The 144,179-nt window shown below is 41.2% G+C and overlaps 2 protein-coding genes across 2 annotated transcripts; both read right to left on the minus strand.

Moving 5' to 3' along the window:
* Positions 1–7,588: 7,588 nt before the first annotated feature.
* Positions 7,589–8,828, minus strand: LOC147441515 (peroxidase 22.3-like). Its single transcript, XM_086483443.1, has 2 exons — positions 8,641–8,828; positions 7,589–8,528 (listed from the first exon to the last, which is right to left on the minus strand). Exons 1-2 carry the CDS (start codon positions 8,826–8,828, stop codon positions 7,589–7,591), a joined length of 1,128 nt encoding a protein of 375 aa, XP_086339569.1.
* Positions 8,829–55,020: 46,192 nt separating this feature from the next.
* Positions 55,021–109,602, minus strand: LOC147441516 (peroxidase P7-like). Its single transcript, XM_086483737.1, has 3 exons — positions 109,198–109,602; positions 55,739–55,774; positions 55,021–55,593 (listed from the first exon to the last, which is right to left on the minus strand). The coding sequence occupies exons 1-3, from the start codon at positions 109,402–109,404 to the stop codon at positions 55,021–55,023; spliced, it is 816 nt and encodes a 271-aa protein (XP_086339863.1). The 5' UTR covers positions 109,405–109,602.
* Positions 109,603–144,179: the final 34,577 nt, after the last annotated feature.

Below are 144,179 nucleotides of genomic sequence, written 5' to 3' on the forward strand. Positions count from 1 at the left end.
TTGAAGCAGTGATTTCATTGAGGCGAGTGGATGAAAATATCCTCCTTATGATAGATTGAAACCTAAACTTAGTTGCAATGATTATATGAATGGATTGCCGAGCAATAGGCCTAAAAGGTTCATTGTTTTGATCGTGATTCATGTGCTACTCCTCGTTGTTGGTTTGAAGACCTCGTTCCTTCATATGGCCCTTGAGAACCCCTTCACCACTCCTTGTTCCTGCCTTTAAAACAAAATGAAAACGTGAACATCAAAAGAAGTTTCATAATTGATGATTGGAAGTATAATTGGATTGGGTGATGCCAGTATTTCTCTAAGTCTTTCTGCACCAAACATAAAAACAATGCGTTGCTGGAAAAAGACTTTTCTATCTATGTTAACATTTACTCTAATGTGTTGTGCAAAATGAAATGGATAGATGGGAACTCCATTGTTCATCACTAAAAAATTTGAAGGTAACTTGGAGATATGTTCCTCAGTGGGGGCACCACTTTATGAGGGCGAGCTTTTTGAAATGGGGCCTCTAAACCCAAACCAATGGGCCTACCCTCACAAAATGTTCGTAAAGAGGTACACACACTACTTGGGGCACCACCTTCTTTTGGGAGTGGAGAAGGAAACCAATCAAAATAACACTTGCACTCACCCACTCAAACAACACACTTTGAAAACCCCCTTACTCTATATACACTTTGGACACTTGAACACCATCAACGATTATGCAACCCAATGCCGTGCATCAAAATGAAATATGCAATTTGTGGAATAGCATTCACCTTCTCCCCATAAGCATACCCATAATACATCCAAACTCTTCCTCTCTCAAGCACTCATCAAAAAATCATGTGCACAAGACTTGCCTCTCAAACACACAAGAGAATCACTTACATCAAACTAACACACTTTGCATGGAGAGCTCATCTCCATCTATGCAATGCCGTGACACAAATAAAATCACCATGAGAGGTAGCCACATGCATATGTAATGAAGAAAAAGAGAGTTGGAGTGAGAAATTTCTTTAGACCAATTGAATAAGAGTGGAGAAACAAACCAATGGTAAATTGAGAATAGAACACTTACTTGATTTCTCGCACACCTTTTAAGGGGAGGATAGACGCTGGCTAACCATCACGAATTGCGACACTTGAAAGTTTTGAAGATGATTTCATGATCATTAACATAACCATGAGAGAGATCATGATGTATTTACAAGTTATTGAGGTGCTACAAATGATATATTGGGTTGATGGAGTAAGAGATGGTAGAATGGAAAGAGTGGAGAATAGAGTTGCACTTCCTCCAAAGAGGAGGGTTAGAAGGGAGGATGTGAAAGAGGGAGAGTTGGGGTTTTCACTACTATTGATCAAGAAACAACATGAAGTTGAAAATATAGGTGTGTGTCCTTGAGTCTCTCCAAGGGGGGGATATTTATAGTTGTGTAGGAGTGGGATTATGCTACACTTAATTAGAGTAAGTGATTAGACCTAATTAAGTGTCCTTTGACCACTCATTAAATTTTGGACATAAAAGGGACTATTTATTCACCAAAAATATCATTTTAGACCGTGAAGGTTCCATAGGGGTGCATAATGTAGGTGGGCCCCACCATGAGGCCCTACGGGTGGCTCCTGCGGGGTAGATCTGTCTTGGCATTTAGAAAGCATCTTTAGGTTGGTCCCATCATATGCAAGTGAACTTGAACACTCTTTGCTCTTCTAGAAGATGAGTAGGGGAAAAATAAGATCTCACCCTCTTGATTTACTTGATTTACAGTTCCCTTTTGCTGCGAATATGACAGATTTACACTATTTTGACCATAACTTTTTACCTGTAACTCGGAATGACATGCTTCAAAAGGCAAAATTGACCTTCTCAACATGTTTGATATGAATTTGGACTATTGTTCATGTCCATGCACCAAGGAATTAGGTTTGGAAGGTCCACACTAAGGTAGGGAACCTTTTGCTTCCAAGTCTTCTTGTATGGGCCCTTTGCTTGTATGCATCCAAGGGGAATCATGCTTCTTCAAAAGGCTATGAGGCTTAAACAAATAGAGGAGGGCCCAATATTATTTTCTTGTGAAAAGAATATACAATTGGAGTCTTTTTGAAAGGAGAGAAACTATATGTATATTCTTAAGAGATATTGGGCCACCTATGTAGGGGGCATAGAAGACTTGTAGAGAGGGACCATAATCTTTGGTAAAGACAAGTGGAGAGTTGATTTCCATGGGAATTTATCTATATGGGGTGGAAGATGGATATATTATTTTTCTACTACTAATTCACAAGAGGTAAGAAAGTTTGGGGGTATATAGTTGGTTATTGTATGCTTATTCTATTTACAAAGCAAAAAAGAAAAGGGTGGTAATATAAATATATGACTAAGGTGACATTTTTGGGAAGAGTATAATGTATGTGTCACCACAAAGGTTAAACGAAGAGGGGGAATTTACTCTAGATAACTTAATAGCGTAGAAAAATATATACACATATGAGGAAGAGGACGTTGAGTAAGCTGACAAATGTTGCAAAAAGATGGTTACCATTTTATGCCACTCACTATTTTGCAAGACATTAAGCTTTCTCGGCATCTTCGTTCCAAGTATCAACAACAACTCTTCCATGAAACCCTAATATTAGTCTAAGCCTCATAAACTCGCTTAAGATTGATCTCCTCTCTATAGTACTCTAATTACCAATATCTCATCCTACGACAATAAACAATTCCTCGAAGTCTCTATTAATTTGATAACATCTGACTACTCCGCTCTATTTCTTTATTCTTTTGTAATATCCTATCTAAGGTCGTATGCTAATCTCTTCTTATTTTGAGCAGTTTCATTAAGTTTAATCTCTTTAATTACGATGTTTAATTATCATAATTTCACTAGTAGTTACTACATCATAACAATAAAGAGGAAATTCTCTTTAATTTCAAAGGTGACTAACTGTTATACAATCAACATAAATTACTGCAAGCTGAATCAACTAACAACATTAACAAGCATGAGAGAACAAAATACTTAGCTCATGCTTGTCGAAATCCTTAATCTTGGAGCGTAGCACAAGCTCTGATACCACTGCTACAGCCGGAAAGCGCGGTTGCCCTGCAAAATACATAAATAACATGTTGCAATCCATGAAAAGCACAAATCGGTATACCTGGCACATCCACGAGTACGTAACCAACATTGCACATGAATAAAGAGAGAACGAGAGTGGCAGAGAAAGAGAGAGAGAGAGCACGTGCAGGCGCACCTCCTAGAGCGGAGTGCTATGCCGGCACGACAAGAGAGAAGAGAGGAGAAGAGAGGAGAAGAGAGAAGAAGTACACAGACACTGGGTGCAATCTCCTCCCATGCAAGAGTGACCCTTTCCCTCTTGCACGTATTTAATTTATAGATTCTTGAATGGTCAAAGTGAGTACAAACTGGCCGTCCGGTCATAAATGGCCAAAGCTCATAAAGAGCACTTGAATAATCAAATATACATAAATATAATATCCTTTTGCAGTACCCTAGCTTGGTAAAGTCTTTTCCACCTGTCAACTACAATAAATAATAAAATGTCAATTCTATAACATAAGTAGCAGGGGACTTTTTGATCTTTCCTCAATTACCTCGAAAGGTGCTTTTCCCGTGGAAGTATGTACATTGTTATTGTAGGCATACTCCACTAAGGGTGAGTACTTCTCCCATTAGGACCTTTGATCTACTTCTGTTACATAGGCTTTTAGTAGATCAAGAATTGCTAGGTTAGCTATTTCACTTTGGCCATCCATTTGCGGGTGATAGGCCGAAGAGAAATTTAGCCTTGTCCCTAAATTCTCAAAGAGACCCTTCCAAAAATTATTGGTCATTCTAGGATCTCTATTTGACACTATGGACATTGGCAAGCCATGGTACTTGCAGATTTGTGAAATGAAGAGGGTTGCCATTTGATGGGATTTGATAGTCTTTTTGATAGGTATAAAATAAGCTTGTTTACTGAACCTGTCTACTGTCGTCCATATTCTTGTATTCCCATGGATAGACTTAGGAAATCCAAAGATAAAATCCATGGATATTCTCTCCCATTGTGAATTAGGGATTGGCAAAGGTTGAAGCAATCTAGGTTGCTTCCCTCTATCAAACTTTGTCTTTTGGCATACCAGAAATTTAGAAACATACTCTTGTATGTTTGCTTTCATGGTAGGCCAATGGAAATATGTTTCAATCCGTTTTAGGGTAGACTGAATTACTCTATGCCCTGCATAAGGAGGAGCATGAGATTCATACATTACTTTCTCTGGTAGTGAGCTAGTAACACATAGTCTATTTCCATAGAGAAGATAACCATCTTGTAAAGTAAATGGTTCCTCTTCCTTCCCTAATGCAAGGGCTAAAATCACATCTCTAAAATTGGGATCAATAGCATACTCATCTATCATAGAAGATAGATCATTGTGAGTTGCTATGGAAACTGCATTCACTCTCGGCCGTCCTGAGAGTGCATCGACTACTTGATTATGCTTGCCAACAATGTGACCAGTATGAAAATGAAATCGCAAAAGAAAAATTTCCCACCTCATTGGTTTTGTCTGAGAGCTTGGTTTGCGTCATGAAGTACTTAAGACTTTGGTGATCTATCCGAAGAATGAAAGGAGTACCCAATAAATAATGCTTCCATGAGTCTAAGGCATGTAGAACTGTGAGGAGTTCCTTTTCATATATACCTAGATCTTGCTCAACAGGGTCGAGCCTTCGACTTTCATAGGCTATGGCATGCCCTTCTTGGAGCAAAACAACTCCAAGGAAATCACCACAAGCATCACATTGGACCTCAAATGGCTTTGAGAGGTAAGCACAGGTTGAGAGATAAGCTTTTCAAAAGCATTGTTCTCCTTGGCAGACCATGTATACCTAACATTTTTCTTTGTTAGGTCATTTAATCGTCTTTGAATTTGTGAGAACTTTTCTATGAAGCGTCTATAGTATGAACACATACATGTTAGGTCATTTAATGGTCCTGCAATTTGTGAGAACTTTTCTATAAAGCGCCTATAGTATGCACACATACCTATAAAGATTCTTAGTTCATGAGGATTCCTTGGTTTAGGCCATCCTTTTATTACCTCTAACTTTGATGGATCCATTTGGTGACATCTTGAGAGATAATGTGACCTAAATACTGAATCTCTTGTCAGAAAAACTCTCTTTTCTTTTTATTAACATAAAGTTTATTCTCTCCTAAGACTTGAAATATTACGTGGAGGTGTTGCTTGTGTCCGTCAAGTGAATTAGAGTAGATGATAATATCATCAAAGAACACTCTAGTAAAGGTTCGGTGAGGCCTGAATAGCTTCTCCATCAAGTGATTGAATGTGGTTGGTGCATTGGTCAAGCCAAAAGGCATGACAATGTATTTGTAAAGACCAAACGTAGTGCGAAATGTTGTCTTTACAATGTCTTCATCAACTATCCTTATTTGATGGTAGCCACTTGTTAGGTCAATCGTTGTAGCTTATCAAATAGGTCTTCTACCCCTAGAACGGGAAACCTATTCTTGATAGTGATCGTATTTAGTGCTCTATAGTCGACAAACATAGGATATGTACTGTCTTTCTGTTGCACCAGTAATACGGGAGCAAAATGGAGATGCGCTAGGCCTAACCATGCCCTTCTCAACTAACTCATACCGTGACACTTGCCGCATAATCTCCTCTTGTTGAGCTTGAGAAACTCTATAAGGAGGTTTATTAGGCAGTGAACTTCTTGGAAGAAGTTCAATTGCATGGTCATCATTGCCTCGTTTAGGAGGTAGTTCACAAGGGATGTCTTCAATAAAGACATCTTGAAACCCCTTGAGAAAATTAATTCCTTGTGATTGTTTATATTTTCTTTTGCTAAAGCATTAGGATCATTTTGAGAATATTTAACGAAAATCATGTACACGGAAATAAGCTCTTTACTCACTTATTGAAAGCTTGTGTAATTACAATGGGTTTGGTGTAGATTCTGAACCAAAAGTAGATTCTCCCTTCAAGGAATTTAACATTGGCAGCCATGCGGTCAAACCATGGTGCCCCTAGGATTACATCCTCGTGCTTGAGAGGAGAGATAAATAAGTCACCATAGTATGGTGTATAACCGCAGATATGGTGCGTGGCCTTTGGGAGTTGACATACTCCGCCATTTCTTCAGTTAAGCCCGCACAAAATTGTTGTTTTTGCTCTCCAAAATCCATCTTTTTGAGGACAGTGCCTTTGAGATGTAAATTTCAAAACTTTTCTACATATTTGTGAATAGATTCATAGGGAGAGAGCTTCAAGATTCGCCATTCAGTGATTGCTTTGTCTTTGGCCTTCGATTGCCAAAAACTGCTTCATAATGGAATCTCTTAAAGATTTCCATGGTCATGGAGCTTCAACGTTTGCCCATAGGCTACACCACCATTGCCTCGCAGAATTTTGAAAGTGCATAGCTACATGGCGTAGCTTAGAGGACTCCATGAAGCCCTCATCTCCAAACGCCGCATTGAATTGTTGGATAAAGGCCAATACTTTGTCCGTTGGCATGCCTCCATGAGTTGAGGACGGAGTTACTTGCTGCTTCTTTCTGGGATTGTTTCCAAGATCGGGACAATTTTTGAGACCCCCTGCATGGAAGCTTCAATTGCATCCAAGGCTGCTAGTGTGCTTGGAGTATTCAAGTCTCCTGAACCAATGCTTCATTTGTAGGAAGACGGGCCACTTAGCTAAGGCATGTCCTCACAAGAGATCTCGACCCACACTGCATGCTTAGCCTCCCAAGGCTGAACATGCCTAGTAGATAGGTACCCACAACATGCAAACTAGAACTTCAATAGAGGTCAGCAATCAGCTAGCTAATGGCTGGTGGTAAGTACCCGATCACCATCAATAGGGACGCGCCTGACAACACACACACATCTCCATAGATTAGGTGGAATCACAACACCCATATCCTCTCCAAGAAAACACTAAGTAACAAAAATTCATTGAATAGAGTCACACACAAAAGCATAGCTTATTGCGTTCCAAAGAAGGTCCCAATCAACTTAATTTCCTCCTAATTCTGAACCACACACATACCACCTCGTTATCCCTCTCTGCACACACACCAATTTTCTCGCACACCTATACACTCTAGTGCGTAGGTTTAAATTAGTGAATATTATGTATTCACCAAATTCAAGGGGCTGAAAGAATGAATCTCCTTTCTTGATATTTAGGAAATTCATGTATACTTTGACTTCCTTAATCCGCTCAATGAGTATTCATAACATTGGGCCGACGTTGTAGGGAACAATTCTAGCAAGTTGTTGTTGATATAAATACACTGGGTATTGTATAACTCGACAGGCGTCGAGTGAGTGAGTACCAAAATAACTTGAATGTGGGTACCAAAATGTTATGTGGGTACTAAAATGTTGTGAATATTTTTTTTTCAAGGGGCTAAACGAATCATTTTCCTTTTTCGATATTTAGAAATTTTATGTATACTTTTAACTTCTGTCGATCGTCTCAATGAGTGATCATACCTGTTAGGAAACGTTGTAGGGAGAAAGTCTAGCTTGTAAGAACTGGCTAGCTGCTGTTGACGAAGCCGCATTGGGTGCGTACCTCTCCTTGTGTGGAGCCGGTGAGGGGGGCGATATTGCCCATTTTGATCATGGTTGTGGTGAAGTCGGTGAAGAAGGCGGCCTGGCTCTTAGCGTAGCGGGCCACCTGGTCACGTGTGCTGCCGGCGGTGGAGTAGAGCACCTCGTCGGAGTAGAGGAGTCCGCGGTTGCTGAGGAGGTTGGAGTAGTAGCCATTGTCAAAGAGCGTGGGGGAGGCGACGTCGACGTCCACAAAGGCAGCATTGGCACCGGCAGGGCACTGCGGCACAAGCGACTCGCGGTAGGTGGACTCGAGGGCGGTGGGGTCGTCAGTGTTGGGGGTCAGCCGTGCAGCGAAGGTGTTGCAATTGGCTTTGCCGATGGTGTGGCCGCCAAAGAGCACCACCATGTCCTTGGGGGAGAGGCCGACGTTGGCGACGAAGTCGCTGACGTTGAAGTTGAATCTGGGCAGGTTCTGGTTGGCGAGGGAGCGGCTGGCGGTGAGGCTGTCACGCCGGCCGAGCAGAACACGATTGGATGGGTCGCCCCTCTGAAATGCAGACAGAGTGAGATCATTATCACGGTGGGCAACGCAGTCTCCTAGGAGGCCCGCATGGCCGGCTCGCTGCTGCGATTGCATTTCCACGATTGCTTTGTGCAGGGGTGCGATGGGTCGTTGCTGCTCAAGAGCATCCCGGGCGTGTTGGAAGGCGAACAGGAGGCCCGCCCCAACAACAACTCCGTGCGGGGCTTCGAGGTGATAGACGACATCAAGGCCGCGTTGGAGAAGGAGTGCCCGGGAGTCGTCTCCTGCGCCGACATCCTGGCCATGGCCGCGCGCGACTCCGTGGCGGTGGTAAGTTTTAGTTGAATCTGTTGCTCGCTTCAAATTTTTCTGCTTGCATCTGCTTCCGCTTATGTATAATCTGAATCCTCATATGTTTACTCTGCTAATATTCCAAAGTGTAAGTGCCGGCCATGGGCTCGTGATAATTTTCGAGCACTACTCCACGCTAGCACGAGTATGCCCGTTGCCACCTCAGTCGTAGAGCCACGCTGGCCGTTGCGAGGAAAGCCCTTGCCGGCGACGCTGTGTACCGCAGCCAGGCTCCCTGCACACTGGAAACCTCGGAAAGCCTGTGCTGTACCCCAGCCTGCCCTGCACTAAAATGCAACATACCCATCATCTCGGGAGTCGGAACCTGCAGCCTCGCCCTCGTTTTCATATTGCGGCGCCTTTAGCGCTGTCTTTATTTAGAGAGAGAGAGAGAGAGAGAGAGAGAGAGAGAGACTAAGCCCCCATTTGAGACCTCTCAGTGTGCAAAACTTGGTATTTGGACTTCCTAAAGATGTTGGAGTTCAAATGTTGCAAAACTTGGTATTTGGACTAAGTCCACCTTTATTTAGAGAGAGAGAGAGAGAGAGAGAGAGAGAGACTAAGCCCTTTATTTAGAGAGAGAGAGAGAGAGAGAGAGAGAGAGAGAGAGTAAGCCCCCATTGGAGACCTCTCAATGTGCAAAACTTGGTATTTGGACTTCCTAAAGATGTTGGAGTTCAAATGTTGCAAAACTTGGTATTTGGACTAAGTCCACCTTTATTTAGAGAGAGAGAGAGAGACTCCAAGGGGCTCCCCAAAAATAAATGCATTTTTCCTAACAAAAAAAAAAAGGACAAACGTGAAATTCTCCCGGTTTTTACGTCAAAATTTGAACCTTTCGTCGGTAATTACACTAAAAGTAGTTTTGAGAGGGTAGAACTGCAACTCGTAAATTGAATGGTGCCGACTCCCGGTTTTAGGGTCAAACTTTGAAGCTTTTGCTAGTAATTACACTAAAACTTGTGAAAATTACCAAAGTTTTCTTCAAGGCGAGCTCAAAATCTAACCGGGATTTAACGATTTCAGCCTTAAAATACATTGGACCCCGGTTTTTTTCTAGCACTGGGGCTCCCCTTCATCTTGAAAAATTGCCATTAAAAAATACCCTACACCCAATGAAGCATTTGTCGGCATCTTTACACTAAAACCCAACCCGAGTATTTGCAAAATTAAGCCGTTCAAATACCGTGTGTGTGTGTGTGTGTGTGTGTGTGTGAGAGAGAGAGAGAGAGAGAGAGAGAGAGAGAAATTTGGTGGCAATCAAATCGCCCAACTATGTAAATTGTTTTAATAGCCTAACACACACACAGAACCACACACTCACATATTATCTCTATATCTTTACCCCCTTTACAGTTTGGGGGTACACGCGTGTGCGCATGCGTGCACACACACACACACACTATTTCTCCATCTTTACCCACTTTAATTTTTACATACACACAAACATCCCTACTTCTACACTTTATCCCCCTTTTTCCCACTTTCCGCACTACACTCCACAAATTATTCACAAAATGAGGTGCCCATTACATTTATACTCAAATCAAATAAATCAAAGCTATTCGTGCAAATGAAATTTTGGCGATGAAAGATCACAATTGATGAAGATTGGCTACCCAAAACTCAAAATGTCCATAAACATCCAACGCTACAATCATCAGCAATGCATATGCCCATCTTCCAAAGCATGGGAGTCTAATGTAGATTGCATTGACCGCTTTTTTTTCGCAATTGGTCGTGGAAATTCAATGGCATAGCCGTGTTGTGACTCGTTGTTGTTGAGGTCCTTTTTCTCACATGACGTTCAATGAATGGCTTCGCTTGTTGTATAGAGTTACCAAATCCATCTTGTATTGGTTCAAACTCTTTGGCGGGATGTAAAACTCTATCCAATCCCCTTGCTTGCACCTCTTGCAAATGGAGCAAGAGTATTTGCATCAAAACATCAAAATGTGCTTCTAAACCCGGATTTTCTTTCACCATATCAAGAGCATGTGCATAGCATTGGGCCGCATTTGGTTTTTTTATGGTTTGCTCTTTCATACCAATTTGACATAAATCTATCTCCTCACCCCTATGAGCCATTATGGGCGAGTTGCTAGTAGAAGTAATAATATTGTCACGTCCATCGTGATACAAGTTAAGGCACTTGCCCACAATAGTGCTCAAATTAAAACCCTTGAGTAACATAACTTTAACTTGGTGCTTGCACATATTACCCTTCATTGCCCATAGGCCATTACAACATCCCCAATCACAATTAGCATTATACACAAGGTAATGCACCCCACCACAAGAAGATTGGCTCTTGATTTTTGCCATAACTCTAGAACCCTCTTGAAAAAAGGCCACATCGCCATCGGGAATAGTTTGAGCCCTTTCAATTGAATGCTCAATCAATTTCTGTATCGCTTTGTTTCTAACAAATCCACCTTTCTTCGCCTCATCTATGTACCAAAAATAAGGCAAACAAGAGGTTATTAGTTTATGTAAGAGCCAATCAATTCTACGGCCCCATATATATTTTTTTCCACATAGAAATCAAGACTTCAATGTGGCATGATACGATTCTATGGCTCCATTTGTGTCTTGATTAGCATGCAGGAAGCATCCTCACACTTCTAGCCCACATCTCTACACAAGCATAGAAAATGATTTCACATAAGTACTAGAGAACAATCGTATTGTTTGGTAGATATCAAGTGCTTAAGTTAGAAATCAAACTTACCAACTTTTCCCACCCAATAAGTACGAAAATATTCAATGAAGGCATTCTCATGTGCAAAATCCCTTAAGAAATCTATAACACTGTCTCTTATGTTATCTAGTGCAATAGCCTCTGAAGCTCCACCTTCAACACGCATGTTCATGATTGCACCGAGGCGCCTAAACATTAGAGCACTTGTTGACCAATCTTCGACTTTTTCTCTTCTCTCTCTCTCTCTCTTTCTCTCTCTCTCTCTCTCTCTGCATTTTTGTATGGACTGACTCTCTCTCTCTCTCTCTCTCTCTCTCTAAATAAATAGCGCAGACGCAAGGGCTGTAAAGGGGGGCCTGAGGGCGGAAAACGAAGGGCGGAAAGTCCCAGTGCAGTCCCAATGCAGGCGGGCGGCGGGTAGTCGTGCAGGCGTTTAGAGCGGCAAGCTGCAGAGCCGCTTTCCAGTGCAGGCAAGCCGTGCAGGCTTTTATCCCCTGCGTCTGCATCGGATTTTCGTGCGGTACAGCTTTTCGAGGTTTCCAGTGTACATGGAAGGCTTTCGACTGCGGTACACAGCGGCGCCGGCTGGGACTTCCCTCGCGACGGCCAGCGTGGCTCTACGGCTGAGGTGGCAACGGGCATACTCCTGCCAGCGTGGAGTAGTGCTCGAAAATTATCACGAGCCCTGTCGCACGATAGACTCAGCGCTGGGGCAGCTGCTCTTGTAGAAGCTATACTGCAGCGGGCCGCTGCTGCCTTGTAAGCTGCAGCCGGCGTCGACGCTTCCCAATATGCCGATGGTCAAGCTAACAAGCAGGAGCCTAATGACTAGAGTATTCACAGGACGTCCAGCCATGGCAAATTATATCTACCAGGAGCAGATGCAAATCAGCCGAAGCAATGGGTAGAATGGCAATATATTAACTTTGTAGAGCTGATCAGCAAGTGCAGCTCTCTGATATTTAGGGAGTACCTAGAGTGCGATTTGATCTAAAGTACTGTACAGAAATTAGCTAGCTGCTCAGCTTATAGTTGGCTGGACTCCCCGTGTCCAAAGTCGATATATATAGTGGTCGAGGAGATCGAGCTGGCCCTCAAGAACGAGTCTTTGCACAGCTGATCTCTGCAATATGCATGCATGCTCAACGTTGCTCATGCATAATTACTTACGTGCTTCTCATGGCTACGTGCAGCACATAGGTTCTCTCTCTCTCTCTCTCTCTCTCTCTCTCTCTCTCTCTCTCTCTCTCTCTCTCTCTCTCTCTCTCTCTCTCTCTCTCTCTCTCTCTCTCTCTCTCTCTCTCGTCGAGAACGTCTTCTGCCAGTACCAGTGCACCTCCTGTTGAACATTTCTCCGACGTTGTCGCGATCGAAAACTAGTGACAGGTCAACCATCCAACTTAAAAGGCTTTCGGGACTTATTTCTAAGTAGCCCACCATTTGGTTGCTGTGATGACATGTCTGCACGTGGCGCTGTAATTGCAACTCAAGTTGAAGTTGAACCGCTGCTAATTAGCTTATCCTATTTTGCGTGAGCAATGAGTTGAGATAAGGCTAGGTTCACATTGCTCATGACTCAATCTATCCCACTCCAAATCGCCATAGCAACCAATGGCCTCCCAACGTGTGGATCCACCTCATAGTCACTTTTTCCCCCACCCAAATTGTAATGTTGGAGTGACAAATGCTTGAGAGCATAGTTTGGATGCTGCCTTCTGCCATTTGCGTGAAAAGAAAAATCGGGTAAGGCCTCTCGCAAAGTCTAAGAATATGGTTTAAAACTCTCTCTCTCTCTCTCTCTCTCTCTCTCAAGACACACACACACACACATAGTTTTTTGTGAAACTTTCTCACTTCTATTTTATATTACTCTCTCTCTCTCTCTCTCATGTGTACAGGCATGCATGTCCACCACATTGAGAGAAATTATCCTATCTTACCATCAATGGGAATTTCCTTGTGTATCCCAAGCACAAGGCGAATGCACAACATAGTGGATGTCACTAGTCTTTGTGACAGAACACGGGTTGAAAATTAAAAAATTGAGAAAATACGCAGAATAGATAGAACAAGCTGAGAATCTACCTCCTATCATAACGTCTCGACCACCCCCGAGCTATCTCACTCTCAATCACATTTCACTCACTCTCACTCCCAATCCCAATATCCCAACACATACAGCAATCCAATAAAACGACATAAACTATATGTTTAGAAGAATAATTATACGAGAATCAATGAACGAGTATATCATATAACAAAAGATTACGTACCAATAGTAGCTCGATAGAATTTGGATGATCATCAACGGCTTGATTGAATCGGAACGATATGTAACTGGCTTTTGCAGCAAAGTTACGTCTATAACAAATATATGATTGATGAAGATAAAATATAATTGAGAAGTTTTAAATTATGAGAAAAATCATAAGCAAAAAGTAAAATTTTCTTTTCAAACATATTCGCAGTCCGAGAACGATAACCCAAAATCGGTGTAAAATTTAGAGAAAGTTTCTTCTGCAAAGTTGTACACCACATCAATTTCGATGGCTCAAGCAATAGTTTCTGCAAAATTGTTTTCAATTAGGAGAAAAAAATAAAAATAAAATGAAAGTTGTTTTTCAGGCATGTACGCAATCCGCAAATGACAACTCAAAATCAATGTAGAATTTGAAAAAACGTTCTTTTGCAAAGTTATAGACCACATCAATTTCAGTGCCTTCGCGAGCTGTTTTTGCAAAATCGTTCTCAATTAGGAGGGGGGGGGGGGGGGGGGGGGAATGAAAGTTGCTTTTCAGACATGTATGCAGTCCGCCAACGATAACTGAAAACCGGTGCAGAATTTGAAAAAATTTTATTCTGCAAAGTTGTACACCACATCGATTCCAATGCTTCCGGCCAGCTATTTCTGCAAAATCATTTTCAATCAGGAAAAAAATAAAAACCAAAAAGAAAAGTTGCTTTTCAGGCATGTATGCAGTCAAATTCTGCAAAGTTGTAGACCACATCGATTGCCCTGCCTCGTGCGGATAGTTTTTGCAAAGGAGAAAAATAGAAAACAAAAACGCCCTACTATGATACCATGTTGAGAGAGAGAGAGAGAGAGAGAGAGAGAGAGAGAGAGAGAGAGAGAGAGAGAGAGAGAGAGAGAGAACAGAAATAGAACCCCAAAGTGTGTAGAATACACACATGAGATGATGTAGATATAGAGGGGACCTGGGTTCCATTTATAGAGAAGCCATATATTGAGTAGCTTTACATATAAGCTCAACAAGACATGCATTAAGGGGACCTACTTGTAAGGGCCAAGGGCTATAAGTAGGGAGGTTGGGAGGAGAAGCACATGCGAGTCTACCCTTTGCCCTTTCACTGGTATCAGAGCTTAGGGTAGGGACAGGCTATGGAGAAAGGGGGAACCTTGCATGGTATGCTTGCTCTCTCTCTCTCTCTCTCTCTCTCTCTCTCTCTCTCTCTCTCTCTCTCTCTCTATCTATCTATCTATCTATCTATCTATTTCGAGCTAGGTTGCCATGGCGTGGGCAGGGTCCCTTGGAAAGAGGAAGAGAATAGGGCCGGAGGTCTGCACGAGGAGCCCTGCGGGAGTAGCCTCTTCCATGGCGGGCTCAAGTTGCATGATCAAGCACGTGACCAAGGGTTCGAAGCCGGGCAATGTGTGCAACAACCCTTGCATGAGGGAGGCGGACAGCTTCGACGTGCACGAAACCAAGCGGTGTTGAGCGTGCCAGATTTGCCCTAGGCCAAGCAGTGGAATTCATCACAGCAGCTCAACCCAAAAAACATCGCACCGTGCGTCCTCTCAAGAAGTTTTCTTGCACAGACAGCGGCACACTACCATATCCAGAAGCTTTGATTTTATTTATTTTTTGTTTCTCACACTATTGGGCGCCCGTGGGCCACCCAAGGGTCTCGTCACACTACCATGTGGTTATAAATTTCCGGGTGAAGTTGCATGGCCATACCAAAACGACGATCTACGGTAGGACAGCCGCACGGGGAAGCTACAACATGCCATCATGCATGCAAAGGCTGTAAAATTTGATCGACAACAAAAATCGTTGGCACTCCTTGGAAAATTCAGCATGCAAAGGGACATCAACATGATTCAATGATCATCGGCAATGGATATGGGCCAACACAGGTATGGCTTGTCTATGAAATCATTGCCGATCCTTTTTTACTTTCAATATGATATCCTACTCGATACAATCGCACATAGACGAGGTAATTCTCTCTCGAATTTCGATAAATAGAACAATATCCTCGGTGGGCCGGCACCGTGTCAGGAAGTGTGCGGTCTAGCTGGGAAGGTGCAAAACCTCTGGCTGTCAGAGTTCGTTATGAGAGTCACAAACACTTTGTGAAAAAGCCTTTGTGGATAATCACCAACCCTCTTTCTAAGGGTGACAAAGAATCTAAGAGCATTTGTGACAGCAAAGTCACAAACCCTCTTTCCTATCATGCTTAGAAATTGCTTGTTTTCGTAGTTGAGATTATGATAAGAGGATCACCAAATCACATTCAATTTGACTTTAAAAAAACATTTGAAAACACTAAAGTTTCATCCATGAAACCTCAATGCTCATACAAGCATAATTCTCAGTCAAAACCCAAACCTCTTTCATGGTATCATGTAGCCTCACCCCCAATTACATAGTCGTAGCATCAAACAGTTGAAAGGAGTGCTCAAGCTTCCACCTTCACGATGACAAATTTATGATTTTGCAAAGATTTATGAGCTTCTAAAGTGAAGCCCACACACCATTTCATAAGGGGAAACCCTAACTCACTCCCTCAGAAGCTCAGATACAAGATTGCGAAGAGGCGGGACTGCCATACACATAGATTAAGCAACCATGGAAACCATTACACAGTAGTAATGAATGGCAGGTTTTTTATGTAGAAAACCCCCTTCTCTCTCTTCCCCGTGGAAATATGAGCTGATGTGTCAATTTTTGGGCCATTTTGCCACTCTGGACCAAAACTAGTCCATTTTCAGCTCATTTTTTACCCAAAAATGTCATTTTTGATGCGAAAAATCCCAAACGGAGTCAGGAAAATCCCTAAACTTATGGTATCACTCGAAAAATCATAAAAAACATAGATAAATGTCATTTTTCATCAATATACCATTTTGGCTCACTTTCCATGCAATTCTGCAACGGCGCCTGTTAGCTGCTATTTTTGGCGGTTTTTGCCCGCATTAGTCTTTGTAGGGGAAATGAGTGCGCCACCATGAAACACTTGGACTATTATGTTTTCAAACCAAATTAGGAATTTTATTAGGTGAAAAAGCATGCAAATCAGTCACATCCAGGGCATATATCACGATATGTACATTATTGCTTTAGCATATATCACGATATGTACATTATTGCTTTTCTTTCCATGCATCTAGAAGTGTGAAAAGTGAGGTGAATGTTTTTATTTCACACTATGTACGTGGCACGTCATGACAACGGTCCCCAATACGCAGATTTCTTTAAAGCTAGCTTGCTTCTGAGTTTCTTTTGCAAAACTTTTTCATTAGTACAAGCAAGCTTCAAGGCCATGCATCATGGTGGAAGGGGAGTTTGTTCCAAGAGATGTTTCTCAAGGAAAAAGTACATGCATAATCATACAGCAAGTCAGATGTTGCTAACAAGGACATCTGCAAAAAGACGACATGTTTTCACCGCTTGAAGAGGGCATGTCAACATTGGTAAGCAAGTCGATTTTCACATTTTCAATTCTCAATTCGTTGAATTTTGAAAATCTCTTTAAGTCCAGAGCATACATTGGGCTTTACAATCATCGAGCCGCTCAATCATATTTGGCACGGGAATGTTTTTCATGCATGGGATATGCTATGTTCAATAGCTAAGAGCACAGTCTTTGGCCCAATGACTTCTACCATTAACGGTTTGCAGTTATGGTAAACATTTCACTTTTGGGTTGGAATTTTTGCTCGAACATGGTTCCGCGGCAATGTTAGATCCAAAGGTACAAGCAAGGCCTGTGACATGTTGGTACATGCAAGGCGTGTGAATGTGCTCCAACGTGTTTTCTAACGTAATTGGAAATGTCTGCATGCCAAGTGGCAATGTGCAACTCGGGGTTACTTTTACTTTACCTATCTCGCGTATGACAACATTGTGACCGACATCATGGGAGCAAGGCTCCATCTACAAATCCAGAGGATAAAAAATCAAGCCATGCAAGTACGAGCATAAATATCCTTTGACTATGAGCTCTCAGGAACTCCATAAGTTGTTAAGGGAAGCAAGGCTTCCAATTTCGCATCTTGCATTGATAAATTCTCGTCTGGCTTATGCTATGAGCATCCAACCTTCGACGAATTTGTCAGTTTGTCAGTGTGTTCTTTCATTACATGCAAAGAGGGTGTATATGATATACACGTCAAATCTCTCTCGCACAGCAGCTATGGCTATGAACCATCTTCCAGCGAGTTTTTGCTTCAGAATTTCAAGACAACTGGTTACAACGGGATGACCAGGTTAGAGAATTTTAAGTGTTGCTTGTTTTCATGTTTTCACATTTATTTTGGACAATATTGTATGTTGTGCAAAGCAAAGTGCTTTGACAATTTTACGTAAAGCTAGCAAGGCACTTTTGGCTCTCACATTTGCGGCCATCACACTCGACGAGGGCTTACAATTCTGCATGCAAGGCATGCTAGTTGGGTGTATTCAATTCTACCGCCTCATGAATTACGCTTCCGCTATCACACTCGCAACTCTGTCAAGGACACGATAAGTGATGGATTGTTTAGCATGGTTTTTGGTTGCTGTAAACACACAACAACACTAAAAGGAACCTAAGCAGAGGAATTATTTCAGAGGAAAAGTGCCTTATTTAAGTCATCCTCTTCTCTCACGACCGCTACAAGATCGATGGTCAAGATGTGACTTGTGTTTTCTGTTACCTCTCGCGAAGAGAGCGTTATATAGCCAAAATGTTGAATGCTTATAGGATAAGATGCACACTATGCATGAGATGCACAGGAGCATGCCCACAGTATATACAAGGTAATAACTTAAGGAAAGTTCCTCAGCCCCGCATGCTCTCTTTCTTATTTCTCTCATAGAATAATGAAAACTTTCTACGACGCTTTTCAACATGTTTGTTTGGAATTCAAGGTGCTCTAACTCTCAGTTAGATATAGAGAAACACGCCATCTAAATTAGTCTTTATCAATCTGTTGATTGAACACTAATTGCCATCAGGGCTATGAGCCACGCACATGGCTAAGAGTCATTGTCAGATCTCGGGGACGACCCAACTATTGACATTCCTTGGGTGATTGTTCTTCATATCAAACAGATCTGCCTAGTGGAATACACATCGAACACCTCGACAGTAATGGACAAGAAAGCATGTTGTCATTACGGATGTTTAGGGTGTCATTTTTGCACTACATGTATCTAGTGAGACGGGCAAGTTGAGTTTTTGAAAACCTTAAACTCACATCAGTTGATCTATACCACAAAGTCTAGAGGCAGCAAACAGCATGGCTGTTCATACGAGCTAGGTATCTCACTTCTGTGGATCTCTTGATCTCTCTATAGCACTACTAGTGTCTATGGTACCACAATTTTTGGGGTGAGACCCAACGGGTGCTTACCAAATCACCCCATAGGCATTGAGGATCACAGTTTGATCTATTCCCATTATACTTTCAACAAAAGAATTCTGCAATCTACCACGCGGTAGCGGAAAAATTCACATTTTTAGGTTGATTCTCATCATTCTGTACACGGTTAACTATGTTGGTTACTGTTACTTGCTAGTTGAGCAGTTTCTACAAAGGGTCTTACCAAGGGGTTGACTACGTAGATTCTACCCAACGGGTTTGGATTGCCAAGGCAACACCCAGGGTTTCCAGTGCAATGTTGCTTGGTTTTTTCAGAGGTGGGAGACATGCTCCTGTGCATTTGAATACGGGTAACTGAACTTTCAGTTCAATCCCCAGGGCCATGCCAAGGGCAGGCCGGAACAAGTATTTTGGGCCATAGTGTCCAATGTACATTATGATGTTATGCACCCACTTATCGGATTTGGTTTGGCACATGTTGTCACATGGGATACAACATGGTCTAGGGACTCAAGGAGTTCGGTTTAGCCAGTGTAGAGCAAGGCTAATGAGGGTCCCTCTCACTCCCGTCGTAGAGTGTTTGCAGTTACCTCCACACACAAGGACATCTTGTACTTGTGGGATGTTCTTTTTTCAGACATCCTTAGTTGAGACTGACATTAGCGCCCACGATTTCAAATATGTGTCATGACAAAGTCCCTAGGTGCTGGTCCAATCTGTTTTCTATACCATTTTTAGCACGAAGTATCAGGAGCAATTTCAAGTGGTCATAAATTGTCGGATACTTAGAATGACTTGTTAAGATACAAGTGCTACTAAACAACATTACAGATGGTTGTTTTACATATAGAAAGTCTATGAGTTGTTAATGAAAAAGTTTCATTTTTTGTACCTAGAAGTGATCATTGTTTCACCTTCTATTATGGTTCACACGTTTCAGCAAGGCTTGCAAATGATTGCAACTGAAAGTATTTAGTTTCTTTTCAGAACTATTTACATTCCTCTTTAATGTGTGCTAGACGCATCACATTTGCCATAAGTATGGGCAAGGATGATCATGGATATACAGGTTCGGATTTGTTTTTTCCTAAATGCATGCACACTAGGTGTTATGGGCCCTAGTGTTTAGCAAAGGCTGATTTGGAATGGCATGCGTATTCGTCAAGTTGTTGTTTATGAAGTATTTTGCACTCTATGTGCAGTATCTACTTTTGGGTCTACTAATCACCAATAGAGGTCATGGCTCGGTTTGGGTGTTTATGGATTTTTCAAGTTAACCACAATGGTTATTCCAGACATTGATGATGCCTCAACAATGTTACACAATATTGTGATTCCCATTTACCAATCATCTGGGAAGACTGTCTGTTCAACCGAAGAAAACACACCTCAGTACTGTCAATTATCTAAGGGGATAGGCAGATTACAAAGTGTAATCTTGTGCTGAAGGATATCCAAAGTGCGTACGTTAGCACTGAACGGTCCAATTAGTAAGCATTTATTGCTCTACTTGGAATTTTCTTACCATCAGCTAAAGCATGTTTGCGACTAGGTTTAGCTCTTCATGTATAAGTCAGATTCTCAACCTTGAACACTAGTTATGGTGGGGTTGTTTACTGATGAAATTTGAGAACAAGTCAAGGAATTACACTTGGATGATGAGTTAGGTCAGCAAGTTACTTTCACGGAAAGTAAAAAGCGGTACTCTTTCAAGTACATCTTTGTTGTGCTAAACTTGTTTACCATGCTCATTAGCGTTCTAAATGGAGTCTACACACTATGTTTGGATAAGAACCGGTCCCATTAGATGGTTGCAAATGGACAACAATGTAGAAAATCAAGATGTAACTCTTGGTTTCATTGAATCTCCTACTGACCCAGGTTTCGCTCAAATGAACCGTTGGATCCATGAGGGATGTCACGGTGGAAAACATTAGTGTTCTTATGAAGAAATCATCACTTGTGTTTTTGCGGACCAAAACCCTTCTCCAAGGGGGGAGTAATGTCATGACAATGGTAGGACTGGGCAGTAGGCCAAGGGCCAGGGACTGAATGGCTCAGTACGGCTAGGATTTGAGGGCCAGGCATGCGTTAAGGGTACCTTCGTAGCTTGTGTACCCATCAATGCAGAGGGGGAGAGCCTCAGAGAGGAGGTGGAGAAACTGAAAGCCTCTCCAACAGAAAATGCAACTGCGATTGACAAAAAGGAGACTGAAATCGGAGCTCTTACAAGGGTACTCTCCAAGTCCTTTCGACTCAATGATGCTGCAAGCATGAAGGAGGAGGTGTCAGTCGCGTATGTATTCGAGTCCTCTCTGTCTTTAAAGTATATAAAGTTCTAGAAAGTGCTAAAAGTGGTTGAAAGTGTTCACCTTTCAAACATTTTCAACCACCAGTAGGCTCTTTTAAGCACATGCAAACACCTTGAAATGCCTGCAAGTGCTTGCAGGTGCATAAAACTTTTGTTACCATATACATGTGGTAGTGATGTGTGTGAACACACTAGGACCGCTGGGGCATTTTTTCCCTCTTTAGAAGGTTTTTTCCCTCGTGCATTGTATATACGCCCATCACTCTAGGGCTATCTATCTTTCCATTGCACACTAAGTAATACACTCTCTATTGTGTGCCTTGAGCTTCCTTCGTCTTCTCCAAGCTGTGTGTGTTTCTCTTCAATCCTAATTCCAACAATTGGTATCAAAGCAGGTCAGGTCCTCCCGGGCTTAGTCGCCAGCTTCTCCAGCACACTCCTGCTCACTTTCTCCAATTTCAGTGAGCTTTGGCGAGCGTTCGCAGGCCGACAAAAATTTTGGGCAAGCTCAAAGAGCTTGATCTGCTCAGAATTTTGATTTGGGCTCATTTCGGCCTCTGTTTCCACTACAGGCAGTACTGCACAGGCTATTTCGTCATTTTGTGAAGAATGTTTTTCTGCATAACAGGTGCCTTATAGTCTTCTACGGTTTGTGCTATATAGCACAAGTTGTTCCCGCTCCGTTTCTCCTATTTTCGGGCAGTTTTCACATCAGGTGTAGCATTTACCATGGCTGACAACAACAACACAGATGTGTTCAAGATGTTTGCTACTGAGGACAGGTTGGATGGGCACAACTACCCTGTGTGGGCTTATATGATGCAACATGTTCTTGTGTCTAAGGGTATCTGGAACATTGTGCAGGGCATTGATGTACGGCCTGCTTCTGAGGATATAGGCGATGTTGAGGATGTTGTAGGTCTTGCTGCAAGGATTGCAGCCGTTAGAGTTGTTTTGCCTACGGTAGAACAAGCTCGTTGGGATGTTAAGGATGCGGAGGCTCATGCATTGATTGCGTTGTCTGTGAAGCGCACAATTGTTCCTCACATCCGTTCAACAAAATCTGCAAAACAGGCTTGGGATATTTTAGCAGGTCTTTATGCAAGCCGCAATGAGGCTAAAATTGCTTTGCTACGTAAAGAGCTGGAGTCGAAGATTGTGCATGAGGAAGCAGATATGGACACTTTCCTTGCTAGTGTCAAGGATATCAATGAGCAGCTTATTTCTGCAGGTCAAGTCATTTCAGATAGTTCCCTTGTGCAGACTGTTCTTGATGCCTTACCAGATTCCTACGAGACTTTTGCTAGTACTTGGAGACTTATGACCCAAGGAAATCTTGAAGTTGTCAAGTTTGATGCATTATGCACATTGCTGTTGCAAGAGTCACTTTCTAGAAAAAACAGGACTAGGTAGCGTGCAGTTGAACAGGCTTTTATTGCTTCTCAAAGAAAGGGTGGTAACAGTAATGCAGCCACTTCTTATGGTTCTGCTGCGAGTGGCAAAAATTCTGTTCATAATGCTTCTGCTGGCAGCACTTCGTCTGGCAATTCTGGTGATAAGGGCAAAAAGAAGATGCGTTTCCATTATTGTAAAGCCAATGATCACTTGATGAAGTCGTGTCCTAAGTTGAAGGCCAAAGAGGCTAAGAAGAAAGAGGGTGGTTCCACTGCAAATGTTGGTTCCACTACAAATGCAGCCATTGTTGAGTCTTCTGTGAAAGGAGATTGTAATGCTAATGTTGATGCAGAATGGGCATTTAGTGCAGAAAGCACTTACAATCCTGTTGTCCATGATGCATGCTTGTCAGTTGCTGCAGATTCACATGTGTGGTATCTCGACAGTGGTGCTACAAAGCACGTTACCTCACATCGTGAATTGTTTACCTCTCTTGAGTCTGTCCCTCATGGGAATTCAGTCACTTGTGCCAACAACGCCTCTTATCCAGTTCAAGGAGTTGGAAAGATTTTGCTCACTGCTGCTAATGGCAGTTCCTTCACACTTGGTGATGCACTTTATGTACCTGGGATCAAGAAGAATGTCTTGTTTGTATCCGCACTTGCTAGACTTGGACTTGTAGTCAAATTTGTGGATGACAGATGTACAGTTCATGATCTCAGTTTTGGTGATGAAATTGTTGCATCTGGTCTTTTGTGCCGTGGGCTGTATAAGCTCACTTTGTATGACAAGTGTGGACAAAATTTTGCAAATGTTGTTGCAGATTCAAGGGCTATTTCAGATGCAAAACTTTGGCATGCACGTTTTGGTCATCTGAATTTTGCCAGTTTGCTGGGTTTGCAGAAATCTCATATGGTTGCTTCTTTGCCACCTCTTGAAGCACCTGTCAAACATGTTTGTGAAGGCTGTATTTTGGGTAAGATACAGCGTTCGATCTTAATTTCCAAAGGATGGTTCAGTTCGGGCCACATGCAGGTTGTAGCTTGTGCATAGTGATGTTTGTGGGCCCATGCAAACTCCGTCCTTGGGCAATTACCTATACTTCGTGACTTTCATTGATGATTACTCCAGGCATGCATGGGTATTTCCGCTTAAAGCGAAGTCCAAAGTTTTTATGCGCTTCAAACAATTTCTGGCTATGGTTGAAAATGTCTCGAAATGTACTATGGGCACCCTCCGTTCCGATCGAGGGGGGGAGTATATGTCTCATGAATTTAATGCATTTCTGGCTAGTCATGGGATAAAACACCAATGTACAGTACCTTATACACCTCAGCAAAAAGGTGTTGCTGAGAGGAAAAACAGGTCACTGACGAAAATGGCACGATGTATGGTCAAAAGTCAAGCTTTGCCGCATTCTTTTTGGCTTGAGGCCATTATGTGTGCCACTTATGTACTTAGCAGGTGTCCTACAAAAGCTTTGCAGTCTATTACTCCATATGAAGCATGGCATGATAGAAAACCTTCTATTGAGCACATGCATGTTTTTGGCTGTTTGCCATATGCTTTGGTGCCACAAGTGCAGCGCATAAAATTGGATGATAAAGCTGTCAAATGTATTTTTGTTGGTTATAGTGCTGAAAGCAAAGGTTACAGGTTATATCATCTACAAACAAACGGTATTCTGGTTTCACGGGATGTAGTGTTTGTGGAAGATTCTGTTCAGCCCTTGCTGTCATGTACTAGAGACAATAATGTAAGCTCACAGGACATTTATGACACTTTGTTGCCTCTTTTCAGTGGTGGAAATACGAATGTAAGTTCCAATGAGGCAAATGTACAGCCTATGGGGGTTTCTGAAAATGTTCTAGATCAGCCTATTACTGATGCAGATGTACATGATGTACTTGATGAGGAAAGGGCTGAAAATGAGTAGGCTAGAGGTATGCCAAAATGGCTGGTGCACACTTTGCGTGACAGTAAATTGGATGCACTTTTGTCTAGTCGTACTCGTTCAGGCTCTCGTCATGCATCTTATGCGTCAGATTGTTATGCTTTGGCTGTGTCTAGCTTACATGATGTTGAGGAGCCTCTGACTTTTGATAAAGCACAAAATTCAGAAAATTGGATGGCTGCCATGCAATCAGAATATGATGCACTTATAGAAAATGACACATGGACTTTATGTGATTTTCCTCCTGGCAAAAAGGCCATTGATACGAAGTGGGTTTACAAGTTGAAACGCAAGCCAGATGGTGAGATCGATCGCCATAAGGCTCGACTTGTTGCAAAGGGTTATGCATAGCAAAAAGTCATAGATTATGAAGAGACTTTTGCTCCCACTTGTCGTATGACTACTGTGCGTTTTCTATGTGCATTGGCAGCTCATTTTGGTTGGGATGTACATCAATCAGACATTGTTACTACTTTCTTGAATGGTGACATATTTGAGGTAGTTTATGTAACGCAGCCTCGCGGTTTTGTCATAAAAGGACAGGAGGACAAAGTGTGCAGATGTAAGAAGGCTTTGTATGGGTTGAAGCAATCTCCTCGTGCTTGGTATGAGAAAGCTGACACTCATTTGGTCAAACAAGGCTTTCGTAACAGTCCAACAGAAAGCACATTGTATGTAAAGCGTGAGGGTGATGTACTTCTCATTGTGGTTCTTTATGTTGATGTTTTGCTGATCACTAGACCAAATGAGAGACACATTGCTGAATTTAAGGCTGATTTGAATGCTACTTTCAAGATGAAAGATTTGGGGCTATTGCATCATTATTTGGGTATACAGTTTAAGCAGTGTGATGGTGGTATTGCCTTGTGTCAGAAAAGTTACGTAGAGACATTGCTATGTAAGTTTGGACTTGAGGATTGCAAACCTATTGCCACTCCCATGGAAACAGGTTTGAAGTTGAGTCTATGTGATGTTGGTGATCTTGCTAATGTCACTCTTTACCAAACTGCTGTTGGCTGCCTCATTTATGTATGCAACACGAGGCCGGATATTCAGTTTGTAGTCTCACAGGTCAGCAGATTTATGCATAGCCCAGGGTCTAAGCATTGGCAGGCTGTCAAGAGGATTTTCTGCTACCTTAGTGGCACTTTACATCTTGGCTTGTTTTATCCCAAGGGGGGATCATTGCCGCCAGACTTACATGCTTTTTCGGACTTAGATTGGGCTGGTTGTTTTGACACGCGAGTGTCCACAAGTGGTTTTTGTTTCATGCTTGGCAGTTCATGTATATCATGGTTGAGCAAGAAGAGACCTACTGTGGACACTTCGAGTTGTGAGGCTGAGTACAGGGCAGTCTTCACAGCTACGGTTGAGTGTGTATGGCTCAGACGCCTTATGGCTGATTTGGGTGTTGGACAGGACAATGCCAACACTATCTACACTGACAGTCAGAGCGCATTGGCAGTTACGAGGAGCCCAGTTTGTCATGCTCGCACAAAGCACATTGAGGTGCATTACCACTATGTCAGGGAGAGTCTCTCAGTAGGAGAGATCAGCTTGGCTTATGTGCCAACACAAGACAACCTTGCAGATCTTTTCACAAAGGCATGGTCTCATGAGAAGCTTGAAGCTTTCCGCAAAGCTTTGGGCTTACTCCCCTTTGTGGACTGATCCTGTCCTCAGGGCATGGCACTTCCCTTTACTCATGTGCCAGCTCTCGTTCACCACATCACTCCAGAGGGGATTTGTTACCATATACATGTGGTAGTGATGTGTGTGAACACACTAGGACCGGCGGGGCATTTTTTCCCTCTTTAGGAGGTTTTTTCCCCCGTGCATTGTATACACGCCCATCACTCTAGGGATATCTATCTTTCCATTGCACACTAAGTAATACACTCTCTATTGTGTGCCTCGAGCTTCCTTCTTCTTCTCCAAGCTGTGTGTGTTTCTCTGCAACCCTAATTCCAACAAATTTCTTGACTATTTAGCACTTGCAAACACTTTTAACCACTTGCAAGCACTTCCAAGCACTTTTAAACACCTACAAATGTCTGCAAGTGCTAAAAGTGCCTAACTTTAATGGACTTGTGCAAGCACTTTGAGCCACCTGCCAAAACATTTAAGCACTTTCAACCACTTGCAAACTCTTGCAAGTGTTTGAAGTTGCTTGAAAGTGGTTAAAATTGCTAAAAATTACTTGAAAGTTCTTTTTGCAATCACTTCAGAGAACTTTTAAGATCTTTTAAGCACCTTTAACCACTTTTGAGACCCTGCAAGCACTTGCAACAGTTTGTAGGTGGTTGAAAGTGCTTCAAAATGCTAAAAAGATATTCCAAGTGCTAGTAAGTGCCTTTCAAAGTGCTATAAGTGCCTAATTTTTTATGCACTTGCAAGCTCGCACTTTGAACCATTTGCAAGCACATTAAAGCACTTTGAAGAACTTTCAATCACTTGCAAAGTCCTACAAGTGCTTGAAGGTGCTTCAAAGTGGTTAAAATTGCTTCAAAATGCTTTCAAAGTGCTTAAAAGTTTATCCTACAATCACTTCAACAAAGAATTCTTGCACCGAGATTGCCAACTCATGCAACCAAGTCTAACCGGCCACCTCGGCAACAATGGCCAGAGCAGTCTTCTAAGTAACTGACTTTACGCCTTGAAAAAGATAACTCCTTGTAAAGATAATTATTCTTGTATCTAAACCTAAATATACTATGAACAATTTTGCAAGTCAACTATTTTTTGCTACTGTCAAGTGGATTCCGTGTTAAGTGTTGGTTAAGTGGTCAAGTGGATCAAAGTGTTGTCTAAGTGGTACAAAGTGCTTAAAAGTGATGGTCAGGTGGTCCAAAGAGCTAGTCAAGTGGTTCACGGTGGTCAAGTAGTACAAAGTGTTGTCCAAGTGGTTCAGGGGGTTGGTCAAGTGGTTCAAAGTGTTGGTCATGTTGTTCAGAGTGCTTCTTAAGTGGTATAAAATGCTGGCCAAGTGGTTGAGGGGGTGGTCAAGTGGGTCAAGGGGCTTGTCAAGTGGTATAAAGTGCTTAGAAATGCTGGTCAAGTGGTCCAAAGAGCTGGTCATGTGGTTCAAGGGGCAAGTGAATGGTGATCAAGTGGAACAAAGTGTTGTCCAAGTGGTTTAGGGGGGTGGTCAATTGGTTAAAAGTGGTGTTCGAGTGGTTTAATGTGCTTGTCAATTGGTTAAAAGTGTTCTTCGAGTGGTTCAAAGTTCTGGTCAAGTGGTTCATGGTGCTTGTCAAGTAGTATAAAGTGCTTAAAAGTGCTGGTTAGGTGGTCCTAGGTGGGCCAAAGAGCTGGTCAAGTGGTTCAAGGGGCTATTAGAGTGCTCAAAAGAGGTTTTAAGTGTTTTAGGGGGCCAATAAAGTGTTGTTCAACTCGTCAAGCGCTCTCAAGTGATTTCAAGTGTTCTAAAAGACATCTTTTATCACTCTAGTGTGAAAAGTGCTAGCTATTCAGCAGGGGTATTTAGCTGTAATTTTAGGGGGAAGTAGTCAGGTGATCCCTCCCCCCCCCAGCTTTGATGTAATCCTACCTGACTCTCTTCAATAGAGTTCCCTGCCTCCTTTTTTAAATTTATAAAAGTGGTAGCTACTGTTAAAATTGTTGGCCACGTCCTCAAGTCAAATTTACTGAGATAAATCTTACAAGTTCTCCTATGGGGGCATGTTGTAATAGATTTTCTCGAATATGTCATTTGACATATTATACCTTGGGGACATGAAAACCTGATGCATTGCACTAGATAGGAGTAGATTAGAGCAGTGGGATTGTTGTGCAAAAGGACATAAGTATCATATCAGTCATTTACCTTGTCATAGAATTGGCCCTCAACCACATACGAATTTTTCTTTATGATGTTGTGCCATTGATCCTTTCCTCTGTTCTAGCAAGGCGCTTTGTGTTGGTGCATTTGAGGACATAGAAGTATGAACCTGCCTACTCTACAGTCACTACAAAGTTCCGCCAACCATTTAGGTATCGCTCAGGTCATTGTGGTGGCCAGCATACATGGGGGCATATTCATCCTCATCTTGGCTCTCCATTGCTTTCATCCGTAGTTGTGGGTTGTATTTGCAAGTATATCCACCCCTGCACATGTTCTTTGTTGGCACATATCCTCCATTGACCTTTGATAGACTCACCACAAAAGTAAGAGAGCAGTATATCCCTTAATCCATGCATATCTGTCTGAGTGTAGCCATTCACACAGTTCCAAGATTGAGACCCTGTCATGCACTTGCAATCCCACGCTATAACTCTATCGACATCACGGAGCTTGAACTCCCAAAAAGCATGATCGACTTTCTTGCTTGTCCGAGGGCATTGATTTCTGACAGTTGCATTGAGAAATGCAACAACACTTGAAGTGTTATGCAAAACCCACTCATCAAATTTCAACTGCTTGTGTGTGAGGGCTCTTTTGACCATTGCACTGAGCTACTCAATATATGGATTCTCTATATATAGTACCCAGGTCCCCTCTATATATACATCATCTCATGTGTGTATTCTACACATTTTGGGGTTCTATTTTTGTGCTCTCTCTTTCTCTCTCAACATGGTATTAGAGCAGGACGTTTTTGTTTTTGATTTTTTTCCTGATTGAAAATGACATTACAGAAATAGCCCACAAGAGGCATCGGTCTACAACTTTGCAGAAGAAATTTTTTCAAATTTTGCACCGATTTTGAGTTATCGTCGTGTACTGCGTACATGTTTAAAAAGTAACTCCTGCTTTTTTATTTCAATTTTTTTCCTAATGGCAAACGCTTTTGCAGGAACAACTCGTGACAAGAACCAAATGGATGTGTTCTACAACTTTGCAGAAGAAACTTTTTCCAAATTCTGCACTGATTTTGAGTTATCGTTCGCAAACTGCGTACATGCCTGAAAAGCAATTTTTGTTTTTTATTTTTAATTTTTCTCCTAATTGAAAACTATTTTGCAGAAATGGTTCGTGAAAGCCCCCGGAATCAATCTGGTCAATAACTTTGCAAAAGAAACTTCTTTCAAATTCTACAGTAATTTTGAGTTATCGTTCGCAAATTGCATACACGTCTGAAAAGAAAATTTTTCTTTTTGCTTTTGATTTTTCTCCTAATTGAAAATTTATCAATTATATTTTTCTTTTCATCAATCATAAATTTGTTACTGACGTAACTTTGCTGCTGAAAACAGTTACAAATCGAATTAGTGTTATAGATATATGTTCTCAAAAGTCTATAGTATTTCAAGCTGTCTACTACGAACTGAGATATTCACTGATGATTTTCTCTTGGATACCTACATTTCCAGATATCAAATATCTATCGATATGGTCATGGATATCTGTCATGAATATCGTTCCGATTTAGTCGAGCCGTTGATGATCGTACAAATTCGGTCGAGCTACTGATGGGATATGATCTTTCGTTATATGATATATTCGTTCATTGATTTTGATATAATTATTCTTCTAGAGATATAGTTTACGTCATTTTATTGATAATCTCTCGTTGACACCATAGTGATTTTTATGGTACCTGATGATGTTTTGTTAGTACTTTGGTCATGGTGATGTTCGTTGATACCATGATGGTATTTCATTGATACTATGGTTATTCTCGGTGATACCATGATGATATTTCGTTGATACCATGATGTTGTTTTGTTGATACCATGGTTATTCTCAGTGATACCATGATGTTGTTTCATTGATACCATGGTTATTTTCGGTGATACCATGATGTTGTTTTGTTGATTCATGGTTATTCTCGGTGATACCATGATGTTGTTTTGTCGATACAAGGATTATTCTCGATGATACCATGATTTTCTCTCGTTGATACCATGGTTATTCGCGGTGATACCATGATGTTGTTTCGTTGATACAATGATTATTTTTGGTGACACCATGATGCTTTTCATTGATACCATGATGATTTATTTCTTTTTATTGATACAATGATGATGTTTTACTTTGATGATATTCATTGATATCGCTACGTTGATAAATGTCGTTTTATGTAGTATATACACATGTAGTCATCACGCATCTTGTACTTTTATGTTCATACTTTATGTACACATATGTTGTCATGCGTATATATGTTTTCAAAAGAGTGGCATCACAAACCATCTCTTATGGCATTGTGAATGTAATTATTTCACTAATGATGCTATGATCTATGTAGGATTGATCAAAGAATTGATTTCATGAAGACAAACTTGGTGACAATAAAAGATTTATGAAGACATGTTTGGTGATGCCATATTGATGACAAGCTATAGAGCAGATTCACGGAGACACTTTTGATCACAACCTAATCGATAGCCTTCACACCTCTTTATTGAATCTATGTATTCATTATTGTATTTGACAGGATAGGAGGGATGTAACTCCTCATAAAACATTCATTGTAAAAGGAGTGATGTAGCTTGTCATAAAATATTCATTGTAAAAGGAGTGATGTAGCTCCTCATGAACATTTGTGAATTCAATGATTTTTATAATATAACGGTGGGCGTATATAGAGCTGTGGGTTTTTCCGTTGATCCCCCAAGGGTTTTTTCATCCACAGTTAGGGACCCTTATTTGAGCAGGGGTGTTGAGCTTATATGTGAAGCTACTCAATATATGGCTTCTCTATATATAGAACCCAGGTCCCCTGTATATATACATTATCTCATGTGTGTATTCTACACACTTTGGCATTCTATTTCTGTGCTCTCTCGTTCTCTCTCAACATGCACCAGCCCCGTCATGTTCACCCTTACCCCGTCATGTACCTGATGATGTTTTGTTACTACTTTGGTCATGGTGATGTTCGTTGATACCATGATGGTATTTCATTGATACTATGGTTATTCTCGGTGATACCAAGATGATATTTCGTTGATACCATGATGTTGTTTTGTTGATACCATGGTTATTCTCGGTGATACCATGATGTTGTTTCGTTGACACCATAGTTATTCTCAGTGATACCATGATGTTGTTTCGTTGATACCATAGTTATTCTCGGTGATACCATGATGTTGTTTCGTCGATACAAGGATTATTCTCGATGATACCATGATGTTCTCTCGTTGATACCATGGTTATTCGCGGTGATACCATGATGATATATTCCTTTTTATTGATACATGATGATGTTTTACTTTCATGATATTCATTGATATCACTACGTTGATAAATGTCGTTTTATGTAGTATATACACATGTCATTTGCATCACATAATCACGCATCTTGTACTTTCATGTTCATACTTTATGTACACATATGTTGTCGTGCCTATATATGTTTTCAAAAGAGTGGCATCACAAACCATCTCTTATGGCATTGTGAATGTAATTATTTCACTAATGATGCTAAAAAAAATCATGACTATGTTTTTTGAGTCTATGATCTATGTAGGATTGATCAAAGAATTGATTTCATGAAGACAAACTTGGGGACAATAAAAGATTTATGAAGACATGTTTGGTGATGCCATATTGATGACAAGCTATAGAGCAGATTCACGGAGAAACTTTTGATCACTACCTAATCGATAGCCTTCACACCTCTTTATTGAATCTATGTATTCATTATTGTATTTGATAGGATAGGAGTGATGTAGCTTGTCATAAAATATTCATTGTAAAAGGAGTGATGTAGCTCCTCATGAACATTTTTGCATTCAATGATTTTTATAATGTAACGGTGGGCGTATATAGAGCTGTGGGTTTTTTTGTTTGATCCCCCAAGGGTTTTTTCATCCACAGTTAGGGACCCTTATTTGATCAGGGGTGTTGAGCTTATATGTGAAGCTACTCAATATATGGCTTCTCTATATATAGAACCCAGGTCCCCTGTATATATACATTATCTCATGTGTGTATTCTACACACTTTGGCATTCTATTTCTGTGCTCTCTCGTTCTCTCTCAACATGCACCAGCCCCGTCATGTTCACCCTTACCATGACTTGAAGCAAAGAAATGGTGTGTCATTTTGACACCTCTCATTTTGAGGAATCATGCAACAAAATAGAATTGCCACCTTGCTTTGAATTGTGACATAGTATCATCCATCCACATTGAATGTCGCTTGACACTATAGCGTTTCTTTTCAGCCATTTATTATGCAAAATAAAACAGTGTTGCACAAACAAAGTGGCCCATGTGTCTTGTGATCAGAGATGTAGAAGTGAGTCGACTTTTGTATAGAGCCAAGCGCATCACGTAAGTATGAAATGTGAACAAAGATTGTGACCTGAGATGAATACCAATGAATTGAATGGATCTCATTCTGCACCTTGAAGGAGTAATTCTCTGCAAAATCCACTATAGACAGCACTACATTGTCAGGAAAATTGGCCAAACACTCCTTGAACTATTGAGCATGCCACCTATACAAGTAGTTATGTTTGATGAACTTTTCTAGTTTCCCTCGAAGCACAGAAATGAAACTCATCAAACTTAGCTAGTGAGCAACGAGGTCTTTTGACATTTAGCTAGACCTTCTTCATCCTTTTCCTGTGTAGGAACCTTGTCAAAAAGCTTGACAATCATCCTAGAGATAACATCACTCTCTTTGACAGAACACAACAAGAGCCCTTTAATCCCGCAATCAGTGCATGTTCCCAAAAGACATTTGATGCGGTGAAAAGCACTATCATTTGGCTTTGGAAACAATACAGATTCCCACAGTTCTGTCAAGGATGAAAAAGTGGCTTTTGATGCTGTGCACTACACTGTTCCACCACTTGGAGTGCACACAAGACACCTGCAGGTCTTCCATGGCACATCTTATTTAAGCCTTCCTTCAAGTCAACAAGTTGAACATGGTATTTACAATAGTAGGTGAAGATTGCGGTCCTTCAACTTGCGTATGAAGTATGACTTCGGACCCTCAAGCACCTAAGGGACATCGTAATGTTAGGATGAGCCTCCTGGAACCGCATGTACAAATCCCTCTGCCACACAAAAGACATTAAAAAATATTATAAAGTACTGAAATCTAATTGCACCACTTACCTACTACCACCTCGGGGTGTATTTTTACAAAAGTAGGTATGTCATTTCTCCACCTTTTCAGCCAAAGTGATGTGGAGTTGGTTGAGAAGTGGGAGTTAGTGAAGAGTGGTATCTATTTCTAGCTAATTCAATCTTTTGTACTGTTCAACTTCTATCCACTAGTGAATCACTTCAGTGCACTTGGAGAACACCCTGAAGCACTTTGGGGCACTTTGGTGTCCTTTTAACACTAGGTTGGTAACCTAACAGGACATAAAAGTGTGCTTTCAGGGTTTTAAAAAAAACCTCCAAAACCATAGTAGATCCACTCATTTTGTAAAATCCTTTCATGAGGTTATAGTTTAAGGCCTAATACACATGGAAAAAATAAGAAACTTGTAAAATTTCTCATCTTTTGGTCACACCAAGCCTCCAAAGTTGATGGACCATTACATTTTTATCAAAACAGTCATTTCTTACGTTTTGTTGCATAAAAATAAGATTAGGGATTTTTGTAGGACTTGAGATAAATTCCCTAGTTAACTTCAATGGGTTGGTGATCAGAACATATGATTGCTTCTCACTCACTATTTTTTGTTTTGCCAAAGAAATCGGTACAAAAAATTTGTATTTTTACCATTCTGCAAACCTATCATCAAATTTTCTATAGCCACGCTCAATACAAATAATATATGTTTGTTTTCTTAGTTCCCTATTGTCCTTTAGGTTCATAAGGAGCCATGGAGCATGTCAAAAGAATAATACATCTCTTACCAAGGGGAATCTTGGGGACAAAGATGAAGTGCTAAATACAGCAAACATGAAAAAACTAGGTTCAACATTATGAGTTATAGAATCCCATAGAAACTATTCAATATCTAGCCAAATTTGATCCTTATGACTAGATATGGTTACTACCTACAAAATGCACGTAGTTATCACAAGAAACTAACAATATTGAAAAAACTATACTTGATTTACTAGAATGTTTCGTTTTCTTCTATAATTGAAAAAATAAACCATCGTTTTCTACTATGCAAAATAGGGTATTAGGTGCCCCAAAACTCAAGGAATATTAGCTTTATGTTACAATATGCGACATAGAAAATCAAAACTAAATTTGGATATCATGAAAGCCACCAAAAAAATCATAGAAGAGCTAAAATTGACTAAAAAACAGGATTTGACAATTTTTGTAATTTGGTCATAACTTACAACTTTAACATTTATTTCTCCCTAGAAGCATCAGGACATGTTAAGGACTACTAAAGATAGTTCTCTAGCATTATAGACCTCACAACAATGAATTCTAGAGTGGTATAGTTGCAAAAAGTTGAAAAAAGCCAAAGACAGGACCCTCTTTTTTCACACAGTTTAGGTTGTGAATGTTGTGCAAGGACAAGGTTAAAGATGGAATTGATATTCCAAAAAAATGTCGAGTTTTTTTCAGCTCATGAGACAACACTCTAGACAAATAGCACCTCAAAATCCATTTTGAAACTCTTGACATAATTCAAGGAAAATGGTCACTTAACAGGACATAAAAGTGTCCCATTACCAACATAGTGTTAAGCACTCTACAGCACTTTAAAGGACTTTGAGAAACTTGAAAGCACTCTGAAGCACTTTTTGGCACTTTCAAGAAACCTGCCATGCACTTTGGTGCCCTTTAAAGCACTCTGCATCACTGTAAAGCACTTTGGGGAACTTGAAAGCACTCTGAATCACTTCAGTGCACTTTAAGAGCACTCTGAGGCACTTGATAGCACTCTCAAGCACTCCGAACCACTTTACCAGCACTTTGGTGCACTTTGAACTACTTTGGAAGCACTCTAAACTACTTGGTGGCACTTTAAAAGCACTTTCAAGTACTTTGTGGCACATCATAGCACTCTGTGGTACTTTCAAGCACTATGAAGCACTTTATGGAAGTTTCAAGCACTATGAAGCACTTTATGGAAGTTTCAAGCACTATGAAGCACTTGAAAGCACTTCAGTTCTATTTAAGAACGCTCTGGGGCACTTTGCAGCAGTTGAAAGAACTTTAGAGTTTAGAAAGAACTCTGAAGCACTCCTTATTACTTTGTGGCACTTTCAAGAACCATGAATCACTTTAGTGCACTTTGGAAGCGCTCTGAAATACTTTGAAGAACTTTTTGGTGCTTTGAAGCACACTGAGATGCACTTTTTTGGTGCTTTCAAGCATTTGCAGGCTCTAACTGATGCACTTTGAGACACTTATAAAGCACTTCAAAGCTTTTGCAAGCACCCAAAATTACTAAGTGAAGCATTGTGACACATTTTGAAGATGTTCTTGCTGATTTTCCTGAGGTAAATTGAGGAGATGCACTCGACGCACCACATGTGCCCTCTTGCCGATTCTCTTTCGAATGACATATTTCTTGTTCGGGGTGATGCGGGTTTCCATTCACCAAAATTGAAACACGATTAAGGTACTGGTCCTATGGTGTTGATGTTGACACGTGTCTAAGGGAAGTGACCCCTCCTCCATATCAGTTTGCAGCTGGAAACTGGGTTCCGTGACATTTCTTCGATAAAATCCTACTGCCTTTGCAACATCATTATTGCTCAGTATGACAAGTGTTAGAGAAAATCAGCCTCCCAACTATCTCTGATGTGAGTTGCAACACTGAGAAGGTTAAATGATTGCAAAGTTGTTGTAGAATGCTCCATTGAAGACCCTCGTCAAGGCCGTTTGTTTGATTACACCAAGACTTAGCAATTTTCCTACAAATTTTCTTTGCCTCCTGCTCATCAATGTCACCACCCTCTTGCACTCGTTCCATCCTTTTTTTCACGTTTCTTTGTTCCCTCTTCTTTGCATCTCAGTACTTTTGTAGACTTGGCAGAAGATCCCTTGGGATATGCTATGTAGCAAATAATGGAGGAAGGTAAAGGGGGTTTGTACTACCATTATGAGTATTATGTGATTCCATGTGGAATGTGCGAGGATGCTAATGATACAACAATGAAGACAGTCAAAACAGTGCCATGGTACTCATAGAGAGAGAGAGAGAGGGAGGTGTTGAATATGGCTGGCAATGAGGAGCTGGTTGATATGACTTTTTTTTGTGCCCACAAGCACCTCCAGCGGCTATGGAGGACTGAGAGAGAGAGAGAGAGAGAGAGAGAGATGGGCACAAGAGGTGGAGGGAGCCATTGAGGTAAAGGGGGTTTGTACTACCATTATGAGTATTATGTGATTCCATGTGGAATGTGCGAGGATGCTAATGATACAACAATGAAGATAGTCAAAACAGTGCCATGGTACTCATAGAGAGAGAGAGAGAGGTGTTGAATATGGCTAGCAATGAGGAGCTCGTTATATGACTTTCTGTTGTTCCCACAAGCACCTCCAGTGGCTATGGAGGAGAGAGAGAGAGAGAGAGAGAGAGAGAGAGAGAGAGAGAGAGAGAGATGGGCACAAGAGGTGGAGGGAGCCATTGAGGTTGCGTTGTAGAGATCCCAGAGGAGTGGTGGGCGAGAGGGAATTTAAATGCGCAAGCAGTTTGCTACTTTAAGCTTAAGTATTAAAGTGAAATGAAATTTCCAGCCCGCCTAAATTCCAACCAGAAAAGATTTTATCACTCCTTTATATAATATGAAAATGAATAACGCACCACCCATTTTATCTACTTCCAAAGGAGTGTCCAAGATACTACTGTTTGGTACCACCTAAAGGAGTGTCCAAGACATTCTTTTTTGGTACCTCCTAAACATGCTATCAGCCAAAAGAATTCAAGGGTTTGACATGCACACACATCCGTAAAAAATTCTCTCTCTATAGAGTGAAAAACGACTCAAAAAGCCCTTAAAATTACTTTAAAAAATCCTTTTATAGAGGAGCCTTACACCTTTAGATTTCACTTGGTCCATCTGGCATCCCAGTTGGAATTTTGGGAAGGGTTGTGCCCTCTCGCTTGATTTTTCATCTCACTGTCCTCCCTTAAGCCAAGGGAGCGCTAGCGATGTCGCTAGTGCCCCTTGGGAATTCACAAGCATTGTGTTCCATTTCTTTCTCTCTCTCTCTCTCTCTCTCTCTCTCTCTCTCTCTCTCTCTCTCTCTCTCTCTCTCTCCCCTTCCTCTCAAATTCATTCTCTCCTACATCCGAAAGCACTAGTGAGGTCACTAGTTCTCCAATGTATGATCTCTCTCTAATAAATGATTTGGGGGGAGGCCAATGGGCACCCACTAAGTGAGATCAAGCCATTAGGAAATAAATGGACTCATTTTTTGGCCTTTTAGCTCTAGTTCCTCATCCAATATGAAGAAGGCTAATGTTACGTAGAAAAAGCCTTTTTCCTTATTTTTGAAAATTTCTATGAAAACTATTTTGGTGAAATTGTCACTATCACTAGAAAAGTAATGCGCTTGATATGACATCTTTCACGAGTGTCAAACGCCTTTTTATGACCCTAGCTGCTATCCTATAAAGTGAGGTACTTGCATGTGATGTAACATTTAATGGCCTAGTAACTTGTGTGTAGCGGAAAATAGCATGAACATAGTGAGCATTTCATTAGAATAGATTCCTATTGAGCATAACAAGAGTTCTTGGGTGGAGAGAGCAACAAAAAGCATAACACCTAGTTAGATAGCGTGAACAATACTTCAAAAGAGAGAGAAATTAAGCTATTGACAACAGTTGAGGACCCGATTTACATGGAGCCGGTCCCACTAGTGTTATGAAGATGGAAGATTCAAGCACTAAGAAAAACACTTATAAAACACAACATCAATTCCCTCACGGTCTCAGACCCAAGACCTCACACAACTTCAAAGATGGTGAGAGCTAGTGGGGTATGAAAGTATATTGAGAGGAAGAAGGAGTAGTATTACGATCGAGAAAGATGTACATCTCCTCACATAATCACTCATACTAGCATATCATAGCTTAGTAATTAGCATGGTAGAGGAGATGAGCATGCATTGAAGCTTGGCTCTTGGTTGGATTTGCATCACAAAGCCAAGAGTTGTTTGTGTAGGCCTCCCTTCTCACAAGCTTGGAGTAGGGAGAGAGTCTTCTTGCTTCACACATGAGCTTGTGTGAGTGTGTGTGTGTGTGTGTGTAATTAACTTGACAAATTCAGTCCCCCTCTCTCTCTTGGTTGACCCCTCTTGCATTTTACTCATGCTCACACCCCATTGAACCTTTCCTAGCTTAGCCAATGAAAATTAAGCAGCATAAGTGATAACCTTCTGACATGTATCTCCCTTTCCCCTTTTTTGAGAGCTTTAGGTAATTAATTAATGAAACTAAACTCTCATTGGACCCCTTTGTCTCGTGGCCAATAGGAATCAGGCGAGCCATTGGGCTGCTGAATACTCATTGGACCCCTTGGGAGACTGTCCAATAGTCTTCTAGAGAGCTTAATTCTTATTGGTTCTTTTATTAAGTGTTTTTTAAAATAGTTTTACTCTAGCCTAATTCTCATCGGTCCACCTCCATAGCCATTCAATAGGATTTGAGTACACCTTGTGGGCATTTGGGCTAGGGAGCTGCCATGTGTCCCTCATTCCCTTTGTGTAAAGGAAGCTTGTGAGTGTGTGTGTGTTTGTTTCTCTCTCATCCTCTACTTCCAGGGCTTGCCCCCTCCTATGTAGGACTCATTGAAGACTTTTTGTACACACACAAGGCATCCAATTTTCTTAAGCTTTGACCTTAGGACACCCGGGGCGGTCACTTTTTAGAATGTGTATGCTATCACGTGAGTTAACCAGAGAGTATTATTAAAAGATCAAAATGTATACATACATAGGGGGGTGGGGTTTTTTTAAATAGGCACGTAGTGTAAATATAGTATGTATATTGAGGTATTATTAATAACCTCTTGAACACACGTGATATAGGAAGCTTTTGATAAGAATTTTGGAAGTCTTAAGGGCTGAAACTTAGGGTCTTTAAAGCCCATTGTTGCACATTGTTCTTTTGCAGATGGCCTCTCTTTTGGATTCCTATTTTCCCTCCTTTGGATCCCTATTGTGGCCTGTCTACCAGCTTAACCAATATTCTAGCTTTTTCTCCCCTGGCACTTCCCCATATTTAATGATGAGTTTAACATGAGAAAATCATTTAGGATAATTAGATATTAGTTATTATGAAATTACCTCTCACTTGAAATCATAGTCGTCCTTGACTATGGGGTAGAGAAGATAAATCCTATTCATTAGTCCTTTTTCTAGCGTGTAGAGGATCCCTATCTTACCCTACGACATCATTCCAGAATGGATGACTAATCCATTTGGTGCTTGAGAGCCTAAGGCTGCGGCAAGCATGTCTGCACAATAGTTCATCAATATTCCATAGTAGATTAACAAGCTCCACTTGGTGTTTGGGAGACGTCCTCTCCACAAACTTGATCTAAGCATGCATACTACTTAACATTTGTGCTCAATAACGAAAAAGAGAGTCTTATAAGACAAAAACTTTGTTCATTTTTAAACATTTTTACATTTTCTTACTCTAGGGAAGCATTGTAAGCATTGACAAGGTTTAGTTTATCCTTTAATTGTATGCCTTGCATCCATCTCGCATCTTCAAAAGGATAATTCTTAAACTTAATAAGATATCATTGGATAGTCTTACCGCCTCTTAATACCTTGTCTTCATGTCGGAGAATGGACTCAGGCTGTAGCACCTCGTCCTCATTCTTGATCTCCGGTAGGTCTTCAATAGTTCGTTCTTGAGGTGGCTCTCCTTTGTAAGGCTTTAGTAGGCTCACATGGAAAGCATTGTGTATAAGCCAATGGCTGGGTAACTTGAGTTGATAGGCCAACTCATTGATTCGTCCAAGAATCTGGAAGGGACCATAGTACCTTTTTGCTAACTTAGCATAGTACTTTTGGTGTCCCATAGGATTCTTGCACGTCGTGTGCCTTAATCAAGACTTGGGAAATTTAAGTAAGACCTAATCATTTTCTATAAAGTCTTGGGCTCTTTTGTGCTTATGAGTAGTACCCTTTTGCCTTTGCTGTGAGATAGAGATAGAACTATCTTTGTGTCAAATGTATTTTTGTTGGTTATAGTGCTGAAAGCAAAGGTTACAGGTTGTATCATCCACAAACAAAACATATTCTGGTTTCTCGGGATGTAGTGTTTGTGGAAGATTCTGTTCAGCCCTTGCTGTCATGTACTAGAGACAATAATGTAAGCTCACAGGACATTTATGACACTTTGTTGCCTCTTTTCAGTGGTGGAAATACGAATGTAAGTTCCAATGAGGAAAATGTACAGCCTATGGGGGTTTCTAAAAATGTTCTAGATCAGCCTATTACTGATGTAGATGTACATGATTTACTTGATGAGGAAAGGGCTGAAAATGAGCAGGCTAGAGGGATGACAAAATGGATGGTGCACACTTTGCATGAAAGTAAATTGGATGCACCTTTGTCTAGTCGTACTCGTTCAGGCTCTCGCCATGCATCTTATGCATCAGATTGTTATGCTTTGGCTATGTCTAGCTTACATGATGTTGAGGAGCCTCTGACTTTTGATGAAGCACAAAATTCAGAAAATTGGATGGCTGCCATGCAATCAGAATATGATGCACTTATAGAAAATGACACATGGACTTTATGTGATTTGCCTCCTAGCAAAAAGGCCATCGGTATGAAGTGGGTTTACAAGTTGAAACGCAAGCCGGATGGTGAGATCCATCGCCATAAGGCTCGACTTGTTGCAAAGGGTTATGCACAACAAAAAGGCATAGATTATGAAGAGACTTTTGCTCCCACTTGTCGTATGACTACTGTGCGTTTTCTATGTGCATTGGCAGCTCATTTTGGTTGGGATGTACATCAATCAGACATTGTTACTGCTTTATTGAATGGTGACATATTTGAGGAAGTTTATGTAATGCAGCCTCGCGGTTTTGTCATAAAAGGACAAGAGAACAAAGTGTGCAAATGTAACAAGGCTTTGTATGGGTTGAAGCGATCTCCTCGTGCTTGGTATGAGAAAGCTGACACTCATTTGGTCAAACAAGGCTTTCATAACAGTCCAACAGAAAGCACATTGTATGTAAAGCATGAGGGTGATGTACTTCTCATTGTGGTTCTTTATGTTGATTTGCTGATCACTGGACCAAATGAGAGACATATTGCTGAATTTAAGGCTGATTTGAATGCTACTTTCAAGATGAAAGATTTGGGGCTGTTGCATCATTATTTGGGTATATAGTTTAAGCAGTGTGATGGTGGTATTGCCTTGTGTAAGAAAACTTCCATAGAGACATTGCTATGTAAGTTTGGACTTGAGGATTCCAAACCTATTACCACTCAGTTTGAAGTTGAGTCTACATGATAGTGGTGATCCTGCTGATGTCACTCTTTACCAAATTGTTGTTGGCTTCCTCATTTATGTATGCAACATTAGGCGGGATATTCAGTTTGCAGTCTCACAGGTCAGCAGATTTATGCATAGCCCAGGGTCTAAGCATTGGCAGGCTATCAAGAGGATTTTCTGCTACCTTAGTGGCACTTTACATCTTGGCTTGTTTTATCCCAAGGGGGGATCATTGCCGCCAGACTTACATGCTTTTTCGGACTCAGATTGTGCTGGTTGTTTTGACACGCGAGTGTCCACAAGTGGTTTTTGTTTCATGCTTGGCAGTTCATGTATATCATGGTTGAGCAAGAAGAGACCTACTGTGGACACTTCGAGTTGTGAGGCTGAGTACAGGGCAGTCTTCACAGCTACGGTTGAGTGTGTATGGCTCAGACGCCTTATGGCTGATTTGGGTGTTGGACAGGACAATGCCAACACTATCTACACTGACAGTCAGAGCGCATTGGCAGTTGCGAGGAGCCCAGTTTTTCATGCTCGCACAAAGCACATTGAGGTGCATTACCACTATGTCATGGAGAGGCTCTTAGCAGAAGAGATCAGCTTGGCTTACGTGCCAACACAAGACAACCTTGTAGATCTTTTCACAAAGGCATTGTCTCATGAGAAGCTTGAAGCTTTCCGCAAAGCTTTGGGCTTACTCCCCTTTGTGGACTGATCATGTCCTCAAGGCATGGCACTTCCCTTTACTCATGCGCTAGCTCTCGTTCACCGCATCACTCCAGGGGGGATTTGTTACCAAATACATGTGGTAGTGATGTGTGTGAACACACTAGGACCGCCGGGGCATTTTTTCCCTCTTTAGGAGGTTTTTTCCCCCGAGCATTGTATATACGCCCATTACTCTAGGGCTATCTATCTTTCCATTGCACACTAAGTAACACACTCTCTATTGTGTGCCTTGAGCTTCCTTCGTCTTCTCCAAGCTGTGTGTGTTTCTCTGCAACCCTAATTCCAACAAAATATTTATGTAGGTCTCGGCTATACTCGTCTGTAGCGAAGATCTTCCCGTGTACCTTAAGTAGCAAGGGAATTTTTGATCTTCCCTCCATTACCGCGAAAGGTGATTTTCTCGTGGAAGTATGTACATTGTTATTGTAGGCATACTCCACTAAGGGTGAGTACTTCTCCTATTAGGACCTTTGATCTACTTCTATTACATAGGCTTTTAGTAGATCAAGAATTGCTAGGTTAGCTATTTTACTTTGGCCATTCGTTTGCGGGTGATAGGCCGAAGAGAAATTTAGCCTTGTCCCTAAATTCTCAAAGAGACCCTTCCAAAAATATTGGTCATTCTAGGATCTCTATCCGACACTATGGACATTGGCAAGCCATGGTACTTGCAGATTTGTGAAATGAAAAGCGTTGCCATTTGATGGGATTTGATAGTATTTTTTTCAGGTATAAAATGAGCTTGTTTACTGAACCTGTCTACTATCCTCCATATTCCCGTATTCACATGGATAGACTTAGGCAATCAAAAGATAAAATCCATGGATATGCTCTCCCATTGTGAATTAGGGATTGGCAAAGGTTGAAGCAATCTAGGTTGCTTCCCTCTATCAAACTTTGTCTTTTGGCATACCGAAAATTTAAAAACATACTACTGTATGTTTGCTTTCATGGTAGGCCAATAGAAATATGTTTCAATCCGTTTTAGGGTAGACTAAATTACTCTATTCCCTTCATAAGGAGGATCATGAGATTCATACATTACTTTCTCTGGTAGTGAGCTAGTAACACATAGTCTATTGCCATAGAGAAGATAACCATCTTCTAAAGTAAATGGTTCCTCTTCCTTCCCTAATGCAAGGGCTGAAATCACATCTCTAAAATTAGGATCAATAGCATACTCGTCTATCATAGAAGATAGATCATTGTGAGTTGCTATGGAAACTACATTCACTCTCGGCCGTCTTGAGAGTGCATTGACTACTTGATTATGCTTGCCAACATGTGACCAATATGAAAATGAAATTTCAAAAGAAAATTTTCCCACCTCATTTGTTTTGTCGGAGAGCTTGGTCTAAGTCATGAAGTACTTAAGACTTTGGTGATCTATCCGCAGAATGAAAGGAGTACCCAATAAATAATGCTTCCATGAGTCTAAGGCATGTAGAACTGCAAGGAGTTCCTTTTCATATATACCTAGAGATTTCTCAACAGGGTCATGCCCTTCTTGGAGCAAAACAACTCCAAGGAAATCACCACAAGCATCACATTGGACCTCAAATGGCTTTGAGAGATCCGGCAGCGTAAGCACAGGTTGAGAGATAAGCTTTTCAAAAGCATTGTTCTCCTTGGCAAACCATGTATACCTAACATTTTTCTTTGTTAGGTCATTTAATGGTCTTTCAATTTGTGAGAACTTTTCTATTAAGCGTCTATAGTATGAACACATACATGTTAGGTCATTTAATGGTCCTGCAATTTGTGAGAACTTTTCTATGAAGCGCCTATAGTATGCACACATACCTATAAATCTTCATAGTTCATGAGGATCCCTTGGTTTAGGCCATCCTTTTATTACCTCTAACTTTGATGGATCCATTTGGATGCCATCTTGAGAGATAATGTGACCTAAATACTGAATCTCTTGTAAGAAAAAATCGCTTTTCTTTCGATTAACATAAAGTTTATTCTCTCCTAAGACTTGAAATATTATGTGGAGGTGTTGCTTGTGTCCGTCAAGTGAATTAGAGTAGATGATAATATCATCAAAGAACACTCCAGTAAAGGTTCGGTGAGGCCTGAATAGCTTCTCCATCAAGTGATTGAATGTGGTTGGTGCATTGGTCAAGCCAAAAGGCATGCCAATGTATTTGTAAAGACCAAACGTAGTGCGAAATGCTGTCTTTACAATGTCTTGATCAACTATCCTTATTTGATGGTAGCCACTTGTTAGGTCAATTCTACTGAAGTAGGTCAATATTTGTAGCTTATCAAATAGTTCTTCTAGTCCTAGAACGGGAAACCTATTCTTGATAGTGATCGTATTTAGTGCTCTATAGTCGACACACGTAGGATATGTACCGTCTTTCTTTTGCTCTAGTAATACGGGTGAGCAAAATGGAGATGCGCTAGGCCTAACCATGCCCTTCTCAACTAACTCATACACTTGCCGCATAATCTCCTCTTGTTGAGCTTGAGAAACTCTATAAGGAGGTTTATTAGGCGGTGAACTTCTTGGAAGAAGTTCAATTGCATGATCATCATTGCCTCGTTTAGGAGGTAGTTCACAAGGGATGTCTTCAATAAAGGCATCTTGAAACCCCTTGAGAAAATTAAATAACTCTAATTCCTTGTGATTGTTTATATTTTCTTTTGCTAAAGCATTAGGATCATTTTCAAAATCTTTAACAAAAATCATGTACACGAAAATAGAGCTCTTTACTGACTTATTGAAAGCTTGTGTATTTACAATGGGTATGGTGTTATCCATTTCTTTGGCATCTATGTACATATCTTTTTCCATGAACCAAAAGTAGATTCTCCTTTCAAGGAATTTAACATTGGCAGCCATGTGGTCAAACCATGGTGCCCCTAGGTTTACATCCTCGTGCTTGAGAGGAGAGATAAAGAAGTCCTCTTTGTCCACATAGCTTTGGACATGGAGCCTCAATTTCCCAATTAAGGGAGTGACTAAAGATTCTTGCCCCTTGAAGGCACCGTCTGCGGGTAGGACATCTCCCATCTCATAGGTTTGGATGCCTAGCTTGGTGGCCAACTCTGTGGATATGAGATTGTGAGTAGAACTAGGGTCAAAGAGAATAAAAGCATCATGTTCTCTTACCTTTCCCCAAGCATGGCATAGAGGAAAGTCTTTGTGGTGAGATTCGTCTTCTTGGATTTCAGCCAAGGTAGCTCTAAGAGGCTCATGGCAGGTGGTCTTTTGGGGACAAGCGCGGTACAAATGCCCTTGGTCCCCACACTTGAAACAACTGTTATCCTTGCGATAACGCTCAAGTTCTTCAGGAGAGAGTTTGTTTTTTCCTTTGTAAACTCCGTTCTCCTTAGCTTTGTTGTTATTGGAATTCGCCTTAGGAGACTTTTGGACCTTGTCCTTCTCCTTAGGCTCACTGGAACCCTTGTTTTCTCTAGCCTTAAGATTTCTCTTAGCCCCTATTTGGAAATTGATTTGAGAAGACAGCATAGTATGGTGTATAACCGCAGATATGGTGCGTGGCCTTTGGGAGTTGACATACTCCGCCATTTCTTCAGTTAAGCCCGCACAAAATTGTTGTTTTTGCTCTCCAAAATCCATCTTTTTGAAGACAGTGCCTTTGAGATGTAAATTTCAAAACTTGTCTACATATTTGTGAATAGATTCATAGGGAGAGAGCTTCAAGCTTCGCCATTCGGGGATTACTTTGTCTTTGGCCTCGATTGCCAAAAATTGCTTCATAATGGAAGCTCTTAAAGATTTCCATGGTCGTGGAGCTTCAACGTTTGCCCATAGGCTACACCACCATTGCCTGGCAAACTTTTGAAAGTGCATAGCTACATGGCGTAGCTTAGAGGACTCCATGAAGCCCTCATCTCCAAACGCCGCATTGAATTGTTGGATAAAGGCCAAGACTTTGTCCGTAGCACCAAAGGTGCCATTGTACGTAAGGAAAGAGATGCTCTTTCCTACCTCTTTGAACTTCTTGAGCTTGTCACGACCTCTTCCACGCGGCATAGGATTTCCTATGGCCTCTTCTTTTTGATGGTTGAGAAGTTTCACCATCGATTTCTTTAAAGGATCAAGAATTTGAGGAAGATGGAGGAGAGGGTGACCTATTTCTCACCTTTTTCTTGCCTTTATCTTCCTTGTCGGCACCATCACCGGATTGAGAAATTAAGCTATTGACAATAGTTGAGGACCGGATTTACATGGAGCCGGTCCCCCCTCCAAAAGGCCTTGTATTATAGGTTTCTCCCATCCAGAGAAACTTTATACAATAGAATTCTTTGTGTTCCTTCAATACTAGCTAGTGCAATGAAGATGGAAGCTTCAAGCACTAAGCAAAACACTTGTAAAAGTAGATTGAGAGGAAGAAGGAGTAGTCTTACGAGAAAGATGTACATCTCCTCACATAACTACTCATATTAGCATAGCATAGCTTAGTAATTAGCATGGTAGAGAAGATGAGCATGCATTGAATCTTGGCTCTTGGTTGGATTTGCATCACAAAGCCAAGAGTTGTTGGTGTAGGTCCTCCTTCTCACAAGCCAGGAGTAGGTGATAATCGTTCCATTAAATCTTGATAAGGAGAGAGAGAGTCTTCTTGCTTCACACATTTCTCTTTTGCAGATGGCCTCTCTTTTCGATCCCTATTTTCCCTCCTTTGGATCCCTAATGTGTCCGGTCTGCCAGCTTAACCAATATTCTAGCTTTTTCTCTCGTGGCACTTCTCCATATTAAATGACTAGTTTAACATGAGAAAATCATTTGGGAGAATTAGATATTAGTTATTATAACACATGTACATCTCTTGCAAGCATCAATTACCTTTTCATGAGCTAGTTGCTATTCAAATTTTAATCAATTGTACTTGATAGCGATTGATAGGTACTACTTAAGACTATGAAGGGATTAGGACCAAGCAAATAAAGTCCCATGAGGGGTCTCTCAAGCCTCTATTCACTTAGATGCTTGCCCAAGCAAGCTATTGGCAATACCACGGAATCCCCATGTAGTAATCCAAAAGTTGTTGAGAAAGGTAAGAGATTGGTGGACTATGAGGAATTCACTACCCATCAAAAACCTTCATGAAAATAGGATACTCATCTGGTTATAGCTCAAAGAATTATTATGTAGCCTTAATGGAGGACATGCGTTCTCTTGACACATTAGCTACTATAAACAACATTGTGGAGGATCATGACTCATCTAAAAAAGCTAAAATCACTTTTCAGGAGGCCAACCCACTAGATATCTATCTCAAAGTGCACATGCATGAGATAGACAGTGATGATTGAGAGACAGAGGTGGTACACAATTTTCCTCTATATGAAAACTACACTTACAATGTGAAGGGGCCCACAAGGTTTGACACTTTTAACAAGTGGATTCTTTCTAGTAACCTTGATATTTGTATGGTGCAAGAGTACAAAAGGCATGATAAATCACGTTAAACTATACATTTTGACGGGATGCCTTGGGAAACCTTTGCTGCTATGGAGGAGTTGCAGGATTCCTGACAATCTGTTTCACATCAGAACCAAGGGTCTACTTACCATTCCCAGTCTTATGTCTCCTCATAGTCTAGAATAGATAGGATGTACTTTATGGAAAGTTAATATTTACTTGACATTGTTGAGATCATTGTTTACATTCAATGTTCTACGTTTGATCATTTTCCCCTTGTGATGACTTTGTCTAATGCATATTCTATTCACGGCATGAGAAATGTTGTTCTTGCTAAACCTCTGATGGTTACAATACTCTACTAAAACAGCATTCTTTTCAACTGATTGTGCATGAACTGATTGAATAGGTTAATGGTTTGTTTGGGGCTAATGATCCTATGCAAGTTTGGCATTGCATCTTTGCCAATATGCAGCAATGCATCAGGGAAGTGGATAAACTAGTTTCATATTAGAAATATGAGAACTTAGATGCTGCTTTTGAGTATAATAAATAGGCCTTTTCTACTGATGCGATTTCTCCTATAAAGTGAGGTACTTGCACATGTACATCTCGTGCAAGAATCAATCACCTTTTTATGAGCTAGTTGCAATTCAAATTTAAATCAATTGTACTTGATAGCGATTGATAGGTACTATTTAAGACTATGAAGGGGTGAGGAGCAAGTAAATAGAGACCCATGAGGGGTCTCATGGTCCTCTATTCACTTCTGACCTCGTGAGGCTTAAAAAGTCTAAATCTTGAGTTGAGACGTCCGAATTGAGTGTTTCAAAGTGATATTCTAAGATTTTTGTATGTTTCGGATGCATCCTTGGTATTCTTTTTGTATTTCGAAAACATCTCTTATGTGTTTTCTCTCATCGCACATCACAACACTCATTAAGGTTCATGGAAGTTGGGCTCTCCAAAAGCATTCTGTACGAGAATGCACTTAAGTGATCGAGCAAAATTTTAGGTATGTACTATGAGAAATAAAATTCCAAAAAAATAATGTTGTATTTTCTAGAATTACCTCTCTCTATGTTGAGTTGGCGTTTCTTGCAGGGCCCAATTGAGTCCAAATTTTTCCTAATGCCCAAGGGGTGCCACCAAATGCCACATCACCACAACCAACTGTCGACTTGAATTATTGCCAATAGGCATGCGGCCAACTTCCACCAAAATTATCGTACCACTGTCGGACATCGCCATAGTGCCCGATGCCATCTACGGAGCACCGTCGCCATGGAGAGCTCCAAGGGGAGCTCTTGCCTCCCTTTTGTCATGCTCATAGAGTCCCCATATTAGACTATAAATAGCATAAACGGGATGCCTGTTCCACCACATGTGGGCCTATTTGAAAGCCACATGGTGACTCATGGACGTTCCCCACTTGGGTGGTGTTGAAAAACCTTATGGGACTCCATTGTTTTAACAACTTTTCCCTCCCCACTCTGAACTCGTCTTAGTCCTTGCTCTAGTGTCAAATTGGCCTTCCAAAAAGCCTGCTTGAACCCTCACCTTGCTCATTTTGAGCCTTCAGAGTCTCACAACACTTTGACTCTTTGATGGCCTCGCACCTCACATCCCAAAAACATTGAAAGCCATTTGACACCATCCCCTCTGCAAACACTCCTAACATCAACCGTCAATATCTAAACCCCCCATAGCTCTTATTGATGCATCGTGGAATCCCTAGGATTCCACTATGTAAAAATTCCATATAGCACGTGAAAACAAGAGGTATTTAAATGATCCATTACCTATATATTTTCAATTATTATATGTACCCCTTATGTATGCCTCTTTGTAAAAAAAAATAGCCCTTATGTATGAAACGTTTCACTTTCTCAATTAAAAAACCCTTTATGTAAGTACATTTTTCTATTATTCTGCCTAGTCATAAATCCCTTATCTTGTTCGCACATGCTACCTTATATATTTCCTAGTGGATGCCTTGGGGTCAAATCTTGCCTACTCCACCCAATGCATACTACTTCTTAAATCTCTGGCAAGTTGAAAGAGCTCCATATAGCACGTCTGCTGAGGAAAACAAAATACCACATAACTCGTCCCTGACAAATCTTCAACCGGCCATAACATGCCCATCTAAGCTCCAATTGTGGGTCCAGACAGGTTGGCATGCATCACAACTTGAGCACATCATAGCTATCCATTGACATTATCTCTGACCATATATATGCACTTTCCTTGTCTGTTGAGGATCTGCAAAGCCTTCCATATTTGAACTTTGATATCTTTCACATCGTAGCTCTGTTTTGAGGAGCCATCTAGAATACCTTAAACACCACAATTTTGGGCACAATTTCAGGACTTTGGGCACCTCACCCTGCCAACCGGGTTGGCCGCCATTGGAGCCTTTCTTGGCCTAAAAAACCACATCATGCATACATGTTCTTAGTCATTTTCCTCCCAAGGGTCTTCACACTTGCTTTAGCACTCTGTCCTGCACCTGCAGTCACCCATAGAATTGCATTGATCACTCCCAAACACCAACCATCTTTGGCTAGACCACCATGTGTAATACTACTATGATTACCGCTACCACTACCGCCCCATGCTTTTAGAACATGATATTTTTTTAAAAAATTAGACCCAAAAATGGGATTTAGACATGAAATGATGAGAAATTGAATAGATTAGCTTGCCCAAAAAAATCTAGTCACTTCTCATGAATGACAACCCACAAGTAGGACACACAGCCCGCCCGATGTGGACAACCGTGCATGAAATAGGAGAGACTCACACTCTTCTCCTAAACACCACACACATTTTTCCCCAACAACTTCATTCTAGATTATCTTCATTCCATATTTTGTATTGCGTATTCTCTCTTTCTGTGAAGAAATGATGAGCAAGGAGCTCTTGTGCAATTGAAGAACTCTACACTAGCGGGAGCACTCTCTCACTACGTAAACACAAAACACTATCTCCACTTGCAACCAAAACTCTACAAACAACCACAAAAGAAAACGTGTGAAGGTGGATATCTATGTGTGTGTGCAGGTGAGAGAGAGGTTATAAGTACCCGTCATCTACCTCTAGCATTATCGTGCAATACTTTGGAGCAAAAATAATCAAATTTTAGTACTTATTTCTATTTTACTGAAAACAACTATAAAGCATTTGATATTTTTCATTAAGAAATGGAAAAACAATCATAGATATTTGATCATTAGATTACTCATGCCCATTTTATTAACCTAAATTAGCATGCTTAATAAAATTAGAGAGAAAGAGAGACATATGAGGACCTGCCAGGTTTCAACATGACAAGTGGGAACGGCTACATAGAGATTTGATGCCATGGACGCTGGCTTTGCCCTTTGCATTCCAACTAGATCCCCGTGCTGCAATGGGGAATGTAGTCCTACCTCATTGTTTTGCTAGGTATGACCTTGTTTCCATGCTAATATTCTAAAAGATGCTTTGACCCCTAATCTTTGGGTGAATGGGGAACACAAAGTAACCCTAAAATCTAATGTTGTTTGGTCCCGTTCTCATAATCCGGGATTTTATATTTGCAAGATTTTGTTATCTAGCTTTTAAAATTGAAACATTATTTTTGAGCTTTTTAATACTCGTATTACACTAATGATAGCTTCAAATATTAGTGTGGCATGAGAAAAGTCTACATTGGACTGTACATTTCTTCAATCACCAAATAATCAAATGCAACATGTTGTTGTGTTGTGGCACATACCTAGTGGAACGAGTGCTAAGAGATTGATTCTTCACTTTAAGATGCATGAGAATATTTTTCCATAATGTACATATGTATTTCTAAGTATAAGTATCTGCATTACATTTATACACTCGTACCAAAAAAATTATACGTATAAAACACCATATGATACGCCAAAATCCCATGTTCACTAAATATTCATCTTATTTTCTTTCTGATCGAAAGAATTTTGTATCTAAAGATCTTTCGATAAAAAATTCTTTCAATAAAAAAATATCTTATATAAGGTATCGTCGTTGGCTTGGATCAAAAGCAGTTCTAGAGCTTGAGCCAATTTTGATTGAAAGGAGTGCCAAAGTTTGAGAAGAGTTTTAAGACTGTCAGAGCTTGAGGTAATGTTTTCAACTTGTACTTCTCTTTTCTAATTTGTTTTTGTGTGTTGTGCCAGATTCGTGTGGTGTAGTTTTTTTAACTCTCACCACAGAGTTGGCTTGCAGGTTATAGGCCACTTCGTGGTGTGTAGCCATGCTCAGTCCAGAAGTGTGTAGAAATTAGTCCCTTTCCTCCTGTTGTGTAGCCACTTGGCTCACTGTAGAGAAGGGTTCTAGGACAGACTTGATTCTCACTCATGTGGTACAACTGTCTTCTCTCACCACAGGCCTGAGTTTAGGGTTTTGTGGTCAACTAGTGGTGTGTCGTACACATGATGCTACACCTCTCACTTCAGAGTGACCTATAGGTTGCTCAAATTTAGATCAACTCAAATTGTTGTTTGTTTCATGTACACACAGGAGTTCTGTTTCTCAAATAGAGAGTCGAGAGATGCATAGTCTATGCCCTCTTCTTCTTTGTGTGATGCACTACTTACTCTTGTGTTTCAAACTCCAAAGACATGTCATTGTTCAACACTAGATGACTTGGTGTTGTCTTGGATGTAGATACATACGATATTTGGCTTGCATCTGAGATTGTTAAGTTGGCCGTTGACGTTTGTGTTGTAAGTTCCACACTTCATCAGGGATTGGATTAAGTCACCTAAGAGTGGAGAGATGCATACTTATGCCCTCTTCATCTTAGCACATCACGCCTTGTGCTTTCTGATCCGTAGATATGACACTCGTCAGTAGATGACTTGGTGTTGTCTTGGATGTAAATATGTACGATGTTTGACCACAATTGGACATTTTTAAATTGTTCGTTGATGGTTGTGTTGTGCGTTCCACACACTTTATCAGGGATTAGATTGATTAAACTATTGATTAAATTAGATTGATTGTCAAACCTCCTTATAGGGCCCCTTTGAGAGTCCAAATTTTCCCTAATGCTCTTGGTTTGCTTTTGGTTGTTGCCCGCATGCCCGCCACCAACCTCTGACTCACTCGCCGCCCCTCCCCCCCCGAAAAAAAACTTTCTTGTTTCTTAGTGTGTCGGCCTCCCTTGTCCTCGTTTGGTTTCTCTTGTGAGAAAGGGTTTTGTAGTAGCCAAGGTCGTGTTTGCACCTCGCCCACCAGCAGTAATAGACACAAATGAATGCTCTTGGATGGACTAAGATGAATCCCCCTTGCGTGACCCCGCTGAGCCCACCATCTAATTTGCTCTGTCGCAAGTAGAGAAAGCAAGCCTTGTAGTAGAGGGGGAGCTCCTTTAGGCAACCTCTATTATCTGCAAGATCATTGGCAATTGACCCAGTTGGGGTGAGGTACACAGCGTAGTCCATTTCCACCTTCTAGCAGAGGTGGAAAAGATCATTGACATCCAGCTTCTTGTGTAAGGATACTACCAAGTTGAGTTTGAGACTCTTAAGATGGCTACCAAGGTCGTTTTAATGAGCCCAATCGCCATCCCAATAGTTAGATTTTAGTTTTGAGAGTGGCACCATGGTTTTGATGTAGCTTCGTATGTTCTTATTGAGGAGGACTATCTGCCCATTTTGGCATGCCTCCCTGAGTTGAGGATGGAGTTACTTGCTACTTCTTTTTGGGATTGTTTCCAAGATCAGGATAATTTTTGAGACCCCCTACATGGAAGCTTCAATTGCATCCAAGGCTGCTAGTGTGCTTGGAGTATTCAAGTCTCCTTAACCACACCGCATGCTTAGCCTCCCAAGGCTAAACATGCCTAGTAGATAGGTACCCACGACATGCAAACTAGCACTTCAACAGAGGTCACCAATCAGCTAGCTAATGGCTGGTGGTAAGTGCCCGATCACCGTCAATAGGGACGCGCCAGACAACACACACACACACACATCTCCATAGATTAGGTGGAATCACAACACCCATATCCTCTCCAAGAAAACAATAAGTAACAAAAATTCATTGAAAACACTTGTTTGAGCATAGCCAAGCATAGAGTCACACACAAAAGCATAGCTTATTGTGTTCCAATGGAGGTCCCAATCAGCTTAGTTTCCTCCTAATTCTCAACCACACACATAACACCTCTTTATCCCTCTCTGCACACACACCAATTTTCTCGCACACCTATACACTCCAGTGCGTAGGTTTAAATTAGTGAATATTATGTATTCACCAAATTCAAGGGGCCGAAAGAATGAATTTCCTTTCTCGATATTTAGGAAATTCATGTATACTTTGACTTCCTTAATCCGCTCAAGGAGTATTCATAACATTGGGCCGACCTTGTAGGGAACGATTCTAGCAAGTTGTTGTTGATATAAATACATTGGGTATTGTATAACTCGACAGGCGTCGAGCGAGTGAGTGGAGCAATGTTGCCCATAGTGATCACGACACTGTAGATCAATGAGAATAGTAGTCTGAAATTATAGTGGAAAAAATGGAGGCTGAGAATATCAGTAAAAAAGAAAAATGTTTGGTTTCATTTATAAAATTGAATCTTCTTCTTTCACAATCGAATACTCACCGTTATAGTCTCATAAATTGAATAGATCATGGAGTAATCTGCTTTACAAACTGGTCAAAGCACTCTTGTTTGATAAGACTAAACTACCTGAATAACAAAGAAACCAATACTTCTCAAGCTAATTGAAAGTTTACTATGGTATACAAAAGACGTTAAATAGAAAAATTGATTATGGAGCAATCTCCTACACCAGTCAAAGCACACTTGTTTGACAAAACTAGACCACCTCAACAACGACGAAAGCAACACTTTTCAAGCTAATTGAATTCTACATTCTATATACAAAATAACTTCAATAAAAGATTGAGGAGCCACAGTTGAATGTTATGTGGGTACTAAAATGTTGTGAATATTTTTTTTTTCAAGGGGCTAAACGAATCATTTTCCTTTTTCGATATTTAGAAATTTTATGTATACTTTTAGCTTCTGTCGATCCTCTCAATGAGTGATCATAGCTGTTAGGCAACGTTGTAGGGAGAAAGTCTAGCTTGTAAGAATTGGCTAGCTGCTGTTGACGAAGCCGCATTGGGTGCGTATCTCTCCTTGCATGGAGCCGATGAGGGGGGAGATATTGCCCATCTTGATCAAGGGGGTGGTGAAGGCGATGAAGAAGGCGGCCTGGCTCTTAGCATAACGGGCCACCTGGTCATGTGTGGTGCCGGCGGTAGAGTAGAGCACCTGGTCGGAGTGGAGGAGTCCGCGGTTGCTGAGGAGGTTGGAGTAGTAGCCATTGTCAAAGAGAGTGGGGGAGGCGACGTCGAGGTCCACAAAGGCAGCATTGGCAGCGGTAGGGCACTGAGGCACAAGCGACTCGCGGTAGTTGGACTCGAGGGCGGTGGGGTCGTCGGTGTTGGGGGTCAACCGTGCAGCGAAGGTGTTGCAATTGGCTTTGCCGATGGTGTGGCCGCCAGAGAGCACCACCATGTCCTTGGGGGAGAGGCCGACGTTGGCGAAGTTGGCGACGAGGTCGCTGACATTGAAATTGAATCCGGGCAGGTTCTGGTTGGCTAGGGAGCGGCTGGCGGTGAGGCTGTCACGCCGGCCGAGCAGAACACGATAGGATGGGCCGCCGCTCTGCAATGCAGACAGAGTGAGATCATTAGCACTTACACTTTGGAATATTAGTAGAGTAAACATATGAGGATTCAGATTATACATAAGTGGAAGCAGATGCAAGCAGAACAATTTGAAGCGAGCAATAGATTCAACTAAAACTTACCACCGCCACGGAGTCGCGCGCAGCCATGGCCAGGATGTCAGCGCAGGAGACGACTCCCGGGCACTCCTTCTCCAACGCGATTTGATCTAAAGTATTGTACAGAAATTAGCTAGGTGCTCAGCTTATAGTTGGCTGGAGTCCCCGTGTCCAAAGTCGATACATGTAGTGGTCGAGGAGATCGATCTGGCCCTTAAGAACGAGTCTTTGCACAGCTTATCTCTGCAATATGCATGCATGCTCAACGTTGCTCATGCATAATCACTTACATGCTTCTCACGGCTACGTGCAGCACATAGTCTCTCTCTCTCTCTCTCTCTCTCTCTCTCTCTCTCTCTCTCTCTCTCTCTCTCTCTCTCTCTCTCTCTCTCTCTCTCTCTCTCTCTCTCTCTCTCGTCGAGAACATTTCTCCGACGTTGTCGCGATCGGAAACTGGTGACAGGTCAACTATCCAACTTAAAAGGCTTTCGGGACTTATTTCTAAGTAGCCCACCATTTGGTTGCTGTGATGACATGTCCGCACGTGGCGCTGTAATTGCAACTCAAGTTGAAGTTGAACCGCTGATAATTACCTTATCCTATTTTGCGTGAGCAATGAGTTGGGATAAGGTTCGGTTCACATTACTCATGACTCAATCTATCCCATTGCAAATCGCCATAGCAACCAATGGCCTCCCAACGTGTGGATCCACCTCATAGTCACTTTTTCTCGCACCCAAATTGTAATGTGGGAGTGACAAATGCTTGAGAGCATACTTTGGATGCTGCCTTCTGCCATTTGCGTGAAAAGAAAAATCGGGTAAGGCCTCTCGCAAAGTCTAAGAATATGGTTTAAAACTCTCTGTCTCTCTCACATATTTTTTTGTGAAACTTTCTTGCTTCTATATATTACTCTCTCTCTCTCTCTCTCTCTCTCTCTCTCTCTCTCTCTCATGTGTACACGCCTGCATGTCTACCACATTGAGAGAAACTATCCTATCTTACCATCAATGGAAATTTCCTTGTGTATCCCAAGCACAAGGTGAATGCACAACATAGTGGATGTCACTAGTCTTTGTGACAGGACACGGGTTGAAAATTAAAAAAATGAGAAAATACGCAGAATAGATAGGACAAGCTGAGAATCTACCTCCTATCATAACGTCTCGACCACCCCTGAGCTATCTCACTCTCAATCACATTTCACTCACTCTCACTCCCAATCCCAATATCCCAAGACATACACGCAATCACAATCACCATTGCACTCACAATCACAATCATGTAGCATGTGCCAATGATAGAGACCGTCTCGAAGAATAGCTAGCCCAAAAGTGACTATTTTTCTAGCTGACTCTAATCTTTAGTAAAGAAAAGTCAAAATAGAGTTGAAAAGAGGCATCGTAGGAGCACACGATAACAAAATAACACTAATAAAATCCCATACATGTTACTTTTTTAGCCATCATCAATGGCTTATAGCTCTTCATCGGGTCCAAATCTGTCCAAGCTCGTCTCACATGGAATTTTTTTCCTCGTCACGCTCTTTGATAGTTGTGTGATACAAAAGAGACACATCTAGCTTGGATTATCCAACCAACAAATGAAGGTTTACAAGTTGGCAATTTCTATAAAAATGATGTAAACTAAACATGCATTTTTCGCTTTTTCCTTAATATAATATATAAGGGCTTTAACAAGCATCAAAACGATGGAATCAAAAAATACTCAAAGAACCATTCCTTTTTCTCATGTTTAGGGTTGTGTTTCCTACATAAATCACATTTCCAAAATCTCATATTAGCACCCTCAAAAAGTGGCTCTCAAAGTAAACCTTGGACCAAAATTTGTAGCTCAAGGAAAATAATTAGAATGACCTAGATTGTGGACAAACCTCAAAAAACCCAAAACTTCTTTCAAATAAACGTAATTGCTAAAAATTTGAAGATAATTCCTCTTACATTCTTTCCTTGTCAAAATTAACGTTGACCTTAGAGATGGAAGAAGGGGTGTTCAACATGCAAGACATATAAATCAACCCATGAGACATCTTCTACATGATAGGTACCCACTTGACAAAAAATTCAACATGAGTTCTACTTCTAAGTTGGTTAACTCTACAATCTAGAATGGTTTCTAGTTCAATCTCAATGACCCATCATCACCAAGATTGTAATTGTCCTATAAAAAATGTTGAGGATTAGACACATAGTTCTTTAATAAACTTATAATTCTCCCACAAAACATGTTCAGGATTAAACACATAGTTCTTTAATAAACATATACAATTCAAAATCTGCAATCCACTCGTTTGGACTCTTCTTGCCTATGAAATTATTCCATACCTTTGCATCGCCATGCTTTCCAATGCAAAAAACAATAACTTCACACCAATCTAGGAGCAATCATTGTGCTCCTCTGTGTGGGGGCACCAGAAGCTAGAAATGGGGAATGGGGAAACACATCCATCACAGATGAACACAAGACCTTGTTATAGCTCAGGGCATTCACAACGCCCTTGTCCTCTCAAAAACACCTGTAAAATATACAACACACACTAGCAGACTAGTGTCTACAAACCTCTAAATGTTCAAACACTTGGCAAGAACACAACACAGAGCACACTCACCACACATCATTTGTTTCAACCCTTACACATGCATACACAACCGCTAACACCACCAATTTGGGGAGGATTCAAGAGAACATATACAAAGCTTCCAATGTCATCAATATGGCTACAGTCATGAAAAAGGGTGAAAGCATGTTTAGGTGGTACCACTTTTTGGTCCTTTTGGTGGTACCACCAATAGCAACTAGGTGGAGGGAAATTCAACGTTTTTCAAATTTGAGAAAAGAGGGAGGGGGAAATTCTAAATTTGCATGCACTATAATTTATGTACCTATCATCTAGATGCGTGCGAGCCATTATGGGGTGGAGTGGGTCCCCTTTTTTTGAACTTACAGTCATCATGGCCTAGACACCCCTTGTCCTCTTTCTCCTTTCCTCTCATGCAACTAGCTTGTCACTTGGATGCCCGCCTGTACCTGTGTTCTTGCTCTGCTCCCATAGCTCGTGCTGCCCGCATTGCTCGTGCTCCCCTTGTTGCATGTTGTAGCCATCGCGCTCTGCCCCCCATTGCACCCGTCTCACTCTACCATAGCCGTGGTGGAGCTCTGCCTGTTAAGTATGGAGCCTGATTTACCCCTTGTAATTTTCTATGGTAAAAATGCACATTTGTAAGGCCCCCATTATGAGGAGAAGCCATCATGCGTGAAGAAAAATCACTCGTCGGAAATAAAAATCACTCGCCGGAATATTCCTTTCTGTCGGAATATTATGACCGAATAGCGGACAGAAAGTGGTCGGAAAACGACCAGTTGGTTGACCAGTTGGCCGTGGCCGGTAGTCAATGGCCGGTGGCCGGTGGCTGAATTCAATGGCCGATAGCCAAATTCAAACGCGGACTTGTCTTCTCAAGGGCTGCCACACATGGGGGGATTGGAGGGTCCAATTTGAACTTATCTACACAAGGGCGGCAACACATGGCTGCCTCTCATGAGAGAGGGCAACCCTTTTGGCCTATAAAAGGAGGCCATTTCTACACACATTACATAGTGTGAAGTTGATGCAACAAGGTGGGTGTGAGGTGGTGAGAGTGAAGCAAGGCGGGAGCTCCAAAAGGGTATAATCCCTTTGTAACCTACTTCTTGTTTTGAAGTACTAAAGCCATTGAGTGGCTCCTTTCCCATGGACGTAGCCCACATTGGGGGAACCACGTATATCGTGTGTACTCTATCTCTCTGTCTCTACTCTATAATTTCTTGTGTGTGAAATCTATCTCTCCCCATTAAGTAATCTACTCAAATGTCTATTTAGTTACGTCATATTTCCTAACATTGCCCCCATTCCCCCGGTACAAAAGCATAAAGGCTACAGCAGCACCCTCTACAGAGATGAATCCCAAGAAGAACACTCCCTCAAGGAAGCACAAAAACCTGACTCGGAGCACATAGGTGGTATAGTAGGTGGTCCCTGCTGCAAACACCACAACAGAGTAGACCCCCACACAGCGACCACACAGCAGATTCCTCCACCAGGTGCATGACCACCTTTACGATGTATGCATGCTTTTGTATCATAAGGTCTACTGGGCTACCCTCTCCAACAGCGAGCTCATGACGAGGTTTGCGAGCGGGTTCGCATATGAATACTGTGATGCTGCCAAAGCAGACCCCGATAGCCATAAGATTCCATGGGCTTTCGTCAAGGATCAAGTATTAGACAATGTTAAGAGCGAGAAAAGGGGGCTCAATCGGAAAATACATACGTTCATGTCCGATTACGACGTGAAGGAAGCCCACACATTTGAAGGATTGAAAGATAATTTTGTGGACGGTCCTGCGGAGTCCATGTCAGGACAATGGTAGTTTCGGACAGCAGGCCAAGGGCGAGGGACTGAATGGCTCAGTACGGCTAGGAGCCGAGGGCTAGGCATGTTAAGAGAGAGAGAGAGAGAGAGAGAGAGAGAGAGAGAGAGAGAGCACAGAAATAGAACCCCAAAGTGTGTAGAATACACACATGAGATGATGTATATATAGAGGGGACCTCGGTGCCATATATAGAGAAGCCATGTATTGAGTAGCTTCACATATAAGGTCAACAGCCCCGCTCAAATAAGGATCCCTAACTCTGGATGAAAAAACCCTTGGGGGATCAAGGAAAAAACCCACATCTCTATATACACCCACCGTTATATTATAAAAACCATTGAATATACAAATGTTCATGAGGAGCTACATCACTCCTTTTACAATGAATGTTTTATGAGAGTTACATTACTCCTATCCTATCAAATACAATAATGAATACAAAGGTTCAATAAAGTGGTGTAAAGGCTATCGATTAGCTCACAATCAAAAGCGTCTCCGTGAATCTGCTGTGTAGCTTGTCATCAATATCACATCACCAAACATGTCTTCATGTTGTCATCAATATGGCATCACCAAACAGGTCTTCATAAATCTTTTATTGTCACCAAGTTTGTCTTCATGAGATCAATTCTTTGATCAATCCTACATAGATCATAGACTCAAAAGACATAGTCATGAAAATTATTAGCATCATTAGTGAAATAATTACGTTCACAATGCCATAAGAGATGGTTTGCGACGTCACTCTTTTGACGACATATATATGCACGACAATATATGGTACATAAAGTGTGAATGTAAAAGTACACGACATGTGATTACGTGATGCAAATGACATGTGTATATACTACATAAAATGACATTTATCAACGTAGTGATATCAATGAGTACCATCAAAGTATTAACAAAATATCGTCATTGTATCAATAAAAATAAGTAAACCATCATGGTATCAACAAAAATCATCATAGAATAATCATTGTATCAACGAAACAACATCACGGTATCACCGAAAATAACCATGGTATCAATGAAAGAACATCATGATATCACCGAGAATAATCATTGTATCAAAGAAACAACATCATGGTATCACCGAGAATAACCATGGTATCAACGAAACAACATCATGGTATCACTGAGAATAACCATGGTATCAAGGAAATATCATCATGGAATCACTGAGAATAACCATGGTATCAACGAAATATCATCATGGTATCAACGAAAATCACCATGACCAAAGTACTAACAAAACATAATCATGGTACCATCAAAATCACTATGGTATCAACGAGAGATTATCAATCAAACGACATAAACTATATCTCTAGAAGAATAATTATACGAGAGTCAATGAACGAGTATATCATATAACAAAAGATTACGTACCAACAGTAGCTCGATAGAATTTGGATGATCATCAACGACTTGACTGAATTGGAACGATATGTAACTGGCTTTTGCAGCAAAGTTACATCTGTAACAAATATATGATTGATTAAGAGAAAATATAATTGAGAAGTTTTCAATTATGAGGAAAATTAGAAGCAAAAAGTAAAATTTTCTTTTCAAACATATTCGCAGTCCGAGAACGATAACCCAAAATCGGTGCAAAATTTAGAGAAAGCTTCTTCTGCAAAGTTGTACACCACATCGATTTTGATGGCTCAAGCAAATAGTTTCTGCAAAATTGTTTTCAATTAGGAGAAAAAAAAAAACACAAAATGAAAGTTGCTTTTTAGGCATGTACGAAGTCCGCAAACGACAACTCAAAATCAATGCAGAATTTGAAAAAACTTTCTTCTGCAAAGTTATAGACCACATCAATTTCAGTGCCTTCGCGGGCTATTTTTGCAAAATTGTTCTCAATTAGGAGGGGGAAAAAAAAAACAAAGTTGCTTTTCAGACATGTACGCAGTCCGCCAACGATACTTGAAAACCGGTGCAGAATTTGGAAAAATTTTCTTCTGCAAAGTTGTCCACCACATGGATTCCAATGCTTCATGAGAGCTGTTTCTGCAAAATCGTTTTCAATCAGGAAAAAAAAGTGAAGTTTCTTTTCAGGTATGTACGCAGTCCGTGGAAGATAACTCAACTTCTGCAAAGTTGTAGACCACATCGATTGCGGTGCCTCGTGCGGATAGTTTCTGCAAAGGAGAAAAATAGAAAACAAAAACGTCTTGCTCTGATACCATGTTGAGAGAGAGAGAGAGAGAGCACAGAAATAGAACCCCAAAGTGTGTAGAATACACACATGAGATGATGTATATATAGAGGGGACCTGGGTGCCATATATAGAGAAGCCATATATTGAGTAGCTTCACATATAAGCTCAATAGGACATGCATTAAAGGGATCTACTTGTAAGGGCCAAGGGCTATAAGTAGGGAGGCTGGGAGGAGAAGCACATGCGAGTCTACCCTTTGTCCTTTCACTGGTATCATAGCTCAGGGGAGGGAGAGGCTATGGAGGAAGGGGAACCTTGCATGGTATGCTTGCTTTCTCTCTCTCTATCTCTCTCTCTCTCTCTCTCTCTCTCTCTCTCTCTCTCTCTCTCTCTCTCTCTCTCTCTCTCTCTCTATCTATCTATCTATCTATTTCGAGCTAGGTTGCCATGGCATGGGCAGGGTCCCTTGGAAAGAGGAAGAGAATAGGGCCGGAGGTCTGCAGGAGCAGCCCTGCGGGAGTAGCCCCTTCCATGGCGGGCTCAAGTTGCATGACCAAGCACGTGAGCAAGGGTTCTAAGCCGAGCGATGTGTGCAGCAACCCTTGCATGAGGGAGGCAGACGGTTTTGACGTGCACGAAACCAGGCGGTGTTGAGCGTGCCAGATTCTTCCTGGGCCAAGTAGTGGAATTCATCACAGTAGCTCAACCCAAAAAACATCGCATCGTGCATTCTCTCAAGAAGTTTTCTTGCGCAGACAGCGGCACACTACCATACCAGAAGCTTTGATCTTTTTTTATTTTTTATTTTGTTTCTCACACTATTGGGTGCCCTAGGGTGCCCGTGGGCCACCCAAGGGTCTCGTCACACTACCATGTGGTCATAAATTTCCATGCAAAGCTACATGGCCATACCAAAACGACGATCTACGGTAGGACAGCCGCACGGGGAAGCTGCAACATGCCATCATGCATGCAAAGGCTGTACAATTTGATCGACAACAAAAATGGTCGGCACGCCTTGGAAAATTCGGCATGCAAAGGGACATCAACATGATTCAATGATCATCGACAATGGATATGGGCCAACACAGGTATGTCGATGATTCAATGATCATCGACAATGGATATGGGCCAACACAGGTATGGCTTGTCTGTGAAATCATTGCCGATACTTTTTTCCTTTCAATATGATATCCTACTCGATACAATCGCACATAGACGAGGTAATTCTGTCTTGACTTTCGATAAATAGAACAATATCCTCAGTGGGCCGGCACCGTGTCAGGAAGTGTGCAGTCTAGCTGGGAAGATGCAAAACCTCTGGTTGTGAGAGTTCGTGATGAGAGTCACAAACACTTTGTGAAAAAGCATTTCTGGAGAATCACCAACCCTCTTTCTAAGGACGATAGAGAATCTAAGAGCGTTTGTGAAAGCAAAGTCACAAACCCTCTTTCCTATCGTGCTTGGAAATTGCTTGTTTTCGTAGTTGAGATTATGATAAGAGGATCACCAAATCACATTCAAATTCACTTTAAAAGACCATTTGAAAACACTAAAGTTTCAGCCATGAAACCTCAATGCTCATACAAGCATAATTCTCAATCAAAACCCAAACCTCTTTCATGGTATCATGTAACCAGCTCGCCCCCAATTACATAGTCATCGCATCAAACAATTGAAAGGAATGCTCGAGCTTCCACCTTCACGATGACAAATTTTTTATTTTTCAAAGATTTTTGAGCTTCTAAAGTAAATCCCACACACCATTTCATAAGGGAAAACCCTAATTCACTCCCTCACAAGCTCAGATACAAGATTGCGAAGAGGCGGGACTGCCATACACATAGATTGAGCAACCATGGAAACCATTACACAGTAGTTATGAATTGCAGGTTTTTTCTGTAGAAAGCCCCCTTCTCTCTCTTCCCCATGGAAATATGATCTAATGTGTCAATTTTTGGGCCATTTTGCCACTCTGGACCAAAACTAGGCCATTTTCAACTCATTTTTGATGCGAAAAATCCCAAACGGATTCAAGAAAATCCCTAAATTTGTGGGATCACTCGCATAAGCATAAAAGCATAGATAATCATCATTTTTCATCAATATACCATTTTGGGTCACTTTCCATGCAATTCTGCAACGGCACCTATTAGCTGCTATTTTTGGCGGTTTTTGCCCGCATTAGTCATTAAGTTTAGAGAATACATTGTGCTTTTCAATCATCGAGACTCTCATTCATATTTGGCATGTGAATGTTTTGCATGCATGGGATATGCTATGTTCAATAGCTAAGAACGCATTCTTTGGCCCAATGACTTCTACCATTAACGGTTGCAGTTATGGTAAACATTTCACTTTTGGGTTGGAATTTTTGCTCAAACATGGTTCCGTGGAAATGTTAGATCCAAAGGTACAAGCAAGGCCTGTGACATGTTGGTACAGGCAAGGCCTGTGAATGTGCTCCAACGTGTTTTCTAACGTAATTGGCTATGACTGCATGCCAAGTGGCAATGTGCAACTCGGGGTTACTTTTCCTTTACCTATCTCGCGTATGACAACATTGTGACCGACATCACGGGAGCAAGGCTCCATCTACAAATCCAGAGGATAACAAATCAAGCCACGCAAGTACGATCATAAATATCCTTTGACTATGAGCTCTCAGGAACTCCATAAGTTGTTAAGGGAAGCAAGGCTTCCAATTCGGCACCTTGCATTGATATTTTCTCGTTTGGATTATGCTATGAGCATCCAACCTTCGAGGAATTTGTCAGTTTATCAGTGTGTTATTTCATTACATGCAAAGAGGGTGTATATGATATACACGTCAAATCTCTCTCGCACAGCAGCTATGGCTATGAACCATCTTCCGACGAGTTTTTCGTTCAGAATTTCGAGACAACTAGTTACAATGGGATGACCAGGTTATACAATTTTAAGTTTTTCTTGTTTTCATGTTTTCACATTTATTTTGGACAATATTGTATGTTGTGCAAAGCTTTGACAATTTTACGTGAAGTGAGCAAGGCACTTTAGGCTCTCACGTTTGCGGCCATCACTCTCGATGAGGGCTTACAATTCTGCATGCAAGGCATGCTAGTTGGGTGTATTCAATTCTACCGCCTCATGAATTACACTTCCACTATCACACTCGCAACTCTGTCAAGGACACAATAAGTGATGGATTGTTTAGCATGGCTTTTGGTTGCTGTAAACACACAACAACACTAAAAGGAACCTAAGCAGAGGAATTATTTCAGAGGAAAAGTGCCTTATTTAAGTCATCCTCTTCTCTCACGACCGCTACAAGATCGATGGTCAAGATGTGACTTGTGTTTTCTGTTACCTCTCTCGAAGAGAGCGTTATATAGCAATGTTTCCAGTGCAATGTTGCTTGGTTTTTTCAGAGGTGGGAGACGCGGTCGTGTGCATTTGAATACGGTTAACTTAACTTTCAGTTCAATCCCCAAGGCCATGCCAAGGGCAGGCCGGAACAAGTATTTTGGGCCATAGTGTCCAATGTACATTATGTTGTTATGCACCCACTTGTCGGATTCAATTTGGCACATGTTGTCACGTGGGATACAACCTGGTCTAGGGACTCAAGGAGTTCGGTTTAGCTAGTGTGGAGCAAGGCTAATGAGGGTCCCTCTCACTCCCGTCGTAGAGTGTTTGCAGTTACCTCCACACACAAGTACATCTTGTACTTGTAGGATGTTCTTTTTTCAGACATCCTTAGTTGAGACTGACACTGGCACCGACGATTTCAAATATGTGTCATGACAAAGTCCCTAGGTGCTGGTCCAATCTGTTTTCTATACCATTTTCCGCACGAAGTATCAAGAGCAATTTCAAGTGGCCAGAAATTGTCAGATACTTAGAATGACTTGTTAAGATACAAGTGCTACTAAACAACATTATAGATGGTTTTTTTACATATAGAAAGGCTATGAGTTGTTAATTAAAAAGTTTCATTGTTTGTACTTAGAAGTGATCATTGTTTCACCTTCTATTACGGTTCAGATGTTTCAGCAAGGCTTGCAAATGATTGCAACTGAAAGTATTTAGTTTCTTTTCAGAACTATTTACATTCCTCTTTAATGTGTGCTAGACGCATCACATTTGCCATAAGTATGGGCAAGGATGATCATGGATATACAGGTTCGGATTTTTTTTTTCCTAAATGCATGCACACTAGGTGTTATGGACCCTAGTGTTTAGCAAAGGCCGATTTGGAATGGAATGCGTATTCGTCAAGTTGTTTTTTATGAATTATTTTGCACTCTATGTGCAGTATCTCTATGAGATTACTTTTGGGTCTACTAATCACCAATAGAGGCCCTCATGGCTCTGTTTGGGTGTTTGTGGATTTTTCAAGTTAACCACAATGGTTATTCCAGACATTGATGATGCCTCAACAATGTTACACAATATTGTGATTCCCATTTACCAGTCATCTGGGAAGACTGTCTATTAAACCGAAGGAAACACACCTCAGTATTGTCAGATATACAAGGGGATAGGCAGATTACAAAGTGTAATCTTGTGCTGAAGGATATCCAAAGTGCGTTCGTTAGCACCAAACGGTCCAATTAGTAAGCATTTATTGCTCTACTTGGAATTTGCTTACCATCAGCTAAAGCATGTTTGCGACTAGGTTTAGCTCTTCATGTATAAGTGAGATTCTCAACCTTGAACACTAGTTATGGTGGGGTTCTTTATTGATGAAATTTGAGAACAAGTCAAGGAATTACACTTGGATGATGAGTTAGGTCAGCACGTTACTTTCACTAAAAGTAAAAAGCGGTACTCTTTCAGGTACATCTTTGTTGTGATAAACTCGTTTACCATGCTCATTAGCGTTCTAAATGGAGTCTACACACTATGTTTGGATAAGAACCGGTCCCATCAGATGGTTGCAAATGGACAACAATGTAGAAAATCAAGATGTAACTCTTGGTTTCATTGAACCTCCTACTGACCGAGGTTCCGCTCAAATGAATAATTCTTCAATGGATCAAGATAAAAAACATAACATACATATCAATTGATTTAAAGCAAGATACCCATGAGGGATGTCACACTGGAAAACATTAGTGTTCTTATGAAGAAACCATTGATGGGGGCTTTTCACAAGCCAAGCTCCCATACCCCTCTTCTCTCGTCCCCACCCCATAAAAAGCCCCTTTTAGGGAGGGAGTGATAAAAGGCATTGGAAAAAGTAAGAAAAAAATAAAGTATGATTATGTAAATATATAAGAAAGGTAAAATAGGCCACCTCATGCCTGCAGGGTAGCCCATCCCCACCTTGCCTCCTTTTTCTTCACTGTTGCCCCGCCGGTGTCCCTTTTCCTCTCCTCCACTCAAAAGGTCAACCCCCTCTCTCTTCCCCTTGTCCTTTATCCTTTCTCTCTCCCCTCAAGCTACCCCACCTCTTGTTGAGCTTATATGTGAAGCTACTCAATATATGGCTTCTCTATATATGGCACCCAGGTCCCCTCTATATATACATCATCTCATGTGTGTATTCTACACACTTTGGGGTTCTACTTCTGTGCTCTCTCCTTCTCTCTCAACATGGTATCAGAGCAGTACGTTTTTGTTTTCATTTTTTCTCCTGATCAAAATCGATTTTGCAGAAACTACCTGCGATGGGAAAGGAATCGATGTGGTTTGCAACTTTGCAGAAGGAAGTTTCTTCAAATTCTGCACCGATTTTGAGTTATCGTTCATGGACTGCGTACATACCTGAAAAACAGCTTCCGCGTTTTGTTTTTGTTTTTTCTGCTAATTGGAAACGATTTTGCAGAACCTATCCGCTGGAGAGAGTGGAATCGATGTGGTCTACAACTTTGCAGAAGGAAGTTTCTTCAAATTCTGCACCGATTTTGAGTTATTGTTTACGGACTGCGTACATACCTGAAAAACAGCTTCCGCGTTTTGTTTTTGATTTTTCTGCTAATTGGAAACAATTTTGCAGAAACTACCTGCGAAAGAGACCGGAATCAATGTGTTCTACAACTTTGCCGAAGGAAGTTTTTTCAAATTCTGCACCAATTTTGAGTTATCGTTCGCGAACTGCGTACATACCTAAAAAGCAACTTCCGCTTTTTGCTTTTGATTTTTCTGCTAATTGAAAATGATTTTGCAGAAACTACTTGCGCGGGAGACCGGAATGAATGTGGTCTACAACTTTGCAGAAGGAAGTGTTTTCAAATTCTGTACTGATTTTGAGTTATCGTTCGCGGACTGCGTACATACATAAAAAGCAATTTCCGTTTTTTGTTTTTTATTTTTCTGCTTATTGAAAATGATTTTGCAGAAACTACCCGCGTGAGAGACCGGAATCGATGTGTTCTACAACTTTGCAGAAGAAACTACCCGCTATGGGAGACCGGAATCGATGTGGTCTATAACTTTGCAGAAGGAAGTTTCTCTAAATTCTGCACCGATTTTGGGTTATCGTCTCGGACTACGAATATGCTTGAAAATCAAAATTTTACTTTTTGCTTTTGATTTTTCTCATAATTAAAAACTTCTCAATTATATTTTTCTTCATCGATCATATATTTGTTACTGACGTAACTTTGCTGCAGAAGCCAGTTACACATCGTTCCGATTCAGTCGAGCCGTTGATGATCGTCCAAATTCTATCGAGCTACTGTTGGTACATGATCTTTTGTTATATGATATACTCGTTCATTGATTCTCGTATAATTATTCTTTTAGAGATATAGTTTACGTCGTTTTATTGATAATTTCTCATTGATACCATAGTGATTTTGATGGTACCATGATGATGTTTTGTTAATACTTTGGTCATGGTGATTTTCGTTGATACCATGATGATATGTCATTGATACCATGGTTATTCTCGGTGGTGCCATGATGATATTTCGTTGATACCATGGTTATTCTGGGTGATTCCATGTTGATATTTCGTTGATTCCATGGTGATTTTTATTGATACCATGATGATGTTTTGTTGATACCATGGTTATTCTCGGTGATACCATGATGTTGTTTCGTTGATACCATGGTTATTCTCGGTGATGCCATGATGATATTTCGTTGATACCATGGTTATTCTCGGTGATGCCATGATGTTGTTTTGTTGATACAATGATTATTCTCGGTGATATCATGATGCTTTTCGTTGATACCATGATCATTTATTCATTTTTATTGACATAATGATGATATTTTGTTAATACTTTGATGGTATTCATTGATCACTACATTGATAAATGTTGTTTTATGTAGTATATACACATATCATTTGTATCATGTAATCACACATTTTGTACTTTTACGTTTATACTTTATGTACCATATGTTGTCGTGCGTATATATGTCGTCAAAAGAGTGGCGTCGCGAACCATCTCTTATGGCATTGTGAACGTAATTATTTCATTAACGATGCTAATAATTTTCATGACATGTTTTTTTTTGGAGTCTATGATCTATGTAGGATTGATCAAAGAATTGATTTTATGAAGACAAACTTGGTGACAAGCTACACAGCAGATTCACGGAGACACTTTTGATTACAAGCTAATCGATAGCTTTTACACCTCTTTATTGAACCTTTGTATTCATTATTGTATTTGATAGGAGTAATGTAACTCCTCATAAAACATTCATTGTAAAAGCAGTGATGTAGCTCCTCGTAAACATTTGTATATTCAATGATTTTTATAATATAACGGTGGGTGTATATAGAGCTGTGGGTTTTTCCCTTGATCCCCCAAGGGTTTTTTCATCCACAGTTAGGGACCCTTATTTGAGCGGGGGTGTTGAGCTTATATGTGAAGCTACTCAATATATGGCTTCTCTATATATGGCACCCAGGTCCCCTCTATATATACATCATCTCATGTGTGTATTCTACACACTTTGGGGTTCTACTTCTGTGCTCTCTCCTTCTCTCTCAACACCTCTCACCAATAATGCACCCTAACTCACATGCAACTTACCCTATCTTCCAAAATAGTATACCCCACCCCCTCTTTCTCTCTCCTATCATATCCCATGACCCAAATACCCCCCTCTCTCTCTAAAATTCAAAATATCTCTTGTCTTGTAGCCAGATGGCCTCCCCCACACTCACACACACTCAGTTTCACTGAAAAAGGTGCCCACAAACCCATCCCCACCCACTGGTTACCTTATTTTTCTTGTGTTCACACACATCTGCACACAGATTCACCTCTGAACACACTCCCCTCTCTCCCCTCTTGTAATTAATTTATTCTCCATGTCACCTATCACTTTTTTTTTATCAACCCATCTCTCTCTCTTAGTCTCTCTCTCATGAGACTACTGTTCTGGCACATATACACACAGCCAGACAAGTGGGGCCCACAGTCACATGGCCTATGTAGATAATGATTTCTTCATTTTTAAATTCTAGAATTTCTCCCCCCTCCTCCCCTATATAAAGAGGGGTCACCATCACACTAAGGACACACACCATCACCAAAGAGTACACTATGCACTATGTGTGCCTAGTGCACACACACACACCCACACCATCACCATCACCGCAATCACCATGCTCGTCTTGAGCATGACCTCTACGCCCTTGGGCTATGGAAGATGAAGGGAAACTAAATGAAGGATGATGGCCATAACCCTCGTGCGAATCTTCGCCATCAACTCCCACCTATCCGCCATGTGCTCTACCACGCTCTCCCTTCTCATTCCCCTACCCTATGCTCCCCATTTCATCGCCTTATTCTCTAAATAAAGCTTGAGGTTTTGTGAGTATGTTTTCTTGCAATGTTTTGCCCATGTGAGGTGTGCGGAATCGCCACCTAGTCTTGTGTTTGGAGTGAGCTTGTGTATGTGTGAAGGGTGTGCGGATTCGCCATCCTTTTGTGGTGACTAAGTACTAAGCCGCTATACCCCCTCCCTCACCCTCTCTCTCTCTCACTTGATCTCATTCCCTTTCCTCTTCATCATTACTCCCAAGCATCCATCTCTCTTGGATGAAAACTTTGTTATGGTGGTGTGTTGTTTGCGTCCTAGCCGCTAAAGCTAGGTGGTGCCCCCTGTTTGCTTTACCATGACAGGCTCGAGGCGCGCCATTTGGTCCTTGGTGTTTTAGAGGCCGTCGGGGTTCGGGGTTCGCTTTGCTCCCGTCATTTGGTGCCCCTAGTGAGGGTCTTTTCATGAAACCCTTCAGTTTACAAGACTGAAATCCCTAAACTATTGTGAATGGATGAATGGCTAGCAGGATTTGCTAATTGGACGACAGAAGAAGAAGAGCTCGAAGCACAACTAGACGAACTCCGCATCTCCATCGAAGCTCGAGTGCCAGGCGTAATGGTAATCGATTTGCAGTGGGAGACTCAACCAACACGCCAAACCCAGTGGATATACGTACATAGGCCAAGTGCCAAGAAGAAGAAGGAGAAGGTCGAAACCATGTCCGCAACCTACAACCAACCCACAAAAACAAAATGGAAGGAGCTCTACACAATAGAGAATCAACACTATTCTACTTTGAGAATCGGGTAACTCAAGTCACGGAGGTAATTATCACAGTCAGTTTTCAAGTCGCACCTGATGCAGCAACACAGATAACGAAATCATTGGCTCACACTCTCACTAGAGAAACTAGGGATCTACTGAGTTTGTTTAAGGAAAGAACACCACCCTCTCCCACAAGCTTGGACAGTGACTAAGCACCTCTAAGCTTCACATGAATCAGTACAACCTACCTCAAGACAGATCACACATACCAACACGTGTACACTCAATCAAGGTAATACTGGATTTGAAGGCTCACTACCAGCACGTCATTGACACCATGCCGGGTGGGGAGCGGTTTTTGGAGGTTCTGGCATCAGATCAACCATTTGTCTTACCTTTGGTACAAGGCAATGTACCGTTTGAAGTTTTAATCTATGTCCTAGTATAAGAGAATATACACGCCTCCTTGTAAAGAAGAAAAAAACTTTTGCAAGCTAAGCAGTGTGTCTTTCTAGCTCTCTCTAAGTAATCATGGCAAGTGTAGCATTTCCAACATTTAAAGGAAACAAGGGGGAGGATTTGGTAACAGACTTCCTAGATGACTTTGAAGTAGCATGTGTAGTGAGCAACAAAGATACAGATGAATCCCGGGTTAGAATCTTTAAGCATCTCATGAAGCTAGAAGCTAGATCATGGTACAATGCACTTCCACAAGCAACCAAGGATGACAGGGAACCCTTAAAAACCGCTTTGAAGAGGCGCTTTGGGGGAGGTACCACTTCAGAAAAGTTGTGGGACAAGTTGAGAGACTTGAAGCAGGAGAGTCTTTTAGAATATGCCACCTATGAGTCCAAATTTGTGGATTTGTGGGAACGGTGGGTTGAGTCACTGGCAAGGGGGGAAGCTACACCCGATTTCCTAAAAAAAGATTGGTTCACGCATGGCTTATGGCCGCTTCTCAAGGAGAAGGTGAAAGGTACATTCCCGGCTACGTACGAGTTAGCCATTGAGATTGCTCGCCTTAAGGACAAGAAGCTACGAATGAAAGCTAAAGAAACCGAGTCAACAGAAGCAGGAAGATCGTGTCGACCAGCAACTATGACAACCACCATTCCACCACCACCACCGGCTCTTGGGGTAATAGATGACCAACAAGATATGTTGGCCCATATTACTGACCAACTGCAGAATTTGTCTGTCCACTTAATACAGCAAGGGAGGAGTCAAGAAAGAGATCAAGACCCTGGAAGAGCACGAAAACAAAACAGGGAGTATCATTGCTACAACTGCGGAGAAGACTGTCACGGTATGTACTACTGTCCCAAACCAAGACAAAACTATAATAGAGGAGGTAGGAGGAACCAATTGTCACCCCCTAGAGAAAGAACACCCACACCCCGAGCACCAGCCCCACCAACACAAATTCTATGTCCGCCACAATCACCACTTACAATCATCCTACGCCCACCATCAATTGGTACCCGCACACCAAGTATCATTGGTCTTGCAGAAGAGGTCAAGATGATGGTAACCGAAGAAGGATCAAGCGAGAAGACTATTCACAGAACTGAAGCAGTGGAACAAGAGGTTAAAGAATCAAAAGATGCTACCCAAGTGAGGGAGGTAAGTCAAGAAAATTATTTTACAAATGTGAGTACATCTTTAACCTTGGATGAAATAGGCACCAAAGCGATCAATCGACAGCATTGGGCAGTAAGGGTAAGAAGGTGTAAAGTGTTGATTAGGCCTCATCAGAGTAAGAGGAATGCAAAGGTCATGAAAGATATAAGAGAAGAGGAAAACCAGCCTGTTAGAAAGGCTTTGCAGAAGATGGACAACATATCAAGCAAAGGGGAGGGCTTTGAAAACGGAAGCCTGTGCACCAGCATGGACCCAGGACAGTGTAGCAAGCTAAAGGAATCTTGCATTAAGGCAGTTTCACATGAGGACCATAACGAAGAGGTAAGTAGGACTGAAGGTTTGGAGTTGTCTATTGCTCCAGAGGCTTGGCAGCCGAGCAAGACTTTATTGTGTAGTGTTATAGACTTAGAGATGGGTAATGCCTCTAGTCTACTGAAGGGTGTTATAAACTTGGAGATGGGTAATGCCTCCAGTTTATGTGAGGATGTTCATAGTAAGTTTGATGATCAATATGTTGCCAACCTTTTAAGGATGTTCCAAACTCCTCCACAACACATCATTGTGTTTGCATGGGATGCATCAGACCTATGGCTATGGCTAGCCGCTATAACATATAGAGAGAAGATCAGCATGGAGATAAGATCAAAGGAGCCATGGATAGACAAAAGCCTGATAGAATGCAAGAATGAAGACCTCATTCGCAATTTGGTACAATTTTTTACAAATAGTGCATCCTCTCTTTGGAGAAAGGTAAGTGGATTACGCTTGAATTTAAGCCGCAAGGTAGGTGGCTTGCTATTAGCATCAGTAAAGGAAGCTGACATGTTTGAGCACACCCAAAAGAAGCATGATATGCTTGCAGTTTTTTCTAGTCATGGCAGTAAGCAGGATTCTGAAGATAACTTGAGCTCACCACACCAACAAGGCGTCCATATATGGTGGATTCTTGGTACACTCTTGGGAATCATAATTTTCAGTTCTGTCTTTGCAGGAGCCAAGATGCTCATTTCCCCTCTCGCTACTGGTGGTTACAAATTTGGTCCAATTTGGCATGCAAATTTTATTGTTCGGACACTGCAGACAATGACCCTATTTTTCACTTGGGATCCAAGAGGACACTCGCACAAAGTTCTGGAAGCCATGGGCTTCCCCTTTAATCAACCGACACTATTCCAAGAAAAAAGCTATCACCCGGACCTGTTACAGATCAACGAATATCCCAGAAATCTCACCAATGGCCAAATGGAATGGATAGTTCAAAAGGCAACTCGATATCGGATCCTACAGCTAAGCGAAAGAAGAAACAGATGAGCTAGAGGTATGAATGCCTCTTGCCAAAAGGGGAGGGCTAATGATGGGGGCTTTTCACAAGCCAAGCTCCCATACCCCTCTTCTCTCGTCTCCACCCCATAAAAACCCCCTCTTAGGGAGGGAGTGATAAAAGGCATTGGAAAACAAAAGAAAAAAATAAAGTATGATTATGTAAATATATAAGAAAGGTAAAATAGGCCACCTCATGCCTGCAGGGTAGCCCATCCCCACCTTGCCTCCTTTTTCTTCACTGTTGCCCCGCCGGGTGTCCCTTTTCCTCTCCTCCACTCAAAAGGTCAACCCCCTCTCTCTTCCCCTTGTCCTTTCTCCTTTCTCTCTCCCCTCAAACTACCCCACCTCTCACCAATAATGCATTATAACTCACCAATAATGCACCCTAACTCACATGCAACTTACCCTATCTTCCAAAATAGTATACCTCACCCCCTCTTTCTCTCTCCTATCATATCCCATGACCCAAATACCCCCCTCTCTCTCTAAAATTCAAAATATCTCTTGTCTTGTAGCCAGATGGCCTCCCCCACACTCACACACACTTAGTTTCACTGAGAAAGGTGCCCACAGACCCATCCCCACCCAGTGGTTACCTGATTTTTCTTGTGTTCACACACATCTGCACACAGATTCACCTCTGAACACACTCCCCTCTCTCCCCTCTTGTAATTAATTTATTCTCCATGTCACCTCTCACTTTTTTTTTATCAACCCATCTCTCTCTCTTAGTCTCTCTCTCATGAGACTACTGTTCTGGCACATAAACACACAGCCAGACAAGTGGGGCCCACAGTCACATGGCCTATGTAGATAATGATTTCTTCATTTCTAAATTCTAGAATTTCTCCCCCCTCCTCCGCTATATAAAGAGGGGTCACCATCACACTAAGGACACACACCATCACCAAAGAGTACACTATGCACTATGTGTGCCTAGTGCACACACACACACCCACACCATCACCATCACTGCAATCACCATGCTCGTCTTGAGCATGACCTCTACACCCTTGGGCTATGGAAGATGAAGGGAAAATAAATGAAGGATGATGGCCATAACCCTCGTGCGAATCTTCGCCATCAACTCCCACCTATCCGCCATGTGCTCTACCACGCTCTTCCTTCTCATTCCCCTACCCTATGCTCCCCATTTCATCTCCTTATTCTCTAAATAAAGCTTGAGGTTTTGTGAGTATGTTTTCTTGCAATGTTTTGCCCATGTGAGGTGTGCGGAATCGCCACCTAGTCTTGTGTTTGGAGTGAGCTTGTGTATGTGTGAAGGGTGTGCGGATTCGCCATCCTTTTGTGGTGACTAAGTACTAAGCCGCTATACCCCCTCCCTCACCCTCTCTCTCTCTCACTTGATCTCATTCCCTTTCCTCTTCATCATTACTCCCAAGCATCCATCTCTCTTGGATGAAAACTTTGTTATGGTTGTGTGTTGTTTGCGTCCTAGCTGTTGAAGCTAGGTGGTGCTCCCTGTTTGCTTTACCATGACAGGCTCGAGGCGCGCCATTTGGTCCTTGGTGTTTTAGAGGCCGTCGGGGTTCGGGGTTCGCTTTGCTCCCGTCACCATCACTAGTGTTTTCGCGAACCAAAACTCTTCTCCATGGGGGGAGTAATGGTAGGTCTGCGAAGCAAGCCAAGGGCCAGGGACTGAATGGCTCAGTACGGCTAGGAGCCGAGGGCCAAGCATGCGTTAAGGGGACCTACTTGTAAGGGCCAAGGGCTATAAATAGGGAGGTTGGGAGCAAAACCACATGCCATTCTACCCTTTTCCCTTTCAGTCCAGTCTCCCTCTACGACACATGTGGATAGCCTCTCATCCCCTCTACACAACATGGGTGGAGAATCTTGCCGATGACCTTGAGCAACACGCAATGAAGGCAAAAGAGAAGGTGAACTCTATAAAGAAAATCTTGGCTGCAAAGCCGGACTGATGGTTGCGCAACAAAGGTACCTCCACAGCTTGTGTACCCATCACTGCAGAGGTGGAGAGCCTCAGAGAGGAGGTGGAGAAACTAAAAGCCTCTCCAACAAAAAATGCAACAGCGATTGCCAAAAAGGAGACTAAAATCGGAGCTCTTACAAGGGTACTGTCCAAGTCGTTTGGACTCAATGATGCTGCAAGGATGAAGGAGGAGGTGTCAGTCAAGTAGGTACTCGAGTCTTCTCTGTCTTTAAAGTATATAAAGTTCTAGAAAGTGCTAAAAGTGGTTGAAAGTGTTCACCTTTCAAACATTTTCAGCCACCTATAGGCTCTTTTAAGCACATGCAAACACCTGGAAATGCCTGCAACAAGTGCTTGAAGGTGCATAAAAGTGGTCAAAAGTGCTCGCAAACTGCTTAAAATTTCTTGACTATTTAGCACTTGCAAACACTTTTAACCACTTGCAAGCACTTCCAAGCACATTTAAACACCTACAAATGTCTGCAAGTGCTAAAAGTGCCTAAATTTAATGTACTTGTGCAAGCACTTTGAGCCCCCTGCCAAAAAATTTAAGCACTTTGAAGCACTTGCAAACTCTTGCAAGTGTTTGAAGGTGCTTCAAAGTGGTTAAAATTGCTAAAAAGTACTTGAAAGTGCTTTCTGCAATCACTTCAGAGAATTTTTAAGATCTTTTAAGCACCTTTAACCACTTTTGAGACCCTGCAAGCACTTGCAACAGTTTGCAGGTCGTTGAAAGTGCTTCAAAATGCTAAAAAGATCTTCCAAGTGCTACTAAGTGCCTTTCAAACAGATAGAGCATCTGCAAGCACTTCCAAGAACTTATAAACACGTACAAATGCCTACAAGTGCTAAAAAGTGCCTAATTTTTTATGCACTTGCAAGCTCACACTTTGAACCATTTGGAGGCACATTAAAGCACTTTGAAGCACTTTCAATCACTTGCAAAGTCCTGCAAGTTCTTGAAGGTGCTTCAAAGTGGTTAAAATTGCTTCAAAATGCTTTTAAAGTGCTTAAAAGTTTATCCTACAATCACTTCAACAAAAAATTCTTGCACCGAGATTGCCAACTCATGCAACCAAGTCTAACTGGCCAGCTTGGCAACAATGGCTAGAGCAGTCTTCTAAGTAACTGACTTTACACCTTGAAAAAGCTAACTCCTTGTAAAGAGTATTATTTTTGTATCTAAACCTAAATATACTATGAAGAATTTTGCAAGTCAGCAGTTTTTTGCTACTGTCAACTGGATTCAGTGCTAAGTGTTGGTTAAGTGGTCAAGTGGTTCAAAGTGTTGTCTTAGTGGTACAAAGTGCTTAAAAGTGCTGGTCACATGGTCCAAAGAGCTGGTCAAATGGTTCACGGTGGTCAAGTAGTACAAAGTGTTGTCCAAGTGGTTCAGGGGGTTGGTCAAGTGGTTCAAAGTGTTGGTCATGTTGTTCAGAGTGCTTCTTAAGTGGTATAAAATGTTGGCCAAGTGGTTGAGGGGGTGGTCAAGTGGGTCAAGGGGCTTGTCAAGTGGTATAAAGTGCTTAAAAATGTTGGTCAAGTGGTCCAAAGAGCTGGTCATGTGGTTCAAGGGGCAAGTAAATGGTGATCAAGTGGAACAAAGTGTTGTTCAAGTGGTTTAGGGGGGTGGGCAATTGGTTAAAAGTGGTGTTCGAGTGGTTTAAAGTGCTTGTCAATTGGTCTAAAGTGTTGTTCCAGTGGTTCAAAGTTCTGGTCAAGTGGTTCATAGTGCTTGTCAAGTAGTATAAAGTGCTTAAAAGTGCTGGTCAGGTGGTCCTAAGTGGGCCAAAGAGCTGGTCAAGTGGTTCAAGGGGCTATTAGAATGCTCAAAAGTGTTTTTAAGTGTTTTAGGGGGCCAATAAAGTGTTGTTCAACTGGTCAAGCGCTCTCAAGTGTTTTCCAGTGTTCTAAAAGACATATTTTATCACTCTAGTGTGCAAAGTGCTAGCTATTCAGTAGGGGTATTTAGCTGTAATTTTAGGGGGCAGTAGTCAGGTCATCCCCCCCCCTCAGCTTTGATGTAATCCTTCCTGACTCTCTTCAATATAGTTCCCTGCCTCCTTTTTAAATTTTTTAAAAGTGCTAGCTACTTTTAAAATTGTTGGCCAAGTCCTCAAGTCAAATTTACTGAGATAAATCTTACAAGTTCTCCTATGGGGGCATGTTGTTATAGATTTTCTCAAATATGTCATTTGACATATCATGCCTCGGGGACATGAAAACCTGATGCATTGCACTAGATAGGAGTAGATTAGAGCAGTGGGCTTGTTGTGCAAACGGACATAAGTATCATCTCGATCATTTACCTTGTCATAGAGTTGGCTCTCAACCACATACGAATTTTCTTTATGATGTTGTGCCATTGATCCTTTCCTCTGTTCTAGCAAGGCGCTTTATGTTGGTGCATTTGAGGACATAGAAGTCTACACCTGCCTACTTTGCAATCATTGCAAAGTTCCGCCAACCATTAAGGTATCACTCAGGTCATCGTGGTGGCCAGCATACATGGGGGCATATTCATCCTCATCCTGGCTCTCCATTGCTTTCATCCATAGTTGTGGGTTGTATTTGCAAGTATATCCACCCTTGCACATCATCTTTGTTGGCACATCTCCTCCATTGACCTTTGATACACGCACCACAAAAGTAAGAGAGCAGTATATCCCTTAATCCGTGCATATCTGTCTGATTGTAGCCATTCACACAGTTTCAAGATTGAGACCTTGTCATGCGCTTGCAATCCCACGCTATAACTCTATCGACATCACGGACCTTGAACTCCCAAAAAGCACGATCGACTTTCTTGCTTGTTCGTGGGCATTGATTTCTGACAGTTGCATTGAGAAATGCAACAACACTTGAAGCGTTATGCAGCTCACCCACTCATCAAATTTTAACTGCTTGTGTGTGAGGGCTCTTTTGACCATTGCACTGAGCTACTCAATATATTTCTTCTCTATATATAGTACCCAGGGCCCCTCTATATATACATCATCTCATGTGTGTATTCTACACAATTAGGGGTTCTATTTTTGTGCTCTCTCTTTCTCTCTCAACATGGTATCAGAGCAGGATGTTTTTGTTTTTGATTTTTTTCCTGATTGAAAATGACTTTGCAGAAATAGCCCGCAAGAGGCATTGATCTACAAGTTTGCAGAAGAACTTTTTTCAAATTTTGCACCGATTTTGAGTTATCGTCGTGGACTGCGTACATGTCTGAAAAGTAACTCCCGCTTTCTCTTTTCAAATTTTCTCCTAATGGCAAACGATTTTGTAGGAACAACTCGCGACAAGAGCCGAATTGATGTGTTCTACAACTTTGCAGAAGAAACTTTTTGCAAATTCTGCACTGATTTTGAGTTATCGTTCGCAAACTGCGTGCATGCGTGAAAAGAAATTTTTGTTTTTTATTTTTGATTTTTCTCCTAATTGAAAACTATTTTGCAGAAATGGTTCGTGCGAGCCCCCGGAATCGATTTGGTCTATAACTTTGCAAAAGAAACTTCTTTCAAATTCTACACTAATTTTGAGTTATCGTTCGCAAATTGCATACACGTTTGAAAAGAACATTTTGCTTTTTGCTTTTGATTTTTCTCCTAATTGAAATTTTATCAATTATATTTTTCTTTTCATCAATCATATATTTGTTACTGACGTAACTTTGTTGTAGAAGACAGTTACAAATCGAATTAGTGTTATAGATATATGTTCTCAAAAGTCTCTACTATTTGAAGCTCTCTAATACGTAGTGAGACATTTACTGATGATTTTCTCTTGGATACCTACATTTCCAGATATCAAATATCTATAGATATGGTCATGGATATATGTCATGAATATTGTTCCGATTCAGTCGAGCCGTTGATGATCGTACAAATTCGGTCGAGCTACTGATAATATATGACCTTTTGTTATATGATATATTCGTTCATTGATTCTGATATAATTATTCTTCTAAAGATATAGTTTACGTCATTTTATTGATCATCTCTCGTTGACACCATAGTAATTTTTATGGTACCTGATGATGTTTTGTTAGTACTTTGGTCATGGTGATGTTCGTTGATACCATGATGGTATTTCATTGATACTATGGTTATTCTCGGTGATACCATGATGATATTTCGTTGATACCATGATGTTGTTTTGTTGATACCATGGTTATTCTCGGTGATACCATGATGTTGTTTCGTTGACACCATAGTTATTCTCGGTCATACCATGATGTTGTTTCGTTGATACCATAGTTATTCTCGGTGATACCATGATGTTGTTTCGTCGATACAAGGATTATTCTCGATGATACCATGATGTTCTCTCGTTGATACCATGGTTATTCGCGGTGATACCATGATGTTTTTTCGTTGATACAATGATTATTTTTGGTGATACCATGATTCTTTTAGTTGATACCATGATGATCTATTCCTTTTTATTGATACATGATGATGTTTTACTTTCATGATACTCATTGATATCACTACGTTGATAAATGTCATTTTATGTAGTATATACACATGTCATTTGCATCACATAATCACGCATCTTGTACTTTCATGTTCATACTTTATGTACACATATGTTGTCGTGCCTATATATGTTTTCAAAAGAGTGGCATCACAAACCATCTCTTATGGCATTGTGAATGTAACTATTTCACTAATGATGCTAAAAAAAATCATGACTATGTTTTTTGAGTCTATGATCTATGTAGGATTGATCAAAGAATTGATTTCATGAAGACAAACTTGGTGACAATAAAAGATTTATGAAGACATGTTTGGTGATGCCATATTGATGACAAGCTATAGAGCAGATTCACGGAGAAACTTTTGATCACTACCTAATCGATAGCCTTCACACCTCTTTATTGAATCTATGTATTCATTATTGTATTTGATAGGATAGGAGTGATGTAGCTTGTCATAAAATATTCATTGTAAAAGGAGTGATGTAGCTCCTCATGAACATTTTTGCATTCAATGATTTTTATAATGTAACGGTGGGCGTATATAGAGTTGTGGGTTTTTTCATTTGATCCCCCAAGGGTTTTTTCATCCACAGTTAGGGACACTTATTTGATCAGGGGTGTTGAGCTTATATGTGAAGCTACTCAATATATGGCTTCTCTATATATAGAACCCAGGTCCCCTCTATATATACATTATCTCATGTGTGTATTCTACACACTTTGTCATTCTATTTCTCTGCTCTCTCTTTCTCTCTCAACATGCACCAGCCCCGTCATGTTCACCCTTACCATGACCTGAAGCAAAGAAATTGTGTGTCATTTTGACACCTCTCATATTGAAGAATCATGCAACAAAATAGAATGGCCGCCTTGCTTTGAATTGTGACGTAGTATCATCCGTCCACACTGAATGTCGCTTGACACTATAGTGTTTCTTTTCAGCCATTTATTATGCAAAATAAAACAGTGCTGCACAAACAAAGTGGCCCATGTGTCTTGTGATCAGAGATGTAGAAGTGAGTCGACTTTTGTATAGAGCCAAGCGCATCACGTAAGTATGAAATGTGAACAAAGATTGTGACCTGAGATGAATACCAATGAATTGAATGGATCTCATTCTGCACCTTGAAGGAGTAATTATCTGCAAAATCCACTATAGACAACACTACATTGTCAGGAAAATTGGCCAAACATTCCTTGAACTATTGAGCATGCCACCTGTACAAGTAGTTGTGTTTGATGAACTTCCCTAGTTTCCCTCGAAGCACAGAAATGAAACTCATCAAACTTAGCTGCTGAACAACGAGGTCTTTTGACATTTAGCTAGACCTTCTTCATCCTTTTCCTGTGTAGGAACCTTGTCAAAAAGCTTGACAGCCATCCTAGAGATACCATCACTCTCTTTGACAGAACACAACAAGAGTTCTTTAATCCCGCAATCAGTGCATGTTCCCAAAAGACATTTGATGCGGTGAAAAGCACTATCATTTGGCTTTGGACACAATACAGACTCCCACAGTTCTGTCAAGGAAGAAAAAGTGGCTTTTGATGCTGTGCACTACACTATTCCACCCCTTGGATTGCACACAAGACACCTGTAGGTCTTCCATGGCACATCTTATTTAAGCCTTCCTTCAATTAAACAAGTTGAACATGATATTCACAATAGCAGGTGAAGATTGAGGTCCTTCAACTTGCATATGAAGTATGACTTCGGACCCTCAAGCATCTAAGGGACATCGTAATGTTAGGATGAGCCTGCTGGAACCGCATGTACAAATCCCTCTGCCACACAAAAGACATTAAAAAATATTATAAAGTACTGAAATCTAATTGCACCACTTACCTACTACCACCTCGGGGTGTATTTTTACAAAAGTAGGTATGACTTCACCTTTTGTCCACCAAAAAAGTAGGTATGTCATTTCTCCACCTTTTCAGCCAAAGTGAGGTGGGGTTGGTTGAGAAGTGGGAGTTGGTGTCAATTTCTAGAAATTCACAGTTTCTAATTCAATCTTTTGTACTGTTCAACTTCTATCCACTAGTAAAGCACTTCAGGGCACTTGGAGAACACTCTGAAGCACTTTGGGGCACTTTGGTGTCCTTTTAAGCACTCTACAACACTTTAAAGGACTTTGAGAAACTTGAAAGCACTCTGAAGCACTTTGTGGAACTTTCAAGAAACCTGTCATGCACTATGGTGCCCTTTAAAGCACTCTGTAGCACTGTAAAGCACTTTGGGGCACTTGAAAGCACTTTGAATCACTTCAGTGCACTTTAAGAACACTCTGAGGCACTTGATAGCACTCTCAAGCACTGTGACATTAGGAAAAATATGAACCCTCTAGGGGCCCTTTGGGATTAAGGTTAATTAGAGGTCAGCCAATAGGAAGAGGGTGGTGGACACACTCTATACCCTCAAAAAAGTAGGGGGACAAGGTAGCCTTACACCTCTTAATTGTCTCTTACCTAGTGAGAAGGTAAGGGAGGTGGCTAGGGGAAAGAGGGGGGGGGGGGACCACTTTGACCTCTTTTCCCCCACTTTTTGGCCCTGATTTAAAAATACACTAAAAATTTCAAATTTTCAAAAACTTTCAAATTTCAAGTTTTCCCTCCTTAAAAGGTCCCCAAACCTATTTCATTGTCAAAAAAGTATTTTTGACCTTCAAAAGTAAAAAACGTGCACTAAAAAATCCACAAAATTGATTTTTTTAAAAAACAAATCAAAACATCATTTTCACCCTCCAAAGTCTTTCCAAACCTATTCTATAGCTAAAAAGTGTTTTTCTCTCTCTACAAACCTTTTTCCAAGCTCTCCATTGTTGCAACAACCACATGCACCCCCTATAGTCTATCATTATCTCTCTGCTAGCTTTCTCCCACCTCCATTGTAGCACCAAGCAAGCTCCTCCTCCATCTCTTCCCCTTACCCACCACATAGTTTCACACCAAGCTAGCTCCTCTCCCTTCTCTCATCTCCATTACAACATGAAACAAGATTCTACTTCTTCTACTTTCATTCACTCACACTACATGGAAACCTCTACTCCCGAAGGTGGAAAAAGTATGAGCTCACATGAGTTGCATACCACAACAATAGGAGGTGTGAATATCGCGTGGGCATTGCAAGGGTTCATCTCCAACATAAAGATAGAATGGTAAGAAAAATACCCTTGTAGCTTACATTCAGAGCTTAACATCATCTCCATCTTTAAGTTTATCATGCTGGAGAGAATTAACCTCTTTATGGATTTCAGTGTTTAGGCTTCACACCTCATAACACTGGGTGGTGCTATTTTGTTGATGACTTTGGTGCGCCATCTATAGTTGTGTAGCATGTGATTTGAGTCTCACAATGTTAGTAAGTTGTGTTATCTATGGAGAGTCGTCAAAGATTTTTCTTGTAATTTATTCTTCGTATAATTGTCATTAGATAATTGGAATGATATCATTTTGTACTTTATAACTTTGTGCTCACATAATCTTTTGTTTACTTACAGATTCAACTTGTTTTAAGAGGACATGAGCAAGCAACCATGTGCAGAGATGAAAATCACTCTATTTTTGTTCCTTGAGGAACCTTTCACTACCATGTTAAAAGATTTTGATAAGAATAGTAGGTGTTTTTTGGAATCTTGAACCAATAGGGACTCTCTAGGAGCTCTCATAGAAGCCATCCATATAGTACTACTATCTTCCCTAGTGTCATAGACACACAAATACTCAAGTATATATGAATCTCTAGATGAGGAAGACAAATACTTGTAAGATAAGCCTAACAGCAACAACATTGTCTCCATTTGTAATTATTTTTCATGAGGCTGGATTCCTCTATAAATGCAATATAAATATGTTTTTTTGCTAAATGGTGTCGCATTGAGGGAGAGTATTTAATTTAGATTACTGAAGTTTCATACAAATCTGAGAAATATTGTTTACTTTTATGGATATTTTGATTTGCCTGTACGATGATTCAAGTCGCAAGTCTTAATCACTCCACCTTGAAGAAATTCAAGCAATATTTTGATTTCAGTTTAATCATTAATGGTTATTCTTATTAAAGTGGATCATAAACTTTGTCAAGATGTCCTTATTTGGGGATGTTGAATATATATCATTAGCAATGTTTCACAAGAACACTAGGTGGACACAAGGAAGTAAAAATTGGCTCCTTGTTTGGTCTATTTCTAGTGTTTAATGTTTAGTGCACAGGATTTGTGAGGCCGTTGACATGGGGAGTTCACTAAAGCATATGTAACATAGCACATGTGTTCAACAAAAGGGAATTTATATTCTTGTAAAGTTGCAGAAACATGTGTAGATAAGGCCTATAAGGGGTACTTTTAATCCATTCTAATGAACGCACGTGATATAGGAAAATTTTACATAGTGAATGCTCCGGACCTTTGAACACAAAGAAAGGGGGGGGAGCTCTAATAACATCTGAGTGAAAAGAAGTGGAATTTGTACTGTCATGTTGCATAAAGATTTTCTTTCACTTAATCTAAAAAAAAATTGGTATCTTAGGGTGGAGACAAGGCCATATAATGCAAAAAAAGGGGTGGCCACAAGTGCGCGTAGTGAGCCATCCAAAACTGCTGGATGGGCCATATGTGGGCCCTTGTGGCCACCCTTTTTTTGCATAATTAGGCTATTGCTGCACTCCATAACCCTGGAAAAGATGAGATGAACCTAAAATTGAACTTTTCAAGCACATTATGTCTTCCTTCAACTCAACTTACTAGTTCCCTGCACCAAAAGGGCAAATCACATTGGACAGTATAAAAATCTAGTCTCATGCTGCATAAACATCTGGTTTCATCAAATATTAACATTCTTGCTATTATAAGGGGCAGACAAGGCCATATAATGCAAAAAAAAGGGTGGCCACAAGGGCGCGCAGGTGAGCCATCCAAAACTGCTGGATGGGCCATCTGCGCGCCCTTATGGCCACCCTTTTTTTTGCATAATTAGGCTATTGTTGCACTCCAGGACCTTGGAAAAGGTGAGATGAATGTAAAATTTAACTTTTCAAGCACATAATGCCTTCCTTCAACTCAACTTACTAGTTCCCTACACCAAAAGGCTAAATCACATTGGACAATATAAAAATCTAGTCTCATGCTACATAAACATCTGGTTTCATCAGCTATTAACATTTTTGCTATCCTTAGGGGCAAACAAAGCTAGAAAATGCAAAAAAAAGGGTGGCCACAAGGGCGCGCAGATGAGCCATCCAAAACTACTGGATGGGCCATCTGCGCACCCTTGTGGCCACCTGCTTTTTGCATAATTAGGCTATTGTTGCACTCCAAGACCTTGGAAAAGGTGAGATGAATGTAAAATTTAACTTTTCAAGCACATTATGCCTTGCTTCAACTCAACTTACTAGTTCCCTACACCAAAAGGCCAAATCACAATGGACAATATAAAAATCTAGTCTCATGCTACACAAACATCTGGTTTCATCAGCTATTAACATTTTTGCTATCCTAAGGGGCAAACAAAGCTAGAAAATGCAAAAAAAAGGGTGGCCACAAGGGCGCGCAGATGAGCCATCCAAAACTGCTGGATGGGCCATCTGCGCGCCCTTGTGGCCACCCTTTTTTTTTGCATAATTAGGCTATTGTTGCACTCCAGGACCTTGGAAAAGGTGAGATGAATGTAAAATTTAACTTTTCAAGCACATTATGCCTTCCTTCAACTCAACTTACTAGTTCCCTACACCAAAAGGCCAAATCACATTGGACAATATAAAAATCTAGTCTCATGCTACATAAATATCTGGTTTCATCAGCTATTAACATTTTTGCTATCCTAAGGGGCAAACAAAGCTAGAAAATGCAAAAAAAAGGGTGGCCACAAGGGCGCGCAGATGAGCCATCCAAAACTGCTGGATGGGCCATCTGCGCGCCCTTGTGGCCACCCTTTTTTTTGCATTTTCTAGCTTTGTTTGCCCCTTAGGATGGAAAAAATGTTAATATTTGATTTAAATTTAACTCTTCATGGCCAAAACCACTTAACTTAAAACACATGGATAAACAGAAAAGTCAAATCACTATGGAGACAGTAGACACAACTCTTAATCATTTTGTCATTGCAAAGTCATCTGAAATGATGTGAGCCTCTACAACTTCTTGAATAGCCTCCAACGCTATTGCTTGCATTTTATACCGATTTCCATAGCTTTGAAGCACCTCCTTCACCGTGTGAGCATATTTTTGATGCATGGCCATGATTCAAGTGTTAAGTTTTATTTTTTTATTTTTTTAATATAAGTGTTGAACTTTTCGGTTGTTTTCAACAGCTTCTAGATTTCAATCGGCTCCGAATCTGTCTAGGCTTGTGTCACATGAATTTGTTCATCTCATCGCGTTCTTCGACCATCATGTGATGAGAAAAAATCATATCTTGCTCGCATTCTCCAAAAATCAATGTGCAAGTTGACAATTTATTTAAAAATGATGTAAAACATACATTTTTTACTTTTTTCTTAATCTACGGGCTCCAACGAGCATTAAAACCATGGAATCTGAAAATACTCAAAGAACCATTGTTTTTTATTGTGTTAAGGACTGTATTTCCTTGGTGTCTTCTCATGTACAATCTTACAAAAAAAAAGATACTTTAAATGACTACAAATCTTATTTAACCTATCAAACAATCTAAAATATGGTAGACCAAGAGTGCTCTTATACATCAACAAACAAAAAAGTCCAAACTTCTTCTCATTAACTTTGATAAACATACATTCGTGAACAACTTCCAAGGGGTAGTGCAGTCATAGTTCTTACATCCATTCCATGACATGGTATGCTCATGGGGTGACCTATCATATAAAAATATCTCTGGTGGGGGTGTCCTCATGTTAGGAAAGGGTGTGCTGCTGATGAAAAGTTGTTGTATTGTCCTACTAGGGATCTCTCCATGTTAGCATAGTGATTTTTGGTGTAGTGGGAGCCACATTGCTTAAGGAGAGCTTTGTGCCACCGTAAAAGCTTCATGTTATGCTAGTTCCTTGAGCCATTCTTGCATTAGGATGAGATTACCCACCTCTAATAAGGATGGATTTGAAGCACCTACTTGCAAGATGTAACAAAGAAGGCTGTTTTAGAGGAAAAGTGGTGACACTTGACCTCTCTAACCTGCACCCACTATTTCTTGTAATGCCACTGTTTTGAGCTGAAGAGCTTGACATTCGTGCATCCACGAATGCAAAGAAGCACATGCACCCATACACAACCAATTGCAATAGCCTAACAAGCCTACTTCTCCCCTCCCAAGATATTGAAGAACCATACACATTCGTCTCACCAACAATATGACGATCTTGGGATGACCTCTGCTCACCCTCACGTGCGGCCTTCGGTGCAAACACTGCGGACAAGCAATATGTACACTTTTGTTGTGCGGAGTACATGGTGGTGGAGGGATACGATTTGTGATGTCCGTGAGCACCATGGCAGTTGTTGCGTGAGAAAGCAAAGAATGAAAAGAAAGAGGGGGGAGGGAGAGGGAGGAACATGGGAGGAGAGAAGGGGGCAGAGGGGGAGAGGGAGAGAGAGGGGAGGAGGAGGAGAGAAGGGGGTAGGGAGGGAGAGGAGAGGAGAGGAACATGGGAGGAGAGAAGGGGGCAGAGGGGGGAGAGGGAGAGAGAGGGGAGGAGGAGGAGAGAATGGGGTAGGGAGGGAGAGGAGAGGGAGAGAGGAGGAAGGAGGAGGAGAGAACAAAGGTTTTTTTTTGGGGGGGGATTTTTTTTTGAAAAAGTGGACTTTTAGTGTTTGTAAGTTTAAAACAATGTCAAAAAATGATTTTTTGATGTGTATATATGTTGGGAGGGAATTTTAAGTCAAAAATAAGTAAAAATAACTTTTTTGAAAAAAAGTCAAATTTTGGCTCTTAGTGACCCACGTTTTTGCTGATGTGGCCACACCCCTTTACTCCCTTCACTTTCCAAAAGCTAGAGAGAGAAAGTGACCTCTTAGGTCCACATCCTACATGTGTCTAAAAAAAGGCTAGAAAAGTCTACTCAAAACTAGCTTCTTGAATGCCCTTGTCCCCTTAACCCTACACAACATTAACTTTAATCCCTAAAAATTAGGATTCCTTACAAGGCCCATGCAAGGTTCATGTTTCTCCTAATGAACCACTTTACCAGCACTTTGGTGCACTTTGAACTAATTTGGAAGCACTCTAAACTACTTGGTGGCACTTTAAAACCACTTTCAAGTACTTTGTGGCACTTCAAAGCACTTTGTGGCACTTTCACGCACTATAAAGCACTTTATGGCAGTTTGAAGCACTATGAAGCACTTGAAAGCACTTCAGTGCTATTTAAGAACGCTCTGGGGCGCTTTGTGGCACTTTGCAACAATAGAAAGAACTTTAGAGTTTAGAAAGCACGTTGAAGCACTCTATGGTACTTTGTGGCACTTTCAAGCACCGTGAATCACTTTAGTGCACTTTGGAAGCGCTCTGAAATACTTTGAAGAAATTTTTGGTGCTTTGAAGCACACTGAGATGCACTTTTTTGGTGCTTTCAAGCATTTGCACGCTCTAAATGATGCACTTTGAGACACTTATAAAGCACTTCAAAGATTTTGCAAGCACCCAAAATTACTAAGTAAAGCATTGTGACACACTTTGAAGATGTTCTTGCTGATGTACCTGAGGTAGATTGAGGAGATGCACTCGACGCACCACATGTGTCCTCTTGCCGATTCTCTTTCGAATGACATCTTTCTTGTTTGGGGTGATGCGGGTTTCCATTGACCAGAATTGAAACACAATTTCTTGTTAAGGTACTGGTCCTATGGTGTTGACGTTGATACGTGTCTAAGGGAAGTGACCCCTCCTCCATATCAGTTTGCAGCCGAAAACTAGCTCCCGTGACATTTCTTCGATAAATTTTTGTTGCCTTTGCAACATCATTATTGCTCATTACATTGTCAGGCCCATTGACTCCATTGAGGCATGCCATGATAGTAGCCCATTTCAAAAATAGCTCATTGTTTGAACGAGGAGTCTTCACCTCAGACAATGTATGACAAGTGTTAGAGAAAATCAGCCTCCCAACTATCTCCGATGTGAGTTGCAACACTGATAAGGTTAAATGATTGCAAAGTTGCTATAGAATGCTCCATTGAAGACCCTCGTAAAGCCCGTTTGTTTGATTACACCAAGACTTAGCAATTTCCCTACAAATTTTCTTTGCCTCCTGCTCATCAATGTCACCACCCTCTTGCGCTCGTCCCATCCCTTTTTTCACGTTTCTTCCCATTGACTCCATTGAGGCATGCCATGATAGTAGCCCATTTAAAAAATAGCTCATTGTTTGAACGAGGAGTCTTCACCTCAGACAATGTATGACAAGTGTTAGAGAAAATCAGCCTCCCAACTATCTCCGATGTGAGTTGCAACACTGACAAGGTTAAATGAATGCAAAGTTGTTGTAGAATGCTCCATTGAAGACCCTCGTCAAGCCTGTTTGTTTGATTACACCAAGACTTAGCAATTTCCCTAAAAATTTTCTTTGCCTCCTACTCATCAATGTCACCACTCTCTTGCACTCGTCCCATCACTTTTTTCATGTTTCTTTGTTCCCTCTTCTTTGCATCTCAGTAGTTTTGTAGACTCGGCAGAAGATCCCTTGGGATATGCTATGTAGCAAATAATGGAGGAAGGTAACGGGGGTTTGTACTACCATTATGAGTATTATGTGATTCCATGTGGAATGTGCGAGGATGCTAATGATACAACAATGAAGACAGTCAAAACAGTGCCATGGCACTCAGAGAGAGAGAGAGAGAGAGAGAGAGAGAGAGAGAGAGAGAGAGAGAGAGAGAGAGAGAGAAAGGTGTTGAATATGGCTGGCAATGAGGAGCTGGTTGATATGACTTTTTTTTGTGCCCACAAGCACCTCCAGCGGCTATGGAGGAGAGAGAGAGAGAGAGAGAGAGAGAGAGGGAGAGAGAGAGATGGGCACAAGAGGTGGAGGGAGCCATTGAGGTTGCGCTGTAGAGGGCCCAGAGGAGTGGTGGGTGAGAGGGAATTTAAATGCGCAGGCAGATTGCTACTTTAAGCTTAAGTATTAAAGTGAAATGAAATTTCCAGCCCGCCAAAATTGCAACCAAAAAAGATTTTATCTTTCCTTTATATAATATGAAAATGAATAACGCACCACCCATTTATCTACTCCCAAAGGAGTGTCCAAGATACTCCTTTTTGGTTCCACCTAAAGGAGTGTCCAAGACATTCCTTTTTGGTACCTCCTAAACATGCTATCAGCCAAAAGAATTCAAGGGTTTGACATGCACACACATCCGTAAAAAATTATCTCTCTATAGAGTGAAAAACGACTCGAAAAGCCCTTAAAATTACGTTAGAAAATCCTTTTATAGAGGAGCCTTTACAACTTTAGATTTCACTTCTTGATTGGTCCATTTGGCATCCCAGTTGGCATTTTGGGAAGGGTTGTGCCCTCTGGCTTGACTTTTCATCTCACTCTCCTCCCTTAAGCCAAGGGAGCGCTAGCGATGTCGCTAGTGCCCCTTGGGACTTCACAAGCATTGTATTCCATTTGTTTCTCTCTCTCTCCCCTTCTCCTTCCTCTCAAATTCATCCTCTCCTACATCCGAAAGCACTAGCGAGGTCACTAGTTCTCCAATGTATGATCCCTCTCCTTTAATAAATGATTTGGGGGGAGGCCAATGGGCACCCACTACGTGAGATCAAGCCATTAGGAAAGAAATGGACTCATTTTTGGGCCTTTTAGCTCTAGTTCCTCATCCAATAGGAAGAATGTTAATGTTACGTAGAAAAAGCATTTTTCCTTATTTTTGAAAATTTCTATGAAAACTATTTTGGTGAAATTGTCACTATCACTAGAAAAGTAATGCGCTTGATTATGACATCTTTCACGAGTGTCGAACGCCTTTTTATGATCCTAGCTGCTATCCTATACAGTGAGGTCCTTGCACGTGATGTAACATTTAATGGCCTAGTAACTTGTGTGTAGCGGAAAATAGCATGAACATAGTGAGCATTTCATTAGAATAGATTCCTAATGAGCATAACAAGAGTGCTTGGGTGGAGAGAGCAACAAAAAGAATAACACCTAGTTAGATAGCATGAACAATACTTCAAAAGAGAGAGAAATTAAGCTATTGACAACAGTTGAGGACCCAATTTAGCCGGTCCCCCTAGTGTTATGAAGATGGAAGATTCAAGCACTAAGAAAAAAACTTATAAAACAAAACATCAATTCCCTCACGGTCTCAGACCCAAGACCTCACACAACTTCAAAGATGGTGAGAGCTAGTGGGGTATGAGAGTACATTGAGAGGAAGAAGGAGTAGTCGTACGCGAAAGATGTACATCTCCTCACATAATCACTCATACTAGCATATCATAGCTTAGTAATTAGCATGGTAGAGGAGATGAGCATGATTTGAAGCTTGGCTCTTGGTTGGATTTTCATCACAAAGCCAAGAGTTGTTGGTGTAGGCCTCCCTTCTCACAAGCTTGGAGTAGGTGATAAGCTTTCCATTAAAGCTTGAGAAGGAGAGAGAGAGTCTTATTTCTTAACACATGAGCTTGTGTGAGTGTGTGTGTTAATCAACTTGACAAATTCAGTCCCCCTCTCTCTCTTGGTTGACCCCTCTTGCATTTTACTCATGCTCACACCCCATTGGACCTTTCCTACAAAGAAAATTAAGCAGCATAAGTGATAACCTTCTGACATGTCCCCCTTTCCCCTTTTGTGAGAGCTTTAGGTAATTAATTAATGCAACTAAACTCTCATCGGACCCCTTTGTCTCGTGGCCAATAGGAATCAGACGAGCCATTGGGCTGTTGAATGCTCATTGGACCCCTTGGGAGACTGTCCAATAGTGTTCTAGGGAGCTTAATTCTTATTAGTTCTTTTACTAAGTGTTTTTAAATTAATTAAAATAGATTTACTCTAGACTAATTCTCATTGGTCCACCTCCATAGCCATTCAATAGGATTTGAGTACACCTTGTCGGCATTTGGGCTAGGGAGCTGACATGTGTCCCTCATTCCCTTTGTGTAAAGGAAGCTTGTGAGTGTGTGTGTGTGTGTGTGTTTATCTCTCATCCTCTACTTCTAGGGCTTGCCCCCTCCTATGTAGGACTCATTGAAGACTTTTTGTATGCACACAAAGCATCCAATTTTCCTAAGCTTTGACCTTTGGACACAACCTTTGAATTTTGGAACCTTAGCATTTTGGAAGTCTTAAGGGCTGAAACTTAGGGTCTTTAAAGCCCATTCTTGCTCATCCTCTACTTCTAGGTTTGTGAGTGTGTGTGTGTGTGTGTTTCTCTCTCATCCTCTACTTCTAGGGCTTGCCACCTCCTATGTAGGACTCATTGAAGACTTTTTGTAAGCACACAAAGCATCCAATTTTCCTAAGCTTTGACCTTTGGACGCAACCTTTGAATTTTGGAACCTTAGCATTTTGGAAGTCTTAAGGGCTGAAACTTAGGGTCTTTAAAGAACATTGTTGCATATTGTTCTTTTGCAGATGGCCTCCCTTTTGGATTCCTATTTTCCCTCCTTTGGATCCCTATTGTGGCCTGTCTACCAGCTTAACCAATATTCTAGCTTTTTCTCCCCTGGCACTTCCCCATATTTAATGATGAGTTTAACATGAGAAAATCATTTAGGATAATTAGATATTAGTTATTATGACATTACCTCTCACTTGAAATCATAGTCGTCCTTGACTATGGGGTAGAGAAGATAAAGCCTATTCATTAGTCCTTTTTCTAGCGGGTAGAGGATCCCTATCTTACCCTACGACATCATTCCAGAATGGATGACTAATCCATTTGGTGCTTGAGAGCCTAAGGCTGCGGCAAGCATGTATGCACATTAGTTCATCAATCTTCCATAGTAGATTAACAATCTCTACTTGGCGTTTGGGAGACTGGACTCTTAATACCTTGTCTTCATGTCGGAGAATGGACTCAGCCTGCAGCACCTCTTCTTGGTCGTTGATCTCCGGTAGGTCTTCAATAGTTGGTTCTTGAGCTGGATCTCCTTTGTAAGGCTTTAGTAGTCTCACATGGAAAGCATTGTGTATGAGCCAATGGCTGGGAAAATTGAGTTGATAGGACACCTCATTGATTCGTCCAAGAATCTGGAAGGGACCATAGTACCTTTTTGCTAACTTAGCATAGTACTTTTGGTGTCTTGTAGGATTCTTGCCCGTCGTGTGCCTTAATCAAGACTTGGGAAATTTAAGTAAGACCTAATTATTTTCTATAAAGAGTTGGGCTCTTTTGCGCTTATCAGTAGTAGCCTCTTGCCTTTGTTGTGAGATAGATATAGCATCCTTAATCTTTTGGAAATATTCTTGTAGGTCTCGGCTATACTCGTCTGTAGCGAAGATCTTCCCGTGTACCTTAAGTAGCAGGAGACTTTCTGATCTTCCCTTAATTACCTCAAAAGGTGCTTTTCCCGTGGAAGTATGTACATTGTTATTGTAGGCATACTCCACTAAGGGTGAGTACTTCTCCCATTAGGACATTTGATCTACTTTTGTTACATAGGCTTTTAGTAGATCAAGAATTGCTAGGTTAGCTATTTCCCTTTGGCCATCCGTTTGCGGGTGATAGGCCGAAGAGAAATTTAGCCTTGTCACTAAATTCTCAAAGAGACCCTTCCAAAAATTATTGGTCATTCTAGGATCTCTATCTGACACTATGGACATTGGCAAGCCATGGTACTTGCAGATTTGTGAAATGAAGAGGGTTGCCCTTTGATGGGATTTGATAGTCTTTTTGACAAGTATAAAATGAGCTTGTTTATTGAACCTGTCTATTGCCGTCCATATTCCCGTATTCACATGGATAGACTTAGGCAATCCAAAGATAAAATCCATGGATATGCTCTCCCATTGTGAATTCGGGATTGGCAAAGGTTGAAGCAATCTAGATTGCTTCCCTCTATCAAACTTTGTTTTTTGGCATACCACAAATTTAGAAACATACTCTTGTATGTTTGCTTTCATGGTAGGGCAATAGAAATATGTTTCAATCCGTTTTAGGGTAGACTGAATTACTCTATGCCCTGCATAAGGAGGAGCATGAGATTCATACATTACTTTCTCAAGTAGTGAGCTAGTAACACATAGTCTATTGCCATAGAGAAGATAACCATCTTGTAAAGTAAATGGTTCCTCTTCCTTCCCTAATGCAAGGGCTGAAATCACATCTCTAAAATTGGGATCAATAGCGTACTCATCTATCATGGAAGATAGATCATTGTGAGTTGCTATGGAAACTGCATTCACTCTTGGCCATCTTGAGAGTGCATCGACTACTTGATTATGCTTGCCAACAATGTGACCAATATGAAAATGAAATTGCAAAAGAAAATTTTCCCACCTCATTTGTTTTGTCGTAGAGCTTGGTTTGCGTCATGAAGTACTTAAGACTTTGGTGATCTATCCGCATAATGAAAGGAGTACCCAATAAATAATGCTTCCATGAGTCTAAGGCATGTAGAATTGCGAGGAGTTCCTTTTCATATATACCTAGAGCTTTCTCAACAAGGTCGAGCCTTCGACTTTCATAGTCTATGGCATGCCCTTTTTGGAGAAAAACAACTCCAATGAAATGATCACCACAAGCATCACATTGGACCACAAATGTCTTTGAGAGATCCAGCAGTGTAAGCACATGTTGAGAGATAAGCTTTGCTTTAAGCTTTTCAAAAGCATTGTTCTCCTTGGCAGACCATGTATACCTAACATTTTTCTTTGTTAGGTCATTTAATGGTCTTTCAATTTGTGAGAACTTTTCTATGCAGCGTCTATAGTATGAACACATACCCGTTAGGTCATTTAATGGTCCTACAATTTGTGAGAACTTTTCTATGAAGCGCCTATAGTATGCACACATACCTATAAAGCTTCTTAGTTCATGAGGATTCCTTGGTTTAGGCCATCCTTTTATTACCTCTAACTTTGATGGATCCATTTGGATGACATCTTGAGAGATAATGTGACCTAAATACTGAATCTCTTGTAAGAAAAACTCGCTTTTATTTGGATTAACATAAAGTTTATTCTCTCCTAAGACTTGAAATATTACATGGAAGTGTTGCTTGTGTCCGTCAAGTGAATTAGAGTAGATGATAATATCATCAAAGAACACTCCAGTAAAGGTTCGGTGAGGCTTGAATAGCTTCTCCATCAAGTGATTGAATGTGGTTGGTGCATTGGTCAAGCCAAAAGGCATGAAAATGTATTTGTAAAGACCAAACGTAGTGCAAAATGCTGTCTTTACAATGTCTTGATCAACTATCCTTATTTGATGGTAGCCACTTGTTAGGTCAATCCTACTGAAGTAGGTCAATCATTGTAGCTTATCGAATAGGTCTTCTACCCCTAGAACGGGAAACCTATTCTTGATAGTGATCTATTTAGTGCTCTATAGTCGACACACATAGGATATGTACCATCTTTCTTTTGCACTAGTAATACGGGTGAGCAAAATGGAGATGCGCTAGGCCTAACCATGCCCTTCTCAACTAACTCATACACTTGCCGCATAATCTACTCTTGTTGAGCTTGAGAAACTCTATAAGGAGGTTTATTAGGCGGTGAACTTCTTGGAAGAAGTTCAATTGCATGGTCATCATTGCCTCATTTAGGAGATAGTTCATAAGGGATGTCATCAATAAAGACATCTTGAAACCCCTTGAGGAAATTAAATAACTCTAATTCCTTGTGATTGTTTATATTTTCTTTTGCTAAATCATTAGGATCATTTTGAGAATCTTTTACGAAAATCATGTACACGAAAATAGAGCTCTTTACTGACTTATTGAAAGCTTGTGTATTTACAATGGGTATGGTGTTATCCATTTCTTTGGCATCTATGTACATATCTTTTTCCCTAAACCAAAAGTAGATTCTCCTTTGAAGGAATTTAACATTGCGGTCAAACCATGGTGCCCCTAGGATCGATTACATCCTCATGCCTCAATTTCCCAATTAAGGGAGTGACTAAAGATTCTTGCCCCTTGAAAGACCGTCTGCGGGTAGGACATCTCCCATCTCATAGGTTTGGATGCCTAGGTTGGTGGCCAACTCTGTAGATATGAGATTGTGAGTAGAACAAGGGTCAAAGAGAATAAAAGCATCATGTTCTCTTACCTTTCCCCAAGCATGGCATAGAGGAAAGTCTTTGTGGTGAGATTCCTCTTCTTGGATTTCAACCAAGGTAGCTATAAGAGGCTCATGGCAGGTGTTCTTTTGGGGACAAGCGTGGTACAAATGCCCTTGGTCCTCACACTTGAAACAACGGTTATCCTTGTGATAACGCTCAAGATCTTCAGGAGAGAGTTTGTTTTTGCTTTTGTAAACTCCCTTCTCCTTAGCTTTGTTGTTATTGGAATTGGCCTTAGGTGAGTTTTGGACCTTTCCCTTGTCCTTAGGCTAACTGGAACCCTTGTTTTCTCTGGCCTTAAGATTTCTCTTAGCCCCTGTTTGGAAATTGATTTGAGAAGCCACCATAGTATGGTGTATTTCACAGATATGGTGCGTGGACTTTGGGAGTTGACATACTCCGCCATTTCTTTAGTTAAGCCCGCACAAAATTGTCGTTTTTGCTCTCCAAAATCCATCTTTTTGAAGACAGTTCCTTTGAGATGTAAATTTCAAAACTTGTCTACATATTTGTGAAGTAGTATGTGACCCGCGCGTTTCTGCGGCCAAGAAAATCATGGCAATCGGACGTCTCTCTCTCTCATACACACACACACACACACACACACACACACACACACACACACACAATGGAAACGTAGTCCTTGGAATCACTATAGAAAGATAACAATGCATATGTACGCCTTCTCTCTATCTTTCTATCTCTCTAGAAAAGCATGGTAATTCTTGGGGGAGAGGCCGACGTTGGCAAAGTTGGCGACGAGGTCGCTGACATTGAAGTTGAATCCGGGCAGGTTCTGGTTGGTGAGGGAGCGGCTGGCTGTGAGGCTGTCACGCCGGCCGAGCAGAACACGATAGGATGGGCCGCCGCTCTGCAATGCAGACAGAGTGAGATCATTAGCACTTACACTTTGGAATATTAGTAGAGTAAACATATGAGGATTCAGATTATACATAAGTGGAAGCAGATGCAAGCAGAACAATTTGAAGCGAGCAACAGATTCAACTAAAACTTTAGACGTACTCCCATATAGTAATCCTTCCAACATTTGATTTATTTGCTAGATGCAAATAGCAAGCCTTGTGTGCGAGCCCAATTGAACTAGCAATTAAGACTACCTTTTAACTTAATTGCTAGATGGAAAAAGGAATCTTACTTCTGAACCAATTGCTATATAGCAATTTTGTATATTTACCAAATAGAAGTAGCAAAATCATAGTCACTTTGAAATTCCCATATAGCAATTAGATGTTGTTGCTAGATAGAACAAGTAATAATGTTGTTCCTATGCACTTACTATATTGCAGTTACTCATACTATGTAGCTAGTCAATTTTGAGCAAGTAGCTAGTCACTTGGACATACCATGTACTTAATTTTGAACAAGAAGCTAGCCAAGCGCTTTTACTGCTTCGGTAAATGCCGTACATTTGTCATATGTTTCAATTGAACATTGGCAAGCATTCTATTTTTTTTGGATCGTGATTCGTCCTCGACTAATAATCTCGCCCTCCATATGTTCACCATATCAGCTTTTTGCATAATTCTATTTGAAGATGCAAGTCAAGATGTTGAATCTACTAAGAGTTCCTCTCTTTGCATCCGAGAAAAACAACCTAGACCTTCTTTGTCCTTCGCCACTTGGACATACTATGTAGTCAATTTTGAATAGGAAGGTAGCTAAGCACTTTCGTGCTTTTGCAAATACCATACTATTGTCACATGTTTCAGCAGAAGATTGCCAAGCGTATCGTTTTTTTTGGATCATCCTCGACTAATAATTTCACACTGTATATATTCACCATATTAGCTTTTTGCATAATGCCACTGGCCTTGAATATGCAAGCCAAGATGCTTGAATCTGATGAGACACCCTCGCTTTGAATCTAACAAAAACTACCAAAAGCTTCGTTGTCTATGTGGTCATGTCCTTCTTAGAAGGGCACCGCACTAGGCATACATATTGACCAATAAGTGCTTGAAATATACATCTTTCTCAACCAATTAACAAAACTTTTTGGAATCTCAAAAGTAAACCACCTTTGGGATTGGAATTTCATCAAAAACTTGTTGTGCTCTCAAAGGTAACCATAGTCCAAGAGACAACAATTGAGACACTTTCAAACATATGGACAATCCAAGAGATGCCCTTTAAGGCATAACACACATCCAGAACTTTTGGCTTGCTGATTCTTCATCTCACCATGTATATTTTAGCTATGTCAACCTCTTACATAGTGCATATGCGCTCAAAATGTTGCCAACAGATGACATCTCGAATCAAGATGTAGTACACGAGATGGAAAATGAAACTAAAATCTAATCAGTAACTTTTGTGCTTTGATAAGTCAATGTAACATTTAATTGTCTAATAACTTGTGTGTAGCAGAAAATAGCATGAACATAGTGAGCATTTCATTAGAATAGCTTCCTAATGAGAATAACAAGAGTGTTTGGGTGGAGAGAGCAACGAAAAGTATAACACCTAGTTAGATAGCATGAATAATACTTCAAAAGAGAGAGAAATTAAGCAACTGACAACAGTTGAGGACCGGATTTGCATGGATCCGGTCCCCCCTCCAAAAGGCTTTGTATTATGGTTTCTCCCATCAAGAGAGACATTTTACAATGCAATTCTTTGTGTTCCTTCAATAGTAGCTAGTGCAATGAATATGGAAAGTTCATACACTAAGCAAAACACTTATCAAACACAACATCAATTGCCTCACGGTCTCAGACCCAAGACCTCACACACCTTCGAAGATGGTGAGAGCTAGCGGGGTATGAGAGTAGATTTAGAGGAAGAAGGAGTATTCTTACGGGAAAGATGTACGTCTCCTCACATAATCACTCATATTAGCATAGCTTAGCTTATTGATTAGCATGGTAGAGGAGATAAGCATGCATTGAAGCTTGGCTCTTGGTTGGATTTGCATCACAAAGCCAAGAGTTGTTGGTTTAGGCCTCCCTTCTCACAAGCTTGAGAAGGAGACAAAGTCTTCTTTGCTTCACACATGAGATTGTGTGAGTGTGTGTGTGTGTGTGATAATGACTTCCAAAAATCAGTCCCCTCTCTCTCTTGATCGACCCCTCTTGCTATTTGCTCATTCTCACACCTCATTGGACCTCCCTAGGCCTAGCCAATGAAAATCAAAAAACATAAGTGATAGTCTTCTGACATGTGTCCCCCTTTCCCCTTTTGTGAGATCTTTACGTAATTACTTAATTCAACTAAACTCTCATTGGACCCCTTTGCCTCCTGGCCAATAGGAATCAGGCAAGCCATTGGGTTGTTGAATGCTCATTGGACCCCTTGGGAGACTGTCCAATAGTCTTCTAGAGAGCTTAATTCTTATTGGTTCTTTTTGAAGGAGTACGAGCGGAAGTGCGATGCAAGAGAGAGTGCGAAAAGAAGAGCACGACGATATGGTGAACTCGCTCTACTGTAATGTGTAGAGCATAGTGAGTTCTTATTAGGTTTGTACAAAAGAATATGTGTACATACCTGGCGGCCCCCCCACTTACGTGGGCGACCACATTGGGCTTTATGCCCCTACAACCTCCCACTTAAAGTCCAATGTGGTACTTTAAGTGTGAGAGAAGCTACTATACAAGCTAATATACAAGAGATGTAGAGAAGTGATGTACTACCCTACACCTAACTGCTTGCGAAAATGCGCAAAGCTCTCTGAGGGAAGTCCTTTTGTAAGTAGATCAGCAGGATTTTCTGTGGTGTGAACTTTGACAAGCTGAAGTTGCTTATCCTCGAGCATTTCCCTGATGAAATGATACTTCACATCCACATGCTTTGTCTTTGAGTGATAAACTGGATTGCGAGCCAATTGTATAGCACTTTGACTATCACAATATAACACAAGCATCTCTTCTTTGATTCCCAAATCTGTTACTAGTCGTTTAAGCCAAATTGATTCTTTGCATGCCTCTGATGCTACAACATATTCAGCCTCTGTAGTAGACTGAGTAACACAATCTTGTAATCTAGAACGCCATGATACTGCTCCACAAGCCAATGTAAAGACATACCCTGATGTAGACCTTCGGTTGTCTAAGTCACCTGCATAATCTGAGTCTGTAAAACCCTTTACACTTAGCTCCTGACTCCCATAGCATATACGCATACTCTTTGTAGCTTTCAGGTATCTCAATATTCCTTTCACTGCCTCCCAATGTTTCTTGCCTGGGTTTGACATGTATCGACTTACTACTCCCATTGCAAATGCAATGTCTGGGCGAGTAGCAATCATTGCATACATCAAACTACCCTTTGCAGACGCATATGGAATCTTATCCATTTCAGCCTGTTCTTCCTCAGACACAGGACAATCTTGTTTGCTAAGTTTCACATATGGTGGCAATGGAACACTCAATGCCTTTCCCTTCTCCATATTGAAACGTTGCAAAATCTTGTCAATATACTCGGTTTGGGATAACCAAATCAACTTCTTTGATCTGTCTCTCTCAATGCGCATACCAAGTATATGACTTGCCTCACCCATGTCTTTCATGTCAAACGATTTTTCCATCTTTGACTTCAAAGCTGAAATTTCTTCCAAGTGCTTGCCAGCAATCGACATGTCATCCACATACAAAATAAGGATCAGCCAACTGCCATCCTTAGCCTTCTTTGTATATAGACAGTGATCAAACTCACTATGTTTGTAGCCTTGAGAAAGCATAAACTTGTGGAATTTATGGTACCATGCCCTCGGTGATTGTTTTAAGCCATAAAGACTCTTTAACAACTGGCATACCCAATCTTCCTTGCCTTTCTCAACAAACCCTTCTGGCTGCTGCATGTAAATTTCCACATCTAAATCACCATGCAAGAACGCTGTCTTGACATCCATTTGGTGCAACACCAAATCTAATATGGCAACCTATGCAAGAAAGCATCTCAATGTAGTCATCTTGACCACCGGAGAGAAGACTTCATCAAAGTCAATGCCTTGTTCTTGATTAAAGCCCTTGGCAACAAGCCTTGCTTTGTACTTTGGCTGACTATCAAGAGCGGTGATCTTATACCTGTAAACCCATTTACAAGGTAGAGCCTTTTTGCCCCGTGGTAATTTAACTAGCTTCCATGTCTGGTTTTTATGCAGAGCTGTCATCTATGTACTGCATGGCCAATTGCCAATTCCCGGAGTCCTTCATTTGCACTGCTTCCTTATAACATGAAGGCTCATTGCAATCAGTCAACATGACATAGTTCATAGATGGAACAAACCTATCAAGAGGTCGCGTGACACGTCCAGATCTACGCACAATAGGTGGCTCAGGCTTAGCCACAACCTGTGGTTCCACTCTATCCTGCCCTTGCTCCTCTTGAGCCCTGACATTTTGTCTTGCACGTGCAGGTCCATCTTCTTGGAAGACAACTCTTCTAATCTCCTCAACCCTCTCTGGTTTAGAATGATATTTGGATTCATTAAAGTGAACATCATTGCTGCGGACGACCTTTCTGGATTCGGGATCCCAAAGTCTGTACCCCATCTCACCAGAATTACCATAGCCTAGAAAGATGCACTTTCTACTCTTTGGCTCAAGTTTGTTCCTAAATTCCTTTGGAACGTGAGTATATGCCTCACAACCAAAGACTCTGAGATGCTTGTATGAGGGCATTTTGCCTGACCATACCATCTCTGGCACTGAATCCTTCTGCAAAACCTTGCTAGGAGATCTATTTACAAGATGAACAGCTGTTGATACAACTTCAGCCCAAAACCCATTTGGCAGTTGTGCATTAGACAACATACTTCTAACCTTCTCTTGTATGGTCCTATTCATCCTCTCAGCAACACCATTTTGAGGAGGATTGTAAGGAGCAGTAAGTTCACGTTTTATACCTTTCCACTCACAAAAGTCCTGAAAGGCCTTTGAAACATACTCTCCACCATTGTCAGTGCGTAAGCATTTAAGCTTCTTGCCACTCTGATTCTCCACAAGTGTCACAAACGTTTTGAAAACACTAAACACTTCATCCTTGTGCTTGAGAAAGTAAACCCATACTTTCCTCGAGTAATCATCTATAAATGTCATAAAGTAAGAAGCTCCCCCTAGAGATAGGTTAGGCATAGGTCCACACAAATCACTATGAACAAGTGCCACCTGTGTATCTCTTCTACTGCTTCTATGCTTATGTGGCTGCTGTGTTTGCTTACCATACACACAATGTTCACAGAATTCAAAATCATTAAATGAAAAGCCAGGCAAATAACTAGAACGAGACAAGATTTCCATTCCCTTCTTGGACATATGTTCTAACCAGCTATGCCACAAAGAAACGTTCGGCTGCTCGGTTACATTGATTACATTTTTAGAGACATTTGATACATAAACCATGTAAAGTCCTCCAGACTTTACTCCATGTGCTACTGTCATAGAACCCTTGGATATCTTCCACATGTTCTGTCCAAAAGTGGTGACGTAGCCAGCATCATCAAGTAAATCTGTGCTGATCAAGCTCTTTGTAATTGTGGGAACATGTCTCACATTCTTCAACGTGAAAGAAGAGCCATTCTGAAACTTCAATTGAACATCTCCAACACCTAAGATCTCACATGTCTGCCCATTGCCTAGCCGAACATGATCTTTAGTGGTCACATAAGAGGTAAACCACTCCTTGTTTGGAGACACATGAAGTGATGCCCCTGAGTCTATAATCCAGTCACTCAGTGCATTTCCATCAGATGCTGTAAGAAGAGCTGAGTCCATTGTATTCTTCAAAACTTTTGACCTTCGGACAGAACCTTTGAATTTTGGAACCTTAGCATTTTGAAGTCTTAATGGGCTGAACCTTAGGGTCTTTGAAGCCCATTGGTGCACATTGCTCCTTTGCAGATGGTCCCCCCTTTTGGATCCCTATTTACCCTGCTTTAGATCTCTATTGTGGCCGGTCTGCTAGCTTAACCAATAATCTAGCTTTTTCTCCCTTGGCAATTCCCCATTATAAATGATCAGTTTAACATGTGGAAATCATTTAGGAGATCAATTAGATATTGATTATTATGACAATCAACATCATTTAATTGAGTACTTTGGCAAGCAGCTGTCACGTTGCATACATATTGACCCCGAGGATGCTCAATATGTGTCGTGCTTCAGTAACCCACTAATTTTATTAGTGTATCCTACTAACTTTGTACAGATCCTTCTTCTTAGCAGAGGCTTTTAGCGATATACTAGAATAAACTTTCAAGACCTCATCATTCTATTCCCTTCCATGTTTGGGTTGTCTAGAAAATATTATTGGAGACCTCTCTCTCTCTCTCTGCGTTAGATTTGCAAGGGCAAGGGAAGGCATGCTTATGCGTCTGTGTTGGCAGAATGTAAGGAAGTAGGGATTCTACGGAATATTCCAGCAAATGAATTTCTGTTGGCACTTACCAGTATGTCGTCATGATTTTGCAAATTGTTTTAGTAGTGGGTATCTACCCAAGATACCCTCAAACCGAAAGTCGAATACCAGAAGAAAAGTCGGGCATGCAAGGTAGGAGGAGGGATGGGGCAAGGCTTGGCGCAGATGATGGCGCATGGTCAGTTTTGCTGACAACTGAGCCGGAGTCACGAACAATTGTAAACACCGGAGGAGGGGGTGGCATGAGCAGCAGGCTAGGAAGCGAGCGCGCGACAATGAAAGGGGGGCCTTTATTATTTTTTTAACGTTGGTTGTTGAGTTGTCGACAACATGGATGTTCGTCGGCATGGCTTATGCGAAATGCTCTCTAGGATCGGCTAGCTCCCAGGTTCGAATTTGCCACACTGTTTGAGATTTTGGTGGTGGAGGATTTTACTTTAGGTAAGGGATCTTATTAGATTCTCTCCAATAAACTTGAGAAGCCACCAATATACGAGTAGGAAGCATCAAGAGTCATAGGTCATAAGTCTTTTAATATAACATTTCATTCCATTTCATTTCATTTCTCTCTCTATCCTATCTCCAGTTGTCATCCAGGTGGGAAATTATACGCCTGCTAAACTCAGCCATGGCGCCAAATATCAAGCTCGCCTAGCTCTAGCCTGCTCCCTGAACTCGCGCGCTAGCATGCCCTTGCTGAATATCGTGTTCATTCCCTAGCCTTGCTGCTCATAATCGAGGCCTACTGCACGTCGACTTTTATCTGTTGCTGCTGCCCTCTACAGGCCCGCTTCTCGATGCCGCTGCTGGGCTTTTGAATTTGAAGCTGTTCGACGTCTTGACTAGCTGGCGCTGGTGTGGAGGGTATTAAAGACCGCATGTTGCAGTACTGCACGCGCTGCCGTTTCCAGCTAGCTGCCACGTCCTGGCCTTCGAATTCGATTTAGCAGGTATACTCAGCAGTGTTTTTTATCCGTCGTCAGATCCCTTCACTGTGCACACACAAACCCCTTGCTCTTCGCTCTTGCAGCTGTCCCTCTGCAGCACTAGCTCTCCTTGGCAATCCTCAACACCTCAACCAGCTCCTTTGCAATGGGCAGCCATCCTATCTCCAGTATCATGCACTCCTTTTGTAGACTCTGGCACACTTGTCACCACTAATGGCTCTCAATTCATAGCTCACCTCCCCTGTGTTTCCCACCTCTATCCTTCTCTGGTGCACGCTCTCTGAGCTTGATCAGTCCGAGCAAATGCCCATCGTACCGAGGCCGGTCCTCTGTAGGCCTTTATCTTTGCAGACCCTAATCCTGAGCTCGACCTCCTGTACATGGGATTCTTTTGTGTCGCCTATTGCTCGCCCAGCCTGACATTAATTTGGAGCCCTCTCTGTAGCTCGTCAGATAACTTTCTTCCTCAACACCTAGCTGGCCCTCGAGCTCTCGGACACATATCTCTCTCTCTTTCTCCTGATCCCTCTTTGATCACTCCTAGCTTCTCTCTATGGCTTCCTCTTCAACTCAGGACTTCGCCCCCTCTAATTGCTTCTCTGAGTGGCCTCGTCTGGAATCAATAGTACACTGAGCTTGCAGAATATTAATAATCAAAACGTGAAAGTGACTCAACTTGCTCAAAGCATAATATATATATTGAGGCTTGCTCTTTAATTTCTGTGACAGAGTCTCTCGAACCTCCTCTTCAGGGCTTTCCGAGAACCTCTTCTTCAGGGCTTTCTGAGCAGCGCCTGGCGTAATTCGTTCGCTTATCAACAAGTAAAGCTTTTCATTTTCAAGGCATTTCATTTCAAAGCATTTGTTTTCGAGAAAAAGATCCTTTAATTCGTCTTCTAAGTTCAACATGTTCAAGAATTCAAGTGTATTCAACATTTAAAAGATAGGGAGCTACAAGATATGAAGAATCTACAGCACGAGGACATAGACAAGGGATTGAACTTTGCTTTCATTTACATCGACTCTCCTTGGATAATGTGTACCTCAAACAACATGACCTTTTAGTTCCCTGGTTTCGATCAAAACTTCTCGCTACTAAAAATCTCTAGCATGTTTAACTCAAAATATAATGGCAAAGCTAAAAGTTTAGAAAACGTGGATGGCCATTGTAACACCTGCCACACTCGGTTGTGAAATTGTGCTTATGAAAATTGAACTCAATATCCCACATATCCCTTAATCCCACACACTGATCCTTAGCTATCTACGTGCATAGTACATTTTTTGGTAAAGCCAAGGTATCTAACTATCTATATTGATGACACTACTGCTTGGTATTTAAATTTAGGAATGCTTTTAGTGAAGAAAGATTTGTCTCTAGCTTGTAGATTACTACAAGATTTCCTATCTTGGAACCCAAAGTATTTCTCACGATGTTCTGCAATATAGATTCTACCTTTTGTTGAGCCTCTTACCTGCAAGAAAAATTGTTACATGTGTTCTTCCACCACTCTTTCCTGGGGGTGAACCATGCTTTTTGTATCCCTTGGTTACAATGGAGGAATTTAATTGATTTTAGTTTTCTCGTAGTGTTACCCTTATCAACTCTCTATTTTTGTGTGTCAATCTGTTTTTTTTAACAGCTATGAGTTCGACTTTGTCTTGGAAGTGCTCTTGCAATTATTTATGTAGACATTCTTCTAGTGGTTGGGCTTTGGTGACCAAGAGGACTTTTTATCAACATCGACAACAAGACTCCCTAGGAAATCTTCATCCCTCAGTAAATAAAAGAAGAAGAGTCCAATCGGAGCCCATCTCTCATGATACATCTCCATCGCATCATGTTCCCATCATCGAAGCAACGCCTTCAACTCTAGAGGCATCCTCTTCCCAAATTGAGAGAGAATTAAGGAGTGTTGAGAAGCTTGATCGGAGCATCCAATGCACTTGCACATTGTATTGTGGAGGAGGTCGTCAAGTGCACTTGTCTACTTACTATCGACATCAAGATCTCATACGCAAATATGAGAGCTTTAAAAAAACTTTTGGCCTATCAAATCTATCTGAAGTTGGTGACATGGATCTTATATCTAATGCCCAACCAGACGAAGGAGCCACTCTTACCTCTTTGGAGCTACCTTGTGAGGAGGAGCTAGTTAATGATGAGGATAACATAGACATCCATGAGAGTGAGGAGGATGAGTCCTCTACTTTGTTTATGGAGTTAGTGGAGAGAGTAGTAGAGCTTCAAAGTTTGTGGGATGAGCATCGACTACCAATTGGTGTTCAAGATAAAATGTTACGCTTGCTCTTTGGCGACTTTGGGGGGCCAAGAGTCACTCACAATTCTTTCAAAAGAAGTCTGGCTAAAATGCTAGTCCAACTTCCATCTACATGGGATGGTGCCCTTGGGGGTATTCAAGTTCCAGCATGTTGGGATCAAATGCAAACCATGCTTAAAGGCCTTGGAATGGTTAATGCTCGGCGCTATCGTATCTGCACAGGAAATCTAGGAGTAAAACATCCACCACAGCTTCTTCAACCAAGCATAGAGGATAACTATGTAGGAGAAATTCCAAGATGTGTATGCAATGCTGGATCCTCTTCTAGAAAGTTTAAGAGGGATTGCTCCAAGTGTTGTGAGAAGTGTCCGATTTGCGAAAAGACAAGAAAGTCTATGCTTTCTTTTGATTATATTCCGATCGGTCCTCAGTTACAGCTTCTGACCAAGAGTAGTACCTACTGTCATGAGTTGCTAAATCTATGGTGTCACAAACATAGATGGGACAACGCATCTGCACTCAACAATGAACAGAGGATCATCGATTTTTGGGATGGAACAAAGTTTCAAGAAGTGAAGGAATTCTGGAATCCAAGTACATCATATGAACTGCCTGTGGTTTGCTCAAATTCAGCATGTAAAAAGTGCTACACCACATTTCCAGTCTTTAAACGCCATTCAACACTACAAACCGGATGGGATGCTGTGAATGAAGTATATACCTTTATCTGCATTGAGTACTTCCAGGACATCAAATGTCGCAAGAAAATTGAAGTGGTGAGTTTGACTTCTCTTTTAGAGGTTCCTTTTTCATTCTGCTTATGTGTAATATATGTCTAGCAATTATTTACTAATTGACTTACTAGTTGGATATTGTAGTTGCTACATGGATTACTACTTCTTGCTTTGAAGTTACTAGATGAATTACTATTTCATATATTTGAGTTGCTAGATATATTGCTAGTTTCATAACACATCTCAAACTAGTAAGTGAGATTGCTCTCTTGATTCATCTAGCAATTATCTTACCATATAGCTACTCAACTTACTATATGGTAAGAAAATTACTACTTGAAGCATCTAGGAGTATTCTCACGCATACTAGTTTGCACTTTTGCTAGATGTGTGTATTGAAACTAGTAATATATCTAGCAATTATATATTTTTGGCTATATGGTAAGTCGTCCAAAGCTCCATGGCCAGGATGTCGGCGCAGGAGACGACTCCCGGGCACTCCTTCTCCAACGCGGCCTTGATGTCGTCTATCACCTCGAAGCCCCGCACGGAGTTGTTGTTGGGGCGGGCCTCCTGTTCGCCTTCCAGCATGCTCGGGATGCTCTTGAGCAGCAACGACCCATCGCACCCCTGCACAAAGCAATCGTGGAAATGCAATCGCAGCAGTGAGCCGGCCATGCGGGCCTCCTGGGAGACTACGTTGCCCACCACCTGCCGCACGATAGACTCAGCGCTGGGGCAGCTGCTCTTGTAGAAACTATACTGCAGCGGGCCGCTGCTGCCTTGCAAGCTGCGGCCGGCGTCGACGCTTCCCAATATGCCGATGGTCAAGCTAACAAGCAGGAGCCTAATGACTAGAGTATTCACAGGACGTCCGACCACGGAAAATTATATCTACCAGGAGCAGATGTAGATCAGCCAAAGCAGTGGGTAGAATGGCAATTTTAACTTTGTAGAGCTGATCAGCAAGCGCAACTCTCTGATATTTAGGGAGTAGCTAGAGCGCGATTTGATCTAAAGTACTGTACAGAAATTAGCTAGGTGCTCAGCTTATAGTTGGCTGGAGTCCCCGTGTCCAAAGTCGATATATGTAGTGGTCGAGGAGATCGAGCTGGCCCTCAAGAACGAGTCTTTGCACAGCTGATCTCTGCAATATGCATGCATAATCACTTACGTGCTTCTCACGGCTACGTGCAGCACATAGTTTCTCTCTCTCTCTCTCTCTCTCTCTCTCTCTCTCTCTCTCTCTCTCTCTCTCTCTCTCTCTCTCTCTCTCTCTCTCTCTCTCTCTCTCTCTCTCTCTCTCTCTCTCTCTCTCTCTCTCGTCGAGAACGTCTTTTGCCAGTACCAGTGTCGCGATCGAAAACTGGTGACAGGTCAACCATCCAACTTAAAAGGCTTTTGGGACTTATTTCTAAGTAGCCCACCATTTGGTTGCTGTGATGACATGTCCGCACGTGGCGCTGTAATTGCAACTCAAGTTGAAGTTGAACCGCTTTCAACTTGAACCGCTGATAATTACCTTATCCTATTTTGCGTGAGCAATGAGTTGAGATAAGGCTCGGTTCACATTGCTCATGACTCAATCTATCCAACTGCAAATCGCCATAGCAACCAATGGCCTCCCAACGTGTGGATCCACCTCATAGTCACTTTCTCTCGCACCCAAATTGTAATGTGGGAGTGACAAATGTTTGAGAGCATAGTTTGGATGCTGCCTTCTGCCATTTGCGTGAAAAGAAAAATCAGGTAAGGCCTCTCGCAAAGTCTAAGAATATGGTTTAAAACTCTCTCTCTCTCACACATATTTTTTTGTGAAACTTTCTTGCTTCTATATATTACTCTCTCTCTCTCTCATGTGTACACGCATGCATGTCCACCACATTGAGAGAAACTATCCTATCTTACCATCAATGGAAATTTCCTTGTGTATCCCAATCACAAGGCGAATGCACAACATAGTGGATGTCACTAGTCCTTGTGACAGGACACGGGTTGAAAATTAAAAATTTGAGAAAATACACAAAATAGATAGGACAAGCTGAGAATCTACCTCCTATCATAACGTCTCGACCACCCCCGAGCTATCTCACTCTCAATCACATTTCACTCACTCTCACTCCCAATCCCAATATCCCAACACATACACGCAATCCCAATCACCATTGCACTCACAATCACAATCATGTAGCACGTGCCAATGATAGGGACCGTCTCGAAGAATAGCTAGCCCAAAAGTGACTATTTTTGTAGCTGACTCTAGTCTTTAGTAAAGAAAAGTCAAAATAGAGTTGAAAAGAGGCATCGTAGGAGCACACGATCACAAAATAACACTAATAAAATCCCATACATGTTACTTTTTTAGCCATCTTCAACGGCTTATAGCTCTTCATCGGGTCCAAATCTGTCCAAGCTCGTCTCACATGGAATTTTTTTCCTCGTCACGCTCTTTGATAGTTGTGTGATACAAAAGAGACACATCTAGCTTGGATTATCCAACCAACAAATGAAGGTTTACAAGTTGGCAATTTCTATAAGAACGATGTAAACTAAACATGCATTTTTCACCTTTTCCCTAATATATATAAGGGCTTTAACAAGCATCAAAACGATGGAATCTAAAAATACTCAAAGAACCATTCCTTTTTCTCATGTTTAGGGTTGTGTTTCATACATAAATCACATTTCCAAAATCTCATATTAGCACCCTCAAAAAGTGGCTCTCAAAGTAAACCTTGGACCAAAATTTGTAACTCAAGGAAAATAATTAGAATGACCTAGATTGTGGACAAACCTCAAGAAACCCAAAACGTCTTTCAAATAAACGTAATTGCTAAAAATTTGAAGATAAGTCCTCTTACATTCTCTCCTTGTCAAAATTAACGTTGACCTTAGAGCTGGAACAAGGGGTGTTCAACATGCAAGACATATAAATCAACCCATGAGGCATCTTCTACATGATAGGTACCCACTTGACAAAAAATTCAACATGAGTTCTACTTCTAAGTTGCTTAACTCTACAATCAAGAATGGTTTCTAGTTCAATCTCAATGACCCATCATCACCAAGATTGTAATTCTCCTATAAAACATGTTGAGGATTAGACACATAGTTCTTTAATAAACTTATAATTCTCCCACAAAACATGTTCAGGATTAAACACATAGTTCTTTAATAAACATATACAATTCAAAATCTTCAATCCACTCGTCTGGACTCTTCTTGCCTATGAAATTATTCCATACCTTTGCATCGCCATGCTTTCCAATGCAAAAAACTATAACTTCACACCAATCTAGGAGCAATCATTGTGCTGCTCTATGTGGGGGCACTAGAAGCTAGAAGGGGGGAATGGGGGAACACATCCATCATAGATGAACACAAAACCTTGTTATAGCTCAGGGCATTCACAACGCCCTTGTCCTCTCAAAAACACTTGTAAAATATACAACACACACTAGCAGACTAGTGTCTACACACCTCTCAATGTTCAAACACTTGGCAAGACCACAACACAGAGCACACTCACCACACACCATTTGTTTCAACCCTTACACATGCAGACACAACCGCTAACACCACCAATTTGGGGAGGATTCAAGAGAACATATACAAAGCTTCCAATGTCATCAATATGGCTACAGTGATGAAAAAGGGTGAAAGCATGTTTAGGTGGTACCACTTTTTGGTCCTTTTGGTGGTACCACCAATAGCAGCTAGGTGGAGGGAAATTCAACGTTTTTCAAATTTGAGAAAAGAGGGAGGGGGAAATTCTAAATCTGCATGCACTATAATTTATGTACCTATCATCTAGATGCATGCGAGCCATTATGGGGTGGAGTGGGTCCCTTTTTTTGAACTTACAGTCATCATGGCCTAAACACCCCTTGTCCTCTTTCTCCTTTCCTCTCACGCAACTAGCTTGTCACTTGGATGCCCGCCTGTACCTGTGTTCTTGCTCTGCTCCCATAGCTCGTGCTGCTCGCATTGCTCGTGCTCCCCTTGTTGCATGTTGTAGCCATCGCGCTCTGCCCCCCATTGCACCCATCGCACTCCGCCATAGCCGTGGTGGAGCTCTGCCTGTTAAGTATCGAGCCTGATTTACCCCTTGTAATTTTCTGTGGTAAAAATGCACATTTGTAAGGCCCCCATTATGAGGAGAAGCCATCGTGCGTGAAGAAAAATCACTTGTCGGAAATAAAAGTCACTCGCCGAAATATTCCTTTTTGCTAGAATATTATGGCCGAACAGCGGATGAAAAGTGGTCGAAAAACAACCAATTGGTTGGCCGGTTGGCCGTGTCCGATAGTCAATGGCCGGTGGCCGGTGGCTGAATTCAATGGCCGATAGCCGAATTCAAACGCGGACTTGTCTTCTCAAGGGCTGCCACACATGGGGGGATTGGAGGGTCCAATTTGAACTTATCTACACAAGGGCGGCAACACATGGCTGCCTCTCATGATAGAGGGCAGCCCTTTTGGCCTATAAAAGGAGGCCATTTCTACACACATTTCATAGTGTGAAGTTGATGCAACAAGGTGGGTGTGAGGTGGTGAGAGTGAAGCAAGGTGGGAGCTCCAAAAGGGTATAATCCCTTTGTAACCTACTTCTTGTTTTGAAGTACTAAAGCCATTGAGTGGCTCCTTTCCCGTGGACGTAGCCCACATTGGGGGAACCACGTATATCGTGTGTACTCTATCTCTCTGTCTCTACTCTATAATTTCTTGTGTGTGAAATCTATCTCTCCCCATTAAGTAATCTACTCAAATGTCTATTTAGTTATGTCATATTTCCTAACACTACCCCCATTCCCCCGGTACAAAAGCATAAAGGCTACAACAGCACCCTCTACAGAGATGAATCCCAAGAAGAACACTCCCTCGAGAAAGCGTAAAAACCCGACTCGAAGGACATAGATGGTATAGTAGGTGGTCCCTGCTACAAACACCACATCACAGTAGACCCCCTCACAGCGACCACACAGCAGATTCCTCCACCAGGTGCATGACCACCTTTATGATGTATGCATGCTTTTGTATCATAAGGTCTATTGGGCTGCCCTCTCCAATGGCGAGCTCATGACGAGGTTTGCGAGCGGGTTCGCATATGAATACTGCAATGCTGCCAAAGCAAACCCCGATAGCCATAAGATTCCATGGGCTTTGGTCAAGGATCAAGTATTAGACAATGTTAAGAGCGAGAAAAGGGGGCTCGATCGGAAAATACATACGTTCATGTCCGATTACGACGTGAAGGAAGCCCACACATTTGAAGGATTGATAGAGAATTTTGTGGACGGTCCTGCAGCGTCCATGTCAGGACAATGGTAGTTTTGGATAGCAGGCCAAGGGCCAGGGACTGAATGGCTCAGTACGGCTAGGAGCCGAGGGCCAGCATGTTGAGAGAGAGAGAGAGAGAGAGAGAGAGAGAGAGAGAGAGAGAGAGCATAAAAATAGAACCCCAAAGTGTGTAGAATACACACATGAGATGATGTATATATAGCGGAGACCTCGGTGCCATATATAGAGAAGCCATGTATTGAGTAGCTTCACATGTAAGCTGAACAGCCCCGCTCAAATAAGGATCCCTAACTGTGGATGAAAAAACCCTTGGGGAATCAAGGAAAAATTCCACAGCTCTATATACACCCACCGTTATATTATAAAAACCATTGAATATACAAATGTTCATGAGGAGCTACATCACTCCTTTTACAATGAATGTTTTATGAGAGTTACATTACTCCTATCCTATCAAATACAATAATGAATACAAAGGTTCAATAAAGAGGTGTAAAGGCTATCGATTAGCTCACAATCAAAAGCGACGTCTCCGTGAATCTGCTGTGTAGCTTGCCATCAATATCACATCACCAAACATGTCTTCATATTGTCATCAATATGGCATCACCAAACATGTCTTCATAAATCTTTTATTGTCACCAAGTTTGTCTTCATGAAATCAATTCTTTGATCAATCCTACATAGATCATAGACTCAAAAAACATACTCATGAAAATTATTAGCATCGTTAGTGAAATAATTACGTTCACAATGCCATAAGAGATGGTTTGCGACGTCACTCTTTTGACGACATATATATGCACGACAATATATGGTACATAAAGTGTGAATGTAAAAGTACACGATGCGTAATTACGTGATGCAAATGACAGGTGTATATACTACATAAAATGACATTTATCAATGAGTACCATCAAAGTATTAACAAAATATCATCATTGTATCAATAAAAATAAGTAAATCATCATGGTATCAACGAAAAGCATCATAGAATAATCATTGTATCAACAAAACAACATCACGGTATCACCGAAAATAATCATGGTATCACCGAGAATAATCATTGTATCAAAGAAACAACCTCATGGTATCACCGAGAATAACCATGGTATCAACGAAACAACATCATGGTATCACCAAGAATAACCATGGTATCAACGAAACAACATCATGGTATCACCGAGAATAACCATGGAATCAGCGAAATATTATCATGGCATCACTGAGAATAACCATGGTATGAACGAAATATCATCATGGTATCAACGAAAATCACCATGACCAAAGTACTAACAAAACATAATCATGGTACCATCAAAATCACTATGGTATCAACGAGATATTATCAATAAAACAACATAAACTATAGCTCTAGAAGAATAATTATACGAGAATCAATAAATGAGTATATCATATAACAAAGGATTACGTACCAACAGTAGCTTGATAGAATTTGGATGATCATCAACGGCTTGACTGAATCGGAACAATATGTAACTGGCTTTTGCAGCAAAGTTACATCTGTAACAAATATATGATTGATGAAGAGAAAATATAATTGAGAAGTTTTCAATTATGAGGAAAATTAGAAGAAAAAAGTAAAATTTGCTTTTCAGACATATTCGCAGTCCGAGAACGATAACCCAAAATCGGTGCAAAATTTAGAGAAAGTTTCTTCTGCAAAGTTGTACACCACATCGATTTCGATGGCTCAAGCAAATAGTTTCTACAAAATTGTTTTCAATTAGGGGAAAAAAAAAACAAAAAATGAAAGTTGCTTTTCAGGCATGTACGAAGTCCGCAAACGACAACTCAAAATCAATGCAGAATTTGAAAAAACTTTCTTCTGCAAAGTTATAGACCACATCAATTTCAGTGCCTTCGCGGGCTATTTTTGCAAAATCGTTCTCAATTAGGAGGAGGAAAAAAAAAACAAAGTTGCTTTTCAGACATGTACGAAGTCCACCAACGATAACTGAAAACCGGTGCAGAATTTGGAAAAATTTTCTTCTACAAAGTTGTCCACCACATGGATTCCAATGCTTCATGAGAGCTGTTTCTGCAAAATCATTTTCAATCAGGAAAAAAATAAAAACAAAAAGCAAAGTTTCTTTTCAGGCATGTACGCAGTCCGCGGAAGATAACTCAAATTCTGCAAATTAAGTTGTAGACCACATTGATTGCGGTGCCACACGCGGATAGTTTCTGCAAAGGAGAAAAATAGAAAACAAAAACGTCCTGCTGTGATACCATGTTGAGAGAGAGAGAGAGCACAAAAATAGAACCCCAAAGTGTGTAGAATACACAGATGGGATGATGTATATATAGAGGGGACCTGGGTGCCATATATAGAGAATCCATATATTGAGTAGCTTCACATATAAGCTCAACAAGACATGCATTAAAGGGACCTACTTGTAAGGGCCAAGGGCTATAAGTAGGGAGGTTGGGAGGAGAAGTACATGCGAGTCTACCCTTTGCCCTTTCACTGGTATCAGAGCTCAGGGGAGGGAGAGGCTATGGAGGAAGGGGAAACCTTGCATGGTATGCTTGCTTTCTCTCTCTCTCTCTCTCTCTCTCTCTCTCTCTCTCTCTCTCTCTCTATTTCGAGCTAGGTTGCCATGGCGTGGGTAGGGTCCCTTGGAAAGACGAAGAGAATAGGGCCGGAGGTCTGCAGGAGCAGCCCCTTCCACGACGGGCTCAAGTTGCATGACCAAGCACATGAGCAAGGGTTCTAAGTCGAGCGATGTGTGCAGCAACCCTTGCATGAGGGAGGCGGATGACTTCGACGTGCACGAAACCAGGCGGTCTTGAGCATGCCAGATTCGCCCTAGGCCAAGCAGTGGAATTCGTCAGAGTAGCTCAACCCAAAAAACATCGTACCGTGGCTCCTCCCAAGAAGTTTTCTTGCACAGAGAGCGGCACACTACCATATCCAGAAGCTTTGATTTTTTTTAATTTTTTATTTTGTTTCTCACACTATTGGGCGCCCTAGGGTGCCCGTGGGCCACCCAAGGGTCTCGTCACACTACCATGTGGTCATAAATTTCCGTGCGAAGCTGCATGGCCATACCAAAACGACGATCTACGGTAGGACAGCCACACGGGGAAGTTGCAACATGCCATCATGCATGCAAAGGCTGTACAATTTGATCAACAACAAAAATGGTCGGCACGCCTTGGAAAATTCGGCATGCAAAGGGACATCAACATGATTCAATGATCATCGGCAATGGATATGGGCCAACACATGTATGGCTTGACTGTGAAATCATTGCCGATCCTTTTGTGCTTTCAATATGATATCCTACTCAATACAATTGCACATAGACGAGATAATTTTGTCTCGACTTTTGATAAATAGAACAATATCCTCAGTGGGTCGGCACCGTGTCAGGAAGTGTGCGGTCTAGCTGGGAAGGTGCAAAACCTCTGGCTGTGAGAGTTCGTGATGAGAGTCACAAACACTTTGTGAAAAAGCCTTTGTGGTGAATCACCAACCCTCTTTCTAAGGATGATAGAGAATCTAAGAGCGTTTGTGACAACAAAGTCACAAACCCTCTTTCCTATCGTGCTTGGAAATTGCTTGTTTTCGTAGTTGAGATTATGATAAGAGGATCACCAAATTACATTCAATTTCACTTTTAAAGACCATTTGAAAACACTAAAGTTTCAGCCATGAAACCTCAATGCTCATACAAGCATAATTATCAATCAAAACCCAAACCTCTTTCATGGTATCATGTAGCCTCGCCTCCAATTACATAGTCATAGCATCAAACAGTTGAAAGGAATGCTCGAGCTTCCACCTTCACGATGACAAATTTTTTATTTTTCAAAGATTTATGAGCTTCTAAAGTGAATCCCACACACCATTTCATAAGGGGAAACACTAATTCACTCCCTCACAAGCTCAGATACAAGATTGCGAAGAGGCGGGACTGCCATACACATAGATTGAGCAACTATGGAAACCATTACACAGTAGTGATGAATTGCAGGTTTTTTCTGTAGAAAGCCCCCTTCTCTCTCTTCCCCATGGAAATATGATCTGATGTGTCAATTTTGGGCCATTTTGCCACTCTGGACCAAAACTAGGCCATTTTCAACTCATTTTTGATGCGAAAAATCCCCAACGGAGTCAAGAAAGTCCCTAAATTTGTGGGATCACTCCCATAAGCATAAAAAGCATAGATAATCATAATTTTTTATCAATATACCATTTTGGGTCACTTTCCATGCAATTCTGCAACGGCGCCTATTAGCTGCTATTTTTGGCGGTTTTTGCCCGCATTAGTCTTTGTAGGGGAAATGAGTGCGCCACCATGAAACACTTGGACTATTATGTTGTCAAAAAAAATTAGGCATTTTATGAGGTGAAAAAGCACGCAAATGAGCCACATCCAGGGCCACGAATCCCCAGATAGGTATGTACATGATAGCGACCGTAGTAGCCGCTTTAGCATATATCACGATATGTACATTATTGCTTTTCTTTCCATGCATCTAGAAGTGTCAAAAGTGAGGTGAATGTTTTTATTTCACACTATGTACGTGGCACGTCACGACAACTGTCCCCAATACGCAGATTTCTTTAAAGCTAGCTTGCTTCTGAGTTTCTTTTGCAAAAAAATTTCATTAGTACAAGCAAGCTTCAAGGCCATGCCTCATGGTGGAAGAGGAGTTTGTTCCAAGAGATTTTTGTCAAGGACAAAGTACATGCATAATCATACAATGAGTCAGATGTTGCTAACATGGACATCCAGAAAAAGACGACATGTTTTCACCGCTTGAAGAGGGCATGTCAACATTGGTAAGCAAGTCGATTTTCACATTTTCAATTCTCAATTCGTTGAATTTTGCAGATCTCTTTAAGTTTAGAGAATACATTGGGCTTTTCAATCATCGAGCCGCTCAATCATATTTGGCATGTGAATGTTTTTCATGCATGGGATATGCTATGTTCAATAGCTAAGAGCACAGTCTTTGGCCCAACGACTTCTACCATTAACAATTTGCAGTTATAGTAAACATTTCACTTTTGGGTTGGAATTTCTGCTCGAACATGGTTCCGCGGCAATGTTGGATCCAAAGGTACAAGCAAGGCCTGGGACATGTTGGTACATGCAAGGCCTTTGAATGTGCTCCAATGTGTTTTCTAACGTAATTGGAAATGACTGCATGCCATGTGGCAATGTGCAACTCGGGGTTACTTTTCCTTTACCTATCTCACGTATGACAACATTGTGACCGACATCACGGGAGCAAGGCTCCATCTACAAATCCAGAGGATAACAAATCAAGCCACGCAAGTACGAGCATAAATATCCTTTGACTATGAGCTCTCAGGAACTCCATAAGTTGTTAAGGGAAGCAAGGCTTCCAATTCGGCATCTTGCATTGATATTTTCTCATCTGGATTATGCTATGAGCATCCAACCTTCGAGGAATTTCTCAGTTTGTCAGTGTGTTATTTCATTACATGCAAAGGGGGTGTATATGATATACACGTCAAATCTCTCTCGCAGAGCAACTATGGCTATGAACCATCTTCTAGTGAGTTTTTCCTTCAGAATTTCAAGACAACCGGTTATAACGGGATGACCAGGTTAGACAATTTTAAGTTTTGCTTGTTTTCATGTTTTCACATTTATTTTGGACAATATTGTATGTTGTGCAAAGCAAAGTGCTTTGACAATTTTACGTGAAGCGAGCAAGGCACTTTTGGCTCTCATGTTTGCAGCCATCACTCTCGATGAGGGCTTACAATTCTGCATGCAAGGCATGCTGGTTGGGTGTATTCAATTCTACCGCCTCATGAACTACGCTTCCACTATCACACTCGCAACTCTGTCAAGGACACGATAAGTGATGGATTGTTTAGCATGGCTTTTGGTTTCTGTAAACACACAACAACACTAAAAGGAACCTAAGAAGAGGACTTATTTCAGAGGCAAAGTGCCTTATTTAAGTCATCCTCTTCTCTCACGACCGCTACAAGCTCGATGGTCAAGATGTGACTTGTGTTTTCTGTTATCTCTCTCGAAGAGAGCGTTATACAGCCAAAATGTTGAATGCTTATAGGATAAGATGCACGATACATATGAGATGCACACGAGCATGACCACAGTATATACAAGGTAATAACTTAAGGAAAGTTCCTCAGCCCCGCATGCTCTCTTTCTCTCTCTTTCTTATTTCTCTCATAGAATAATGAAAACTTTCTACGACGCTTTTGAACATGTTTGCTTGGAAGTCAAGGTGCTCTAACTCTCAGCTAGATATAGAGAAAGATGCCATCTAAATTAGTCTTTATCGATCTATTGATTGAACACTAATTGCCATCAGGGCTATGAGCCACGCACATGGCTAAGAGTCATTGTGAGATCTCGGGTACGACCCAACTATTGACATTCCTTGGGTGATTTTTCTTCAGATCAAACAGATCTGCCTAGTGGAATACACATCGAACACCTCAACATTAATGGACAAGAAAGCATGTTGTCATTACGGATGTTTAGGGTGTCATTTTTGCACTACATGTATCTAGTGAGACGCGCAAGTTGAGTTTTTGAAAACCTTAAACTCACATCAGTTGATCTATACCAAAAAGTCTAGAGGCAGCAAACAACATGGCTGTTCATACGAGCTAGGCATCTCACTTCTGTGGATCTCTTGCTCTCTCTATAGCACTACGAGTGTCTATGGTACCACAATTTTCGGGGTAAGACCCAGTGGGTGCTTACCAAATCACCCCGTAGGCATTGAGGATCACAGTTTGATCTATTCCCATTATACATTCAAGGAAAGAATTCTGCAATATACCACACGGTACCGGAAAAATTCAATTTTTTAGGTTGATTCTCATCATTGTGTACACGGTTAACTATGTTGGTTACTGTTACTTGCTAGTTGAGAAGTTTCTACAAAGGGTCTTACCAAGGGGTTGACTGCGTAGATTCTACCCAACGGGTTTGGATTGCGAAGGCAACACCGAGGGTTTCCAATGCAATGTTGCTTGGTTTTTTCAGAGGTGGGAGACGTGCTCCTGTGCATTTGAATACGGGTAATTGAACTTTCAGTTCAATCCCCAAGGCCATGCCAAGGGCAGGCGGGAACAAGTATTTTGGGCCATAGTGTCCAATGTACATTATGCTGTTATCCACCCACTTGTCGGATTCAATTTGGCACATGTTGTCACATGGGATACAACATGGTCTAGGGACTCAAGATTTTCGGTTTAGCCAGTGGAGCAAGGCTAATGAGGGTCCCTCTCACTCCCGTCGTAGAGTGTTTGCAGTTACCTCCACACACAAGTACATCTTGTACTTGTAGGATGTTCTTTTTTCAGACATCCTTAGTTTAGACTGACACTGGCACCCACGATTTCAAATATGTGTCATGACAAAGTTCCTAGGTGCTAGCCCAATCTGTTTTCTATACCATTTTCGGCACGAAGTATCAAGAGAAATTTCAAGTGGCCAGAAATTGTCGGATACTTAGAATGACTTGTGAAGATACAAGTGCTACTAAACAACATTACAGATGGTTGTTTTACATATAGAAAGTCTATGAGTTGTTAATGAAAAAGTTTCATTGTTTGTACCTAGAAGTGATCATTGTTTCACCTTCTATTATGGTTCAGACGTTTCAGCAAAGCTTGCAAATGATTGCAACTGAAAGTATTTAGTTTCTTTTAAGAACTATTTACATTCCTCTTTAATGTGTGCTATACGCAACACATTTGCCATAAGTATGGGCAAGGATGATTATGGATATAAAGGTTCGGATCTGTTTTTTCCTAAATGCATGCACACTAGGTGTTATGGGCCCTAGTGTTTAGAAAAGGCTGATTTGGAATGTCATGCATATTCGTCAAGTTGTTGTTTATGAATTATTTTGCACTCTATGTGCAGTATCTCTATGAGATTACTTTTGGGTCTACTAATCATCAATAGAGATCATGGCTCGGTTTGGGTGTTTGTGGATTTTTCAAGTTAACCACAATGGTTATTCCATACATTGATGATGCCTCAACAATGTTACACAATATTGTGATTCCCATTTACCAGTCATCTGGGAAGACTGTCTGCTAAACCGAAGGAAACACACCTCAGTATTGTCAGTTATCCAAGGGGACAGGCAGATTACAAAGTATAGTCTTGTGCTGAAGGATATCCAAAGTGCGTACGTTAGCACCGAACGGTACAATTAGTAACCATTTATTGCTCAGCTAAGCATGTTTGCGATTAGGTTTAGCTCTTCATGCATAAGTCAGATTCTCAACCTTGAACACTAGTTATGGTGGGGTACGTTGTTTACTGATGAGATTTGAGAACAAGTCAAGGAATTACACTTGGATGATGAGTTAGGTGAGCAAGTTACTTTCACGGAAAGTAAAAAGCGGTACTCTTTCAGGTACATCTTTGTTGTGATAAACTCATTTACCATGCTCATTAGCGTTCTAAATGGAGTCTACACACTATGTTTGTATAAGAACCGGTCCCATCAGATGGTTGCAAATGGACAACAATGTAGAAAATCAAGATGTAACTCTTGGTTTCATTGAGCCTCTTACTGACCCAGGTTCCGCTCAAATGAATCGTTGGATCCATGAGGGATGTCACGGTGGAAAACATTAGTGTTCTTATGAAGAAACCATCAATTGTGTTTTGGCGGACAAAAACGCTTCTCCAAGGGGGGAGTAATGTCAAGACAATGGTAGGATTGGGCAGCAGGCCAAGGGCCAGGGACTGAATGGCTCAGTACGGCTAGGAGCCGAGGGCCAGGCATGCGTTAAGGGGACCTACTTGTAAGGGCCAAGGGCTATAAGTAGGGAGGCTGGGAGGAGAACCACATGCCAGTCTACCCTTTGACCTTTAAGTCCAGTCTCCCTCTACAACACATGTGGATAGCCTCTCATCCCCTCTACACAACATGGGTGGATAATCTTGCCGATGACCTTGAGCAACAGGCAATGAAGGCAAAAGAGAAGTTGAACTCTGTAAAGACAATCTTGGCTGCAAAGCGGGATTGATGGCTGCGCAACAAAGGTACCTCCGCAGCTTGTGTACCCATCACTGCAGAGGTGGAGAGCCTCAGAGAGGAGGTGGAGAAACTGAAAGCCTCTCCAACAGAAAATGCAACTGCGATTTCCAAAAAGGAGACTGAAATCAGAGCTCTTACAAGGGTACTCTCCAAGTCCTTTGGACTTAATGATGCTGCAAGGATGAAGGAGGAGGTGTCAGTCACGTAGGTACTCGAGTCTTCTCTGTCTTTAAAGTATATAAAGTTCTAGAAAGTGCTAAAAGTGGTTGAAAGTGTTCACCTTTCAAACATTTTCAGCCACCTATAGGCTCTTTTAAGCACATGCATACACGTGGAAATGCCTGCAAGTGCTTGCAGGTGCATAAAAGTGGTCAAAAGTGCTTGCAAACTACTAAAAATTTCTTGACTATTTAGCACTTGCAAACACTTTTAACCACTTGCAAGCACTTCCAAGAACTTTTAAACACCTACAAATGTCTGCAAGTGCTAAAAGTGCCTAACTTTAATGTACTTTTGCAAGTGTTTGAAGGTGCTTCAAAGTGGTTAAAATTGCTAAAAAGTACTTGAAAGTGCTTTCTGCAATCACTTTAGAGAGCTTTTAAGATCTTTTAAGCACCTTTAACCACTTTTGAGACCCTGCAAGCACTTGCAACAGTTTGCAGGTGGTTGAAAGTGCTTCAAAATGCTAAAAAGATCTTCCAAGTGCTACTAAGTTCCTTTCAAAGTGCTGTAAGTGGACACATAGAGCATCTACAAGCACTTCCAAGAACTTATAAACACATACAAATGCCTGCAAGTGCTAAAAAGTGCCTAATTTTTTATGCACTTGCAAGCTCGCACTTTGAACCATTTGGAGGCACATTAAAGCACTTTGAAGAACTTTCAATCACTTGCAAAGTCCTGCAAGTGCTTGAAGGTTCTTCAAAGTGGTTAAAATTGCTTCAAAATGCTTTCAAAGTGCTTAAAAGTTTATCCTACAATCACTTCAACAAAAAATCCTTGCACCGAGATTGCCAACTCATGCAACCAAGTCTAACCGGCCACCTCGGCAACAATGGCTAGAGCAGTCTTCTAAGTAACTGACTTTACGCCTTGAAAAAGATAACTCCTTGTAAAGATAATTATTCTTGTATTTAAACCTAAATATACTATGAAGAATTTTGCAAGTCAACAGTTTTTTGCTACTGTCAACTGGATTTGGTGTTAAGTGTTGGTTAAGTGGTTCAAAGTGTTGTCTTAGTGTTACAAAGTGCTTAAAAGTGCTGGTCACGTGGTCCAAAGAGCTGGTCAAGTGGTTCACGGTGGTCAAGTAGTACAAAGTGTTGTCCAAGTGGTTCAGGGGGTTGGTCAAGTGGTTCAAAGTGCTGGTCATGTTGTTCAGAGTGCTTGTTAAGTGGTATAAAATGCTGGCCAAGTGGTTGAGGGGGTGGTCAAGTGGGTCAAGGGCCTTGTCAAGTGGTATAAAGTGATTAAAAATGTTGGTCAAGTGGTCCAAAGAGCTGGTCATGTGGTTCAAGGGGCAAGTAAATGGTGATCAAGTGGAACAAAGTGTTGTCCAAGTGGTTTAGGGGGGTAGTCAATTGGTTAAAAGTGGTGTTCGAGTGGTTTAAAGTGCTTGTCAATTGGTTTAAAGTGTTGATCGAGTGGTTGAAAGTTCTGGTCAAGTGGTTCATAGTGCTTGTCAAGTAGTATAAAGTGCTTAAAAGTGTTGTTCAGGTGGTCCTAAGTGGGCCAAAGTGCTGGTCAAGTGGTTCAAGGGGCTATTAGAGTGATCAAAAGTGGTTTTAAGTGTTTTAGGGGGCCAATAAAGTGTTGTTCAACTGGTCAAGCGCTCTCAAGTGATTTCAAGTGTTCTAAAAGACATCTTTTATCACTCTAGTGTGAAAAGTCTAGCTATTCAACAAGGGTATTTAGCTGTAATTTTAGAGGGAAGTAGTCAGGTGATCCCCCCCCCTCGGCTTTGATGTAATCCTTCCTGACTCTCTTCAATAAAGTTCCCTGCCTCCTTTTTTTAATTTATAAAAGTGCTAGCTACTGTTAAAATTGTTGGCCAACTCCTCAAGTCAAATTTACTGAGATAAATCTTACAAGTTCTCCTATGGGGGCATGTTGTTATAGATTTTCTCGAATATGTCATTTGACATATCATACCTCGGGGACATGAAAACCTGATGCATTGCACTAGATAGGAGTAGACTAGAGCAGTGGGCTTGTTGTGCAAAAGGACATAAGTATCATCTCGGTCATTTACCTTGTCATATAATTGGCCCTCAACCACATACGAATTTTTCTTTATGATGTTGTGCCATTGATCCTTTCCTCTGTTCTAGCAAGGTGCTTTGTGTTGGTGCATTTGAGGACATAGAAGTCTGCACCTGCCTACTCTGCAGTCACTGCAAAGTTCCGCCAACCACTAAGGTAACGCTTAGGTCATCGTCGTGGCCAGCATACATGGGGGCATATTCATCCTCATCCTGGCTCTCCATTGCTTTCATCCGTAGTTGTGGGTTGTATTTGCAAGTATATCCACCCTTGCACATCATCTTTGTTGGCACATCTCCTCCATTGACCTTTGATACATGCACCACAAAAGTAAGAGAGCAGTATATCCCTTAATCCGTGCATATCTGTCTGATTGTAGCCATTCACACAGTTCCAAGATTGAGACCCTGTCATGCGCTTGCAATCCCACGCTATAACTCTATCGACATCACGGAGCTTGAACTCCCAAAAAGCACCATCGACTTTCTTGCTTGTCCGTGGGCATTGATTTCTGACAGTTGCATTGAGAAATGCAACAACACTTGAAGTGTTATGCAGCTCACCCACTCATCAAATTTCAAGTGCTTGTGTGTGAGGGCTCTTTTGACCATTGCACTGAGCTACTCAATATATGGCTTCTCTATATATAGTACACAGGTCCCCTCTATATATACATCATCTCATGTGTGTATTCTACACAATTTGGGGTTCTATTTTTGTGCTCTCTCTCTCTCTCTCAACATGGTATCAGAGCGGGACGTTTTTGTTTTTCATTTTTTTCCTGATTGAAAATGACTTTGCAGAAATAGCCCGCAAGAGGCATTGGTCTACAACTTTGCAGAATAACTTTTTTCAAATTTTGCACCGATTTTGAGTTATCGTCGTGGACTGCGTACATGTCTGAAAAGTAACTCCCGCTTTCTGTTTTCAAATTTTCTCCTAATGGCAAACGATTTTGCAAGAACAACTTGCGACAAGAGCTGAATTGATGTGTTCTACAACTTTGCAGATGAAACTTTTTGCAAATTCTACACTGATTTTGAGTTATCGTTCGCAAACTGCGTACATGTCTGAAAAGCAATTTTTTATTTTTCTCCTAATTGAAAACTATTTTGCAGAAATGGTTCGTGAGAGCCCCTGGAATCGATCTGGTCTATAACTTTGTAAAAGAAACTTCTTTCAAATTCTACAGTAATTTTGAGTTATCATTCGCAAATTGCATACACATCTAAAAAGAACATTTTGCTTTTTACTTTCGATTTTTCTCCTAATTGAAAATTTATCACTTATATTTTTCTTTTCATCAATCATATATTTGTTACTGACGTAACTTTGTTGTAGAAGACGGTTACAAATCGAATACGTAGTGAGACATTTCAAGCTGTCTAATACGTAGTGAGACATTTACTGATGATTTTCTCTTGGATACCTACATTTCCAGATATCAAATATCTCTAGATATGGTCATGGATATCTGTCATGAATATCGTTCCGATTTAGTCGAGCCGTTGATGATCGTACAAATTCGGTCGAGCTACTGATAATATATGATCTTTTGTTATATGATATATTCGTTCATTGATTCTGATATAATTATTCTTCTAAATATATAGTTTACGTCATTTTATTGATAATCTCTCATTGACACCATAGTGATTTTTATGGTACCTGAGGATTTTTTGTTAGTACTTTGGTTATGGTGATGTTCGTTGATACCATGATGGTATTTCATTGATACTATGGTTATTCTCGGTGATACCATGATGATATTTCGTTGATACCATGATGTTGTTTTGTTGATACCGTGGTTATTCTTGGTGATACCATGATGTTGTTTCGTTGATACCATAGTTATTCTCGGTGATACCATGATGTTGTTTCGTTGATACCATGGTTATTCTTGGTGATACCATGATGTTGTTTCGTCGATACAAGGATTATTCTCGATGATACCATGGTTATTCGCGGTAATACCATGATGTTTTTTCGTTGATACAATGATTATTTTTGGTGATACCATGATTCTTTTCGTTGATACCATGATGATTTATTCCTTTTTATTGATACATGATGATGTTTTACTTTGATGATATTCATTGATATCACTACGTTGATAAATTTCATTTTATGTAGTATATACACATGTCATTTGATCTTTTTTTGTTTCTTGTAACAACTTGGACAAAGAAAAAAAAAACATACACACTATTTTGCCGGGCTGCACTTCATTTTAAAATAAAATGAACACATGTACATCAAAAGAAGTGTGGTAGTTGATGAGAGGTACAATGATAGGGTTTGGTGATGCAAGAATTTCTCCTACTCTTTGGGCACCAAACATGAACACCATTCGTTGTTGAAAATGGATATTTCTACTAATTGCAACGTTTATTCTAATGTGTGGAGTAAAATGAAAGGGAAAAACCTGTATTCCTGGGCCATTATCCATGGCCTATGCATGTCCTAATGCTTAAAATAACACAAAAATATAGACGTCCAAGCTAATATCGTACCCAATGAGAGGCAAAATAGAAGGATTTACCGAAGTGTTTATCTCGGCTAACCTAAGAGGACCTAAAATCCTACGAATTACCCGCCGTTGAAATCGCAACTTAGTACTAACAATTATGTGTATCTTTTGCCTTGCAATGGGAATGAAAGGATCATACAAACTCTCGTGATTCATACAAACTACTTGACTATGCTAAAAGTTGATCCTACACAAAAACATACACGAGTTGTTTTCCTCAGTGGAGGCACCAATTTGAAGCGGTCAGGGGCAGGCAACAAGAAGAGCAACCTCTAGACACCCTTCCAAGCTCCTGTGCTGCTCAATGGGGCTGGGGCACAACACAACACAAACCAAAACAACAAACCCCTAGCCAAATCCCAACTACACAAGGGGCACCACCTAGTTTAAGAGCAAACTAGGACGCAAAAGAGGAGAATCGTTAGAGCAACCCACAAACAAGCAAGGAATTTACAGTAACCCTAACACCAATGGAACACTCTCACACACTAAAACACGAGAGAGAGAGAGAGTGAGAGAGAGAGAGAGAGAGAGAGAGAGAGAGATGGTGCTCGGGATGCTTTGAAGTGTATCGTTAATGATCAAGAAAACATAAATATATATATGTAAGAAAGAGAGAGACGGGGGAAGGGGGTGCTTGTTGCACTAATGCCTTCTTACAAATCTGTCATGACCAATCAAAATGAGATTAGTATTTGTTCAACATAGCCTGAGTAAATTACACCACAACACATCACAAGAAAAAAGCCACCCCAATCACTGTCTTAAGGCCAGGGGAGTCCTCTCCACCTTGTCGCCCTCTTACAGCATGTGGGATTTATGGCTAAATTGATAACAATACCCGGAGACAAGCTATCAAGAACTTAAATAAAACACCAAGACACTTACACATCATTATTGTCCATGACTTCATGTTGGAAGGGAGACAAGGTATCCATGCTTAGTCCAAATTCACCCTCCTTGATTCAACAAATGTTGGGCTAACTCTAGTAGGAGAAATGATAGATTTCCTACTCTCAATTTAATGATCACTCTCTCTTACAATGGCATAGAGTTCCCTTGCTAATCACCCCTAATACAACACATACATATGCCTAATGCCAATGAGATTCCACTTAAGAGCTCCTTCTCAAGAGTTTGAGCTTGGCTTCTCAAGCTATAGCATAGTGCTCTTTCTTCTCCCCCCTTTTTGTGCTAGCTACACCCTCCTTTTATAGCAATTTTGAAAGCTAGGGTTACTCCTCTAACCATGGTTGGGTTAGATTTTCAGCAATTTATCTAATTTCTTTTGCTTGGAATTATCAAGAAGTTGGTGGGGAAAGAGAGAGGAGAGAAATGGAGGTGATAGGACTTTTCATAGTGGGTTAGTGTTAGTAGAGTTAGTATTAATTTACAAATGGAATTGGATATTTACAATGGGAGTATCCATGTAGGATACAAATAAGGAAGAAAAACTCTTAAGAGGTAAGAAAAGGTGGATTTCTTACAAGGTTGATGCTCCAAGTGTCTTGAGTAGGGCCAATTTTGACGCTTGTTGACGGTCCACTAGCTTTGACGGTACATTTTTTCTCCACTCTTGACCTTCCTTGAGAGACAAGGTAATTGAAGCTGAGTAATCAACCACCATGATCTGTCTTTTAAGAGAAGAGGCTGAATTTTGTGGTTTTTTTGATAGATATGGGTAATTTGGAGGAGGAAAAATGAGACTAGGTGGTCAATTTTGGAATGGAATTGTGTGTGGGAGGTATGAGTTCACTATGGTTTCTCTTATTCTTCAAGGTTGAGGAGAAGGTGAGTAGGGTGCAGAGAGGAGTGGTGAGAGAGGTGGGGATGATGAGTGGAGAAGTGTGTGTGAAAGAGGAAAATGATAAAGTGGAAGAGAGAGTGTGGCTGCATAGCATGGGAAAACTGGGGTCCACTAATAAAATCATAGCTCACAGCTCGTAGCTCAAAAAAATATGAAAAACTTTGAGGCAAAATTTCAGCCCACGAGCTACAACTTTTGTTTGTATCACCTTTTCAAATTCGGAGAGCAAGTGAACTTTAAAAATTCAGCAAAACCGACCATTTTTTTCCACTGCACAAGGTCCTTGTGGGGTCCTTCTTTGGATGATTCTTTTGAATACCTCCAAGAGTGAGCCCTCCATAGTGCATGTATGCATGCCACCTACCCTTGACCTTATTTGGTAGGTCTATAATTGAAGATATTGTTGAGATCATGATATAAGTGAATAGTACAACTAAGAAAATCAAATATTGAGGGGTCTAAAAAATATGTACATGTCAAATATAAATAATATAAGTGGAAAAAATATAAAGGGGTCAAAAGAAATCTCTCTCATTATGAGGCTACCATAAAAAGATAAATATTTTTGGTGTTCTAATTTTTTAGAAAAAAAACAAAATAGATGTAGGAAGGGAAAAATCACAATAGTGAAAAAATATACACATAAATAAAACTAGTTTTTTTGGATTTTTGTTGGGGTGGAGTTACACCAAATATAAGAGAAGTTTACATGAAAATATTTCTATATGGAATAAAGAGTATGAAAAATGGTAAGAAAAATTGTGGTAATGGTGAGGCAATGTACAGAGCATAAATAACACACACCTATGTAGAAATATTTAAATAAATACCAAAATAATTATGAAAAAATATTTTATTTAGGCCCTATATACAAAGAAATATTTACATACGCATGGACCATAATATACTTATATTTTTTATTTTTTTTATTTTTTTGGCTCAACTAGCCCAATGACTAGCTAATTGAGGGTTTTTTATTTCAGTAAGGAGATATGGGAAAAGTCCCCTAACTCACACACACCTATATACAGTGAAAGGGTGAGGGTAACCACAGTGTTTGAGTGATTTGATAGGGTGATATAACTCACTATGGAAATTACAGAGAGCCGAAAAAATGGCTATCATTAGCCCTCCCCCAGGATGATGGTATATTCATGTACCATCATAAAGAATCTTTTCCAAAGAGAGTGCTTCAGAGTCCTTGACAAGATCTTCATTGTTTGGCCCCTTGGAATTTTGGTTTGTGTTACACTCATGCTTCATGGAACAATACTTACATGGGATAGTTGCCTTTTGCTCTGATAGATCCTTTGGTAGAAGGCGACTCAAGTAAGGCTTCAAGCGATAGCCGTTTACCTTCCTGGAGTGCTCTTTCCCATTCAAGTCCATAAGTTGATAGTAACTTGAATTGAAATCCTTCTTGACTATGTATGGCCCCTGCCATCTTGTTTCAAATTTGGCATCAAAACGATTATCGAGTCGATTGTCATACCTTAGCACAAGATCTCCTTCATTGATGCCTTTGTCCTTCAGTTTCTTGTCAAGCTTCTCCTTTGTCTGTGTGGCTTTCCTCTTATAGCACTCGTATGCTGCTTCTCTTTTCCACTCAAGCTCAGCTAAGGTAAGAAGTCGATCCATCCATGCTTCTTGATCATCCTGTGTTGATTTGCCATGAAGTCGCATTGTTGGAATGTTTAGTTCAATTGGCTGTAAAGCCTCTTGACCATAGACCAAGTGAAATGGTGTGAACTCCGTGGCTTCCCTATATGTGGTTCGATACACCCACAAGGCACCATCCAAGAAGTCATCCCACAACTTTGTCTTGTTTTTCACCATCTTTCTAATGATGCCTGCAATGACACCATTAGCTTTTTCTACCAAACCATTTGATTGGGGATAGTAGGGTGTACTGTGACGATGTAGAATGCGAAGTTCTTCACAGACTTCTGTGAGCAATCCCTTTCTAAACCCTGGACCATTATCAGAAACAATCTCCAAAGGTGTGCCAAATCTACAACAAATGTGAGTGTAGACAAATTTGCTCACTGTCCTCTCATTTACCTTTGCCACACTTTGTGCTTCCACCCTAGTCATATGGTCTACAGCCACTAGAATGTACAGTTTACCATTTTTTGTCCTAGGCAGAGGACCCATAGCATCAATGCCCCACTTTTCAAAGGGTCCATTTGCAAGCACAATTTGCCTTGGACCATAAATCAATCTTCTATTCCCATTTACCTGACAATTGTGACAACTTTTACACCAATGTTGGACATCCACATGTAGACTTGGCCAAACATACCCCGCAAGAAAAATCTTCTTCACAGTTAATTCTTGGGAAAAATGACCACCACATGCCTCTTCATGCAAACCTTTTAGAATGGCTGGAATTTCCGCGATAGTTGGTACTCTTCTGCACACTTTATCCTTCCCTCTTTGATAGAGGGAGCCTTCTAGGAAGAGATACATGCTTGCCTTCTTCATGAGTCTCCTCTTCTGAGCTTTTGTGAAGTCTGGTGGAAACTCACCCTCCAAAATGTAGCCAATGATGGGAGCCAATGACTCCAATCCCTGGTACCTCGGTTGCTTCACAGCAGCCGCCACCATGATGACCTGCACTTCTTTCTTTACACATGCAACGGCTTGTTGTGCAAGTAAATCAGCATCTTCATTTTGTTTCCTAGGAATATGATATAATTGCACCTCCTCAAATTGATTAAATAGCCTACGGATGGTATGAACTTTGGCCCTTAGTCTTTCATTTTTGCATGCCCAAATGCCTAAAATCTGCTTCACAATGAGAAGTGCATCCCCTTTTACCATGAGACGTTGTATACCATGGCCAATGCATATTTCTAAACCATGAAGTAGTGTGTCATATTCTGCTTCATTGTTGCTAGTTGAACTTGGTAGATTGAACTTCTCTTTCATGACCACCTCTCCACTTGGGTTGAGCAACACTAGCCCTCCCCCTGCTTTTTCTGTGGCTCGACGAAAAGCTCCATCAAAGAACCAGGTAAAAGCATTAGGAATACTTTTCGGTGGTGGCAATGGTAGGGTCTTTACTTCAGGCACCTTAATCTCCTTTTCATGCACCCTATAAGTGAGAATCCCTGCCAATTGTGCACGCACACTATCTTCTACCTTGAAAGAGTATTGAAACTCTTGCAACTCCATAATCCACTTTGAGATCCTAGTACTAAGATTCATTTGAGATGACACCCAAGGGAAAAAATTCTCTGCGGTGAGGATTACAAAAGGTTTTGGGAGCAAGTAGGATCTAAACTTCCTTATCGCAAACATGAGAGAAAGCATCATGAGTTCTGCCTCCGTATAGCCTCTCTCTAAAGCATTCATGACCCTACTAGCAAAGTAGATGGGCCGCATCCTGGTGCTATAGGGATCTTGTTGTAGCAAAACTGCCCCAATTGTTTCTTTCCCAGCACTAGAGCTAACAAAGAATGTGTACTCCCAACAAGGAGGCATGAGTGTTGGTAGCTCTGAAAAAATGGCTTTAATGTTACAAAAGTACTCTTCAAGCTCATCAGACCATGCAAATTCTACTTGTTGTGTCAACTTTTGCAAAGGGTGAAGTAACTCCGAGGCTAAGTGAATGAAGCGTGACATATACTTCACCTTTTGAATGAATGAGATGACCTCCTTAAGACTCTTGGGTGATGGTAGCTCAATAAGAGCCTTTGCCTTTGAAGGATCCACTTCAATGCCTTTGTAAGAAACTTTATGACCAAGCAAGATTACTTCATCCTCACCTATATGGCACTTGTTGGGGTTGAGTTGACCTCCCATGTCGTAGAGCTTCTTTAAACCTTCTTCTACCCTTTGTAGATGCAATGATTTTGAGCTATAAATACAGAAATCATCAATGAACACCCTAATTGACTTTCCAAAGAATGCTTGAAACACCATATTCATGAAACGTTGGAATGTTGCAAGAGCATTTTTCAGACCAAATGGCATGACTCTAAAAGCATAACAACCCCAAGGAGTGATAAAGGTTGTTTTCAATTGATCCTCCAATGCAATCCCTATTTGAATGTAACCTGAGTAACCATTGCACACAGTGTACTTCTCACGACCAGCTACGTCATTTAGTATCTCATCCTGGAATGGGAGGGGAAAGTGATCTCTTTTTGTTGCCTCATTGAGGGGACGGTAATCCACACACACCCTCCACTTGCCATTTTTCTTAGGAGTGGCAACAACAGGAGAGACCCACTCTGAATTCTCCACTGGATAAATGAAACCTGCTGCTAGAAGCTTTCTTACCTCCTTGAGTAGAGCCTGTTCCTTTATAACTCCTAGCCTTCGTAGCTTCTGAGCTTTAGGTGTGGCCTCAGGCTTTAACTCAATCTTGTGTTGAACAACATCTACCCCACGCACGTCGGTGTAGTCTTTAGCAAAAAGCCTAGGAAACTTCCTTAGCACACATTTGAACTCCTCTCTTTCATCCTTTGTAAGTGTTGTTGATAGCATACCTTCCAGCATCCCTTCATCTTGAACACCTTCGTTCTCTTGAGGACCTACCTCCTCCAAGCCTTGACAAGAGGTCTCTTCGTTGCTTGGCTTAAACCTTACCCCCATGACTTCGATGGAAGACTCCTCTTCAGTAATGCTGCCGCTACTTTCTTCTTCTGAAGTGCTATCGGTCCAACCTTCTTCCATCTCACTTTGAGATGATTCTTCATGGAGCTCCTCTTGGCGTTGCTCCTTCATGTCAAAGGCAACCTTCTTATGATTGTCATTCCTGCAAATTAATTTCCCACTCTCCCAATCCTGCAAAGCTCGCATTTTCATTAGCCATGGTCTTCCTAGGATAAATGGATAACCACTTCCCTTGGTCGACATAACATAAAAATCCACTGCTTTCTTAATGCCAAAGGCCTCTACAAAGACATTTTTACAAATGCCTACACACCTAGCCTTGCTATTGTTTGCCATCTTGACTTTGATTTCAAGTGTCTCCTGGATGTGCATGCCTAGTCTTTGCATGAGTCCCTCTGTCATGATGCAAATTTGTGCACCCCCATCCACTAGACCTTTCCTAACCAATCTTCCTTTGATGTAGCAGTCTAGCACCGGTGTAATGTCCTCATTCATTTCAGCTTGTACAATTTTTACAACAGGCACACTCTCTTTTACCTTTCTCCTAGTGCTAACTGCCCTTGTTAAATCCCTCCTAACTTGTGCACATAATGCAAGAAATTGAGGCCATGAAATATCAGGACCCTTACCTCTCATGTCTTCCAACAAGTTGTACGGAGCCATACCATGTCCAAGAGGGAAGTCTTGGAGGTTGATACGACGTCGAGTCCTCTTGGTTTCCTTGGTTTCCTTTGCCTTCTTGCCTTGTCCATGGTTACTCTGTGATGTGACTCCTTCTTTCTCTTTACCTTTTCCTCGGCCACGCTTAATGCCATTGGCTTCCATGTCAACCTCATTTGAATTTGTCACCTCTACCACATGCACATTTGGATCTGGCAAAGGTGGAACTCCTTCTACCCCTTGTGGAGGTGGTCTTGGTCCATTTGGCCTTTGTAGAAGCCTTGGTTGTTGACCAGCTCCTTCTCCTGCATTCATCACTGGGTAATTCAAGTTAGGTCTCCCTGGCTCTCCACGGGGCCAAGGACAATTATACATCCCATGTCCAGACTCTCCGCAATTCCAACATTGCAAGACTCTCCTAGTTCGTGGCTCTCTCTCTTCTGACTTCTTTGCTTGTCCCTTTGGACCTACAGCTTGTGCAAGGTGAATTGACAGGCGGCTTAAAGATTCATTTAACTTCTCAATCACTTCAGCTGTTACCTCAGGAAGCTCCCTAGATGTTGATGCTTGTGACTTAACTTTGGGTCTAAGACCTTCTATTGGAACCTCTCCCCTTAAGCACTTGAGTTTCCTATACTTCTCAGCAGCCCTAGTTTCAGCTGCATCAAAAGTACCAGGTGCACCCGCCACAACTTTTACCTTAAGGTCAGGAAAGAGTCCGGCTATGAACCTCTCCTTCTTTAAAAATTATGCACTATCACCAGGGTTAGCGACATTTCGTATCCATAGAGCCCAAAGACGTAGAAACTCTTGCTTGTACAAGTAGTAGTCATCTAAGTCTTTTTGCTTATGAGAAACAATGTCTTGCCATAGTTTTTGAGTGTTTTGGGGATCAAAGAAGTATCTCTTAAAACGATTCAAAACTTCTATGTAATTCCCCTTAACTTCCTCAGGCAAAGAGTCAAACCAAGTACTAGCATCTTTCCTAAGGACCACCTCAAACATTTCTACACGTTCTTGATCGGTTACTCTCCTCTTGATACGACAAGAATTCTTGAAATTTGCTAAAAATAATTCTGCATCCTCTCCAGGCTCTCCAAAGAAAAGAGGATATCCAGACATTTGGCGTTGGCTCTCCATTATTATGAAAGATTACAACACGAGTTACAATAAGGGATACAATAGAGATTTAGAACCACTCGCCTGCAAATGAAGAAGTAAGAAAATACCACTCTAGGTTTTCTTCTTCAGCTATCCAAGCTTCAATGAGGTCTCGATTTGTTTGATCAAAACAAAAAGGTAGACTATTGATGAGCTCTAAGAAGGGTTGAAATTCTTCAAAGCTAAGGCGATAAATAGAAATCTCTAGAACTTCATTTTCTGGATCCAAAAGAGCAACCACGTCCCAAGTGATAAATTGCACTTGCTCTACAATTCCCAACGCACAAGCGGTTTTTATAAAAAGTAGATCTTCATGCTCGTCGAAGGCCGTGAGAAAGTAGCAATTGACTAGGAGCTCCTTTCCTTCGAGTTCCACACAGTCGGAGTGAGGCAACCTTCTCACAATTTCATAAAGAACATCCTCATCAAGTCCAATCAAGTTTGCAAGAAATAAAGACTCCACTTGTGCTACAAAATTCCTGGACAAAAACTCCTTAGGATTATGGTTAAATCATTCAAAAGCATAAAGAGATTTACAATGTCTCTATGAACAAAGTGTCATAGAAAGTAGAGAAGGATGAGAATTTATACAAATTTGCAATCTTCTCTATGCTCTCTTTATTAAGACAAGCTCTGAATAGCTCCCTATCTCCTTTGTTGAAAGCGAAAGGAAGACTATTAATAAGACGCAAATGAGGGAAAAATTCACCAAATGTGAGTCTATGAAGCATGAACTCTGGCCGCAAGTTTCCTGAAGAGTCCTCCTCAATGTTGAAATGCACTCGCCAAACGCCAAATTTCACTCTATTTACCAATCTTAGGGCACACACTAGTTGGATGAATGCGCGGTCTTCCTTAGTGCCCAACAACAAGAGGAAAATGGAATCCACGCGTAGGACCTTTCCTCTTAACTTCACCACCCTCTTGTTATGAGGGAGACGCCTTACTACTTGCTCCTGCAACTCAATTGGTAATAGAGCTAGATCTCTAAGGATTGAACTTTCACTGCACACACATTCCCTGTTAGAACAAATGATCTTTTGTTGTTTCTTGTAACAACTTGGACAAAGAAAAAACAAACATACACACTATTTTGCCCGGCTGCACTTCATTTTAAAATAAAATGAACACATGTACATCAAAAGAAGTGTGGTAGTTGATGAGAGGTAGAATGACAGGGTTTGGTGATGCAAGAATTTCTCCTACTCTTTGGGCACCAAACATGAACACCATTCGTTGTTGAAAATGGATCTTTCTACTAATTGCAACGTTTATTCTAATGTGTGGAGTAAAATGAAAGGAACAAACCTCTATTCGTGGGCCATTATCCATGGCCTATGCATGTCCTAATGCTTAAAATAACACAAAAATATAGACGTCCAAGCTAATATCGTACCTAATGAGAGGCAAAATAAAAAGATTTACCGAAGTGTTTATCTCGGCTAACCTAAGAGGACTTAAAATCCTACGAATTACCCGTTGAAATTGCAACTTAGTACTAACAATTATGTGTATCTTTTGCCTTGCAATGGGAATGAAAGGATCATACAAACTCTTGTGATTCATGCAAACTACTTGACTATGCTAAAAGTTGATCCTACACAAAAACATGCACGAGTTGTTTTCCTCGCTGGGGGCACCAATTTGAAGCGGTCCGGGGCGGGCAACAAAAAGAGCAACCTCTAGACACCCTTCAAGGCTCCCGTGCTGCTCAATGGGGCTGGGGCACAACACAACACAAACCAAAACAAAAAATCCCCAGCCAAATCCCAACTACACAAGGGACACCACTTAGTTTAAGAGCGAACTAGGTCGCAAAAGAGGAGAATCGTTAGAGCAACCCACAAACAAGCAAGGAATTTACACTAACCCTAACACCAATGGAACACTCTCACACACTAAAACACGAGAGAGAGAGAGAGAGAGAGAGAGAGAGAGAGAGAGAGAGAGAGAGAGAGAGAGAGAGATGGTGCTTGGGCTGCTTTGAAGTGTATCGTTAATGATCAAGCAAACATAAATATATATATGTAAGAAAGAGAGAGAAGGGGGAAGGGGGTGCTTGTTGCACTAATGCCTTCTTACAAATCTGTCATGACCAATCAAAGTGAGATTAGTATTTGTTCAACATAGCCTGAGTAAATTACACCACAACACATCACAAGAAAAAAACCACCCCAATCTCTATCTTAAGGCCAGAGGAGTCCTCTCCACCCTGTCGCCCTCTTACACCATGTGGGATTTATGGCTAAATTGATAACAATACCCGGAGACAAGCTATCAAGAACTTAAATAAAACACCAAGACACTTACACATCATTATTGTCCATGACTTCACGTTGGAAGGGAGACAAGGTATCCATGCTTAGTCCAAATTCACCCTCCTTGATTAAGCAAATGTTGGGCTTACTCTAGTAGGAGAAATGATAGATTTCCTACTCTCAATTTAATGATCACTCTCTCTTACAATGGCATAGAGTTCCCTTGCTAATCACCCCTAATACAACACATACATATGCCTAATGCCAATGAGCACTACAAGAGGTTATGTGCTCTTGTGACGCCTATAGCGACGGAAATACACTGGGTTTTTATAACCCCCGGCGTCGCTATAACCGTCGCTAAAAGCGTCGCTACAAGAGCGTCGCTATATGCGTCGCTATAGCCGTCTCTATAGGCGTCGCTATAGACGTCGCTATATAGCGACGTCTATAGCGACGCCTATAGCGACGCTTATAGCGACGCTCTCACAGAAGAGTATAGCGACGCATATAGCGACGCTACAGAGCCATAAATAGCGACGCTTATAGCGACGCTTGAGAGAATATTTTTTTGGTGGCAGGGCATTGAATGCCCTGCCACCCATCAACCATATTGTACTTGATTCACTTTTTAAAAAAAGTGCAAAGGTAAATAATAGACCCAAAATAGTCACCCACAAGACGCATTGTTTGCAAAATTGACAATTGTACACATCATAGACAAACTGAATTGATTGGCAAATGTAATAATGACAATTGTACAACATCATAGGCATAAAGAATTGATTGGCAAAAGGAATTGCGGTGACAAATGTAATAATATACATGGTTCAAAAAGACGTATAAAATCCGTCTCATGATACATAAGCTATGAGAAACCCTAAACTAATGCTATCTAGCTACGGCTAAACTGACGTCGTCTAATCAGACGTCTCATCGCGTCCAAGCGGCGTATCTGTCGGATTCTGCAAAAAAAGACAATAAGACAGTTTTCAGTAAGTATAAACATATAACGACATTTATAAAACAATACAAAAAATAAAAAAGAGTAAACCCTAATACTAACCATGCCGCCGCGAGAACTGAGAATGTCCATCAGGGCGTTTAAGCCCTTCCTGCCTGCGTACTCGCGCTCGTACGGTGTGGGATCACGTCCTGTCATCGACCACTGTCAAAATATACAAAGATTTCATTATGTTAGAACTAAAAAACTCATAAACCCTAAACTATCGAACATGCATAAAGAGCAATGTGAAAAGACTTACAAAATCGGCCTCAAATGATGCCCATCCACCGCTCCCCAAGTGGTGCGAGCTCCCTGCCTCTACTCGCGCTCTGGCTGCATCCTTTTGTTGCTTCCACTTGTCGGGATTCTCGCGCGCTGCTTTCTTCGCATTCTTCCAATCTTCTTTGGCCAGCCAATCCGGCCTATTCCACCCATTCTTGATTGCTTTTTGCACTTCGGAACGCTTGTGTTTGCAGTATTCGCGCATTCGAATCTTCATCAGGTCTTCATTGAAGCGCTGATCCCGTGTTGGAACGGGAAACTCATCATGAAGTATGCTGATGACTCTGTTTTTTAAATCACTTGGTACTTCACTCCATTTGTTTAGTATATAGTGTCTAAACAGCTGAGAGAAAAGACCACGCATGCGCGAGATCACCTTCTTGCCGTCATCATCCATGATGATGCCGCCGCTGATGTCGACGGAGTAAGGCAAGCCCTCTGGCCGGTGACGCGTGAACCTGGGTGTCCCGGCAGGGGTCTCTAGCGGCGTGTCGATGGGGGTACGGACGTCAGGTGTCTCCACCGGCGTCTGGGCCCCGAAGCGAGGAGTGTCGAGTGGGGTGGCTCCTGGCGGAGTAGGTAGAGGTGTGTAGCTTCTAGGAACAGTCAGCCGTGCAAAACCTGGCGTAGACGGCGATGCTGTGGCTGGTGTGGGGGCGGGCAAAGAAGGGGAGGGTAAAGAGCCTCGTCGAACACGAGGCGGTGTGGAGGCATCGGTGGCGGAATCCCCACAACAACCGCCACCGCCACCACTAGAGCGCCGGTGTCTAGACGAGTGTGACGCTCGTCTCGTCGACGCCGAAGCTTCGGAGCGCGCCGAATGCTCCGAAAGAGAGGGAGATGCGGATGGTGTAGGAACGCGCGATGATGCGCCAGAGCGATGATGCTCCACGTACCACTGTCTCTGCTGCGGTGACAAAGAAGAAAGAAACTCCTCATCATCCATACCTGCATTAAACACACGAATATTTAAACTTAATATTGAATGAATAGAGTAGACAATGACGCAAAGACCATTAAATACAATGACGTAATGACGCATATAAATACAATGACGCAATGAATCGAGTGGTAGAAGAGGCAAGTCGAAAACTCAGAATTTTCAATCAAAAGATGTGAGCGCGAGTAGAAAAGAGCGTTACACACCATGGAAGCTACTTAGAGAGCTAGAGCTTTTACAGCACGGAGCAAAATTGTTCAAATACAATATTTGTGGCTTTAAGAGATCTCTCTCTCATCCTCGCATAACTCAGCATAACTTCCTATATCTATATAGAGCTCTCCGTTTAAACACATATCCTCTGTTTCATTTTGTAGCTCCTCTGCATGCACCCCATATAGAGTAGTAGCATCTTGATGCTCGTCTGGCACCACCGCAGCGGCTTCTGATTGAGCATCTTCTCTGATCTCCTCCATTGATGTCGTTGTGATTGGCACATGGTAGCCTTCATACGTCCTTGCACTACGAGGGGCTAACTCTATGACGTACACCAGTTTGATGTAGACTTTGTAGGATGAAATACTACCTGCCAGAGCCACATAACTTACATGAGAGCTTTCAAGCACATAACTTGTAAAAGGGGGATGTTTAACTATTTATATACTTACTTGTTCACAATGCTCGGGTAGTACGAAAGTGTCTCTTAGGTCAGTCCATTTCTTAGTAGAAATCCACCTCAAGAAAACCAGACTCTCCTCTACGCACAGTAAGCGTTTCGACCCACCATGATTATCTTGAACCATTGCACGTCGAACAAGTCGACAAAAAATCCTCTGTAATCGATCCTCAAAATCTCTTGCAGCGTGCCGAAGTAAGTGAGTTCCGCCACCACGGGATCTGCATCAGAGGAACGTCGTCGACTAGACTGTTCAAATTTTGCCATGATTCCACAATCTTGAGTAAAACGCTTTTTGTCGATTCGTTCCACCCTAAAATGTCGACCTTTACACCATGCTGCTGTGTATGACTTATACTACAACGAACAAAGATTATGAGTGGCCGTTCAAACGTTTATAAATAAAGTCACTTGCTAGTCGTACATTGCAAACTTACCTTGGTCGCGCAACCCCGAGAGTACTCCCACTCTTCTTCAGTCACTTCGTCACCGCATTGTTGTGCGCTTTTCAATTGGTTGTGCAACCATCTTAAGCTCATGAAGGTTGGTAGGCTCTCCAGAACCGCTGGATAGTGCATCGGTGGTCGTCTTCCCCGTCTCCACTCGATTCGTGCCCTTTGTCGCTCTTGCTTTGCATCCTCATATTGTGAAATCCACTTTTGCATCACTGGATTGTGAAGCATGCAAAATCGGTTGATTTTAGCCTCTAGATCTTCCGTCATCTTCTTCTCAACACCGAGATTGCACATGACAATCCCAGATATGCGCTCATCATCTATGGTTCGCCATAGCGTGTCCCGGGATTTATCAAATCCGTCTAGCCACTCTCCAATGTACACTAGGGACTCTGATACCAACCAACCTTCTGCCATGCTACCCTCCGGACGTGCCTTTTGACGCACATATCCCTTAAGCGTTTTCATGAAACGCTCTAAGAAGAACATCCATCTGGAATGAACTGTGCCAGCTATTTCCACCTCATCAACTATGTGAATAAGAAGATGCACCTGAATGGTTAGCATTGTAGTAGGAAAATGTTTCTCAAACATGCACACAAGCTCCGCAGCATTTAGTTTGGCGAATGGTATGGAGTCTACGTCGATCTCCTTTTGTGAGATCCATTGCACCAGCTTTGCAAGTTTGTAGATTGTGTTACGGATGTCGAGAGACAAACATCCCTCAATGGCAACCGGTAAAATAAACTGTAAAGTATGTGCAGCAATGATATTAAAGTCCACATTTTATGCAATGATATTAAAGTCCACTATGAACGTACCTGACACATTTTATGCCAATCGTGTGACTTCAAACCGGTAAGCTTTCCTTCTTTAGTAAAACACGTTCGGAGCGAGTGCATTACGCCAGTGGGGGTCCGCAAAGATCGAATGGCCTCTTTTACTTTGCGTTCTTGGGCTCCTGTGAAAATCCATGGTGCTTTAGGGAGTTTTATCGATCCATCAGACGCTGTTTGCGGCCAATATTGCTCCATACGATCCACATTTCTAAGGTCAACTCTGGCTCCCAAAGTATCTTTCTTGCCGTCAAATGGTCCCATAGTAGATTACCCACATTCTTGAATATGTGCATTGGATCGAGCAAGTGATTGATCACGAGTCGAGGCCAGTATGGTAACTCGTACCATAGAGATAGTCTCTTCATCCCTGGAGGCAATCCGTCATCGCACATCTCCTTCTGCTCTAACCATGCTTGTGCAGACATCCTTGGTGGCTCTCTTCCCAAAAAGCCGTCGCGTAACACATGATTCTCCAGAAGATACGCTTGATGACCTTCGTAGATTTGCTTCTTCAGTGAGGGTGCCCTACGTGCATTCAGTCTAGGTCCACATGTGACACATGCTCTGTATCCGCTTGTTTGAAGCCCTGCATGTATACACATGATTAATAGATCAACTATGGGGAAAAACAAGATTTACAGTGTCTGAGAGAGGAGTGTCAATAGATCACCTGAGCATTCTGTTAGCCCGGGATAGTCATGCATGGTCCACATTAGAATACCTCTGATCAAAGCATTCCGTCGTCCTGTGTGTCGGCTCATATCCACCACCTCTATGCCAATCCACAATTGTTGTAGCTCTTCCAATAGTGGACGAAGATACACATCCATATTCCCCACTTTATATCGCCCTGGCACAATCAAGCTTAGCCATAGGTGCCCCTTCTTCGTAGTCAACCACGGGGGAATGTTGTAGTTGACGATGACAACGGGCCATACACTGTAAGATGTTGATCTTTGACCAAATGGATTTACGCCATCCATAGCCAGGCCTAAGCGCAAATTTCGAGCTTCCCTGGCAAAATCCGACCATGTTCCATCTATATGTTTCCAGGCTGCGCAATCTGCAGGAATTCGTAGCACACCATCCGAAGATTTATTCTCCTCATGCCATGATGCTAGGGCGGCCATGGACTTACATTCGAAGAAATGCTTGATGCGAGGAAACAAAGGAAAATGTCGCAAAACCTTTTGTGGAATTTTTGTCCCGTGGAGATCTACTCGATATCTTTCGGAATCACATTTCGGACACTTCTCCATGTCTGTGTATTCCCCTCTGAAAAGAATGCAGTCATTAGGACAAGCATGGATAGAATTGTAATCCATCCCCAAGTTTCGCAAAATCTTTCTTGCTTCATCTCGGGAATCTGGCATCACATTGTCAGCTGGTAGAATGTGCTCTTTCAGCAATCTACACAACATAAAAATATGATACAGTCGTGTAAAAATCTATCAGATCATTATACACCATGAGTTCTATTAAAGTAAACTAATTGTAATAGATCACCTGAAAAGCGCTGTGACGCTAGTGTCACTCCATCCAAACTTTGCCTGCATGTTGAGAAGAACCAGGAGTGCTTTCAATCTAGACATACGTGCTCCAT

This window comes from Adiantum capillus-veneris, chromosome 15 (assembly GCF_014529385.1).
Source record: "Adiantum capillus-veneris isolate H3 chromosome 15, ASM1452938v2, whole genome shotgun sequence".
NCBI lineage: Eukaryota > Viridiplantae > Streptophyta > Polypodiopsida > Polypodiales > Pteridaceae > Adiantum > Adiantum capillus-veneris.

Bases quoted from the DNA above. Each gene is read 5' to 3' on its own strand.
- LOC147441515 (XM_086483443.1), bottom strand. From the start codon at position 8,828: ATGAAAACGAGGGCGAGGCTGCAGGTTCCGACTCCCGAGATGATGGGT. The intron at 8,529-8,640 runs GTGGCAACGGGC...ATGAGGATTCAG, and splicing joins AGCGTGGCTCTACGACTGAG to ATTATACATAAGCGGAAGCA.
- LOC147441516 (XM_086483737.1), bottom strand. From the start codon at position 109,404: ATGGCCGGCTCACTGCTGCGATTGCATTTCCACGATTGCTTTGTGCAG. The intron at 55,775-109,197 runs ATCCTGGCCATG...TCCTGCGCTGAC, and splicing joins GAGTCGTCTCCTGCGCCGAC to ATCCTGGCCATGGCTGCGCG. The intron at 55,594-55,738 runs GTAAGTTTTAGT...TCTGCATTGCAG, and splicing joins CGCGCGACTCCGTGGCGGTG to AGCGGCGGCCCATCCTATCG.